The 121,896-nt window shown below is 44.2% G+C and overlaps 1 protein-coding gene across 1 annotated transcript; it reads right to left on the bottom strand.

Annotated features, from left to right (window-relative positions):
• Window positions 1-21,723: 21,723 nt before the first annotated feature.
• LOC311146226 (excitatory amino acid transporter 5-like) lies at window positions 21,724-120,249 on the bottom strand (the record flags this gene model as incomplete). Its single annotated transcript, XM_084182733.1, has 11 exons — window positions 21,724-21,969; window positions 30,608-30,707; window positions 31,070-31,204; window positions 41,444-41,638; window positions 46,837-47,070; window positions 52,411-52,510; window positions 52,867-53,101; window positions 57,469-57,511; window positions 63,672-63,887; window positions 111,453-111,532; window positions 120,109-120,249. 11 exons carry the CDS (start codon window positions 120,247-120,249, stop codon window positions 21,724-21,726), a joined length of 1,725 nt encoding a protein of 574 aa, XP_084038859.1.
• Between the last annotated feature and the right edge of the window lie 1,647 nt (window positions 120,250-121,896).

Raw genomic sequence — 121,896 nt, 5'->3', positions numbered from 1 at the left:
TCTACACACAATATGCCATAATGACAAAGTTAACATTTTTGCAAATGTATTGAATACAGAAATACTGTATCTCATTTACAGAAGTATTCACACCCCTGAGTCAATACATGTTAGAATCAGCATTTACAGCTGTGAGTGTTTCTGGGTAAATCTCTAAGAGTTTTGCACATTGTTATTTTCAAAATTCTTCAAGCTCTGTCAAATTGGTTGATCATTGCTACAAAACCATTTTCAAGTCTTGCCATAGATTTTCAAGCAGATTTAAGTCCAAACTGTAACTCGGCCACTAAGGAACATTCACTATCTTCTTGGTAATCAATTCCAGTGTAGATTTGGCCTTGTGTTTTAGGTTATTGTCAGGCTGAAAGGTGAATTCATCTCCCAAAGCAGACTGAACCAATTTTGCCTGTGCTTAGCCCCATTACGTTTCTTTTTTATCCTGAAAAACTCCCCAGTCCTTAACGATTACAAGCATACCCATAACATGATGCAGCCACCACTATGCTTGAAAATATGGAGAGTGGTACTCAGTAATGTGTTTTACAGTGGGGGAAAAAAGTATTTAGTCAGCCACCAATTGTGCAAGTTCTCCCACTTAAAAAGATGAGAGAGGCCTGTAATTTCATGAGAGGCCAGTCTCCAGATCTCAACCCCATAGAAAATCTTTGGAGGGAGTTGAAAGTCCGTGTTGCCCAGAGACAGCCCCAAAACATCACTGCTCTAGAGGAGATCTGCATGGAGGAATGGGCCAAAATACCAGCAACAGTGTGTGAAAACCTTGTGAAGACTTACAGAAAACGTTTGACCTGTGTCATTGCCAACAAAGGGTATATACCAAAGTATTGAGAAACTTTTGTTATTGACCAAATACTTATTTTCCATCATAATTTGCAAATAAATTCATTAAAAATCCTACAATGTGATTTTCTGGATTTTTTTCCTTTTGTCTGTCATAGTTGACATGTACCTATGATGAAAATTACAGGCCTCTCTCATCTTTTTAAGTGGGAGAACTTGCACAATTGGTGGCTGACTAAATACTTTTTTCCCCCACTGTAATTGGTTAAAGAAAACTGTGATAAATAAAAAAGTATACCAGTTACATTTAAGGACAAAAGGATTGACAGCCGTCCCATATAGATTGCAAAATAGTTGGGAAGAGATTTTTGATGTACCGATTCCATGGCATAGTGTTTATGAATTGATACGCAAAACGACGCCGAATTCAAAACTTAGAATTTTTCAATTTAAATTACTATATAAAATTCTTGCTACCAATAGAATGTTATTTGTATGGGGGATACAATCTTCCCAGCTCTGCAGATTTTGCTGCGAAGAGATCAATTGTTTTGGTACTGTCCATTTGTAGCTTGTTTTTGCTTTTTGTAGAAATGTCCTCGGGTCTGATGAAACAGAAATAGAACTATTTGGCCATAATGACCATCATTATGTTTGGAGGAAAAAGGGGGTAGGCTTGCAAGCCGAAGAACACCATCCCAACCGTGAAGCACGGGGGGTGGCATCATCATGCACTGGGGGTGCTTTGCTGCAGGAGGGACTGGTGCACTTCACAAAATAGATGGCATCATGAGGAAGGAAAATTATGTCGATATATTGAAGCAACATCTCAAGACATCAGTCAGGAAGTTAAAAGCTTGGTCACAAATGGGTCTTCCAAATGGACAATGACCCCAAGCATACTTCCAAAGTTGTGGCAAAATGGCTTAAGGACAACAAAGTCAAGGTATTGGAGTGGCCATCACAAAGCCCTGACCTCAATCCTATAGAAAATGTGTGGGCAGAACTGAAAAAGCGTGTGCGAGCAAGGAGGCCTACGAACCTGACTCAGTTACACCAGCTCTGTCAGGAGGAATGGGCCAAAATTCACCCAACTTATTGTGGGAAGCTTGTGGAAGGCTATCCGAAACGTTTGACCCAAGTTAAACAATTTAAAGGCAATGCTACCAAATACTATTTGAGTGTATGTAAACTTCTGACCCACTGGGAATGTGATGAAAGAAATAAATAATTCTCTCTACTATTATTCTGACATTTCACATTCTTAAAATAAAGTGGTGATCTAACTGACCTAAAAAAACATATGGGGGATTGGAAGTGATGCAGACAATTACATTGATGGAAGTTATAATCTGTCTGCAATATTAAAGCTGATCTACCCCCAATAAAAATAAAAATAAAATAAATAATAAAATAAAAAATATAAAAGGATTTGTATCAAACACCAAACAAACACACACAAATCACAAATAAGGATTTGAATTAAGGATCTGTACCAAACACCAAACAAACAGTGCACACACACACACAGAGAAAACGTTTAATTGCTTCCTTTAGGAAATATACATGCACACAAATACAGAAAACGTTTGAATTGCTTCCATTAGGCTCGTCTAGACTAGTATTGTTCTTCAGTCAGTCCATTCAGTTCAGCAGAAAAAAAGTACATTGAAAAGTCTCCAAAGGTCAGCGAACTTTTCATAAAAGCAACCTCCATGTTCGAAATGGCAAGTGTGTGAAGTAGAACACAGCACAATACACTTCATCCACTCCCTCGTGCAGAAATTACAACTTATTTTCTTTGTTAATAATAACTTGTTCCCTTCATTATGACATGGAGAGTAGTCTGTTCTTTTGTTTACCTATGAATAGCACAGTCCTTATGACGATTGTGCATGGCATTTAAGTTAACTGTAATCGAGGTTCCCATGTACATACAGTGCATTCGGAAAGTATTCAGACCCCTTGCCTTTTTCCACATTTGGTTACGTTACAGCCTTATTCTAAAATTGATTAAATAAAACATTTTCCTCATCAATCTACACACAATACCCCATAATGACAAAGTGAAAACAGGTTTTTAGAAATTTTTCTAAATGTATAAAAAAACTAAAACTGAAATACCTTATTTTCATAAGTATTCAGACCCTTTGCTATTAGACTCGAAATTGAGCTCAGATGCATCCTGTTTCCATTGATCATCCTTAAGATGTTTCTACAACTTGATTGGAGTCCACCTGTGGTAAATTCAATTGATTGGACATGATTTGGAAGGCACACACATGTCTATATAAGGTCCCACAGTTGACAGTGCATGTCAGAGGAAAAATCAAGGCATGGGCTCGAAGGAATTGTCCGTAGAGCTCCAAGACAGGATTGTGTCGAGGCACAGATCTGGGGAGGGGTACCAAAACATTTCTGCAACATTGAAGGTTCCCAAGAACACAGTGGCCTCCATCATTCTGAAATGGAAGAAGTTTGGAACCACCCGGCCAAACTGAGCAATCGGGGGAGAAGGGCCTTGGTCAGGGAGGTGACCAAGAACCCGATGGTCACTCTGACAGAGCTCCAGAGTTTCTCTGTGGAGATGGGCACATGACAGCCCACTTGGAGTTTGCCAAAAGGCACCTAAAGACTCTCAGACCATGAGAAACAAGATTCTCTGGTCTGATGAAACCAAGATTGAACCCTTTGGCCTGAATGCCAAGTGTCACGTCTGGAGGAAACCTGGCACCATCCCTACGGTGAAGAATGGTGGTGGCAGCATCATGCTGTGGGGATGTTTTTCAGCGGCAGGGACTGGGAGACTAGTCAGGATTGAGGGAAAGATGAACAGAGCAAAGTACAGAGAGATCCTTGATGAAAACCTGCTCCAGAGTGCTCAGGACCTCAGACTGGGGCGAAGGTTCACCTTCCAACAGGACAACCACCCTAAACACACAGCCAAGACAATGCAGGAGTGGCTTCAGGACAATTCTCTGAATGTCCTTGAATGGCCCAGCCAGAGCCCAGACTTGAACCCGATCGAACATCTCCGGAGAGACCTGAAAATAGCTGTGCAGCAATGCTCCCCATCAACTTGAGAGAATCTGCAGAGAAGAATGGGAGAAACTCCCCAAATACAGGTGTGCCAAGCTTATAGAGTCATGCCCAAGAAGACTCGAGGCTGTAATCGCTGCCAAAGGTGCTTCAACAAAGTACTGAGTAAAGGGTCTGAATACTTATATAAATGTGATATTTCCGTTTTTTTATTTTTAATACATTTGCAAACATTTATTAAAACCTGTTTTTGCTTAGTCATTATGGGGTATTGTGTGTAGATTGATGAGGGGAAAAAATGATTTAATCAATTTTAGAATAAGGCTGTAACGTAACAAAATGTGGAAAAAGTCAAGGGGTCTGAATACTTTCCGAATGCACTGTACATTGTTTATTGGACCATTCTCACCTCACCTCCCCACTAATGTATAGCTGCATCCCAAATGGCACCCTATGGGTCTGGTCAAAAGTAGTACACTACAAATGGAACGCAGCCTATATCACATGTACAATCAGTGGTACAGTAGTCATTTCATGCTAGAAGGAAGGTTTTGTAGGTCACGATAATTAAAGCTCTGTTATTTTATTCTCTCCTCCATTCAGATAAAAAGGTGGACTGTACTATCACCATGGGAGATGAAGACTTACTGACAGGCAAGATGAATCCACAGATGGTGAGTCTCTTTAATACAACAATGACTAAGTATGCATCCCAAATGACACCCTATTCCCTATATAGTGCACTACTTTTGACCAGGGGGATACCATTTGATATAAAGCCCAAGATTATTGTCCTCTTGTTCAGTCTTCAAGAGGTAAACAGGTATTACTTGATCTTTTATAGCACACATGCATTTACAAACATGTTATGTTACACTTGATAATGAAAGGTCCTTGAATGGATCCCTGGACTTAATTCAAATCATGCTTGCAAAAGGGAGCATACTCATCAGCCTCCTATATGTGACCACTTCAAGACAATCTTTAAATACAGTGGATCCCTATGGCTCTGTAGCTGCATGACTGTCCAATGATGGAGATCACAGTCATTTCACAATCTTTCATATTGAGATTCTTCACTCACGTTTAGTGCAAATAGAGTTCCTCAGGAGAAACAGAGGGTTACATAGATGAGTAGAGATGAGCTTTTATGAATCTTGAAAGTAATTTTTTATTAGTTCGATTCTCTCTCTCTCTCTCTCTCTCTCTCTCTCTCTCTCTCTCTCTCTCTCTCTCTCTCTCTCTGCCCTCCCCCCATCTCTCTCTCTCATAAATGAATGTCTAGTCAAGGCCTCCAGATTCTCCAGCCCTCTGGTTGTTCAAGGACATTGACCCAGGCCATAATGGACACAGTCTGACATTTCTATAATGCCCAAAGAGCAAGGACAAATCACTTAACATGTAACAGACACAGAGAAAAATAAATGGAATGAGTTTGTTCACAAACTTCAGTAAACATCATGCATGTATGCGCATACACACCACACACACACTCGCTTACACACAAAGGTAACGGAAGTTTGTTCACAAACTTCCGTAAACATCACATGCGTACACATATACATTTTGTTGTTAAAGCCTGAATTTTTAATTGATTAAATTGAGATGTTGTGTCACTGATCACTGAAAAGCTGAAGTGTCTTGAGTCAATAAGTATTCAACCCTTTTGTTATGGCAAGCCTAAAGAAATTCTGGAGTAAAAATGTGCTTAATAAGTTGCATGGACTCACTCTGCGTGCAAGAATAGTATTTAACATGATATTTAAATGACTATCCAATCTCTGTACCCCACATATACAATTATCTGTAAGGTCCCTCAGTTGAGCAGTGAATTTCAAGCACAGATTCAACCACAAAGACCAGGGAGATTTTCCAATGCTTTGCAAAAAGGGCACCTATGGGTAGATAAAAAAAAAAGGAGACATTGAATATCCATTTGAGCATGGTGCAGTTATCAGTTACACTTTGGATGGTGTATCAATACACCCAGTCACTACAAAGACACATGCACCCTTCCAAACTCAGTTGCCGGAGAGGAAGGAAACCGCTCAGGGATTTCACCATGAGGCCAATGGTGATTTTAAAACAGTTACAAAGTTTAATGGCTGTGATAGGGGATATTAATGAGCATGGATCAACAACATTGTAGTTACTCCACAATACTAACATAAATGAAAGAGTGAAAAGAAGGAAGCCTGTACTGAATACAAATATTCCAAAACATGCATCCTGTTTGCAATAAGGCACTAAAGTAAAACTGCAAAAAAGATGGCAAAGAAATTCATTTTTTGTCCTGAATACAAAGCGTTATGTTTGGGGCAAATCCAACACAACACATCACTGACTCCCATTATTCACATTTTCAAGCATGGTGGTGGCTGCATCATGTTATGGGTATGCTTTTCATCGGCAAGGACTAGGGAGTTGTTTAGGATAAAAGAAAATGGAATAGAGCTAAGCACAGTCCTAGAGGAGAACTTGGTTCAGTCTGCTTTCCAACAGACACTGGGAGACAAATTCACCTTTCAGCAGGACAATGACCTAAAACACAAGGCCAAATATACGGTGAGTGTTCAAAACATTAGGAATACCTTCCTAATATTGAGTTGCACCACCCTTTGCCCTCAGAACAGCCTCAATTCGTCGGGCATGGACTCTACAAGGTGTCGAAAGCGTTCCACAGGGATGCAGGCCCATTTTGACTCCAATGCTTCCCACAGTTGTGTCAAGTTGGCTGGATGTCCTTTGGGTGGTGGACCATTCTTGATACGAACAGGAAATCCTTCTTTAACTTGTCTCCTCCCCTTCATCTACACTGATTGAAGTGAATTTAACAGGTGACATCAATCACCTGGATTAATCTGGTCAGTCTATGTCATGGAAAGAGCAGGCATTCCTAATGTTTAGGACACTCAGTGTACTGGAGTTGCTTACCAAGATGACGTTGAATGTTCCTGAGTGGTTTAGTTAAATTTAAGTTTTGACTTAAATTGGCTTGAAAATCTATGGCAAGACTTGAAAATGTTTGTCTAGCGATGCTCAACAACCAACTTGACAGAGCTTGAAGAATCCTTTAAAGAATAATGGGCAAATATTGTACAATCCAGGTGTGCAAAGCCCTTAGAAGCTTTCCCAGAAACACTCACAGGGAGGCCCATCCTCCTCAGTGAATTTTAGGTAAAACTATACTAAATATATTCACGTCACCAAATAATTGATTAAAACACACTGTTTGCAATGAAGGTCTACAGTATCCTCAACAGCACTCTGTAGGGTAGCACCATGGTGTAGCCAGAGGACAGCTAGCTTCTGTCCTCCTCTGGGTACATTGACTTCAAAACAATACCTATGAGGCTCATGGTTCTCACCCCCTTCCATAGACTTACACAGTAATTATGACAACTTCCGTAGGACATCCTCCAACCTATCAGAGCTCTTGCAGCAGGAACTGACATGTTGTCCACCCAATCAAAGGATCAGAGAATGAATCTAGTACTGAAAGCATAAGCTACAGCTAGCTAGTATTGCAGTGCATAACATGTGGTGAGTAGTTGACTCAGAGAGAGAAAGACAATAGTTGAACAGTTTTGAACATTTCATTTCTTTCAAAATGAAGGAGAAGCAAGAGAGATGGAGAGAGAGATTGTCTTTATTTTTTTCACTTTCAGTTTCACTTACTTAGCTAGCAAATGCAGCTAGCTAGTTTAGCCTACTCAAACATCCTGCTCAAACAGAGGGATGCTATGTTAGCTAGCTGGCTATGACTGTCCAGCACAACACTGGAACTCTTCCAAGGTTTTACTAATTTATTGCCACCGGGGCCTGCCGGTGTAAGTGCTAAACTGCTTACTGACTGAACGTTACTGCATAATTGTATTGGGTTTACTAACGCGTTAGTTCTATTAGCTATGTTGACTATGACGTTACTTTAGCTAATATGGTGACAACGATGTAGGCTGTGTGTAGCGTTTTTCGCCTGGTCACATACAGCTGATGTGTTGTGCATTGAAGTCCACAAGCGAAGGGAAAAGGTGAGAGCGCATAGATGCGAGAAGGAATACAACGTGGCTGCTATGAAAATGAACTGTGTTTACATATGATCAGGTATGTATTCATTTCGCCAATTCTGTTGAAAAACATTCTTAAACGGAAGCAAACGGAACGAAACGGGGATAAACATACCTGAATTTGTCCAATAGAAACTCTCGTTTGCAACTATTGGACTAATGATTACACCCTAGATCAGCTACATGCAGGCAAGAGTGTGCAAGGCGGTATTGAATGTGTCACTGTCTGTCCATGTGTCACTGTCTGTCACCTCAACATTTTCTCTCGACCTGTATACACCTACGTTGTAGATTTTCATTCATAGGTTAGGTTGTAGCAACCTCATGATGGGTATAGGGAAAATTTGAGTATCATGTAGTAGCCTAAACCTATCGCTGTTACATTGAACTGGGTGAATGGAATATGAATGACAGTCATCCAATATGCTGTAATAGAAATAAGGCCATGCTCATGAAAAAATTTAATTGTCCTTCCTCATCTTAAACGGCACCGACCGCCACTGGTCCGGGGGTACAGGTTAGTCGAGGTAATTGAGGTAATATGTACATGTAGGTAGGGGTAAAGTGACTATGCATCGATAATAAACAGCGAGTAGGGGGGATCAATTCAAATAGTCCAGGTAGCCATTTGATTAACTGTTGGCTTGGGTGTAGAGCCTTTTGAACCTAGACATGGCGCTCCGGTACCACTTGCCGTGCGGTAGCAGAGAGAACAGTCTATGACTAGGGTGGCTGGAGTCTTTGACTATTTTTAGGGCCTTCTTCTGACACCGTCTGGTATAGAGGTCCTGGATGGCAGGAAGCTTTTCCCCAGTGATCAAATCAAATCAAATCAAATGTTATTGGCCACATGCGCCGAATACAACAGGTGCAGACATTACAGTGAAATGCTTACTTACAGCCCTTAACCAACAGTGCATTTATTTTTAAATAAAAAAGTAAAATAAAACAGCAACAAAAAAAGTGTTGAGAAAAAAAGAGCAGAAGTAAAATAAAATAACAGTAGGGAGGCTATATATACAGGGGGGTACCGGTGCAGAGTCAATGTGCGGGGGCACCGGCTAGTTGAGGTAGTTGAAGTAATATGTACATGTGGGTAGAGTTAAAGTGACTATGCATAAATAATTAACAGAGTAGCAGCAGTGTAAAAAGATGGGGTGGGGGGGCAGTGCAAATAGTCCGGGTAGCCATGATTAGCTGTTCAGGAGTCTTATGGCTTGGGGGTAGAAGCTGTTGAGAAGTCTTTTGGACCTAGACTTGGCACTCCGGTACCGCTTGCCGTGCGGTAGCAGAGAGAACAGTCTATGACTAGGGTGGCTGGAGTCTTTGACAATTTTGAGGGCCTTCCTCTGACACCGCCTGGTATAGAGGTCCAGGATGGCAGGAAGCTTGGCCCCAGTGATGTACTGGGCCGTATGCACTACCCTCTGTAGTACCTTGCGGTCGGAGGCCAAGCAGTTGCCATACCAGGCGGTGATGCAACCAGTCAGGATGCTCTCGATGGTGCAGCTGTAGAATTTTTTGAGGATCTGAGGACCCATGCCGAATCTTTTCAGTCTCATGAGGGGGAATAGGCTTTGTCGTGCCCTCTTCACGACTGTCTTGGTGTGTTTGGACCATGATAGTTCGTTGGTGATGTGGATACCAAGGAACTTGAAGCTCTCAACCTGTTCCACTACAGCCCCGTCGATGAGAATGGGGGCGTGCTCAGTCCTCTTTTTTTTCCTGTAGTCCACAGTCATCTCCTTTGTCTTGGTCACGTTGAGGGAGAGGTTGTTATCCTGGCACCACACGGCCAGGTCTCTGACCTCCTCCCTATAGGCTGTCTCATCGTTGTCGGTGATCAGGCCTACCACTGTTGTGTCATCGGCAAACTTAATGATGGTGTTGGAGTTGTGCCTGGCCATGCAGTCATGGGTGAACAGGGAGTACAGGAGGGGACTGAGCACACACCCCTGAGGGGCCCCCGTGTTGAGGATCAGTGTGGCAGATGTGTTGTTACCTACCCTTACCCCCTGGGGCGGCCCATCAGGAAGTCCAGGATCCAGTTGCAGAGGGAGGTGTTTAGTCCCAGGATCCTTAGCTTAGTGATGAGCTTTGAGGGCACTATGGTGTTGAATGCTGAGCTGTAGTCAATGAATAGCATTCTCACGTAGGTGTTCCTCTTGTCCAGGTGGGAAAGGGCAGTGTGGAGTGCAATAGAGATTGCACCATCTGTGGATCTGTTGGGGCGGTATGCAAATTGGAGTGGGTCTAGGGTTTCTGGGATAATGGTGTTGATATGAGCCATGACCAGCCTTTCAAAGCACTTCATGGCTACAGACGTCAGTGCTACGGTCGGTAGTCATTTAGGCAGGTTATCTTAGTGTCCTTGGGAACGGGGACTACGGTGGTCTGCTTGAAACATGTTGGTATTACAGACTCAGTCAGGGACATGTTGAAAATGTCAGTGAAGACAGTGAAGTAATGTATTGGGCCGTACGTACTATCCTCTGTAGTGCCTTGCGGTCGGATGCCGAACAGTTGCCATACCAGACGGTGATGCAACCAATCTAGGTGTACAGTATTAGTGTTTAATTTTCCATTAGTTTTTATAAAATGTTAGCATTTTTCTTCCACTTTAGCATTAGAGTATTTTGTGTAGATTGTTGACAGAAAAGGCCAATTAAATCAATATTATTCCCACTTTGTAACACAACAAAATGTGGAAAAAGTCAAGGGGTGTGAATACTTTCTGAAGGCACTGTACATTATACACAAACTCAACAAACTACAGAAAACAGTGTGAGTGTCCTCAAGCACTTGGCAATCACCCCTCCTCATCTGACAAAGACAGAAAGTGTTTAAATATCGGAGGTCAAGTGGCACCAGGTACCAGAGGGAGAATAACAGGCCAGGTTTGGTCTCAAAATGACCCGTCTCCTGCTCCTATTGAACTAACCTTATCACCAGGCTGGCTGGTGGACAAAGCTAATGTTGAACTAATTCCCAGGTTTTATTGTCTGACGTTGTGGAGTCGAGAGAGGAAGGGAGGAAGGGGTAATTAAACAGTGGGGAAATAAAATGTATAACAGGTGGGTGTTTTCCAATCCAACTTTTCGCCATTGATACAAAAACAAAAATATGAAGATGGGAGAAATTCAACAGGGGAAGAATGTGATTAGTGATGGTGGAAGTTTCTGGGCAGATAAAGTTGCAGATTTTCAGTCCAACTTTTGTACACAGGCCAGAACTAGGCCTACTCCCCAACCCACCCATGCCTGTGGCCATTGTATAATTTAATTATTTGGGTTAACTTCTTCTCTCAGCAACACTTGACTTGTCCCCTCGATTCCCCCCAGTAGTAAACAGAATAGAAGGGGTTGGGAAAACTTCAATAAACAATACACACACGTACAGTACACTCACGTACACTCACTCATAATTTCTCTGGGATGAACCATTTAATTGAATGGTTGTTTTTTGGGTGGATTTAGGACTGGACCATTAATCCTGTATCACCTTTTCTGCAGTGCTGGGTTTTATCTGAACCTCTTCCCCCCTCCCTCCCTCCCTCTCTCTCTCTCACTCTTTCTTTCTCTCTCTCTCTCCCTCTCACTCCTCCCCCCCCCCCACCCCCTCCCTTTCTCTCCCTTCCTCTCCTCTCCCAATCCCTCTCCTCTCTGCCCTCTCTCTCTCTCTGGTGTCCCAGTTTTCAGGGCCCGTATTAATCCTGCAACTGGGTGACCTGAACCCTTTAAACCTCTGAGCATGAGCAGTATACACTATATAAGGAATAGGGTGCCATTTGGGACACAACCACAGCCCCCGTCGCAGCCACTTTCCCACCTTTGAAATAGTAAAAGTAGATCTGACCGGTCTCTTTTAAAAATGTAAATTGATATTTTTCCTTCCTCTCTCTGTCCCCTGCAGGCGTTCTTCCAGGGCAAGCTGAAGATCACAGGGAACATGGGCATGGCCATGAAGCTCCAGAGTCTGCAGCTGACACCAGCCAAAGCCAAGCTGTGATTGGCTGACAGGCTCTCAGCTCTGGAACTCCTGCCATATGTTGCATTTATGCACCTTCTCTCTTCTCACCTCTCTCTGACCCCTCTCTCACCTCTTCTCATCTCTTCATACTCACTCTTGACGCTTTCCTGTGTCTATCTTTTTGTCTTTCTCTCTGTATCTCTCTCTCTGTCATGATCTTTGAAATAGATTATGTACTTGGTAATTAGCTGAGAAATCAACCTGTCCCAAGATTCTAACTGCCTTAAGTGTCCTGTAACTTAATGGATAGTGAGATATGTTTTTATATTTAATTCACATTTTCCTCATTATTATTATTTGAATTTTGTGAACCTCCCTTTGGGCTGGATGTGTCAATGTGTAGATCATACATGCATAATCTATGTGCAGAATTACGGTCTTACCTCAATTAGTCACGAAATCCCTAGTTTGAAAGCCACTGTTTTCCCTACATTTCCCCCCACGTGGGCCAGTCCCCTAGCAATTCGAGTTCCAGCCAATGTGTTTCAGCCCCTCACCATTTGAGTGACAGCTAGCAAGAATCACACACAGCAGAGCGAGAGAGAGAGCAATGACGTGGTGCACATATCTGCACATGCAGTGCTGCTTGAAAGTATGTGAACCCTATAGGGCTGGTCATTATTTTGCTATAAAATATTAAAATAAACATATAAAATCCTTATCTAAACCCCAATTCATTTTACATTTTAGTCATTTAGCAGACGCTCTTATCCAGAGCAACTTACAGTTTTAGTGAGTGCATACATTTTACATACTGGCCCCCCGTGGGGATCGAGCCCACAACCCTGGCGTTGCAAGCGCCATGCTCTACCAACTGAGCTACAGGAGGCCCTAATTCGTAATAAAGACATTCCAAGTAAATGACAGAAACAAACAAATATGAAATATTTTCATTGTTTATTTAACAAAAGTGGTTTACTTAACAGAAACTCAGATTTTATGTGTGCAAAAATATGTGAACCCCTTCAGTCAATAGCTTGTGGCACCTCCATTAGCAGCGATAACTTGGACTAAACGTCTCCTATAGCCAGTAATCTGTTTTGAGGGATTTTTGCCCACTCCTCCTTACAGAACTCAGCCAATTGAGTGAAGTTTGAGGGGTGTCTGGCATGAACTGCCCGCTTCAGGTAGTGCCACAGCATCTCGATTGGATTTAGGGCAGGACTTTGACTTGGCCAATCCAAAACACAAATCTTCTTTCTCCTGAGCTATTCTTTGGTAGATTTGCTTGAATGCTTTGGGTCGTTGTCTTGTTGGAAGTCCCATTTTCGGCCCAGCTTTAGCTCCTTGACTGATGGCCTGACGTTCTGTTCAAGAATCTCCTGGTATACCTCATAATTCATGGTTCCTTTAATGATGTGGAGTCGTCCAGGTCCAGAGGAGGAAAAGCAGCCCCAGATCTTGACATTTCCACAACCATGCTTGACTATTGGGATAAGGTTATTTTGGTGGTAGGCAGTGTTGGGTTTTCGCCAAACATAGCGGTGTTGATTGTGACCAAAAAGGTCAATTATGGACTCATCGGTCCAGAGAATGGACTTCCAGAAACCTTCAGGTTTGTCCAGGTGGTCTCTGGCAAAGTTAAGACGGGCAGTTTGGTTCTTTTCTGACAGCAGAGGCTTCTTCCTAGCAACCCTCTCATGAATGGCATTTCGATTCAGTGTTCTTGTTGTTGAAGCATGCACAGTTAACTGAGATGCAGAAAGGGAAGTCTACAAATCTCTCTTATTGTTCTTGTGGCTCTTGGGGATATTTTGGAAGGGCGTCCACTTCAAGGCCGAGTTGTTGTCATGTTAAATGCTCTCCATTTGTAAATAATTTGCCTCACAGTGGACTGATGGAGCTCAAATATTTTTGAGATGACTTTATAGCGTTCCCCAGACTGATGTGCTCGCACTACCCTCGTCCTGATGTCCTCAGATCTCCTTTCCTCTCGGCATGGTGCGCTTTGCATTCACCTGGATGGGTAACACCAAACTGACCAGGTTTCTTATCTCTATTTATCAGAGTCCCGCCCAAACTCTTTCCTAACGATCTCTCCTTTGATTGGTTCATTTGGTAGCTAATTATTTACCCACTTGATTATACTTACCTACTTGATTTAACCAATACAACTTATTTTTGCACCTTTTTTATTTTGTTTTTCTACTACACGCATGATTTCCTCTACACCAACATATGGTATTGGTAAATATAAACCTGTTATGTCAGATCAAAAAGACTGGTTCTGATTAAATGAAGATTTCATGGTAAAAACTGAAAAAATCTGTAATTGCACAAGGGGTTCACATACTTTCAAGCAGCACTGTATGTGATGTGGTTAAAATTTTTTGTTAAAGATGGAATGCATAATAATTAAATATCTGTCCCCAGTTTCCTCTGATTAAGCCTGAGGAATACATCTTACATCGTTTTTGGGGTGCATCTCAAATGGCACCCTATTCCCTATATAATGCACTACTTTTGACAAGAGCCCTCGACGTCTAGTTATTTTTTTTGTATCTAAGGGTCCAAGGTCATGTTGATATTTTTTTCATGAAATTATTGGTTTTCTGCAATTAGTTTGGTGAGTCCCAAATGACACCCTATTCCCTAAACTGTGCAATAATTTTGACACGTGCGTGTCTGACAAAGAGAGAAGGTGTGTGGTTTGTGCTCAGGTCCTGAACATACAGATTAGATTAGTGGTGGAGAGATCGCAAATTACTGGCCTCTGAATAGTATATTTTGAACGTGTGGAGGGTAGCCTATAAGGTTTATATCAAGGTTACTTTGTGCCTCTGTTGTATAGTTGTTCTTACACCTTTTTGGAGGATTTTTTTGTGTGTTTTTTGGGGGGGAAATTAACCCAAGTTTCTCCTGGGTTTCTGGAAACCCACTATCTGTAATTGATTAAATCCCATTCTAAGCCTCTGAGGCTTTTTGGTAAAACAAAACAAACAGAACAAAACAAAAAGCTGTTTCTAGATTATCCAAATAATAACAAATTCTAGATGCCTTCAGATGCTTTTGTAATTGTATTTTTGTACATTCATCTCATGATGCCCTACTTGTAGTTTTTTTCAGTGGATTTTTACATTTTAAATTTTTTGCAGATCCAGAACTGTCCCTGTTCACAACTGATTGACCAGAAGTGTTTTAGGAGAACCAATTCACTGTACGCATGTTTCTTTTATTCATAATAACTATTTTTTTCTCTCTTTCACTTAGGGTTTTGTTCTATCATGTTGCTGTACACTTGTCTGGGAGAAATTTAACAAATTCAACATTTCTTCTGTTCTGAATAAATGTTGATTGTTACATTTTTCTGTTAAAGATGGAACGCATAATAATTAAATCCCCGTCTCCAGTTTCCTCTGATTAAGCCCAGCCCCACCGGCCGCACCGTCTGCCAGATACAGCCTGGGCTCTTAATCTTTTCCTCCAGCCCTCTCTCCATCCAATGGTGCCAACTGGTGGCATTTAGCAGCCTGCGGTGGCCGTTTGGCCTGGCTCAGTGACCGTTTAGTCCATCCTCTCAGTCCCGGGCCACCAGACTTATGGCTCCTTAACATTAACGTTTAACAGATAAGGGCAACTAGTGGGATCTGATCTGTGATCTGGGAGCAGGGCAAGCTGGTGTTAAGACTGAGGGAATCCCTTAAGTACTCCTGAGGACTCTCGTATGGCACCACACTGGGCTTGGGCTGCATCTCAAATGGCACCCCATTCCCTATATAGTGCAACAGTGGTGTAAAGTACTTAAGTAAAAATACTTGAAAGTACCACTTAAGTAGTTTTTGGGGGTATCTGTACTTTACTATTTATATTTTTGTCAACTTTTACTTTTACTTCACTACATTCCTGAAGAGAATTATTTACTTTTTACTCCATACATTTTCCCTGACACCCAAAAATATTCGTTACATTGAATGCTTAGCAAGACAGGAAAATTGTCTAATTCACACACTTATCAAGAGAACATCCCTGGTTATCCCTACTGCCTTTGATCTGGCAGACTCACTAAACACATGCTTCGTTTGTAAATGGGTGTTGGAGCGTGCTCCTGGCTATTCGTAAATTATACTTTTACTTTTGATACTTAGGTATATTTTAGCAATTACATTTACTTTTGATATATTTAAAACCAAACACTTTTACACAAGTAGGATTTTACTGGGTGACTTTCACTTTTACTTGAGTCATTTTCTATTAAGGTATCTTTACTTTTACTCAAGTATGACAACTGGGTACTTTTTCCTCCACTGTAGTTCTCTACTTTTGACCAGGGCCCTATGGCCCTGGAACTATTGAAAACCATGTCACACAGGAACTTATCTTATCTCGGGCCCTATGGCCCTGGAACTACTGAAAACCATGTCACACAGGAACTTATCTTATCTCGGGCCCTATGGCCCTGGAACTACTGAAAACCATGTCACACAGGAACTTATCTTATCTCGGGCCCTATGGCCCTGGAACTACTGAAAACCATGTCACACAGGAACTTATCTTATCTCGGGCCCTATGGCCCTGGAACTACTGAAAACCATGTCACACAGGAACTTATCTTATCTCTCTTTGAGGCTGTGGGCCATGTACTGTACATCAAACGGTTGCTATAGATTATGGTAACTATGGCCTAGATTCAATCCGATCAAGCATTAACAAGCGATAGCCGACACCCGCATAGCTGGTGTTTTGGCAGAGTCTGAAGGTGTAATTGCGTCAAATCGGTGAGCAGCTGATTGCGTGGTCATTGTCACACGAGTCCCACTCGTGTTAGATGTTCAGAATGAGAAAGTTTGGGCTTTATAGAAATAATGGCACTCAAAATGAAAATCATTAAACAAAATAATGAGGATTTCTATCAGCCTAATCGGGGTGTAGATTACATCTCATATTCCAGTGTTCAAACTTGTAAACAAGGCTGCATGGGATTTCTCTTAATGCGACTCCATGCAGCCAATGGAAATCTCCCCTTTAGGTATAATGCCGGAACACAGCCAAAACAACCACTATGCGAGTGTCGGCTATCACGAATCTGATAGAATCTAGCCCTAAGTCTTTGAGGGATCTGAGAATGTATCTATTAGAGGAGCATTTGAATTGTTTTGCAAGTTTCCTGTGTCACTTTTGTGTTCTGGGTCTAATTTGAACCCTTTACATTTCCTGTCTTTTTGTTGAACATGATAAGGTGCCAAATATGTATTTTGTGATGGCAAGAATATTCAACTCCAAAAATCCAACTAGCAATTCAAAAATGTGGATTTCAAATAAGAAAACCAACTCATCAGACAATCAAAACATACTACACACCACAGTTCAATAAAATGTGTATTTGTGTTTCCTTACAATATATTTTCATTTTTTTTATTTTTTTTATTTTTTTACAGAAATACATTTTGTGCAATTGGACTAGATGAAACAATTAATAATTATGTTAATTTCATGACAAAGATAGAATGGCGCTTGTTGAATCATACTGTATGTTTATACAAACTGAAAATGATTTTTCACTTTTTAAATAAATATATGTACAGCATAAATTATCATGTACAAGTTCAGAGAATGACCTGGGGTTGTTTTGTTGCAGCTTGCTGCTCTTGCCTTGAATGTATTAGGTGTACCCCCATATGTTTTGTGGTACACCCATACTGTATATGAATGTATTGTCTCCCCCACATGCTTCTCCTTTGTACTTTAAGGCAAAGAGGGAATAGTGTGGGTACAAAGAACTTGACACTCTAGAAATGTTTCAACAACGGCTAACACCTACCGGAGCAGTATGGCTCTGACACATACCTGTCTCTGTCATTGTGTGTGTCCCAAATGGCATCCTATTCCCTACCATATGTAGTGCACTATATAGAGAATAGGATGCCATTTGGTAAGCAGCCATTGTCTCCATCATAGAGTAGAGCGTATTTGAGTTCTGTTGATCCCTTCTCTGTTGAATGTGAACATGAATGTCTTGAAAAGCCATTCTAGACATCGATAAAAGAGGTCTTCAGAAAACTTAACCGCCAGTGTAAATGTACCAACCAGTTTCTCAATTATAGAAAACATTTAGATAGCCTATGTATCCCTTTGTTTCAGATGTGGAGATATAAAAAACTAATTCTAGATTTTACCTTAGCTGTAAAGTTTTACGAATAACCTCCAATGATGTGGGGGTTTGAGGAAGTTTAGTTTGTTATAATATATATTTTTTAAGAAATGCGCACTTCCTCTTTGTCCATAGTCCACAAGCATTGTCTATGTAAGGAGAGTGTTGTCACATTCACCTCTCAGCTTGACAGACAGACGGACAGACTCACACATCCACTGAGAGGGGGGCGTTGATTAGCTAAGCTGAAGATGGAAGGCCAAAGCTTAGATGTCCTGTCATTATCCACAGATCCCCAAGCCCTCTGAAGTTTCCCACAGTTCTTTATTATCCCTTATGTCTCCTGATACTTGTCATATAAATAGTTTATTAGGTACACCCATCTAGTACCAGGTCGGACCCCCCTTTGCCTCCAGAACAGCCTGAATTCTTCGGGGCATGGAAACATTGGTATCAAGGGACTTAACGTGTGCCAGGAAAACATTCCCCACACTATTATATCACTGCCACCAGCCTGTACCGTTCACTTCAGGCAGGATGGGGCCATGGACTCATGCTGCTTAAGCCAAATCCTGACTTTGCCATCAGCATGATGCAACAGGAACCGGGATTCGTCGGACCAGGCACTGTTTTTCCACTCCTCAATTGTCCAGTGTTAGTGAAAGCATGCCCACTGTTTTTAGCTGATAGGAGTGGAACCCGGTGTGGTCGTCTGCTGCAACAGCCCATCTGTGGCAAGGACTGATGAGTTGTGCATTCCGAGATGCTGTTCTACACACTACTTTTGTACTGTACCGTTATTTGCCTGTTTGTGGCCCGCCTGTTAGCTTGCACGATTCTTGACATTCTCCTTTGACCTCTAATCTACAATATGTTTTTGTCCATAGGATTGCCATTGACTGGATGTTTTTTGTTTGTCGCACCATTCTCGGTAAACCCTAGACATTGTTGTGCGTGAAAAGCCCAGGAGGCTGGCCATTTCTGAGATACTGGAACCGGCGCAGCTGGCACCGATGATCATACCATGCTCAAAGTCGGTTAGAATGGGCAAAACGAGTGACCTAACGTTCAATCGAACAGTAACTGATTGCCTCGATGCCGGTCTGCCTGCTTTATATACAGTTGAAGTCGGAAGTTTACATACACATTTACATGATATCCCGCTCAGCCCAGTCAAAACTGTTCGCTGCTCTGGCACCCCAATGGTGGAACAAGCTCCCTCACGACGCCAGGACAGCGGAGTCACTCACCACCTTCCGGAGACATTTGAAACCCCACCTCTTTAAGGAATACCTGGGATAGGATAAAGTAATCCTTCTACCCCCCCCCCCCCCCCCCCCCCTTTACTCCAACCCACCCCCAATTGTTTTTTTTTTATATAAGAAAAAAAAAAAAAAAAACAGTTTGAATACATTGTAAAGTGGTTATCCCACTGGCTATAAGGTGAATGCACCTATTTGTAAGTCGCTCTGGATAAGAGCGTCTGCTAATTGACGTAAATGTAAATGTAAATGTACACTTAGGTTGGAGTCATTCAAACTAATTTTTCAACCACTCCACAAATTTCTTGTTAATAAACTATATTTTTGGCAAGTCGGTTAGGACATCTACTTTGTGCAAGACACAAGTCATTTTTCCAACAATTGTTTACAGACCGATTATTTCACTTATAATTCACTGTATCACAATTCCAGTTTGTCAGAAGTTTACATACACTAAGTTGACTGTGCCTTTAAACAGCTTGGAAAATTCCAGAAAATGATGTCATGGCTTTAGAAGCTTCTGATAGGCTAATTGACATAATTTGAGTCAATTCGAGGTGTACCTGTGGATGTATTGCAAGGCCTACCTTCAAACTCAGCGCCTCTTTGCTTGACATCATGGGAAAATCAAAAGAAATCAGCCAAGACCTCAGAAAAAAAATTGTAGACCTCCACAAGTCTTGTTCATCCTTGGGAGCAATTTCCAAATGCCTGAAGGTACCACGTTCATCTGTACAAACAATAGTATGCAAGTATAAATACCATGGGACCACACAGCCGTCATACCGCTCAGGAAGTAGACGCATTCTGTCTCCTAGAGATAAACGCACTTTGGTGCGAAAAGTGCAAATCAATCCCAGAACAACAGCAAAGGACCTTGTGAAGATGCTGGAGGAAACAGGTACAAAAGTATCTATATCCACAGTAAAACGAGTCCTATATCGACATAACATGAAAGGTCGCTTAGCAAGGAAGAAGCCATTGCTCCAAAACCGGCATAAAAGCCAGACTACGGTTTGCAACTGCACATTGGGACAAAGATCGTAATTTTTGTAGAAATGTCCTCAGGTCTGATGAAACAAAAATAGAACTGTTTAGCCATAATGACCATCATTATGTTTGGAGGAAAAAGGGGGTAGGCTTGCAAGCCGAAGAACACCATCCCAACCGTGAAGCACGGGGGTGGCAGCATCATGCTGTGGGGTTGCTGTGCTGCAGGAGGGACTGGTGCACTTCACAAAATAGATGGCATCATGAGGAAGGAATATTATGTGGATATATTGAAGCAACATCTCAGTCAGTTAAAGCTTGGTCGCAAATGTGTCTTCCAAATGGACAATGACCCCAAGCATACTTCCAAAGTTGTGGCAAAATGGCTTAAGGACAACAAAGTCAAGGTATTGGAGTGGCCATCACAAAGCCCTAACCTCAATCCTATAGAAAATGTTTGGTCAGAACTGAAAAAGCGTGTGAGAGCAAGGACGCCTACAAGCCTGACTCAGTTAGACCAGCTCTGTCAGGAGGAATGGGCCAAAATTCACCCAACCTATTGTGGGAAGCTTGTGGAAGGCTACCCAAAACGTTTGACCCAAGTTAAACAATTGAAAGGCAATGCTTCCGAATACTAATTCAGTGTATGTAAACTTCTGACCCACTGGGAATGTGATGAAAGAAATAAAAGCTGAAATAAATCATTTCTCTACTATTATTCTGACACTTCACATTCTTAAAATAAAGTGGTGATCCTAACTGACCTAAGACAGGGAATTTCTACTAGGATTAAATGTCAGGAATTGTGAAAAACTGAGTTTAAATGTATTTGGCTAAGGTGTATGTAAATTTCCGACTTCAACTGTATCAAGCCACGGCCACATGACTCACTGGCTGTAAGAGCAAACAATTTTCGTGAACAGGGTGGTGTACCAAATAAACTGTGTAGAACGTCTTCTCATTGTATGTAATGTCTGCTCTTCATATAGAATGTCTCCCACCATATCACTCTGCTGCTGGCGCATAGTATAATAAGTCTTATAAATATATACACAAAAATATACACAATCATAGTGGGTTGTAATATAAATAATGTAGAAAATCGTATTTTCTTTACACATCCTCTGAATGGCATCCACAGTGGGCCATAGTGTGCCAGCAAAGGTCGGGTTGGTCGTCCCGAGCTCTGGTGCAGTCAGTCAGTCCTTCCTCTCTCCCTCTCTCCCCTGTAGCTATGATACTGGCTGCATTCTGATTCTCCACACTTTTTCCAAAGTATGCACTTTCCCACTTCTCATCATGGATTTCAAAGCGTAGGATTGGTGTAGGCTAAGAATTGGCTGGAGGGAGTTGTTAGATCCACCATTATTAGATCCATGACGGGGAGTGTGCAAATGCACACTTAAGGAGAAGTGTGAAGAATCAGGATGCAGCTCAATGATAACTCTGTCTATACGTTGGTCTCCAGGCCGTTCATGTCGATGGAGCAGTGGTCCTTGTCCTTGTGCTCCCTCTGGTGTTGGGGAGCGTGGGGGTTCCTCTTCCTCTGCTCCGGCCGAACCCCCTCCTCCAGCTGCATCAGACGAGCCACATCTGGGCCCCCCGGTCCACAGGGAGTGGGCTGGTGCACACCATTCTTCTGGTACGTCATCTGCTGGATGCTGATCATGGGCTTGGTCTCGCAGATCAAAGGCACCTGAAGGGGGTAAAAGACAACGGGAGGTAGAAGAAGGAACCAATCCGTGAATTTGTGCTAAAGCAAAGAATTCCCAATGCAAAACAAATAGATAGGTCCACTGCTGGTTCAAATGTCAGGACGCAATGGGAGGTACAAAGAAACCAAACATTTAAAACGGCCAACACACTTGGATATATTGTAAGTTGCAATTGAAACTTTGTTTTAATGTTATTTTATCTCATAACTACATGTCTTCATAGCCCACCCATAAATGTAGAATAAACCAATCCGTGAAATAATGCCAAACCAAAATAATTCCCTATGCAAATAGAACTCTAAGGAAGAATCTTAATATCTGTATTCAACAGAGAGATTGGGAAATAACTTCAATTTAAATTGTATTTGTCACATGCGCTGAATACAACAGATGCAGACCTTACCCTAAAATGCTTACTTACAAGCCCTTAACCAACAATGCAGAGTTTTTTAAAAGTAAGTAAGAAAATATGTTTAAAAAAAAGTAATAAACTAAAGTTTAAAAAAAGTAACAATAAAATAATAATAACGAGGCTATTTACAGGGGACACCGGTACCGAGTCAATATGCGGGGTACAGGTTAGTCGGGGTAATTTAGGTAATATGAACATGTAGGTAGGGGTAAAGTAACTATGCATAGATAATAAACAGTGAGTGTCAGCAGCGTAAAAAAGGGGGTCAATGCAAATAGTCCGGGTAGCAATTTGATTAACTATTTAGTAGTCTTATGGCCTGTGGGTAGAAGCTGTTCATGGTCCTGCATCGATACCGCTTGCCGTGTGGTAGCAGAGAAAACAGTCTATGACTTGGGTGGTTGGAGACTTTGACAATTTTTAGGGCCTTCCTCTGACACCACCTGGTATAGAGGTCCTGAATGGCAGGGAGCTCGGCCCCAGTGATGTACTGGGCCGTACACACTACCCTCTGTAGTGCCTTGTGGTCGGATATCGAGCAGTTGCCATACCAAGTGGTGATGCAGCCATTCTTTAGGCGTTCTTCACTGAAGAAATTCAAATCAAAGACGCTGTTGCTCATCTGCGCTGGACGGGAAATGGCTACATCTATCGTGACTCACCAGCACCTGTGGCTCTCTCTCACTGCCATGAATTAGCCGGAGAGAAACAAGCTGCTCAACGCGCCTATCTCCAAGAAAGCCCTTTACGGGGCCGCCGTGGTGCAGGCGACTGAGCGCTTTAGAAAATTGGAGGGAGGAAGCAGCTGGCTAAATATCTGCCTCTGGCTACGTCAGCCGCGCAGCACCGGCAGCTGTCCTCCTCATCCTCCTCTTCCCAGAGACCGGGGTCTACAGCTCAGCGGCATGCCTGCCGCTAGGCGACAGCTCCAAGCAACACTCCTGCTGTTCCAGCTGCCCCAGCGCCGACCCTCCTGCCCAGCAGTACACGCCGGCAAAAGCACAAAGGCAAAACCCTCGTGATCAGAAGCGACGCTGCGTTTGACGCAACGCGGGGGAGCAGATGGAGGACCCGACTGTAGCCGGCTTTCCTTCTGTCATTCCTCACCCTCCTGTTGGATACTTTGTCTATTTGTAATAAAGAGATGGCATTATTTTAGGACAATGACACAAAAGAGCCCTTTTTCCATGGCAAACCTAAGATCTCTCAGGTTGCTCCTCTCCCTCTCTCTCTCTATCTATCCAGAGGCGTCCGGCCCCCGGTCATAGACACACATAACTCTGGTTCATGCACCCGGCACTCGTCAGAGCAAACAGCGCGTGTGACAGCAAGGGTTCCGACCCGCCAGCAGCCTCTTTTTGGCAGGCAGCGGGGACAACCTCTGGCCCACATATGAGCCCACAGCCTGAGCATGGCTCTATGCTATCAGGAGGCGCTGTTACTGGCGTTACGCATGTAACCATTGTATCAGCACCGCCGGCTTCCACAGAACCAGGCTGTTTCCTCTCCCTTTCACAAGGGGCCACCATGGGCTGTGCCACCGTGTTACGACCAGTGGCCAGTGGCGGGCAGGACCATAGAGGAATACAGATAGTTTCTACTAAACGTTCCCCAGCTGCACGCTCTCCTGCTCTCGCAGCATTATTGGGAGTGGCGTCAAAGCAGCACTCTCCATCCTGGTTAAAACAAACGCTAAGACTGGGTTACACTATCCAATTTCACTGGTCTCCTCCTCCCTACACGGGAGTGGTGGAGATGGTGATGTCATCGACAGAGAAAGTCGCGGCTCTAAAATTAGAGATTGCGGAGCTACTGTCAAAGGAGGCGGATACAGTGGTTCCCTCGGAACAGAGAAACAAGGGGCTTTACTCGCCCTATTTCGTGGTTCCAAAAAAGACTGAGCCTCTTTAAAGTAAAAATACTTTAAAGTACTACTTCAGTCATTTTTGGGGGTATCTGTACTTTACTTTATTATTTCTATTTTTGACAACTTTTACTTTTACTTCACTACATTCCTGAAGAAAATATTGTACTTTTTACTCCATACATTTTCCTTGACAACCAAAAGTACTCGTTACATTTTGAATGCTTAGCAGGACAGGAAAATTGTGAAATTCATGCACTTATCAAAAGAACACGTGGTCATCCGTACTGCCTCTGGTCTGGTGGACTCACTAAACACAAATACATCTTTTGCAAATAATGTCTGAGTATTGGAGTGTGCCCCTGGCTATCCGTCAATTTTAAAAACAAGAAAATGGAGCAGTCTGCTTTGCTTAACATAAGGAGTTTGAAATTATTTATACTTTTACTTCTACTTTTGATACTTAAGTATATTTGAGCAATTATATTTACTTTTGATACTTAAGTATATTTAAAACCAAATACTTTTAGACATTTACTCAAGTACTATTTTACTGGGTGACTTTCACTTTTACTTGAGTAACTTTCTATTAAGGTATCTACACTTTTACTCAAGTATGACAATAGGGTACTTTTTCCACCACTGGCCAGCGCACCCTGACCGAGAGATTAGCCAAACAGCCTTTTCGCTCACGTCAAAGCGTCTGATGGAATGTATCCACCTAAACAACTTTTGCAAGAGTATAGACCTGAAGGACGTGTACTTTCATGTGCCGGTGAAACTGTGCCACGGGAAGTTTCTCTGCTTCGACTTCCGGGGAATATTGTACGAATACATGAGGGAGCCGTTTAGGTACTCCCTGGCCCCAAGTGCGTAATGTTGGCTTACTTGGGAGTGTTGGCTTACTTGCGACTAGACCCTGTGCGTCATCGTCGCCGGCTGTTGGTCGTTCCCAGCAACCTCAGGGCGGATCTGTACACGTGGTGTCCTGATGGGAAGAGTCTCCTCTCACATTCCAGTCTATACAGATGCTTCTCTGACTGGATGGGGGGGACATGCCAGAATCGAGCAGTGGGGGATGTGTGGCCTCCATTGGAGAATCGCCACATCAATCTCCTAGAGCAAGAGACGGTGCTGATGGTTCTGCAACATTTCGCTCCTAGGCTTCAGGGCCGCAATGTGTTGCGCTCTACCAGCTGGCAAAGAGATTGTGGTTGTGGGTGCACTGGCGCCTTCACTCCTTGACAGCCCGTCATATCCCAGACTACCTCAATGAGGGGGCGGACCTCATGTCTCAAGGGGGTCCTCGGGATAACGAGTAGCACTGTTCGGGAGAGCCGACATAGATCTGTTCGCGTCGTGAGCCAATGCGCATTGCCGCCTTTGGTCCACTATGAAGGTGTACGCCTCAGCGATTTCAGCTTGTCATGAGGGTTTTGGTAAATCAATCAAATCACAGGAGGGGACTAAGCACACACCCCTGAGCATTGGCGGCTCCTGAAAAAATTCTCAGGGGGGGCAATTTTTCTGATGATTTAGGTGACCTACACACATTTTAAAAAAGATATGTCCAGCAACAACATGAAGACAGGGGCAGCATATAAGTCAATACCAGAAGCATTTATTGACTGATCTCAAAAGTGTTGGCTTACCAGGGTTGGTGGAGCCCTCAGTTTCATCTTTGCCTCGCAAAGCTAACTCAAACACGCCGCAAAACTTCACACACTGGATTAGCCGGCTGAGGATGTGGCGGTTCTTGCTAATGTCGTAGTAAATATATTTGTTATAGTGAATATGGAATATGATATGTTGAGTAAAATGTTGTGCTAAGATCTATTTAGGTCAGGAGCTGGTTATAAGTTCTGTTCCTATCCAATAACAATGGACAAAAGGGTCCTATCTTGTCAGCCTTGTCAGCAGGTGGCCAAGGACAACACCCACGCCATAGGCCTCTCAGTTCTTCCAACTCACGAGTTCTTGCTCTGAGGACACACACACACACACACACAAACACACACACACACACACACATCATCACTGTTAAACACACACACACACACACACACACACACACACACACATCATCACTGTTAAACACACACACACACACACACACACAAAAATCCCCTCTCTTAGGCTGAACATTTGAAGACAGAGAACCCGACTCAGAGCCAATGCAACAGTGACAGTAGCCTGGAGGGGACCTCGCCCAACTCATCAGGACCAATCAGAAGATCAGAACTACTAGATTCAACCTACTTCATTTATTGCATAAAATGTCAGCACACAATGTTTCGGGGCTCTCTTCAGATAATAATAATAATAATAATAATAATATGCCATTTAGCAGACGCTTTTATCCAAAGCGACTTACAGTCATGCGTGCATACATTTTTGTGTATGGGTGGTCCCGGGGATCGAACCCACTACCTTGGCGTTACAAGCGCCGTGCTCTACCAGCTGAGCTACAGAAAGTGGATACTCATGGATGCGCATCGCAATTGTAAAATGTCAACACAATTGGAGACACCACGTCATTTTTGGAGACATGTTATTGACAGTAAACTATTGTAGATGCGACTGCTAACTAAATAAAACATTTTAGCTGGCTAGCTAATCATCTTAGCTAAATGTGGGGCAAACAATTCAGTTATTTACCGTTAATTTGAGGGATTGGGGTGAAAGAAATCGAGTTACATAGTGATACTTTACGATATACTGTATTGACAATATCGCAATATTTTAGCGCTAGTTGGCTGTACCTGCACCAAAACACCATTATTGTTCCTTCATAGCTTGTTCTCAATCTTTTCACATTGGGAGCCAATTTGTTTTCAGCACTTTTATTTCCATGACTGATCAAAACTCGTTCTCATGGCTTTCTGATCCCTCTGCAACAGACATATGGTGCGCAATAAAATCACAGTATCGAATCGCAATACGTATAGAATCATGAGACTCGCAATGCTGATGCATATATCTTATCCCAGCCCAAGTTCATTTGCCACAACAAATCTCTTCGCTAGCAAACGCGATGTCTTCTCCAAAACGGCAATGTGTCTCCAGCAATGTTTACTTTTTTGACGTTCTATGGCATCTCCACTTTCCAAGCATATATGACCACATGTAATATTTTGGTAAGTGATGCAAATAGTGAACTATGTAGGGCCAGGATGTAAAATATATGTAGCTGCAGCAATTTCTCTTATCTGATATGGTAAGTAATGGGGCTTAATTTATAGCTCCCTAAGAGTTTGACGAACGGGTCCGTGCACGCGATTCCAGATATCTTTACCTCTGAATAAACTGCCTTTATTATACCATATCCACCCTGTCCAAAGTCTCTACTTGGTCTCAGTTCTCCAGTAAACTTGTGATTATCAACACTAACCTCATCGTTGTGGCGGCGGACAGCTAGCCTGTATCCCTCATCAAGTTGAGTGGCAATGTTATTTTTCCGTTCGTACCAATTTTTGGAAAATCCTCGGGTGTAGGACTTTCCGCCTTTAGTAGAAACCTGTTGAATTATTAAATTTGGTCTGGGAGGTCCTAATTGTTTCGTTGCCAATTTATCTTCATTTGTTCGCCGACAAAAAGGAACTTCTTTCAAAGACACAATCCGCTCTTTTCTCAGTTACGTTCATGGTTACGTTACGTTACGTATGACGAAAGCGCGTAAGTGCAAGCCCTCAGACACCCATAGAGATTGTATTGAAGGCTCTGAAATTTGAAAAAAATAGATTTTACATTAGAGGCTATGAGAGACTTCTGGGCGATTTTCAACCTGACTGAAATCGCCCCAAAAGGGGGGGGAGCCATTTGAAGCACGACTTTAGCCTGATTCGACATTTAGTGGCAGTGTGGCACTGTGGCAGATCAGACGTATAGATTACAACACTGATAACTACTGTTGCCGTGATATAATTGATTAGAAAAAAAATCCCTTCCTTTTCCCGTTTGGCAGTGCGTCGCCCATATCGCCCTATTGAACAGGCCGCCCCTGCCCCTGAGGGGCCCACATGTTGATGGTCAGCGTGGCGGATGTGTTGTTGCCTACCCTCAACGCCTGGGGGCAGCCCGTCAGGAAGTCCAGGATCCAGTTGCAGAGGGAGGTGTTCAGTACCAGGGTCCTGAGCGTGGTAATGGGCTTTGGAGGGACTATGGTGTTGAATGCTGAGCTGTAGTCAATAAACATCATTCTTCCATAGGTATTCATTTTGTCAATGTGGGTGAGGGCAGTGTGGAGTGCAATATAAATCTGTGGATCTCTTGGGTGTTGATGTGGCTAGGCCACTCCAGGACCTTGAAATGCTTCTTACGAAGCCACTCCTTCGTTGCCCGGGCGGTGTGTTTGGGATCATTGTCATGCTGAAAGACCCAGCCACGTTTCATCTTCAATGCCCTTGCTGATGGAAGGAGGTTTTCACTCAAAATCTCACGATACATGGCCCCATTCATTCTTTCCTTTACACGGATCAGTCGTCCTGGTCCCTTTGCAGAAAAACAGCCCCAAAGCATGATGTTTCCACCCCCATGCTTCACAGTAGGTATGGTGTTCTTTGGATGCAACTCAGCATTCTTTGTCCTCCAAACACGACGAGTTGAGTTTTTACCAAAAAGTTATATTTTGGTTTCATCTGACCATACGTCATAGTTGACGTGTACCTATGATGAAAATTTCAGGCCTCTCTCATCTTTTTAAGTGGGAGAACTTGCACAATTGGTGGCTGACTAAATCATTTTTTCCCCACTGTACACACAAAACCCCATAATGACAAAGCAAAAACTGTTTTTTTTATTTTTTTGCAAATCTATTACAAATAAAAAACGTTTAAATTCCATTTACATAAGTATTTAGACCCTTTACTCAGTACTTTGTTGAAGCACCTTTGGTAGTGATTACAGCCTCGAGTCTTCTTGGGTATGACGCTACAATTTGGATGGGGAGCGTCGCTGCACAGCTATTTTCAGGTCTCTCCAGAGATGTTTGATCGGGTTCAAGTCCGGGCTCTTGCTGGGCCACTCAAGTACATTCAGAAACTTGTACCGAAGCCACTGCTGCGTTGTCTTGGCTGTGTGTCGTTGACCTGTTGGAAGGTGAACCTTCGCCCCAGTCTGAGGTCCTGAGCACTCTGGAACAAGTTTTCATCAAGGATCGCTCTGTACTTTGCTTCGTTCATCTTTCCCTCGATCCTGACTAGTCTCCCAGTCCCTGCCGCTGAAAAACATCCCCACAGCATGATGCTGCCACCACCATAGGGATTCACCATAGGGATGCTTGGCATTCAGGCCAAAGACTTCAATCTGGGTTTCATCAGACCAGAGAATCTTGTTTCCCATGGTCTGAGAGTCCTTTAGGTGCCTTTTGGCAAACTCCAAGCTGGCTGTCATGTGCCTTTTACTGAGGAGTGGCTTCCGTTTGGCCACTCTACCATAAAGGCCTGATTGGTGGAATGGTGCAGAGATGTTTGTCCTTCTGGAAGGTTCTCCCATCTCCCATCTCAGAGTGACCATTGGGTTCTTAGTAACCTCCCTGACCAAGGCCCTTCTCCCCCGATTGCTCAGTTTGGCCTGGCGGCCAGCTCTAGGAAGAGTCTTGGTAGGTCCAAACTTATTCCATTTAAGAATAGAGGCCACTGTGTTCTTAGGAAGCTTCAATGCTGCAGAAATGTTTTGGTACACTTCCCCAGATCTGTGCCTCGACACAATCCTGTCTCGGAGCTCTACGGACAATTCCTTCGACCTCATGGCTTGGTTTTTGCTCTGACATGCACTGTCAACTGTGGGACCTTATATAGACAGGTGTGTGCCTTTCCAAATCATGTCCAATTAATTGAATTTTCCACAGTGGACTCCAATCAAGTTGTAGAAACATCTCAAGGATGATCAATGGAAACAGGATGCACCTGAACTCAATTTCGAGTCTCATAGCAAAGGGTCTGAATACCTATGTAAATAGATTGATGAGGACATTTTTATATTAAATCCATTTTAGAATAAGGCTGTAACGTAACAAAATGTGGAAAAAGTAAAGGGGTCTGAATACTTTCCGAATGCACTATAGCTAGCTAGAAGATAGTTATGAAGTAAAACGTTTGCTTTGTGTATATCTTGTTTCGTCTATTGTTACGATTGTCCTGGCTGGAAGAAGGTTCAGTGAATGGGGAGGTGAAGCGTGAGGTAATACAGTAGGGGGAGTGCGAGTGCTTCTCAAATGTAATGTTTTATGCATTCTCCACACTCTCGTCCTCACAAGGACGTACTCAAGAGAACGTCTTCAGAGAATGCACTCGGAGCATGAGTGTACGGTAGAATGCATATTGAGAAACAGAGTTTCTCTCACCTGCTCTCCCTCCTTGATAAAGTCTTTTCTACAGATGTGAGCCATGATCCCCGTGGCCAGAGCGTCTCCCATCACGTTGACCATGGTCCTGAAACGGTCTCTGGAACACAAAAATAGGTTCAGCTGCCTTGGTGGTGGTGGGAGGCTCTGTTGGTGCACTGCACACACACTGAAGCTACAGTCTAGTAGTGTTGTGAGAGCACTAGTAACACATTACAGTACCACAGTTTTTGTGGCATATTGAGATCACTATAGTATATATTTTAAAATCAACTTCTCGTAATATCTCAGTACAATGTTATTCTTAATAATAAGATTCTATAAAACCAGTTTTTTATTGACTTTGTAAAATACGGCCAACTTTGCTTAGGTTTAACTTTATTCACCCTTTATCAACTTTTATTATGTCAAATATAAATAGAAACTGGGCGTGAAGACCAAACAGAAGCGTTGTGTACTTACAACGCCCAATCCACAGCAATGATAAGTGTGATGTCATCAGTGGGCAGGCCCACTGAGGTTAGCACGATCACCATGGTGACCAGTCCGGCCTGCGGAATTCCAGCTGCACCAATACTGGCAGCTGTGGCTGTGATACTGGGATCAAGAGAGAGAGGAAATTACACCAGTGACCTTGACTGGATTAGGACAAATCTGTACAGTCTCCAAAACCTCCCAAATGATATCATATAACCATGGATGCATTCCAAATGGCACCTTATTGTCAAGGGTTGCTATGGTAGGTGTGGTGTGGAATCAGGCGCAGGAGGCAGAAGTAAAGTCCAACAAAAATACTTTAGTAGAATTCACAATGAATATCCACAACCAGCCCGGAGGCGAGAAAAGCGCGCACAGGCGTATACAAACGGGCGCAGTAAACAAGTGCGTAATCTACTCCAAAACAACAAACAAGGAGGAAAGCACAAAATAGCGCACCAAAATACATGTAGCGCAGCAACACGACATGGAACAATTACACACAACATCTAACTAACAACAAGGAAACTAAATAGGGTGCTAATTGAGACATAACACAAAACAGGTGTGACAAACAGACAAAACCAATCAAACAAGAAACATAGAGCGGTGGCAGCTAGTACTCCGGAGACGACGACCGCCGAAACCTGCCCGAACAAGGAGGAGGGGCCGCCTCGGCCGAAACCGTGACAGTACCCCCCCCTTGACGCGCGGCTCCAGCCGTGCGCCGCCCCCGGCCTCGGGGACGACCCGGAGGACGCGGAGCAGGGCGCGTAGGATGACCACGATGGAATTCAGTCAGCAGGGACGGATCCAGAATGTCCCTCCTCGGCACCCAGCACCGCTCCTCCGGACCGTACCCCTCCCACTCCACGAGATATTGGAGACCCCCCATCCGGCGTCTCGAATCCAGGATGGTCCGAACAGTGTACGCCGGAGCCCCCTCGATGTCCAACGGGGGCGGAGGAGTCTCCTCAATCTCAAAGTCCTGGAGTGGACCAGCTACCACCGGCCTGAGGAGAGACACATGGAACGAGGGGTTAATATTCTTGTAATCAATGGGCAGTTGTAACCTGTAACACACCTCGTTCAATCTCCTCAGGACTTTAAAAGGCCCCACAAACCGCCGACCCAGCTTCCGGCAGGGCAGGCGGAGGGGCAGGTTTCTGGTTGAGAGCCAGACTCGATCTCCAGGTGCGTACACTGGCCCCTCACTGCGGTGTAGGTCGGCGCTCGTCTTCTGTCGACGGATGGCTCGCTGCAGATGGACGTGTGCAGCGTTCCACATCTCCTCCGAGCGCCGCACCCACTCATCCACAGCAGGGGCCTCGATCCGGCTCTCATGCCAAGGTGCCAGAACCGGCTGGTACCCTAACACACACTGGAAAGGGGTTAGTCTCGTGGAGGAGTGGCGGAGAGAGTTCTGTGCCATCTCGGCCCAGGGCACATATCTCGCCCACTCCTCCGGCCGGCCCTGACAATATGACCTCAGAAACCTACCCACATCCTGGTTGACTCGTTCGACCTGCCCATTACTCTCCGGGTGGTAACCCGAGGTAAGGCTCACCGAGACCCCCAACCGTTCCATAAAGGCTCTCCAGACCCTGGAGGTAAACTGGGGGCCTCGATCGGACACTATATCCTCGGGTACCCCGTAATGCCGGAAGACGTGAGTAAATAGAGCCTCAGCGGTCTGTAGGGCAGTAGGAAGACCCGGCATGGGAAGGAGACGACAGGCCTTCGAGAACCGATCCACAACGACCAGGATGGTAGTATTCCCCTGTGAGAGGGGAAGGTCTGTAACAAAATCCACCGAGAGGTGGGACCAGGGTCGTTGTGGAACGGGCAGGGGTTGTAATTTACCCCTGGGCAAATGTCTGGGCGCCTTACACTGGGCACACACTGAGCAGGAGGAGACATAAACCCTCACATCCCTGGCTAACGTTGGCCACCAGTACTTCGTACTAAGGCAGTGCACTGTCCGGCCAATACCTGGATGTCCAGAAGAGGGGGACGTGTGAGCCCAATAAATCAGCCGATCCCGGACCTCGAGCGGGACGTACGTCCGACCCACCGGACACTGTGGAGGGCTAGGGTCGGTGCGTAATGCCCGCTCGATCTCCGCATCGACCTCCCACACCACCGGTGCCACCAGACAAGACTCCGGTAGTATGGGAATGGGCTCCACGCACCCCTCCTCCGTGTCATACCGCCGGGACAGGGCATCTGCCTTCCCGTTCTGGGACCCAGGGATGTAAGTGATCTTGAACACAAACCGGGCGAGAAACATAGTCCATCGAGCCTGGCGAGGATTCAGTCTCCTAGCTGCCCGAATGTATTCCAGGTTACGATGGTCGGTCAGAATGAGGAAAGGGTGCTGAGCCCCCTCAAGCCAATGCCTCCACACCTTTAGGGCCTGTACTACGGCTAACAGCTCCCTGTCCCCTACGTCATAGTTCCGCTCCGCCGGACTGAGCTTCTTAGAATAAAAAGCACAGGGGCGGAGCTTAGGTGGTGTGCCGGACCGTTGGGAAAGAACTGCCCCGATACCGACTTCAGACGCGTCCACCTCTACTTGGAAGGGTAACGTGGGATCCGGGTGCGCCAGCACCGGAGCCGAGGTAAACAGGTCCTTCAGTCTCCCAAAGGCCCTGTCCGCCTCAGCCGACCACTGCAAGCGCACCGGACCCCCCTTAAGAAGAGACGTTATGGGAGCTGCCACCTGTCCAAAACCCCGGATAAACCTTCGGTAGTAATTCGCAAAACCCAAGAACCGCTGCACCTCTTTAACCGTAGTTGGGGTTTGCCAATTACGCACGGCGGACACTCGGTCCACCTCCATTTTCACCCCTGACGCAGACAACTGATAACCCAAAAAGGAAACTGACTCCTGGAAGAACAGACATTTCTCGGCTTTGACATACAGGTCATGCTCCAACAGTCTCCTCAATACCCTGCGCACCAGGGCTACATGCTCGGCCCGAGTAGAACTGTACACAAGAATATCATCTATGTACACCACTACTCCCTGCGCCTGCATGTCCCGGAAAATCTCATCTACAAACGATTGGAAGACTGATGGAGCATTCATTAACCCATATGGCATGACGAGATACTCGTAATGGCCGGAGGTAGTACTAAATGCTGTCTTCCACTCATCGCCCTCCCTAATGCGCACCAAGTTATATGCGCTCCTGAGGTCCAATTTTGTGAAAAACCGTGCCCCGTGTAATGACTCCGTCATGGTCGCAATCAGCGGGAGTGGATAACTATTTCACAGTCACCTGATTGAGACCGCGGTAATCAATACACGGACGCAAACCTCCATCCTTTTTCTTCACAAAAAAGAAGCTCGAGGACGCGGGAGAAGTGGAGGGCCGTATGTATCCCTGTCTCAGAGACTCGGCAATGTAAGTCTCCATTGCCCTTTTCTCCTCCTGTGACAAAGGATACACATGGCTCCGCGGGAGCGCAGCTCCTGTCTGGAGGTCTATCGCACAATCCCCCTGTCCTCCCGAGTGGCGCAGTGGTCTAAGGCACTGCATCGCAGTGCTAGCTGTGCCACTAGAGATCCTGGTTCGAATCCAGGCTCTGTCGTAGCCGGCCGCGACCGGGAGACCCATGGGGCGGCGCACAATTGGCCCAGCGTTGTCCAGGGTAGGGGAGGGAATGGCCGGCAGGGATGTAGCTCAGTTGGTAGAGCATGGTGTTTGCAACGCCAGGGTTGTGGGTTCGATTCCAGTATAAAAAATAAAAATGTATGCACTAACTGTAAGTCGCTCTGGATAAGAGCGTCTGCTAAATGACTAAAATGTAAATGTATGAGGTGGCAACCTTGCCGCTCTGGTCTTACTAAACACGAGTGCCAAATCCTCATACTCAGGCGGAATGTGCAGTGCTGGCATCTGGTTCGGGCTCTCCACCGAGGTCGCCCCTACGGAAACACCCAGACATAGCCCCTCACACTGAGCAGACCACCCTTTAAGAGCCTTCTCTCGCCACGAAATCGTAGGATCATGGGTAATCAACCAGGGAAGCCCCAGTACCACCGGATACGCAGGAGAGTCGATCAGATAGAGTTGAATCGTCTCCTCATGACCCCCCTGCAACATCATCCTAAGTGGCGCCGTGACCTCCCTAATTAACCCAGATCCTAACGGACGACTATCTAAGGCATGTACAGGGAAGGGTTTATCGACTGGAAGGAGGGAAATCCCTAACTTAACACAGAAATTACGATCTACAAAATTCCCAGCTGCGCCTGAATCGACTAGCGCCTTATGCTGGGAACGAGGTGCAACCTGTGGGAAACAAACAGGTAATGTAATGTGTACGACAGAAAGCTCTGGGTAAGTAGGGCGCCTACTCACCTGGGAGGACTCCCCAATGTGTGACCTGCCATCTCCCTCACCAGGGGACCCTCCCCAGCACCTAGCCGCGGTGTGCCCTCCGCGGCCACAGTTGGTGCAGGAGACTGCCCCCCTCGGGTTCCTTCCTCTCTTCCCTCTAGCGCCAGCACCTCCAAGCTCCATCGGGCTCTGCTCGGAGGCGCTGGAGGGTGGAATGGGAGGCCCCCACCTGGGACGTCCGCGGTTCGCGAGCAGGGTGTCCAGCCGAATGGCCATGTCCACCAGCTGGTCAAATGTTAGTGTAGTATCCCTGCACGCTAACTCTCTGTGGACGTCCTCCCGAAGGCTGCATCTAAAGTGGTCTATGAGGGCCCTCTCATTCCACCCTGCATCGGCCGCTAGAGTCTGGAACTCCAGCGCAAATTCTTGAGCGCTCCTCATCCCCTGTCGGAGGTGGAATAGACGCTCCCCCGCCGCCTTCCCTTCTGGTGGATGGTCGAAGACAGCACGGAAGCGGCGGGAGAACTCAGCATAGGTGACTGTGGCGGCGTCTATTCCCCTCCATTCGGCGTTGGCCCACTCCAACGCCTTGCCGGTGAGACAGGAGATGAGGGCGGAAACGCTCTCGTATCCCGAGGGCGCCGGGTGTATGGTGGCAAGGTAGAGTTCCACTTGTAATAGGAACCCCTGACACCCATCACCCGTCGTACGCCCTCGGGAGCGAGAGCCGAATCCCACTGGGTTCCGGTAGTTGGACGGGCGGGCTGTCCGATGGTGATGGTGCGATAGGTGGGGGTGTGGGTACCCCGCTGGTTTCCCATCGATGGAGGGTGTTCATTACGCGGTCCAAGGCGTGTCCGATCTGGTTGATACGATCCTCTTGACCGCGCAGACGCTCCTCCATGATGTCGGTGGGTGCTCCTGCTGATTCCATAAATGGTGTGTAATTCTGTCAAGGGTTGCTATGGTAGGTGTGGTGTGGAATCAGGCGCAGGAGGCAGAAGTAAAGTCCAACAAAAATACTTTAGTAGAATTCACAATGAATATCCACAACCAGCCCGGAGGCGAGAAAAGCGCGCACAGGCGTATACAAACGGGCGCAGTAAACAAGTGCGTAATCTACTCCAAAACAACAAACAAGGAGGAAAGCACAAAATAGCGCACCAAAATACATGTAGCGCAGCAACACGACATGGAACAATTACACACAACATCTAACTAACAACAAGGAAACTAAATAGGGTGCTAATTGAGACATAACACAAAACAGGTGTGACAAACAGACAAAACCAATCAAACAAGAAACATAGAGCGGTGGCAGCTAGTACTCCGGAGACGACGACCGCCGAAACCTGCCCGAACAAGGAGGAGGGGCCGCCTCGGCCGAAACCGTGACACCTATTCCCTATATCAGGGTTCCCCAATAGGCGGCGCGCAGGCCAAATTCGGCCCGTGGGTGATTTTATTTGGCCACTAAAATCCTTTTCATGTTGGACATAAAAGACTGTAAAATCACCAGGAAATCAGCTCAAAGTGATTTTAATTTAGTAAATCTGATCCCAAGTATTTCCATGCATAAATAGAGAAGCATATGTGACTCGTTACAGGAAACTAGGCGTATGTCGCGTGTCACTACTTCACAGGAGAGCCATTTGAACGTAAACTTTTTTTTAAAATCTAAATGCATTTTTTGGGCAGAAATGCCTTCTGGAACATGTGAACTTTCATGTGCCTTAATAACAAACTTGTATGCCATCTGTAAATATGTTTAAAATTGTTAAATTACGAGCCTAGTTGGTTTAGCCACAGAAAAAGACAGCAACCTTCCCGCTAGCCATGATTGGCTGAGATAATGAGTGGGCTGGACATGCCGAGAGATGAGTTCGGATTGGTCAGCCATGTAGCACGCTTCTGTCTATTTGAGCTGGCCCGTATGTGTAGGTAATCCTGTCTAATGCAGCTTTTAAAAAATAACATATCGGGTAGTAGAACTGCATAAGTGTTGCTCTCCACTTTCTGGAAGACCAAGTTTTGAAATCTGTGGAATTAGAGTATGATAGCTAAGGAGATGGAGAAAATACCTGTCTCCGGATTACATCTTCAAACTAAGGGCAACCATGGCATCCGTGACAGAGAGGGAGAAGCGTCCATCCTTGTATACAGGTAAGATAGTCTAGCTAGCTACATTGTCAGATATTACACGTTTCTAATTTTGTTAGAAATTCGTTTTCATTTCAAGTTAAAGTGTACTGTTAGCTAGCTAGCTAACGTTAGCTAGCTGGCTCGCTAGCTAGCTGGCTCGCAGGCTAACGTTACGTGTATGATCTGTGTAGTAATATTATTAGTATCTCAGAGCCATTTGCTTTGCTAGTTATAGCCTAATGTTAGCTAGCTAACGATGAACCTGGTTGGTTAGCTACCTGCAGATTCATGCAGGGTAGTAACATCATGAGTTGGGATTATGGTTCCTTGTTTAGCTAGCTAGCTACTTGTCTTAACAAAAGACTCCACTGTGCATTTCAATAGAATGTTAATGATGTCACTGCAACAACAGTTGATAGACCTAGCTGGTAAATTCGCTCTGGCTAACTACTCCGATTTCAGATCACTCTTGTCTGAGTGTGCCAGAGCGCAGAATTTACGAACGCTCAACACCCATTGTATATGGCCGGTGTCAGTAAACATAGGCAAAAAAGCGTAAATTGTTGCCAGCAGCACAATTACAGTCACCAACGCTCTGGAAAAAAATAAAAACAACCTAACCAGCTCTGCTAGGGCGAGTAAAATGGTCAGTGAGCTGTTCTCTCTTTGTGTCTGGAAGTAGCTAGCAAGCTAGCCAACGTTAGCCAGTTAGATGTGTGCTTGACTGCTGTTGTTAGGACAGAATGATCGGATCAACCCTTAAAGAGATGGGTGGGGCTAAAGCTTAAGAGGGTGTGAACGATGCTGAATGGTGTAGACAAAGAAGAGCTCTCCAATAGGTGTACCAAAACATTCAAAGGCCATTTTCTCACAAGTGAGGTTACACATTTATCAACTTTCAAAGCAGAATTACTTTCCCGTTGTTCCTCAACTGTAGTGTATTATATACCATTTTCTAGCTCTAAGTCTCTACTTTTATCTAATGCAAAAAACACAATTTCAAATTTTGCTACATAAGACCGAATTGAGCCGGACGGTCACATATGTGATTGTATCCCAATGTAATCAAGGTTTGAAATTATTCTGTTTTTGTTAAGTACTATATCTGTTTGGGATTCTTGCGGTCAATTTGCAGTGTACAAATTATTGTTAACTATGTTCCTGGTCCCCCGACCATCCGCTTAGGAAAAATCGTCTCATGGCTGAATGTAATTGGGGACCCCTGCCCTATATAGTGCATGGCTGCATCCCAAATGCCTATTCCCTATATAGTGCACTACTGGGCTCTGGTCAAAAAAAGTGCACTGAATAGGGAATAGGGTGCCATTTGGGATGCTCCCCATAAGAGAAAGACAAAAGAGCAAGAGAAAGCGAGTGGAAGAAAGACAGACTGACTAATGAATCCATTGGTTCTTGGTGCGTGACGTGGTGATTGTATATAATGTGCACCCACACAGACACAAAGATACAGATACAGTAATTGACATCTGACACAATGGCTGAATTTCTGTCCCGTTTGGCCTCCCTGTTTGGGAAGCCTCTGAGAACATACTGACACACAGGCTGCGTCACAAATAGCACCCTATTCCTTTTATAGTGCACTACTTATGACCAGAGCCCTATGGACCCTGGCCAAAAGTAGTGCACTATAAAGGGAACATGGTGCCATGTAAATTTAGGACATACACTCTGAGTACACTCTGAGACACAGTCTATCTCTGGAGCCCTGGACACTCCAGCCTACAGAGTGACCAGCACTACGCTACGAACAGCCAAACGTCACAGGAAAAGACAGGACGCCACCAAATAATGTAAAAACCCTCCTGATAACTCTGCCGTGACAAGAGAGCTGAGTAATACAGGTCATTTGGGTCTTACTGCCAGGAGATTACTGCCTGCCTGGCCACAGTCGGTTTGCGTCCAAAATGGCACCCTATTCCCAATCTAGTGCACGTGCACTACCTTTGACCAAAGCCCTATGGGCCTTGGTCAAAAGTAGTGCACTACATAGGGAATATGGTTCCATTTGAAAAGCAGCAGTCTGTGACGAGTAGATGAGGATAGGATAGGTCTGCTTAATGTTATTACAGTTTAACATGCCATTAAATCAGGGGAGAGCAAGGCCATTTTACACCGCAGATCTGCAGGTTGGGAGGAGGAGGAGGGGTCCGGGCTAGTCTGTCTGCCTGTCTGCCTGCATGCGTTTGATTCAGTATAATCTCATAATGTTCATTCATTAATTCTTCCTAAAAACTGTAACACCAGATAAATGTCTGTGTTGCACAAAATGCAAAGCTACAGATTTGTTGAATCCTTGGTGCTATTTTGGACAAAATAATTCTCCACATGCTTATCATTGGTGCCTATAAAATGTAACCGATGCACCAATTTGTAAGTCGCTCTGGATAAGAGCGTCTGCTAAATGACGTAAATGTAAATGTAAATGTAACCGCACAGGGAATACACATAAATGGATAATTAAGCAATCAATATGATAATTCCATGTATTTTTCACCCCATTCCATTCTAGGAAATTCCATTGCAGTAATCGGATCTTCCAACAATTCTCCAGGTTTTTGACCCATTTGTTTACACTACATGTTCTAATCAAAACTACTTTCTACGTGTTTAATAAGTCTGTTTCTAATTGTAATTGAGATGCCCCATGCATCCATTTTCATACTAAGGCCAGTGTTCAACCCAATCGTGCTTGTAGACAATATGTCTTTTAAATGTGTTTGTGGAGATCGCATTCAAGGTAAATGCTGCAGATGTCAGCTCAATTACAAATTACCTTTAAAGCGTCAATCTGCAGTTGAAACAATAAGAAAGCGCATTCCCTGCCCCTGTTTCGGTAAAATGCTATTGGGATGGGGCTGAAGAAATGTGAACACTTTCAAAATTCATAGACAGAGCCATAGATGCAAGGACTGACCATCCATGATATGGATGTATATATCCAAAATTACATTTCTAGGCCTAGATTCAATCAGATCAAGTGTTAACCGGCGATAGCCGACACCTGCATAGCTGATGTTTTGGTGGTGTCGGAGGTGAAACTGTGTTGGAGCTGTCAAATCGGTGAACAGCTGCTCTTGTGATCATTGTCACGAAACCACACCCGTCCCACTCGTGTTAAAGTGTAGAACGAGAAAGTGTAGGCAATATAGAAATAATGGAGAATCATTAAACGAAATAATGAGGATTTCTATAAGCCTTATTGAGGTGTAGATTACTTTTCACAATCCAGTGTTCGCACTTATAAACAAGGCTGCATGGGTTTTCTCTTAATGAGAGAAATGTCCGCTTTAGGTATAATGCCAGAAGCCACTTGTGGATTTGACAGCTCTAACCCAGGATGTCGGCTGAAGCGGATCTGATTGAATCTGGCCCTTAACCATGTTTTGTGGCTATATAGTGTTTGTTTACATTTACTTTGTTTACAAACATTGGAGTAAAACAAGCCTATATTTTGGGTTCTGATTGGGTAAGCTCATGAGGCATTTTGAAATTATATTTTTCAAGAATCAATGGGTACATAGGGTTTATAGGCCTCCTGTAGCTCAATTGGTAGAGCATGGCGCTTGCAACGCCAGGGTTGTGGGTTCGATTCCCACGGGGGGCCAGTATGGAAATGTATGCACTCACTAACTGTAAGTCGCTCTGGATAAGAGCGTCTGCTAAAATGACTAAAATGTACATATCATTAATTCACAAGTCCAAAAATAGATGTAGCAACTTTAGATTGCCCCTTTAAATGTACGCGCTATAGCTAGGTTTCTGATTAAATCCCAGCCTAAAACACTAAAAACCCTCTCACAAGTAATTTGTTAACGCTCCCCTCCGCCTAAGACTATAGGCTACATACCTGATGGTGATGATCTGGCCAAAGTCCAGCTCATAGTTGTTGACCTGGGCGATGAAGATGGCCGCCACGGCCTCATAGAGCGCCGTCCCGTCCATGTTGATGGTGGCACCCACGGGGAGTACGAAGCGGATGATGCGTCGGTCGATGTGGTTGTTCTCCAGGAGGCACTTGAAGGTGATAGGCAGTGTGGCAGAGCTGAGGAGACAGAGGAGCAGATTACGTTTTAGATTAGTATTAATATTGGATTAAACTCGCTCAACTCTATTGTCTTGTGAAGTTGAACAGGCATTACCATTCAAATCAACTTTAGTGATGGGTGGCCTATAATATATATTTTTAATTTTGTAGCTGTGGATTGCGTGTAGCCCAATCATGAGGCATGCCTACAGTCGGGAACGCGCGGCAAATCTGTCAGTAAACAGCATGCAGCCAAAACAGGCTTTCGCAATATTTCAAATACAATCGCGGGAAAATACAGGTTGGAAACCAAATGGATCCTGCTGAAACGAGAAGACTAATCGGTCTGTAGGCTACCAAGTTATCAATTTCCAAATAGGCCCATTGAGTGAACACCATTGTTTTAACAAGTAAAACAAGAGAGAGATAAGCTTTTGGCACGAGCGAATCGGCCATCGCCACTCAGCATCATTGGGTGAGTCAGTGAAATTGGAAAGCTTTTTTAGGACTATAATTTCCTCCTCATAGTGCACAATATCTGTGTCTCCACACACCTACTGTAGGTCTAGGCTATTGATGGATTGAAGACAAGGGCATTTTTATTGATCTCAGATTCTCAGTTGTCAGTGTCAAAGTAGTGGCTGTAGTGACCATAACATTGTGGCAATAACAAGGAAAGCCAAAGTGCCAAAGGTTGGGCCTAAAGTAATTTATAAGAGATCATACAAAATGTTTTCTTCAGGATTCTTGTGCTGAGAATGTAAAAAATGTATGTCGGTGTGACGCGTATGAGAAAGTGAATCCAGATGCAGCACTGGAAGTATTTGTAAAATGATTCATGCCAATTGTTGACAAGCATGCACCTGTTAAGAAACTAACTGTGAGAACTGTTAGAGCCCACTGGATTGATGATGAATTGAAAAATAGTATGGTTCAAATAAATTAAGTGAAAGAGGTGGCAAATAAGTCAGCCTGCTCAGCTGATTGGTTGACAGTGTAAATTGAGAAAAGTTGTGACTAAACTTAACAAAAATAAGAATAAATTATATTACCAAACAAAGATAAATGACATAAAACACAATGGGAAAATACTTTGGTGTAATACCCCGGTAGCCCTTTCCTGCAGTCAATGATTAAAGGCGCCCTCTTTGGCCTCATGGGTGGAATGTTATGAATATTTTTCATAATATCTTAATTAATCAATATTATTTAAAACAACCAGACAAAAGTACTGTGTTTCTATGTCAGACAGTTTTGTTATATTTCAGTCTTCTGTGATGTATATAAAGTGTAATATTGGGATGCAAACTCAAAATTGAACACATTTCATCTCTATATCTGACATGGTACAGTTGTCTTCTTTTTTTAAGCCCATAACCATGTGTGTGAGGTGTATACATTTGTTTCAAAGTAGATTTGTTTAAGACTACCAAGAATCACTCTGTGTGACCCTGATTTAGCCCACTGCAGTAAAAGGTTAAATTATATCATGGGCAGAAAACTCAATTTATCTCCATCGTTCATTGAAGTTGATGTGCCATTTATAACAAAGGTGGTAAAACTATTGTTATCCATCAATATTGATAAGCCACCAGGTATAGACAACCTTGATGGGAAACTATTCAGAATGGTAGCCACCCCTTTTTGCTATGTCTTTAACCAAAGCCTAAAGAAGTGTGTGTGTCCACAGGCAGGGAGGAAGTTAAAGTAATTCCACTGCCTAAAAAAAGTAAAGCACCCTTTGCTGACTCTAACAGCCGCCCAATCCGTTTGCTGCCTGTTCTTAGTAAACTTATGGAGAGGATTGTGTTTGACCAAATAAAATGCTATTTTTCAGAGAACAACTTAACTACTGACTTTCATCATGCATATAGAGAAGGGCACTCAACTTGTACTGCCCTGACTCAGATTACTGATAATTGGATACAATAAATGGATAATAAGATGATAGTTTGAGCTGTATTGTTAGATTTCAGTGCAGCCTTTGATGTTATTGATTATAAATTGTTATTGAAAAAACTCAATTGCCATGGCTTTACATCAGTTGCCATCACATGGTTGGAGTTATTTATCCAATAGAAACCAGAGAGTGTTCTTCAATGGAAGCTTCTCTAACTAAGTGATAATGCCTGAGAAGCCAGTGTTTGGAGGATATATTGGCACTGGTGTTGTTAGGGCCGAGACGATGTTGAGGTTACCAACACATTCAAATAATGATTTTCATTAGCTTTATTTTGATGAATTTATTCATACTATTTCATCCTTCCATAAGATATAGTCCCAACACAAATCTAGGGTTGCTACCCAAGCCGACTGGTCGTTCGTTCTATCGGTTCGATTGCCACACATACAATTATTTGTAAGGGCCCTCAATCGAGCAGTGATTTTCAAACACAGAATCAACCACAAAGACCAGGGAGATTTTTCAATGCCTCGCAAAGAAGGGCACCTATTGGTAGATGGGTAAAAAAAAATACAGACATTGAATATCCCTTAGAGCATGGTGAAGTTATTAATTACACGTTGGATGGTGTATCAATACACCCAGTCACTACAAAGATACAGGCATCCTTCCTAACTCAGTCACCGGAGAGGAAAGAAACCGCTCAGGGATTTCATCATGAGCCCATGGTGACTTTAAAACATTTACAGAGTTTAATGGCTGTGGTAGGAAAAAACTGAGGATGGATCAACAACATTGTAGTTACTCCACAATACTAACCTAAATGACAGAGTGAAAGGAAGGAATCTTGTGGCAAAGAACTGAACTTTATGTCCTAAATACAAAGCATTATGTTTAGGGCAAATCCAACACAACACATCACTGAGTACCACTCTTCATATTTCCAAGCATGGTGGTGGCTGCAGATTTTTAGGATAAAAAGAAACGGAATAGAGCTAAGCACAGGCACAATCCTAGAGGATTTCTAACAGACCCTGGGAGACAAATTCACATTTCAGCAGGACAATAACCTAAAACACAAGGCCAAATATACACTGGAGTTGTTTACTAAGATGACATTGAATGTTCCTGAGTTGTCTAGTTACAGCTTTGACTTAAATCGGCTTGAAAATCTATGGCAAGACTTGAAAATGGCTGTCTAGCAATTATCAACAACCAACCTGACAGAGCATGAAGAATTTAAAAATAATAATGTGCAAATATTGTACAATCCAGGTGTGCAAAGCTCTTAGAGACTTACCCAGAAATTCAGAGCTGTAATCGCTGCCAAAGGTGATTCTAACATGTATTGACCCGGGTGTGAATACTTATCCACACTCTATATGTCAGCACCCAAAGCCAGTGAGCTCACTGAAATTCTAAATAAGGAGTTACAGTCAGTATCAGAATGGGTGATTAATAATAAACTGGTATTAAATATACTGAACAAAAATATAAACGCAACATGCAACAATTTCAAAGATTTTACTGAGTTACAATTCATATAATGAAATCAGTCAATTGAAATAAATAAATTGGGCCCTAATCTATGGATTTCACATGACTAGGGATACAGATGTGCATCTGTTGGTCACAGATACCTTAAAAAAAAAAAAAGAAGTACGGCCGTGTATTCAGAAAACCAGTCAGTATCTGGTGTGACCACCATTTGCCTCATGCAGTGCGACACATCTCCTTCACATAGAGTTGATCTCCCTGTTGATTGTGGCCTGTGGAATGTTGTCCCACTCCTCTTCAATGGCTGTGTAAAGTTGATGGATATTGGCAGGAACTGGAACACGCTGGCGTACCCGTCGATCCAGAGCATCCCACACATACTCAATGGGTGACATGTCTGGTAAGTATGCAGGCTATGGAAGAACTGGGACATTTTCAGCTTCCAGGAATTGTGTACAGATCCTTGCGACATGGGGCCGTGCATTATCATGCTGAAACATGAGGTGATGGCGGCGAATGATACAGAGGATCAACAACATTGCATTCACTCCACATTACTGGCCTGTATGACAAAGTGAAAAGAAGGAAGCCTGTGTTTAAAAAAAAATCCACTGCAAATCATCCATTCTGTTTGCAATAAGACCGTTAAGTAATACTGCAAGACAACACGGCAAAGGAATTAACTTTTTGTCCTAAATTAAAAACTAAATATGGTTTGGGTCAAATCCAATTCAACACTGAGTGAAACCCTCTGTATTTTCAAGTATTGTGGCGGCAGCATCATGTTATGGTTATGGTTGTCACCGGCAGAGACTGGGGAGTCTGTCAGGATCAAAATAAATATGAAAAGAGCAAAGCCCATGTAAAAAGTTTGAGGAAAACCCGCCATAGTCTTCTAAAACCTAACCCTGGGATATTTTTGTATTTTTATTTTTTCAATAAATTTTAATGCCAAAGACACACCAGAATTGCTTTCCAAGAGGTGTTGAGTGTTCCTTAGTGGTCCAGTCTCAGTCCTGACTTTGCTTGAAAATCAGAGACAAGGTTTGAATATTGCTGTCGATCAATGATTCCCAGCCAAAGTTACTGAACTTGAGCAATTTTGACAAAATCAATGGATATACTGTATGTTGCCCTAGGAATTGTGAAAGTTGGTAGAATCTTATTCAAAATGATTCACAGCTGTAAAGGCTGTCAAAGGTGCTTCCACCAAGTATTCACTCTGGGGTGTGAAGACATACGCAATCAAGACATCATTGTTTTTCAATGTTTTATCATTAGAAACATTTTCTATAATTTTCTTTCACTTTGAGTAGGTTGTGTACATCTGTAGGGAAAATATCAAATTGTATCCCTTTTTAGATTACATTTTAAGGTAGCAAAATGTGAAGATGGTGCAGGAGCGTGTAGACTTTCAATAGGCACTATCAATTATTGCCTTTTTCAAAGGTCACCCAAGCTGATGTCTCCATGACTAGAGGCCATATAGGGGCCTCAAGGGTTCCATACCAACAGATGCGATGAGATGATGTTTAGAAAAGATGTGACCACACTATTTATTAGGTTAGAGTAGGGGTTGTGCCTGGAGCTAGGGTTAGGGTTATAGGGTTATGGCTAGGGTTATGACTAAGGTTAGTGTTATGGCTAGGGTTGTGGCTGGAGCTAGGGTTAGGGTTATAGGGTTATGGCTAGGGTTATGACTAAGGTTAGTGTTATGGCTAGGGTTGTGGCTCGGGTTAGGGTTAGGGTTGAGCCAGTGTGTGGACATGAAGCTAGGGTTTGGGTTAGGGTCATTGTTAGGGTTGTTGTTGTTTACCTGGAGGAGGTTGCCAGGGAGATGAGCAGGGCCTGCAGGATGCCCCTGATGTAGACGATGGGACTTTTCTTGGTGATGAAGAAGTACATGGCCGGTAGGATGAAGAGACCGTGTAGCACCAGCCCCATCACCACGGTGATAGCGTAGAACCCCAGCTTCTTCCCCATGGCCGACGGGTCGTCCATCTCCAGGATCTTACCAGCCACCAGGAACACAATGCCGAAAGGGAAGTACCTGCGGTAGACCAGGATGTTAAGAGTTGTTTACATTGATTCTCCTTGTAGGTAATTTTTTTAACCCAAACAGGCTAGTTTTTGGACTAGCTTAGGTCATTGACAGAGCCGGCCTTTTGGGGGCCCTAAGCGAGATTTGGTTGGCCCTGCTCTTGACGGTGGAGAGAAACATTTTGGTTTTTAAGTTACTTTCCTGCAATTCTACACATTTGGGGTGTACAGAAAATGTGGCACTTTTAAAGCAAGGTTTCTGCAGTTCTACACATTTTGCAATGTGGCGGAGAGAAAATTGTGCAATTTAATAAAAAATGTCATACAATTCTACTAATTTCGCCATGGGGCAGAGAGAAAAAATGTACAGTTTTACAGCTAAATTCCTGCAATTCTACCCATTTTGCCATGGGTGAAGATATTTTTTTTTACACATTTTCCCATTACTTATACCATGTTAATGATGTGAGAGTGACAAACAAAATCAATGGGGCCCCGCTGGAGGTCAGGGCCCCTGGGCAGCCTGGGGGCCTAAGCGACCGCTTATGTTTCTTATACCTGGAGCCGGCCCTGAGGGGTAAATATGTACTACAAAGCAGGATCAAGGAGTTAGCCAGCTAACTAGCCTAAATATTCAGAAATATATATATATATAGTAAAAATAAAGAAAAATCCTTGAATGAGTAGGTGTGTCCAAACTTTTGACTGGTACTGTATATATACAGTGGGGAGAACAAGTATTTGACACACTGCCGATTTTGCAGGTTTTCCTACTTACAAAGCATGTAGAGGTCTGTCATTTTTATCATAGGTACACTTCAACTGTGAGAGACGGAATCTAAAACAAAAATCCAGAAAATCACATTGTATGATTTTTAAGTAATTAATTTGCATTTTATTGCATGACATAAGTATTTGATACATCAGAAAAGCAGAACTTAATATTTGGTACAGAAACCTTTGTTTGCAATTACAGAGATCATACGTTTCCTGTAGGTCTTGACCAGGTTTGCACACACTGCAGCAGGGATTTTGGCCCACTCCTCCATACAGACCTTCTCCAGATCCTTCAGGTTTCATGGCTGTCGCTGGGCAATACGGACTTTCAGCTCCCTCCAAAGATTTTCTATTGGGTTCAGGTCTGGAGACTGGCTAGGCCACTCCAGGACCTTGAGATGTTTCTTACGGAGCCACTCCTTACTTGCCCTGGCTGTGTGTTTCGGGTCGTTGTCATGCTGGAAGAACCAGTCACAACCCATCTTCAATGCTCTTACTGAGGGAAGGAGGTTGTTGGCCAAGATCTCGCGATACATGGCCCCATCCATCCTCCCCTCAATACAGTGCAGTCGTCCTGTCCCCTTTGCAGAAAAGCATCCCCAAAGAATGATGTTTCCACCTCCATGCTTCACGGTTGGGATGGTGTTCTTGGGGTTGTACTCATCCTTCTTCTTCCACCAAACACGGCGAGTGGAGTTTAGACCAAAAAGCTCTATTTTTGTCTCATCAGACCACATGACCTTCTCCCATTCCTCCTCTGGATCAACCAGATGGTCATTGGCAAACTTCAGACGGGCCTGGACATGCGCTGGCTTGAGCAGGGGGTGGTTTTAATGGTTTTCTTTGAGACTGTGGTCCCAGCTCTCTTCAGGTCATTGACCAGGTCCTGCCGTATAGTTCTGGGCTGATCCCTCACCTTCCTCATGATCATTGATGCCCCACGAGGTGAGATCTTGCATGGAGCCCCAGACCGAGGGTGATTGACCGTCATCTTCTTCCATTTTCGAATAATTGCGCCAACAGTTGTTGCCTTCTCACCAAGCTGCTTGCCTATTGTCCTGTAGCCCATCCCAGCCTTGTGCAGGTGTACAATTTTATCCCTGATGTCCTTACACAGCTCTCTGGTCTTGGCCATTGTGGAGAGGTTGGAGTCTGTTTGATTTAGTGTGTGGACAGGTGTCTTTTATACAGGTAACGAATTCAAACAGGTGCAGTTAATACAGGTAATGAGTGGAGAACAGGAGGGCTTCTTAAAGAAAAACTAACAGGTCTGTGAGAGCCGGAATTCTTACTGGTTGGTAGGTGATCAAATACTTATGTAATGCAATAAAATGCAAATTAATTACTTTAAAATCATACAATGTGATTTTCTGGATTTCTGGATTTTCACATTTGAAGTGTACCTATGATAAAAATTACAGACCTCTACATGCTTTGTAAGTAGGAAAACCTGCAAAATCGGCAGTGTATCAAATACTTGTTCTGGACATACCTACTCATTCAAGGTTTATTTTTTATTTTTACTATTTTTCACATTGGAGAATAATAGTGAAGACATCAAAACTATGAAATAACACATATGGAATCAAGAAAGTAAGCAAAAAGGTGTTAAACAAATAATTGATTACAGCTTTGCAAACTCTTGGCATTCTCTCAACCAGCTTCACCTGGAATGCTTTTCCAACAGTCTTGAAGGACTTACCACATATCCTTAGCACTTGTTGGCTGCTTTTCCTTCACTCTGCCATCCGACTCATCCCAAACCATCTCAATTGGGTTGAGGTTGGGGGATTGTGGAGGCTAGGTCATCTGATGCAGCACTCCATCACTCTCCTTCTTTGTAAAATAGCCCTTGCGCAGCCTGGAGGTGTGTTTTACAGCCCTCTAACCAATTGTACTATTATGAGTGTTTTTTCGAGTTTTTTGTAATTTATTCTGTACATAATGTTTCTGCCATCGTCTCTTATAACCAAAAAGAGCTTCTAGATATCAGACAGTGATTACTCACCTCGTATTGGACGAAGATTTTTTCTTCAACGAGTCGGACGCGAAGGATATCCTACAGACACCCGACAAGGCCCAAATCCCTGTCATTCGCAAGAGAAAGAGACGGAGATATCGTGGACATAGGTTGGGGTGCCTTGTAAGGATTCAACGGCGAGCGAGAAACTGCCTCTTCCATCAATCCTATTAGCCAATGTTCAATCATTTGAAAATAAATTAGATGACCTAAGATTACGGTTATCCTACCAACGGGACATTAAAAACTGTAATATCTTATGTTTCACAGAGTCGTGGCTGAACGACGACATGGACAACATACAGCTGACGGGATATACGCTACATCGGCAGGATAGAACGGCTGACTCCGGTACGACAAGGGGTGGCGGTCTGTGTATATTTGTAAACAACAGCTGGTGCACAAAATCAAATACTAAGGAAGTCTCGAGGTTTTTTGCTCGCCTAAGGTAGAGTATCTCATGATAAGCTGTAGACCACACTATTTACCAAGAGAGTTTTCATCTATATTTTTCATAGCTGTCTATTTACCACCACAAACCAATGCTGGCATTAAGATTGCACTCAATGAGCTGTATAAGGCCATAAGTAAACAGGAAAATGCTCATCCAGAGGCAGCACTCCTAGTGGCCAGGGACATTAATGCAGGGAAACTTAAATCCGTTCTACCTAATTTCTACCAGCATGTTAAATGTGCAACCAGTGGAAAAAAAACTCTAGACCACCTTTACTCCACAGACAGAAATGCATACAAAGCTCTCCCTCGCCCTCCATTTGCCAAATCTGACCATAACTCTATCCTCCTGATTCCTGCTTATAAGCAAAAACTAAAGCAGGAAGCACCAGTGACTCGGTTAATAAAAAAGTGGTCAGATGATGCAGATGCTAAGCTACAGGACTGTTTTGCTAGCACAGACTGGAACATGTTCCGGGATTCTTCAGATAGCATTGAGGAGTACACCACATCAGTCACTGGCTTCATCAATTAGTGCATCGATGACGTCGTCCCCACAGTGACCGTATGTTATGATGAGTTTCTGGTATTGAGAAGTTCAAGATGCAAGAATTTACTTAGACATTCTGTGGAGATTTTACCAAGTATTTATTTGATCATGAGCCTGTGGGTTCATTTAACAAATGGACATAGCCTTGCCACCTTGTCAGTTGAACTGCCCACACACACAAATCTCACAGATTTTATACACTTGGTTACACATTTCTTTAACCACATCTGGCCATCGTCAATGAGCACTCCCATTCTTTGATGTTATTACTCTTTACCCCAAGTCAGTATATCCTGTCCATCAATCATGCTATCCTAAACATCAGTAATCTCCTTTGACATAACGGAATGTAGACTCCGTGGCACCAAGCCAATTATCTACTAACTCTAACCTGGTCCCCACGATACTATGACATGACATCATAACACTATAAAAATCTCATATCACCGTACGTACATACCCCAACCGGAAGCCATGGATTACAGGCAACATCCGCACTGAGCTAAAGGGTAGAGCTGCCGCTTTCAAGGAGCGGGACTCTAACCCGGACGCTTATAAGAAATCCCGCTATGCCCTCCGACGAACCATCAAACAGGCAAAGAGTCAATACAGGACTAAGATTGAATCGTACTACACCGGCTCTGATGCTCGTTGGATGTGGCAGGGCTTGAAAACTAATACAGACTACAAAGGGAAGCACAGCCGCGAGCTGCCCAGTGACACAAGCCTACCAGACGAGCTAAACCATTCTATGCTCGCTTTGATGCAAGCAACACTGAAGCATGCATGAGAGCACCAGCTGTTCCGGATGACTATGTGATCACGCTCTCCGTAGCCAGCTGTCAGCTGGTATTCTGTCTATAATGGAGTGGCCAGCAGTCACCGGATCTCAACCCTATTGAGCTGTTGTGGGAGCAGCTTGACCATATGGAACGTAAGAAGTGCCCATCAAGCCAATCCAACTTGTGGGAGGTGCTTCAGGAAGCATGGGGTGAAATCTCTTCAGATTACCTCAACAAATTGACAACTAGAATGCCAAAGGTCTGCAAGACTGTAATTGCTGCAAATGGAGGATTCTTTGACGAAAGGAAAGTTTGAAGGACACAATTATTATTTCAATTAAAAATCATTATTTCTAACCTTGTCAATGACTACATTTCCTATTCATTTTGCCAAATTTCCTATTCAAACTCATTTCATGTATGTTTTCATTGAAAACAAGGACATTTCTAAGTGACCCCAAACTTTTGAATGTTAATGTGTATATATATATATTTTATTTATATTTTTTATTTTTATATATAAATATATTTAAAGATAATCTTTAAGATGGCATTCTGTAATTGAATCAACAACCAAAAACACATCACTAAGTTTAGCTTTCTTAATGAACCGGAAAATCAACAACTATTTCTGGCTATTTATCAAAGTTAGCTGGCTAACTTATTGATCCTGCTTCGTAGTATACCCCTCTGGTCATTGAGGTCATGACCAGAGTTAGAGTTACTGGTTTGATTAGGGTTGCTCTCCCTGTAAGATAGAGCTCTTACCAGATCACTATGGCGACAATCTTCAGGACAGCCTCGTTCAGACTCTGACAGAAGTTGACCAAGGCGCTGCCATTAGGCCCCATTCTACCCAGCATGATACCTGGAGAGACCAACAACAACAACAACAACACTGAGACAACATGGACACCATACCGTGGGCCAGATTGATTTGCTAATGGTTTGTGCTTTTACTATAGGGAATTGATCAACAGGAGAGAACTAAAGAGTAAAGTAAAGGTTAACTGGATGAAGGGCAGGGACGATAGTGATAGTGTCTGTGTGTGTGTGTGTGTGTGTCTGTGTGTGTCTATGTGTGTCTGTGTGTGTGTGTGTATGTGTGCTTGCATTCGTGTGTGCGTGCATGTGTTAGTGGAACTGTCCCTCACCCATAATGACACCACAGGGTGTCTGGGGGGTTAGGGGTAGAGGTCAGAGGTCAGTGATGACGTCACTCACCCATGGTGGCGGAGAAGATGACGATCCCCAGGACGTTCATGCCATCGCTGGTCCCGGGCAGCGTGCGCATCTGGATGTCGGGTGGAGGTGTCATGTCCAGGGAGAAGTTCTGGATGTCTGTGCCGTTGTCGTCCTGGACACCGTAGATATAGACCCTCCGGGTGGTGCTCTCCATCAGGGAGGCTGCCACCGTGGGTGGGGGGGCCTTCATGATGGGGATACTCCTGGTACGGTACTAATAAGACCAGATATATACATTAATATCATATTAAAGTATCTAACATACACTACCGGTCAACATTTTTAGAACACCTACTCATTCAAGGGTTTTTCTTTATTTTTACTATTTTCTACATTGCAGAATAATAGTGAAGACATCAAAACTATGAAATAACACATGTGGAATCATATAGTAACCAAAAAAGTGTTAAACAAATCAAAATATATTTGAGATTTTACAAATATCCACCCTTTGCCTTGATGACAGCTTTGCACACTCTTGGCATTCTCTCAACCAGCTTCATGAGGTAGTCACCTGGAATGCATTTCAATTAACAGGTGTGCCTTCTTAAAAGTTAATTTGTGGAATTTCTTTCCTTCTTAATGCATTTGAACCAATCAGTTGTGTTGTGACAAGGTAGGGGGGTACACAGAAGATAAGCCTATTTGGTAAAAGACCAAGTCCATATTATGGCAAGAACAGCTCAAATAAGCAAAGCAAAACGACAGTGCATAATTACTTTAAGATATGAACGCCAGTCGCAAAAAGTGCAGTCGCAAAAACTAGTATGCGAAATGATGAAACTGGATTTCATGAGGACCGCCACAGGAATGAAGACCCAGAGTTACCTCTGCTGCAGATGATAAGTTCATTAGAGTTACCAGCCTCAGAAATTGCAGCCCAAATAAATGCTTCACAGAGTTCAAGTAACAGACACATCTCAACATCAAATGTTCAGAGGAGACTGTGTGAATCAGGCCTTCATGGTCGAATTGCTGCAAAGAAACCACTACTAAAGGAAACCAATAAGAAGAAGAGACTTGTTTGGGCCAAGAAACACAAGCAATGGACACTAGACCGGTGGAATTCTGTCCTTCGGATTGGAGTCCAAATTTGAGATTTTTGGTTCAAACTGCGTATTTGTGAGACGCTGTGTGGGTGAACGAATGATCTCTGCATGTGTATTTACCATGCAAGGAGGTGTTATGGTGTGGGGGTGCTTTGCTGGTGACACTGTCAGTGATTTATTTAGAAATCAAGGCACACTTAAACAGCATGGCTACCACAGCATTCTGCAGCAATACGCCATCCCATCTTGTTTGGGCTTAGTGGGACTGTCATTTGTATTTCAACAGGACAATGACCCAACACACCTCCAGGCTGTGTAAGGGCTATTTTATCAAGAAGGAGAGTGATGGAGTGCTGCATCAGATGACCTGGCCTCCACAATCCCCTGACCTCAACCAAATTGAGATGGTTTGGGATGAGTTGGACCAGAGAGTGAAGGAAAAGCAGGCAACAAGTGCTCAGCATACGTGGGAAGTCCTTCAAGACTGTTGGAAAAGCATTAAGGGTATAGGAATACGTATTAAGGGTATAATTTACTCCTCAGCAGTACCGGGGTGATCCGTGGCAGTACCCCCCCCCCCGATGTGCTGCACTAGCAGCGGGACGACACCGGCCTCGGGGACGACCACAAGGACGCGGTGCGGGTCGGTCACGGTGCCGACAGTGAAAATCCCTGGTCAGCGAAGCGTCCAGGATGTCCACCGCAGGAACCAGCACCGCTCCTCTGGGCCGTACCCTTCCCAGTCGATGAGGTACTGGAGATGCCCCGCCTGATGCCTCGAATCCAGGACTTCACGGACCAAGTACGTCGGACCTCCCTTGATGTCCAGAGGAGGAGGACCAGGCACCACTGGCCTGAGGAGAGAAACATGAAAAGTCGGGTTAATGCGGTAATTAGCGTGGAGTTGCAAATGGTACGTTACCTCATTAACCCTCCACAGGACTTTAAACGGCCCCACAAACCGCGGGCTCAGCTTCCGGCAGGGCAAGCGGAGGGGTAGGTTCTGGGTGGAGAGCCAGACCCGGTCGCCTGAAGAGAAAACATGCTCCTCACTGCGGTGGCGGTCGGCCTGTTCCTTGTGCTGACACACGCAGCGTTCCAGATCTCCTCAGCGTGCTGAAACCACTCGTCCACCGCAGGGGCCTTGGTCTGGCTCGGATGCCAAGGTGCCAGGGCTGGCTGATACCCCAACACGCACTGGAAAGGAGTGATGTTAGTGGAGGAGTGGCGGAGGGAATTCTGTGCATACTCAGCCCAAGGTAGAAAATCCGCCCACTTCTCCGGCCGGTCCTGACAGTAACACCTCAGGAACCTGCCCACTTCCTGATTGACCCTCTCCACCTGCCCACTAGCTGGAGGACGGTACCCGGAGGTGAGACTGACCATGACCCCAGGTGTTCCATGAACGCTTTCCATATGTGTGAGGTGAACTGAGGGCCATGGTCTGACACAATGTCCTCCGGGATCCCGTAGTGCTGGAAGACGTGCGTAAAAAGAGCCAGTGGCAAAGTCCACCGAGAAGTGAGACCAGGGTCGTTGTGGAACAGGCAGGGAAAGTTGCTTTCCATAAGGGAGGTGTCTGGGTGTCTTAGACTGGGCACAGATGGAGCAGGAAGAGACTTAAACCCGGACGTCCCTAGCCAAGGTGGGCCACCAGTACTTCTCAGTCAGGCAGGCGATGGTACGGCCTATCCCAGGATGACCCTACACAGGCTCCGTGTGCGCCCAGAAAAGGAGGCGGTCCCGCACACCCTTGGGCACGTAGGCGCGGTTCTCCGGGAACTGTGCAGGTGTGGGTTCCGTATGCAGGGCCTGCCGTATGTTGGCGTCCACGTCCCACACCACTGGTGCGATGATACGGAACTGAGGGATGATGGGGGTCTCCTCTTCCTGCCTCTCCTCTGCTGGGTTGGAGCAGGGGAATTCCCTGGCTTGTCACCTCCTCGCCTATTAGTGGATAGAGGGCAGGTCAGGGAAAAATGACCCCTTTCTCCACCATAGGAGCAGAGGCACAGATTCCTCCTCCTCCTACGCTCTGCCTCGGGCAAACGTGCAGAGCACACCTCCATCGGCTCTGGCCATGGAGGAGGTGTAGCCATGGGCTCCAGATTCCATGTAGATCTTCATCTGGACCGCAGGAGGTTCTCCAACCGGATCGCCTCGGGTCCGCCCGTTTCCCAAACCGCGGCACCCCAGTCCAGGGCCTGTCCGGTCAGTGCCAAGATGACTGTGGCAACCCTGTCTCTCCCGGAGACATCCTCGGCGTAGCGAGCGAGGTACAGGTCGCATTGCAGAAGGAATCCCTTGCATCTCGCTGGCGCGCCGTCAAAGCGCTCCGGGAGGGACAGGGGTATTCCGCGGGACCGGCTCAGATGGAACGGAGGCAGGTATTGGTGGTGTGGGGGCTGGTGCCTGAACCAGTGCTGGAGACTGGAGGGACTGCACTTTCCCCTCCAACCGCAAGATGGTTGCCAGCACACTGTCCATGGTGCTGCCGAGTCTGGAGAGACAGTACTCATGATGCTGGACTGTCTCTACGATGATCGCCAGCTCGGCCTTTCCCGCTGTCTCCATTTTTATGGGTTGATTATTCTGTCACGTTGTATAATGATTTGAAGACAGGCACAGGAATACGTATTAGGGGTTTAATTTACTCCACCCAACACAAACACGTCTTACATACAAAAGGATGTAACCCAAACAAAGAGCGAGGTGTAACCTCTACACAATACACGGGACGAGACCCGTAAACAACAAGAGCACTATACACGGTACTCACGAGACCAATGGACATGGGACAATAATGGACAAGGACAATGGGGAACAGAGGGCACATATATACACATACTAATCAGGGGGAATGGAAACCGTGTGTTTAATGAGATAAGACAGTCCGGAGTTGGTGGTAATGATCCATGTCAGTGACGAAGACCTCCAGAACTAGTGAACGGAATGAGTAGCAGTACGGAATGAGTAGCAGTGATTTGTTTAACACTTTTATGGTTACTACATTTTTTTAACATTTTAGTCATTTAGCAGACTCTCTTATCCAGAGCGACTTACAGTTAGTGAGTGCATACATTTTTCATACTACATGATTCCATATGTGTTATTTCATAGTTGTGATGTCTTCACTATTATTCTACAATGTAGAAAATAGTAAAAATAAAGAAAAACCATTGAATTAGTAGGTGTTCTAAAACTTTTGACCGGTAGGGTACATTAATGTCATACTGAAGTATCTAACATGTTATGTATAGATAGATATACAAGCTATGTATGATGTGAAAAAGAATCGGAATTAGTTAAAGATACTGTATTGAATTCATTCCTGTCACTAACGGTCACCCATAATTTGGTGAATTTGTATTTCAAACATACACAGACTTCCATTCAAATAATCTCATTATCTCATTAATCTCCTATTAACTGTATTTCATGCTTTGGCACTCCTCCTAAAACTCTTTAGGAAACTAAAATGGAAACAGCTACATTTCTACTATATACAGTATGATAATGTCATGCTACTCACCTGTTGGAAAGTTGCTTGGACCAAGTTGGCAGGGAACATGTTGCTAGAAGGGAAGGATATAGAAAAGTGTTAAACTCTGTAGCTGTCTGAGAGGTTACAGAAATGAAAGTGTTAAGATAACTGAAAAAGCATTATTCAACATTTTTCAATCAAACTTTTCCATGTAAAGTTAAAATCTGTTATGTGACTGGACTTTCCTATAACAGGCATGGAAGCACAGCATGTTCCATATGAGGAGTCAGAGAACTTGACCACATCCAAAAGCTTTACACTTTATAACCTTTTTTCGTACTCCACTTCTCTCATTCATATCATCTTGTGGATAACCAGAAACGATGTACACAATGTGTCAAACCAGTAGCAGCATTTTCATTAGAATAAGACTGTCAGTTGGCCCTAAAACATGTGTGTATTATTACACCAATGCTATTCACCTACTGCTCGTAATTGATCAATTAATTTAACTGATTGGTCAGATAGTTGTGTCCCTCAGGCTTCAGGACTGTGATTGAGTAGCCCTGGATAAAATTATACACAAAGCTCTGATTATGATTAGAATGTATTTTGGATTGGTAACCGATGGATCTAGCCAGCTTGAGAGTCTCCGTGTCCCCACTCGGTACTATAACTACATGTTTTCTAAGATAGCTTTATGTGATTATTAAGTGGCTTATAGGACTTATGAGCTGTTTATAGCAACCACAGTCCAAGCTTTAATTGATCAAGTCTATCTTAGCCAGAGATGTCACGTTAGAACCTATGCATAATGCTATGTGTATAGTGTAAATAACATTTACCAATAGACCTACTAAATTATGAACATACAGTACCAGTCAAAACTTTGGACACACCTACTCATTCAAGGGTTTTTCTTTATTTGTACTATTTTCTACATTGTAGAATAATAGTAAAGACATCATTACTACATGATTCCATATGTGTTATTTTATAGTTTTGATGTTAAAAAATAAATTGTAAAAATAAAGAAAAACCCTTGAATGAGTACGTGTGTCCAAACTTTTGACTGGTAGTGTTCAGTCAATCAAAGAGTTTACTCTACAAATGAGGAATGCATTTACTCAAATGAACTAATGCGATTTATTAGTCACGAATGAATTGACACAAAACAATTACAGTGTACATAAAATACATGATACATTACAGTATAAGACAGAGTCAATTACTTTCTACTAATAAGACACACACGTCTTTTAATGTAGCTTGCAAAACAAGTTCTCTCTGAAAATATATCAACCGCAATAACACATATAAAAATGTGCAGCTCTTTATGCGCTCTTGAAACCATCCAAGCACAACAATTTAATTCACAAAATTACATTCACAACCTCAGGTCCAGTTTTAATCACTTTCAGCCTTGAAGGCACCAGGAGACAAATGGAATCTCCTGTACATATGGCCATCAATGCGGACAATGACATAAATTGTGATTGAAGTGAGAGACACCCGGCCAGGTGAAGTAAAGTCAGACTCATGTGGAAGTAGAGTTAGCCGGTTACCTGACTCGGCCCAGCGGCCCCACGCCAAGACTCTTAACTGCTAGTTCTAATAGGAGTCTTAGATGCTGTTATAATAGGTTATAATTGGGTCTCTGACAAGGACGTCTTAGGACATAACTCACTTCCCAGCTTTATGTGGCCATTTGCAAGACATCTGTATATGTATAGTGCAGTAATTGTATTAATATTTTGGCTATTTATATGTATATAGTGCAATAATAAACAACATACTCGCTAAACATTTGTAAAATTCATTGTATAAATAAAACGTGATTAATTTGTTGATTGATGGTTTGAAGAAGAAAACGTACAGTTGAAGTCGGAAGTTTACATATACAAACTATAGTTTTGGCAAGTCGGATAGGACATCTACTTTGTGCATGACACAAGTAATTTTCCAACAATTGTTTACAGACAGATTATTTCACTTATAATATACTGTATCACAATTCCAGTGGGTCAAACGTTTGCATACACTAAGTTGACTGTGCCTTTAAACAGCTTGGAAAATTCCAGAAAATAATGTCAGGGCTTTAGAAGCTTCTGATAGGCTAATTGACATCATTTGAGTCAATTGGAGGTGTACCTGTGGATGTATTTCAAGGCCTACTTTCAAACTCAGTGCCTATTTGCTTGACATCATGGGAAAATCAAAAGAAATTAGTCAAGACCTCAGAAAAACAATTGTAGTCCTCCACAAGTTTGGTTCATCCTTGGGAGCAATTTCCAAATGCCTGAAGGTACCACGTTCATCTGTACAAACAATAGTACACAAGTATAAACACCATGGGACCACGCAGCCGTCATACCGCTCATGAAGGAGACGCGTTCTGTCTCCTAGAGATGAACGTACTTTGGTCCGAAAAGTGCAAATCAATCCCAGAACAACAGCAAAGGACCTTGTGAAGATGCTGAAGGAAACAGTTACAAAAGTATCTATATCCACAGTAAAACGGGTCCTAAATCGACATAACCTGAAAGGCCGCTCAGCAAGGAAGAAGCCACTGCTCCAAAACTGCCATAAAAAAGCCAGACTACGGTTTGCAACTGCACATGGGGACAAAGATCGTACTTTTTGGAGAAATGTCCTCTGGTCTGATTAAACAAAAATAGAACTCTTTGGCCATAATGACCATCGTTATGTTTGGAGGAAAAAGGTGGTTGCTTGCAAGCCGAAGAACACCATCCCAACCGTGAGGGGGTGGCAGCATCATGCTGTGGGGGTGCTTTGCTGCAGGAGGGACTTTTTTTTTTACACTTCACAAAATAGATGGCATCATGAGGAAGGAAAATTATGTCGATATATTGAAGCAACATCTCAAGACTTCAGTCAGGAAGTTAAAGCTTGGTCGCAAATGGGTCTTCGAAATGGACAATGACCCCAAGCATACTTCCAAAGTTGTGGCAAAATGGCTTAAGGACAACAAAGTCAAGGTATTGGAGTGGCTATCACAAAGCCCTGACTTAAATCCTATAGAACATTTGTGGGCAGAACTGAAAAAGCGTGTGTGAGCAAGGAGGCCTACAAACCTGACTCAGTTACACCAGCTCTGTCAGGAGGAATGGGCCAAAATTCACCCAACTTATTTTGGGAAGCTTGTGGAAGGCTACCCGAAACGTTTGACCGAATTTAAACAATTTAAAGGCAATGCTACCAAATACTAATTGAGTGTATGTAAACTTCTGACCCACTGGGAATGTGATGAAAGAAATAAAAGCTGAAATAAATCATTCTCTCTACTATTATTGACATTTCACATTCTTAAAATAAAGTGGTGATCCTAACTGACCTAAGACAGGGAATTGTTACTAGGTTTAAATGTCAGGAATTGTGAAAAACTGAGTTTAAATGTATTTGGCTAAGGTGTATGTAAACTTCCGACTTTCAACTGTACATAAAATGTGATTGATTAAAACAAAAATACTGATATAGAGTATTGAAGTGCAGTATATTTAAATCACTAGGTCATACCTGTTGTAAACTGTGTATGTGACCAATAAATTGGATTTGAATTTGATTTGATTTATAGTACATTCCATTACTAAGTAATCCGTTCCGGTCCTCTATGAGACTAAAGCCTGCTAATAAACCACTCTGTTAATCAAACACAGTGTGGATCAGAACGAAACACTGACCTCAATGCCACTAATTACACCTCACCATCACACACGTTCATATACACAACACATTAAACACACACAAACAAGCTCTCGGCCATAAGAACACACACACTTGGACATGCACACGCACGCATGCACCGTGCACAAACATGCACAAAAACAGGCGCACGGACTTAAGCACACATATACACTGGCATGATAGATGAAGGCAGGGAGGGAGACTCTAAAGGAGCTTTAGGGTAAATCCTGAGCACAGCTGTCCTCTGGGATATAAAAAAAAACACGCAGCAACAAGAACGATAGACAGGATCCCTGCTCCTGGCCTCACGTACATGTACCACAGCTGCTGCCTAGGTAGATACCAGGGTTGGGGTCAATTGCAATTCCACATGTTCCTCGTTGAAAAGCATTAAAGAGAATTGGAATCGGAATTTCAGTGTACTTCCTGAATTAACTAGAATTTAAATGGAATTGACTTCAACCCTGGTATAGATAAACAGGTCATTTTCTCACGCATTTTAAAAATGGCACAGTGCTTAGCACTCACCTATTATTTGTATCATTTCTCATGTTTTTAAAATATAAATGATTGTGCAGTTATCTTCTGCATCAGTTTCCTACGTTTAACAGCCCGTAACAGGCTACTGCACGTGCTCAGCTCTAATCAAAATATACACCTGAATGAATATACCACCTATACTTACACAATGACAATAAAATATAGTCAATGTTCCTTAATCAGTTATACTTAACAGTAATAAAGTAGTTATAAAGTAGTAATAAAGTACAATTGTCTGTATAGAGTCTCTCACATGAGGTCTCTGTGTGTAGGTAAGGGCCACAGAATCCCTCAGTCTTGCTTAACATACACTTTTTCACAGTATAAATCTGATGACCTGTTACAGTTTCCTGATGCAGGACAGCACATGACAAGGTAGGTGTTCAGCTCTAACAAAAAAAAAGACACGTTTGCCAACACGTATGCGAACAAACATGAATGCCAACTTACTGTCTTTTTTTCTTTATTACGATTACTATAAAAGATGGTAAATGTTTGTTAATGATTAATACTTAGCGATAATAAAGTAATAATAAAGTGCAATTGTCTGTGTAGTAAAGCCTTCCACGAGAGGCTTTACTACACGAGAGGCTCCTGTAGCTCAGTTGGTAGAGCATGGCGCTTGCAACGCCAGGGTTGTGGGTTCGATTCCCATGGGGGGCCAGTATGAAAAATGTATGCACTCACTAACTGTAAGTCGCTCTGGATAAGAGCGTCTGCTAAATGACTAAAATGTAAAAATGTAAATGTCCCTGTGTGTAGGTAAGGGCCACAGGCCTGTGACTGGGAGCTGTGTAGGGCCACAGGCTAAGTGCTCATGACAGTGGCCCACTGACCGACTGTTATGGTGATACACACAGTGATGCTCTGAGCCTGTCTAGCGTAACCCTAACCCTCACCCTCCATCCCTCACCTGGCTAATTAGCTTAGCTGTGACCCACTGACAGAGGAGGCATTAGGCTTTACTTCCTGTTCGTGTCACTGAGACACACACGCACACACACACACACACACTCCGTGAGACTGAGACGGCACATGACACAGCACACATGGTTAACCACCAGGCTGGCTGGGAGAGAGACAACCAAACGCAGGAGGTGTAGGAGCTTCAAAGCTGGAATCCATAGTGGTGAAACTGCGATGTCCGTTACGTCAAACAACAAACACTGTTTTTTTCCCTCTGACATCATTGCACATCATTGCACGCACGGTAGAACATCAGAGTATGTACAGCAATTTGTTTTTATACCACAATGCTGGATGCTAATTTCCTCAGAACAAAAACAGGAACAACTGCGCCTAGGAGCAGCGGTTATATTTATAAGCAGTTCATAGCTTAGTATTTTCCAAATATATCAGGGCCTTATATTTCCAAATATCTTTTCAAATATTACCCAAATACCTCTGGCACAGTTGAATTAAACAGTTAAAAACTCTCACCGGAGAAATGTGAAAAGGACTGGTCTGGGTGATGAGGTGAAGCTAAGAGCTGGAAGCCCCTTGGCTGCCTGCTACAATCTCCACACGGAACGCACAGGCACACATGCACACACGCACTCATGGACACACGCACACTCTTGTACATGTCTTAATGGTTTTATGAAGAAAAAAAATCTAAAGCCTGCCTCAAACGAATTCTGATGAAGGGTCTTGGGAATCTGCAGTTGCCAGGTTACTGTGTAAAGCACTTGTAAGAAATGTTGCTTTTATAAAAGGGGCTATGTAAATACATTTGATTTATTGAACAGCAAAGCTTTTAGCATGTCAACAGTCACAGAGTACAGAGGCTTGAAGAGAAACGGATAAAGTTATAGTAATATTCCTGTCTTGAATATGTTTTGCACTGGGGAAACAAATGTTGTGTTTATTGTAAACGTGACTAATAAAACCCCTCAACCTTGGAACCCTTGAACCATTGAACCTTCACTGTAGGCTGATTTTAGAACAATTAAATTCAGTAGGACACGCAACAACAAAGGTCAAAGGTCAATTTAATTATATCTTACCGAATTAGATCGAGCAGGGCATCAGCGGAGCTCATGATTGGCTTGCCGCTGTCCTCATTGTCCTCCTTCTGGGCGGCGCCCCCTGGGTGGATGATGGTAACCATGAGGATGCCCACCACCACCGCCACAAAGGTGGTCCACAGGTAGTAGGAGACGGTCATGATGCCCAGGCGGCTGGAACACTTGGCATCCAGGGCTGCTAGCCCCGACATCAAACTGGAGAGAGCGAGAGAAGAGAAACAGAATGGTTAGGAAGGGAAAGAGCCAGGCGGATCATCACAGAGAGAGGAGACATAGAGAAACAGAATGGTTAGGAAGGGAAAGAGCCAGGCAGATCATCACAGAGAGAGAAGACAGAGATAAACAGAATGGTTAGGGGGCACTTGGTAGACAAACACCCCACACTGCACTGGACAGAGGAGCATCCAGAGACCCCTACCAGACCACCAAGGAGCCCCAGTCCCCCTCAATGCCACACCAGACCCAGCGCACCCCACAGGACCCACCCACCACCAGAGCATCACCACCTCCATCAGCACAACCAGACTGGACTGGGCCCAGCCTACTACCCCACACCAGACCACCACCTCTACCAGACCAGAGAGGCAGCCCCCCGGCCCAGATCTGCCCCTCCACGGACCCAACAGCAGGACCAGCGCGGCTACGCGGAGGCCCTCAGAGGACAGGAGAACTCTGTAGGATTGAGTGAGATTAAACAGCTCCTTCAGTATATCTGCACTAAACGCACACACGCACTCATGCAAGCACGCACTCATGCAAGCAAGCAAGCAAGCACGCACGCACGCGCACGCGCACACACAGCTATTGTACTAAAAGTTCACTTGTTCAATTAATATAAAAATAAAAAAAGAGAACAAATGTTTTCTGTTATCCATTGTTTATCTCACTCTTAACTTAGTAGTTACTGTATTTGACTGTGCTAATCTTTCTTTTTGCAACATGAAATCGCGATCAGTTAGCATGTGGAACATTCAGGGCCTAAACTTGTCAACCTTTGGACTGAAGAGTTTAGCACTGGAGTTTTAAAAAAATCTGAAAGATGTTGTCATCATTCTGCATCATTCTGCAAGAGACATTGTCACTCACTGTCCCACAGGCTACAGAGAGGTAATTGTGTCGTTACAGAAACACAGATCTGTCAATAGAGGCAGAGACTCTGGAGTGTTGATAATTTGGTACAAATCTGAACTACAAAATGTAATTGATCCCCTCAAAATTGGTAAATATCACATTTGGTTAAAACTGAAAAAATAACTTGTACTGACAGAAAAATATGTGTTACTTTGTGCAATATATATCCCCCGCTCAGAATCCCCATATTACTCAGAGGAGACATTCCCCACCATTGAGGAAGAGACGTGCTATTTCCAGGCCCAGGGAAATGTGTTGATCTGTGGGGACACAAATGCGCTCACAGGAACACTATCTGATCTAACGACCACACGAGGGGACAGCTTTATTACAGGCCATACTGTTTCTGTCTTAATCTCCCCCATAGAAACAACATTTGTTGCAGCTCTGTCAAAGCCTGGGTCTGTAATTTGTTAATGGTAGGTTACAGGGGGACTCTTTGGGGGAGAATCATCTATTGTTCACCTCTTGGCCACAGCACAGTAGACTATATGATTACAGACATTGACCCTTTCTCTCTCAGCTCATTCACCATCAAGCCACTAACACCTCTGTCTGACCACAGCCAAATGACCTTGTTCATCAAAAGAACAGACTTGGAAACAACCACACATTCACAGCCCAGTAAGCTGTACAACTTCAGAAATTCATACAGATGGGCCCAAAACAGCACAGAAGAATACCAGAAAGCAACCAGTAACCAAAATATCCAAACACTCTTAGATAACTTTCTGGATACCACATACACTCATAGTAAAGAAGGCATCGATATAGCAGTAAAACACATCAACAATATTTTCAGGCAAATGACAAAGAAGCACAACTGAAATTGATTAAAAACAATAACTTGAAAAAATACAGATGACCACTGGTTTGATACAGACTGGAAAATGATCAGGAAAAAAATTTGAACACTATCAAACCAAAAGCACAAAGACCCAAATAATGGTGAATTACACCTTCATTACTGTGATACTTTAAAACTCTATAAACGTACAATAACAATCAAAAACGGACAGTACAACAGCAAGCAACTGACGATAATTGGGGAGTCCATAAACACAAACAACTTCTGGCAAAATTGTAAAAACCTGTAAAAATTAGAAACAAGAGGAATTAGCTAAACAAAATAGTGGCATAAGGACAACCCATTTTAAAACACTCTACAACACCGTTCAAATTGATGCAAACGCAGAACAATGCCAAATTCATGAGAAGTTGAACGGATTAGAAAAAGCTATAAAGGACAATCAAAATCCATTGGACTCCCCAATTACTGACCAGGAGCTCTGTGATGAGTGTGATGGAAGGAGTCAGGCGCAGGAGGGTAATCACCGAATACAGAGTTTATTCCTTCATTACACAAAATACGCTGGAATAGCGACAAACGAAACAGGCACAGGGGAAACTATTTACCCTGGCAATACACTGTAATGGTATCTCCATACAATACATAGGCACAGGGGAAATATCTACCCTGGCAACAAAATGGTACGAGTAGCTCCATCGTGCTCCACTACTCTCACATTCAAACAATCACCCACAAGGACAAGGGGGCAGAGGGAACACTTATTCACAGACTAATGAGGGGATTAGAACCAGGTGTGTGTGATTGACAAGAAAAGACAAATGTGATGATGATAATTGGGGCGGCAGTGGTTAGTAAGCCGGTGACGACCAACGCCGAAGCCTGCCAGAACAAGGAGGGGAGGCAGCCTCGGCGGAAGTCGTGACAAGCTCTATTAGAAACTTCAGGACTACAAATTGAAAAAGCATGCGGACCTGATGGCATCCTAAATGAGATGCTCAAATTTTCAATTGGCTATATTAAAACTGTTTAATTTGAGTGTAGGTTATTTCCCTGACATCTGGAATATGGTACTCATAACCCCAATCTTTAAGAACAGAGACAAATTTGACCCTAACAATTACAGAGGCATTTGTGTGAACAGTAACCTGGGGAAGGTTTTCTGTAGTATTATAAATGTAAGAGTTCTAAACTTCCTTAATAAGCACAATGTCTTGAGAAAAACCCAAATTGGATTTATACCAAAACATCGCACGACCGATCATATTTACACCCTACACAACTTGATAGAGAAACAAGTCCACCAAAATAATACCAACATTTACACTTACTTTATCGACTTCCAAAAAGCATTTTATTATATTTGGCATTCAGGACTGTTCTACAAAGTTATTAAAAGTGTTGTAGGGGGTTAAACATATGACATAATTACATCAATGCACAGTGGCTTGGGAAAGTATTCACCCCTCTTGGCATTTTTCCTATTGTTGCCTTACAACCTGGAATTAAAATTGATTTTTGGGGGGTTTGTATCATTTGATTTACACAACATGCCTACCATTTTGAAGATGCAAAATATATTTTTTTCTATTCAATATTTTCCCTGTATTTAGCGCCATCCATCATTCCTTCAATTCTGACCAGTTTCCCAGCCGATGAAAAACATGATGGTGTTCTTGGGGTGATGAGAGGTGTTGGGTTTGCGCCAGACATAGCGTTTTCCTTGATGGCCAAAAAGCTCACTTTTAGTCTCATCTGACCAGAGTAACTTCTTCCATATGTTTGGGGAGTCTCCCAACGTGTTTGCTTATTTTTTTCTTTAAGCAATGGCTTTTTTCTGGCCACTCTTCCGTAAAGCCCAGCTCTGTGGAGTGTACGGCTTAAAGTGGTCCCATGGACAGATACTCCAATCTCTGCTGTGGAGCTTTGCAGCTCCTTCAGGGTTATCTTTGGTCTCTTTGTTGCCTCTCTGATTAATGCCCTCCTTGCCTGGTCCGTGAGTATTGGTGGGCGGCCCTCTCTTGGCAGGTTTGTTGTGGTGCCATATTCTTTAAATTTTTTTATAAAGGATTTAATGGTGCTCCATGGGATGTTCAAAGTTTTGGATATTTTTTTTATAACCCAACACTGATCTGTACTTCTCCACAACTTTGTCCCTGACCTGTTTGGAGAGTTCCTTGGTCTTCATGGTGCCGCTTGCTTGGTGGTGCCCCTTGCTTAGTGGTGTTGCAGACTCTGGGGCCTTTCAGAACAGGTGTATATATACTGAGATCATGTGACATATCATGTGACACTTAGATTGCACACAGGTGGACTTTATTTAACTAATTATGTGACTTCTGAAGGTAATTGGTTGCACCAGATCTTATTTAGGGGCTTCATAGCAAAGGGGGTGAATACATATGCACGCACCACTTTTCCGTAATGTAATTTCATGTAATGTAGTTATTTTTTTCATTTCACTTCACCTATTTGGACTATTCTGTGTATGTCCATTACATGAAATCCAAATAAAAATATATTTAAATTACAGGTTGTAATGCAACAAAAAGGAAAAACACCAAGGGGGATGAATACTTTTGACAATACGTGTAGCATCAAAATTGGCAAGAAAATAACAAAATGCTTTAACCATGTCACATTGTATAATGATACGTAATAGTTTTTTTTATTTCTCTACCCAACATAAGGTACGTCATGAAAAACGACGGAATTGAAGCCCAAAACAAACACATACAAGTGTGTGCAGCGTACAAGATCTCCTCAGCTCGCCGATACCACTCGTCCACCTCAGTGGCCTCGGATGCCAAGGTCGGCTGATACCCCAACACACGCACTGGAAAGGAGTGAGGTTAGTGGAGGAGTGGCGGAGGGAATTCTGCGCGTACTCAGCCCAAGGTAGAAAATCCTCCCACTTCCCCTGCCAGTCCTGACAGTAACACCTCAGGAACCTGCCCACTTCCTGATTGACCCTCTCCACCTGCCCATTAGCTTGAGGACGGTACCTGGAAGTGAGGCTGACCGTGACCCCCAGGCGTTCCATGAATGCTTTCCATACGCATGAGGTGAACTGAGGGCCACGGTCTGACACAATGTCCTCCGGGATCCCGTAGTGCCGGAAGACGTGCGTAAAAAGAGACTCCGCGGTTTGCCTGGCCGACGGGAACCCAGGCAGAGGAAGGAGGCAACAAGCTTTGGAAAACCGGTCCACAAAGACAAGAACATTGGTGTTCCCCTGGGAGGGGGGAAGGTCAGTGACAAAGTCCACCGAGAGGTGAGACCAGGGCACAGATGGAGCAGGAAGAGAAGTAAACCCGGACGTCCCTAGCCAAGGTGGGCCACCAGTACTTCTCAGTCAGGCAGGCGATGGTACGGCCTATTCCAGGATGACCCGACACAGGCGGCGTGTGCGCCCAGGAAAGGAGGTGGTCCCGCACACCCGTGGGCACGTAGGCGTGGTTCTCCGGGCACTGTGCAGGTGTGGGTTCCGTACGCAGGGCCTGCCGGCATCCACATCCCACACCACTGGCGCGATGATACGGAACGGAGGGATGATGGGGGTCTCCTCTCCCTGCCTCTCCTCTGGGTCATAGAGGTGAGACAGCACGTCCGCCTTCACGTTCTTCAAGCATGGCCTATAGGAAAGCGTGAATTGGAACCTGGCGAATAATAGAGCCCACCTGGCCTGTCTCGGATTTAGCCTCTTTGCTGCCCTGATGTACTCCAGGTTGCGGTGGTCCATCCACACCAGGAAAGGGTGTTTGGACCCCTCCAGCCGGTGCCTCCACGCCTTCAGAGCCATCTTGACTGCCAAGAGTTCCCGGTCCCCTACGTCGTAGCTCCTCTGGGCAGGGCTCAGCTGCTTGGAGTAGAAGGCACAGGGCCACAGTTTTGGAGGGGTTCCGGTGCGCTGGGATAGCATTGTCCCGACTCCTACTTCGGAGGCATCCACCTCAATGATGAAGTGGAGTGAGGGGTCGGGATGTGCCAGCATGGGAGCAGTGGTGAAGCGTGCCTTCAGCGTCTCGAACGCCCTCTCCGCCTCCGCCATCCAACGAAGTCCCAGCATGTCCCGAAACACTTTGTCAATAAAGGCCTGGAAGACTGAAGGAGCATTAGACAGGCCAAAGAGCATTGCCTCGTGGTCGTGGAAAAGGCCGTTTTCCATTCATCGCCTGCACGAATGTGCACCAGATTGTAGGAGCTCCTCAAGTCCAGTTTCGTGAAGTACTGCGCCCCGTGCATTTGTTCAATGATGGTTGGGATGAGGGGTAAAGGATAGCTGAACTTAACTGTGGCTTTATTCAGTGTTCGATAATTAATGCAAAGGCGCAATCCCCCATCTTTCTTCTTAACAAAAAATGAGCTTGAGGAGGCTAGTGACGTAGAGGGGGAGATAAAACCCTGCTGGAGGCTCTCCTGACCATGGAGGTCTCCTACGTGGAGACCTCCATGGCCTCGGTCTCCACGTAGGAGAGGGGATAGACGTGTCCTCTCGGGAGGACTGCGTCTGACAGCAGGTCAATGGCACAGTCCCAGGGGCGATGAGGAGGCAGGCGTGTAGCCTGGGTCTTAGAGAAAACCCGGTGCAGATCCTGGTATTCCTCCGGTAAATCCACTTGAGTGGCGTGGTCCGGACTTTCCACCGTAGTGGTGTTGACAGACACTGCGAGACACCTCCCCTGACACTCCTGCGACCAACCCAGCAGTCTCCTCTTGGACCAGGAAATAACAGGGTAATGCCAACTCAACCAAGGGAGACCTAAAACAACGGGGTGCGTGGGGGTGTCTAAAATCAAAAAGGTGATCTGTTCTAAATGAGTGTCATGGGTCAGCAGAGAAACAGGAACAGTGATGTGATGTACGAGCCCTGTCCCTGTTGGACGATTACCCAGGGCTCGAACCGGAATTGTTGACTGTAGGGGAAACAAAGGAATGCGTAATGCAGTGGCCAGTTCCGGAATCAATCAGAGCTAACGGGAGTGAGGGGCTAGGGTATTCAGGGAATTTAATGGAAAAACACACTGGTTGAGTTGACAGAAAAGGAGAGGAGATCTTGCATCCGACCTGGGTTGGAGCAGGGGAATTCCCTGGCTTGTTGTCACGTTCGTTGAATGACGGGTCAGACCAAGGCGCAGCGTGATATACGTACATGTTTATTTTAACTGAATAAACACCACGACAAAACCATAAACGAAACGTGAAATCCAAGGTAGCACACACAACATACCTTACAAGGAACAAGATCCCACAACTAGACAGTGCCAATAGGCTGCCTAAGTATGGTCCCCAATCAGAGACAACGAGCGACAGCTGCCTCTGATTGGGAACCACACCGGCCAAAATAGAACTATACATACTAGATCACAAACATAGAAAACGCACAACAAAGAATATACACACCCTGACTCAACATTTAAGCGTCCCCTGAGTCAGGGCGTGACAGTACCCCCCCCCCCCCCCCAAAGGTGCGGACTCCGACCGCACAACATAATCATAACAGGGTAGGGGCCGGGTGGGCATTCCGCCTCAGAGGCGGATCCGGCTCGGGGAGTGATGACCTCTCAATCTCCGCCTCCCTGTTGCGCCCCTGGTCTGGTCTGGACCTCGGCGCGCTGCTTCCCCTCTCCTTCCTCCCACGATACGCCAGGCCCTGTCTGGACCCTGGTGTGGGAGACCCCGAACCTGGAGAGGGGCTGACGTCATGGTCTGGACTGGAGCCGCTGACCGGAGCTGGACTGCTCTGGCTCCGGAGTGGAGTCGCTGACCGGAGCTGCATCAGGCATCGGTGGAGCGGACTGCTCTGGCTCCGGAGTGGAGCAGCTGACCGGAGCTGGATCAGGCACCGGTGGAGCGGACTGCTCTGACTCCGGAGTGGAGCAGCTGACCGGTGCCGGACCAGGCACCGGTGGAACAGGCACGGGCCGTGCCGGACTGGACAAACGCACCACTGGTCTGGTGCGAGGAGCAGGCACAGGCCGGACCGGACTAGGAACACGCACCACTGGCTTGGTGCGAGGGGCAGGAACGGGCCGGGCCGGACTGGCGACGCGCACCACTGGCTTGGTGCGAGGAGCAGGCACAGGCCGGGCCGGGCTGGCGACGCGCATCACTGGCTTGGTGCGAGGAGCAGGAATAGGCCGGGCCGGGCTGGCGACGCGCACCACTGGCTTGGTGCGAGGAGCAGGCACAGGCCGGGCCGGGCTGGCGACGCGCACCACTGGCTTGGTGCGAGGAGCAGGAACAGGTCGGGCCGGACTGGCGACGCGCACCACTGGCTTGGTGCGAGGAGCAGGAACGGGCCGGACCGGACTGTGAAGGCGGACTGGAGGTCTGGAGCGGAGAGCTGGCACAACCCGTCCTGGCTGGCTGGCCACTTTCGCTACAAGAAACGTCTGACCTCTGTGATTGCCAACAAGGGTTTTGCCACCAAGTACTAAGTCATGTTTTGCAGAGGGGTCAAATACTTATTTCCCTCATTAAAATGAAAATCAATTTATAACATTTTTGACATGCGTTTTTCTGGATTATTTTGTTGTTATTCTGTCTCTCACTGTTCAAATAAACCTACCATTAAAATCATAGACTGATCAAGTCTTTGTCAGTGGGCAAACGTACAAAATCAGCAGGGGATCAAATACTTTTTTCCCTCACTGTACGCCTTCGGGGAGTTTCAATGCTTCTCTCTCGTCCTCTAGCTCCAGTTTAACAAACAGATACCTCGGAAAAAAGTCAGTTGGTTGTGAGTAAACAGTGGGAGGGAGAGAGCATGCGCAGAGAAGTGCAACTAGAAACTAATGAGACCGATTGTTTGACCACAAGTGAGAGTTGTTTGATATTTTTTAATCTTGTTTCGCTATTGCAGAAATGTGGTAAGAGGTTAATGGGAAATGGTGGCGGGTAGTGCGGACAAAATGGAAGAAATTGAGAAAACGTTGGTGAAGCAACAGCTGTGCTGGAATGCGAACAATATGGGTGTCAGTTCTGATGGTATGGAGTGGGAGGATGAGGGTCAAGGACCGGAATGGTCGGTAGTGGAAATACATATGAAGAACAGAGATCATGATACAGAAAGCAGTGGAGAAAGCATAAAGAGGGCCAAGGTAGGAAGCAAGAGTAATGATGGGTTGGAGTGGAAAGTGATGATAGTGTTTGATGAGACCACTCACTTACACCCTATCTGACTAACTAATGCCATAGAGAAAAAGGTAGGTGAAGTGAAATTAGCTTGCTTCATTGGAAATGGTAGATTGTTAATATTGTGTGGTAGCCAGGCTCAGCAAGGGAAGATTTTGAAAATTGAAAAACTTAATGGGATGAAGATTAAAAGCCATGTACCTGATGCTTATGCTATGTTAAGGGGAGTCATCATTGGGGTCCCAATATCTATGTCCACAGATGATATTAAAGAAAATGTGAAGGGAGGCAGAGTGATTGAGACCAAAAGTCTGGTCAGTAGGAAAGAGGGTCAAAGAAGTGAAAGCTTATCAGCGATGCTGAGGTTTGAGAAAGTCTTGCCAGGAAAAGTTAGGGATTTATTTGGTTTAGAATTGTATTTTCATGGTAGTACAGAATTGGGCAGATCATGATTGATCGTACATTCCAGCACAGTATGTGGCAGCATGCACTTAAACGATTGTTTGCGGGCCGCCATGATATCATAGAAGAAGAAGAAGAAGAAGAAGAAGAAGAAGAAGACGCGTGGCTTCACAACATTGTCATATTTGAAGAAAATGGCGGAAAAAATGCAGCCGAAGTCCGACGAGAGCAGATACAAATTCATTGCTTTAACAAATTATGACAAATGTTAAGAAAATGTTGAGCAGACCACCATAGTCCCTGTGCCCAAGAACACTAAGATAACCTGCCTAAATGACTACCGACCCGTAGCACTCACGTCTGTAGCTATGAAGTGCTTTGAAAGGCTGGTCATGGCTCACATCAACACCATTATCCCAGAAACCCTAGACCCACTCCAATTTGCATACCGCCCCAACAGATCCACAGATGATGCAATCTCTATTAAACTCCACACTGCCCTTTCCCACCTGGACAAGAGGAACACCTACGTGAGAATGCTATTCATTGACTACAGCTCAGCGTTCAACACCATAGTGCCCTCAAAGCTCATCACTAAGCTAAGGACCCTGGGACGAAACACCTCCCTCTGCAACTGGATCCTGGACTTCCTGAAGGGCCGCCCCCAGGTGGTAAGGGTAGGTAACAACACATCTGCCATGCTGATCCTCAACAAGGGGGCCCCTCAGGAGTGCGTGCTCAGTCCCCTCCTGTACTCCCTGTTCACCCATGACTGCATGGCCAGGCACGACTCCAACACCATCATTACGTTTGCCGACAACATAACAGTGGTAGGCCTGATAACCGACAACGACGAGACAGCCTATAGGGAGGAGGTCAGAGACCTGGCCGTGTGGTGCCAAGATAACAACCTCTCCCTCAACGTGATCAAGACAAAGGAGATGATTGTGGGCGCAGTGGTCTAAGGCACTGCATTGCAGTGCTAGCTGTGCCACTAGAGATCCTGGTTCGAATCCAGGCTCTGTCATAGCCGGCCGCGACTGGGAGACCCATGGGGCGGCGCACAACTGACCCAGCGTCGTCCAGGGTAGGGGAGGGAATGGCCGGCAGGGATGTAGCTCAGTTGGTAGAACATGGCGTTTGCAACGCCAGGGTTGTGGGTTTGTTTCCCACGGGGGGCCAGTATGAAAAATAAAAATAATTAATAAAAATAATGTATGCACTCACTAACTGTAAGTCGCTCTGGATAAGAGCGTCTGCTACATGACTAAAATGTAAATGTAAAACATTTTTAAAAAGAGGACTGAGCACGCCCCCATTCTCATCAACGGGGCTGTAGTGGAACAGGTTGAGAGCTTCAAGTTCCTTGGTGTCCACATCACCAACAAACTATCATGGTCCAAACACACCAAGACAGTCGTGAAGAGGGCACGACAAAGCCTATTCCCCCTCAGGAGACTGAAAAGATTTGGCATGGGTCCTCAGATCCTCAAAAAGTTCTACAGCTGCACCATCGAGAGCATCCTGACTGGTTGCATCACCACCTGGTATGGCAACCGCTTGGCCTCCAACCGCAAGGCACTACAGAGGGTAGTGCGTACGGCCCAGTACATCACTGGGGCCAAGCTTTCTGCCATCCAGGACCTCTATACCAGGCGGTGTCAGAGGAAGGCCCTAAAAATTGTCAAAGACTCCAGCCACCCTAGTCATAGACTGTTCTCTCTGCTACCGCATGGCAAGCGGTACCGGAGCGCCAAGTCTAGGTCCAAAAGGCTTCTTAACAGCTTCTACCCCCAAGCCATAAGACTCCTGAACAGCTAATCATGGCTACCCGGACTATTTGCATTGCCCCCCCACCCCACCCCATCCTCCTCTTTTACGCTGCTGCTACCATGTTTATTATTTATGCATAGTCACTTTGACTCTACCCACATGTACATATTATCTCAATTACCTCGACTAACCGGTGCCCCGCACATTGACTCTGTACCGGTACCCCCTGTATATAGCCTCCCTCCTGTTAATTTATTTTACTCCTGCTCTTTAATTATTTGCTCTTTTTAATTTTTTACTTATCTACAGTGGGGAGAACAAGTATTTGATACACTGCCGATTTTGCAGGTTTTCCTACTTACAAAGCATGTAGAGGTCTGTAATTTTTATCATAGGTACACTTCAACTGTGAGAGACGGAATCTAAAACAAAAACCCAGAAAATCACATTGTATGATTTTTAAGTAATTAATTTGCATTTTATTGCATGACATAAGTATTTGATCACCTACCAACCAGTAAGAATTCCGGCTCTCACAGACCTGTTAGTTTTTCTTTAAGAAGCCCTCCTGTTCTCCACTCATTACCTGTATTAACTGCACCTGTTTGAACTCATTACATGTATAAAAAACACCTATCCACACACTCAATCAAACAGACTCCAACCTCTCCACAATGGCCAAGACCAGAGAGCTGTGTAAGGACATCAGGGATAAAATTGTAGACCTGCACAAGGCTGGGATGGGCTACAGGACAATAGGCAAGCAGCTTGTTGAGAAGGCAACAACTGTTGGCGCAATTATTAGAAAATGGAAGAAGTTCAAGATGACGGTCAATCACCCTCGGTCTGGGGCTCCATGCAAGATCTCACCTCGTGGGGCATCAATGATCATGAGGAAGGTGAGGGATCAGCCCAGAACTACACGGCAGGACCTGGTCAATGACCTGACGAGAGCTGGGACCACAGTTTCAAAGAAAACCATTAGTAACACACTACGCCGTCATGGATTAAAATCCTGCAGCGCACGCAAGGTCCCCCTGCTCAAGCCAGCGCATGTCCAGGCCCATCTGAAGTTTGCCAATGACCATCTGGATGATCCAGAGGAGGAATGGGAGAAGGTCATGTGGTCTGATGAGACAGAAAATGAGCTTTTTGGTCTAGACTCCACTCGCCGTGTTTGGAGGAAGAAGAAGGATGAGTACAACCCCAAGAACACCATCCCATCCGTGAAGCATGGAGGTGAAAACATCATTATTTGGGGATGCTTTTCTGCAAAGGGGACAGGACGACTGCACCGTATTGAGGGGAGGATGGATGGGGCCATGTATCGCGAGATCTTGGCCAACAACCTCCTTCCCTCAGTAAGAGCATTGAAGATGGGTCGTGGCTGGGTCTTCCAGCATGACAACGACCCGAAACACACAGCCAGGGCAACTAAGGAGTGGCTCCATAAGAAGCATCTCAAGGTCCTGGAGTGGCCTAGCCAGTCTCCAGACCTGAACCCAATAGAACATCTTTGGGAGGGAGCTGAAAGTCCGTATTGCCCAGCGACAGCCCCGAAACCTGAAGGATATGGAGAAGGTCTGTATGGAGGAGTGGGCCAAAATCCCTGCTGCAGTGTGTGCAAACCTGGTCAAGACCTACAGGAAACGTATGATCTGTACCAAATTTCTGTACCAAATATTAAGTTCTGCTTTTCTGATGTATCAAATACTTATGTCATGCAATAAAATGCAAATTAATTACATAAAAATCATACAATGTGATTTTCTGGATTTTTGTTTTAGATTCCGTCTCTCACAGTTGAAGTGTACCTATGATAAAAATTACAGACCACTACATGCTTTGTAAGTAGGAAAGCCTGCAAAATCGGCAGTGTATCAAATACTTGTTCTCCCCACTGTATTTTTTACTTAACACTTTTTTTCTTTTCTTAAAAACGGCATTGTTGGTTAAGGGCTTGTAAGTAAGCATTTCACTTTAATGTCTACACCTGTTGTATTCGGCGCATGTGTCAAATAAAATTTGATTTGATTTGATTTCATTCTGGCTATCTACTCCGATTTCAGAGCGCTCATCTCGTCTGAGTGTGCCAGAGCGCAGAATAACTGATGAATTTACGAACATTCAACACCCGTTGAATATGGCCGGTGTCAGTAAACGTTGGCAAAAAAACCTGTAATGAAATTGTTGCCAGCCGCACAGTTACAGTCACCAATGCTCTGGATAACATGAAAACAGCTTAACCAGCTCTGCTAGGGCGAGTAAAATGGTCAGAGTGAGGTGTTCTCTCATTTGTGTCTGGAAGTAGCTAGCCAACGTTAGCCAGTTAGCTTGGGTACTTGACTGCCGTTGTGAGGTCAGAACGCTCCGATCAACCCTTCTCCTCAGCCAGAGCGTCCAGTGTGCGCTCTTGAGCGCTCCAAGAGTGAAACGCTCTGAATTTACGAATGGACAATCTGACAACGCTCTGGAATTACGAACGCCCAGAGCACACTCTGACACTCCAGATTTAATTTACGAACACACCCGAAATCGTAAAATGTCTAGCTAGTCATTTGGTATGCTAACAAGCTAGCAAGGCGAAGCGCTAGTACGCTCAACAGAAAGGATACCGTTCGTTTACAGTATACTAAAATTAACTAATAGTTTGTAGTATATACTCATTAAGTTTGTAGTATACAGTATGTTAGTATGGGTATTCAAACACAGTTTAGCACTCAGTGCAGTGCGCACAGGGAGCAGGGTGACATTGGATGAATATGAGTCATGACATTTTTTTATATAATTCAATGGATGTTTTGTGAACAAAGGTGATGACTAAAGTGTCTTATTAGACATTTTCTAATCTGACTCCTCTATGGGGCCGACTGCATAAATTGTCTTTCTGGGCAGGATGTCAGTTAAACTGCAGTACTGAAGCAAGACTGTAGGTGCAGTCGAAACCATACTTCCAGACCGGAACCCTGTCCCTTTGGTAATAAGTAGTAACGCGCATGCCCCGCCCACCCGAGGATCTCTTAGTTTCAGTCATATATTTTCTGTGTTTGAGGGGTGCAAAATCCACTTCTCACTTAAATCTCGCTGGGTTGATTGCTTTCATTTTACTCTGGTGACTCTTTCCCACTCTTGCCTGTGCCATTCACTTTTTCCCGTTAACGTAACGACCGCGGAAACGTTTGTAAAGACCTGTCAAACACACTCCAGTAATGGCTAAAATGGGCTCAATGGAATGCATTGGCTTTCTATAAGAACGCTTCGTCTGGGATTTAACACAGTCTCGACAGTTACATCAGAAGAAAGATAACTATATTTTGATGGGTGTTGACAGGGTTGCCGTGTCCGTAGTTTTGTAGCAAATTGGGCTACTTTCAAACAATGTCGTGGGTGAAAATGTATTGGTCGTGGATTGCAGGTTTTTCCACCGCGGCCGCCATGGCATTTTTCTTTAAAAATATATTTCACTGTGACTTGCTGCTGACTGTCAGGCAGTGAGGCAGGCTGTTGCTGAGTGAGTGAGTGAGTGGTGTTGAGGGCCGGAGAGGTGTGTGTTTGTTGAGAGAGCACTACAGCAGGCAGCTTAAGGGGTCAGCATGCTTCAGTTTGGCTGGCGCCTAGCTGAACTTGGCTGGAGGAACCGAACAAGTGTGATGGTATACTCCCTTAATATACCTTCCCTTGAAAAACAAGAAAAAAGCGGCAATAGTTTGTCCATTTTGAGACACGTAGCCAGCAGTGGCGGCTCCTGAAAAAATTCTCAGGGGGGGCAATTTTTCTGATGATTTAGGTGACCTACACACATTTTTTAAAAGATATGTCCAGCAACAACATGAAGACAGGGGCAGCATATAAGTCAATACTGATATACACATTACTTGCTTCAAAAAGGCCTCATGGTTGAATTGGAAATATGTGCACCTGAGCATAATTCACAACAAGCAAGCAGGAGCTTTAGATAGAGGCTACTGAAAACATTGATGCAAGTTATTGGTAATAAGACATTTTTATAGACTTCCATATTCTGCCCTCTTGTATAGATTTGTGAAAATGAACAGTGATAGACATTTTGCCTGAAAACAGAATTTGAAAATAATTTATAGAAAAGGTAAACACAGCTATCTGTATGGCTTTGTAAAAATGAACAACCATATTCTGGCCAATTGTATAGATTTGTAAATATGAACAACCATATTCTGGCCAATTGTATAGATTTGTAAAAATGAACATGAACAGATATTATTTTTTTTTTTACTTTTTTTAAAATGAAAAATAACTATTTTAAACAACATCAACTGTGAACTGATTTGGGCGTGTGTGTGTTAAAGAGACAGACAGGGAGGGACAAAGAGAGAGAGAGGCTACATTACTTGTACTGAAACTGTTCTAGCTTGCTGCATGATCAAATTCAGCTGATGCGCATAGCAATGCACGTAATGGGCATTCTTGAAATGCTCACGCACCTTTTGCTGCACACCAGCCTTCTCTCACCTCATCACACTGGCTCCATCGTAAGCTTGCGCAATGAGTTTGACTTTCTCGTCGTCGGCAAAAAGACCGTTCAGTCTCTCCAAAAGCACACTGGCGATTGAGACTGAGGTTGATTCCGAGATGGGAAGGAACTCAAAAAAGCGCTCCTGCACTTTGTGGTTGCTATCTATGTACCTCAGCACAAGCACCAGCTGTGTCTGTGTAGAAACGTCCGTGGTCTCGTCAGCTTGGATAGCTACGAAGTTCGCCGACTTCACCTCCTCCACAATATGTTCCCTCATGACCGCTAGCATACACTCCAGTAGCTCGTTTTGAATGGTCTTTGATGTGCCCTTGAAAACTTTAGCATTTTTAAGATGGTCATCAAACACCTCATCTAATTGTGCCACAAAGTTGACAAGTCCAAGAAAAATACCAGGGTTGGTGGAGCCCTCAGTTTCATCTTTGCCTCGCAAAGCTAGCCATCTTGACAGTTGTACGTGAATTGATTGACGCTGCTACCCGCTCTTTTCTTAGTTATGTTCATGGTTACTTAAGTTACGTATGACGAAAGCGCGTAAGTGCAAGCCCTCCCGGAACCCATAGAGATTGTATTGAAAGCTCTGATATTTGAAAAAATATATATTTTACATGATAGTCTACGAGAGACTCCTGGGCGATTTTCAACCTGACTGAAATCGCCCCAAAAGGGGCGGGGCCATTTGAAGCACGACTTTAGCCTGATTAGACATTTAGTGGCAGATCAGACGTCTAGATTAGAACACTGAAAACTACTGTTGCCGTGATATAATTGATTAGAAAAAAAATCCCTTCCTTTTCCCGTTTGGCAGTGCGTCGCCCATATCGCCCTAATGAACACACCGCCCCTGGTAGCCAGTATACACTTCCTCAAAATAATCAGAATTAATCTAAGATAACTCAAGAAATCTGTCATTAATTTTGACGTTTTTTCCGAAGAGACCTTAGTCGCGCAATTTTACATCTAACTAAGATGTTTGGTGCACCATTTTTCAATGAAAAAATATGCATTAAACAAGTCATCTCTAGTTGAATGACAACAAAGACTTTATTAAAGAATCCCTACTGTTGACCAATAACCGACGAAAGAGCGTAGACTTCAGCTCCGAACTTCGGCATGCCTCCAGAAAAAAATGTGGTGTGTCCGAACAGTCAGAAAAACCCTCACCGAAGTCCAAAACGAATAAAAACGTCACAAAATGTTATAATATATGCATGAACTCTACCAAACTGTTTCAGCTGGGAAGCATGAAAAATACTGCACCAAACATCTTAGTTAGATGTAAAATTGCGCGACTAAGATATCTTCGCCAAAATTAATGACAGATTTCTTGAGTTATTTTAAGATTAATTCTGACTATTTTGAGGAAGTGTATACTGACTACAGCGTCTCAAAATAGACAAACAGTACTATTGCTCGTTTTTCAAGTGAAGGTCTTTTAAGGGAGTATGTGATATTCGGTTGGCTAGTTCGGCTAGGTGCCAGCCGAACTGAAGCATGCTGAAGCCTTTAGTCCACTATTGGCTGAGTCACGTGATCGAGAGGAGACAGCAACACTCGCGCATGTCGTGACAAGTTTTTACCAGTTGTAGGTAGGCTATTTAGATTGTCATTATCAGTGTTGCCAACTTAGCGACTTTGTCGCTATATTTAGCGAGTTTTTAGACCCCTCTAGCGACACATTTTCAAAAAAGCGACTAGCGACAAATCTAGCGACTTTTTCTGGCAATCACCATGCTGTCACAGACGCTATAATGGCACAGATACAAAGTCCTCTATCTATCTCTATGGGAGAATCTCAATTGCATACCCCTCGAGTCCTCTCTCCTCACTCCCCCCCCCGCCTTCTTCTCAAAACCCATTGTAGGAAAAAGTCAGAGGGGAGTGACCTCTGGCTCACCCAATGGGTTTTGAGGAGGTGAGGAGAGAGGACGAGAGGAGTATGCTATTTAGATTTGTTAATAACGGGATATGAGAAGGGAGAGCCGGTCAATGATCGATTCAGACTAGGTGGTAAATTGTATGACAAGCGGCAGTTTATTCAGAGTAAAAATGTCTGGTACAAAACGTGCACGGTCTCGTTCTTTCAGCTCATAGGGAACCTCCAGAAAAAGCGCCAAAAAACAGTACACTGGTGTTTTATACTATTTGTAAAGTGGGTTGAGTCTAGCAGATCTGGTCTTCTGGTTGGTCCATGCTGCTCGGGCGTCGTCCTCTGTGATTGGGTCTAGGAGATTTACACACTGTAGCTCAGGGCCTTTGTTCCGAATGTTTCAGCAAAGTAGGAGATTTGGTGTGTGCGTTTAGTCATCTCTTATCTTGAGTGAGTCTGTGTGTGTGAGTGCATTTGTGGCAAGAGTGTGTGTGTGGTCAACACTTGTCTTGGAAAAAGGAATTAGTTATAGCAATGTAATAGCAATAAGCTATTTATAAAAATAGCATTTCTTACAGATTCTCCCATAGTGTGTGTTGGAGTTGGTTGGAGCAGCAGCAGACTGGGTATAAAGACTGGGCATAACGGGATTGCGGGAGGCTTACAGTTCTTTCCTAGTGCAGGGCGGAGGATGGAGGACAGGGACGTGGCCTTGCTGTGACCCCAGCACCTGCAGTCTAGCACCAGGTGGTTCCCTATTCTCAAAGTCCCTCTTGGTTGTCAGCAATACGTCAATGGCAACATTATAAACATGAGATCAACGCTCATATAAATTAACCAGAGGCATTAGCTATTGGAACCTCTTATTTCCTTTAAGTGATAAATAAACAAATTCATTCAACATCATTTTGATCAACCAGCAACCAGCTTATACATTTTTCATCAACCGACAATCAGAGCTTCTCAGAGAGCTTCTCCAAACAATAAGTCAAATGGCAACATTACAAACATGTCAGAGCTCATAGAAAGAAAATGATTATTGATCTCAGTGTGTCAGTATCCTCCAGAAACCTGTTACTAAACCAGAGAGAGAGAGAGAGAAGCCCTTTACATAAGGAACGGCCACAGATGTTTCTGGACCATGCTTGACTGTCTCCAAATGTTTCCCATCAGAGCAGCCAGGTGGGCAGACAGAGCAGAGCAGTGGTGAATGAAAACACTTCTTCCTGCCTGACTGTCTAAGGCTGAACCCTCTCCCGTCCTCTACTCCCCTCCCCCCTCCTTTCCTCTCCTCCTCTTCCCCTCTTCTCCGCTCTCCTCCCCTCTCCTACACCTCCCTCCTCTCCTCTGCTCTCCTCTCCCCCTCTCCTCTGCTCTCTTCTCATGTGTTCTCTCCTCTGCTCCTGCCTCCTCTCCTCTCCTCTCCTCCCCTCTCCTCCTCCCCTCCTCTAGTCTCCTCTCCTGTCCTCCCCTCCCCTTCCCTCTCATCCTATCCTCTCACACTCAACAGTAATCTGCAGACAACAACCAGAGTAAGAGGGTTGCTGTTGAGTCATTCTACCATGTCAAGAAAGGTCAGACCAAGTTCAAAATAACAGCAGCAATTTTTCAGGGAGAATACTTAGGGCTCGATTCAATCCATATCGTGGAAGTTCAGCGTTGTAGCGCAATTACATTTTTAAAGGTCATTTCCGATTGAGCCGACATATGCAGCGTTTACCGTGAATGCAGTCTCAGCGAACGTGGGAACATTACCTTTAAATTTCAATCGTGCTATAGCGCTGAACTTCCGTGATACGGATTGAATCTAGCCCTTAGATAGAATAATTTTCTCTCAGTTAGATGCTCATTCATATTCATATTCAGATTTGATTAATGTAGCCCTTACCATGAATTTTATGTACAACTAATTGTTGTACTGGTACTACAAAACGAAGGCTATGTGACATCACTGTCATTAATGAAAAGGCAAAGAAATCACATTGTATCAGTGGGACCACTTGTTGCAGATTTACTACCATTTAGTACCAGAGAGCATTTATACTGAACAGGAAATGGAGGAGACATCAATCGGACTCTCTGATCCCCAGAGCTGGACAGACAAGGGATGCGTCCCAAATGGCACCCTATTCCTTACATAGTGCATTTCTTTTGACCAAAGCCTTATGGGCCCTGTTCAAAAGTTGTGCACTATATAGGGAATAGGGTGCCATTTGGGATGCAGTCAAAATGTTGACCTAGCTGCCTAAAGTCTAATCCTGTATTGTTTGTCCAGCGGGTTTAAGTGGTCAATGAATGTTTCCTCTGCCATTTTGTGCTGTGAGTCCGTCCTCCGCAGATACCCCTCTGAGATACAATCTGCGTACCAAATGGCACCCCATTCCTTGCTCTACTTTTGAACAGGGCCCATAGGGGAATGGGAAATAGGGTGCCATTTGGGACGTAGATGCAGTGAACCATCCTGCTCTGGAGACCGTGCTGAGGATGAAATAGCTTTCTGAATGTCCTTGATCTTCACACAGTCTCTTACCAGCAGGAGATGGGCACAGGAGGCAGTGAATGAAGGGGGGAGGGTGTGTGTGTGTGTGCGTGTGTGTGGGTACAGTGTGTATATAACCTTTTTATATATCACTAAGACAAATTTACTCATAGCCTCAGAAGGCTTCTAATGTACGAAACTAAGTCTCTCATGACCCAGTCTTGACACTCATTTGGGTCTGGGTGCCGAGATTAGTGTGCGTGTGTGTGCGCGCCCTGGTCAAAAGTAGTGCACTATAAAGGGAATAGAGTGCCATTTGGGTCACACTCGTATTCATCCAGTCTACACAAGAGACCAGCGTGATGACTGATGAACACTCTTGCAAATCTTCACACAGGAACAATCGGTCCGTGTCATCACAAATAAAAGCAAATGCATTCAATGGAAATCAATTTCTTCAAATATGGTTTATCAGAGGTGTTGGGAAGCATTAAAAATAGAAAAATACACAACGAGGTCAAAAGAGCAGAATAATGAAGAATCTCCCAATTAACAGTAAAGTCTGCTACAGAACTCAGACATCATCATTCTGTGGTCACAAATGAAAACAAATTCATTCATTAGATGTTAATTCATTATTCAACTATGGTTTATTAGAGGTGTTGGGATGCTGCAAAAGTAGAAAATCCAAAATGATAATCAGAACTCGAGGCATCAGACATGCATCAGACATCATCCAATTAACAGGGAAGAACTGATCACAATTCTCATTTGTTGATTTCTCAAGGTCAAATACAACAGAGTTGGTGTCAGAGGGGCTTGAAGGTACAGTGCCTTGCAAAAGTATTCATCCCCCTTTGGCGTTTTTCCTATTTTGTTGCATTACAACCTGTAATTTAAATTGATTTTTATTTGGATTCCATGTAATGGACATAAACAAAATAGTCAAAATTGATGAAGTGAAATGAAAAAAATTACTTGTTACAAAGAAGTCTAAAAAATAAATAACGGAAAAGTGGTGCGTGCATATGTATTCACCCACTTTGCTATGAAGCCCCTAAATAAGATCTGGTACAACCAATTACCTTCAGAAGTCACATAATTAGTTAAATAAAGTCCACCTGTGTGCAATCTAAGTGTCACATGATCTCAGTATATATACACCTGTTCTGAAAGGCCCCAGAGTCTGCAACACCACTAAGCAAGGGGCACCACCAAGCAAGCGGCACCGCGAAGACCAAGGAGCTCTCCAAACAGGTCAGGGACAAAATTGTGGAGAAGTACAGATCAGGGTTGGGTTATAAAAAATATCAGAAACTTTGAACATCCCACGGAGCACCATTAAGTCCATTATTAAAAAATGGAAAGAATATGGCACCACAAACCTGCCAAGAGAGGGCCGCCCACCAAAACTCACGGACCAGGCAAGGAGGGCATTAATCAGAGGTAACAAAGACACCAAAGACAACCCTGACGGAGCTGCAAAGCTCCACAGCGGAGATTGTAGTATCTGTCCATAGGACCTCTTTAAGCCATACACTCCACAGAGCTGGGCTTTACGGCAGAGTGGCCAGAAAAATGCCATTGCTTAAAGAAAGAAATAAGCAAACACGTTTGGTGTTTCTGTGATGTATCGGATTGTTTGTTGATTTTCATGTTGTATGTAACAGAGACTGTGAAAACAATCTTGCTCTATGAGAACAATAGAATGTATCTGTCTAAAGACAACATGGCTTTCATGTTCCCCATTCACTCAGTCAGCTAGGGTTTTGACTAGATGGAATACAGCTCTGATGGAATACAGCAACCCCACTCCACCATCACCACCTCCTCCACCTCCTGCCCAACTCCTCCTCCTCTCCTCCACGTCCTTCTCCACCTCCTCATCCTCCTCCTCCATGTACAGATGCTTCAACCAATATGGTATATTCTGCAAAAGCCATCATCATCATCATCATCATCATCATCATCATCATCAACATATAGGCAATTTAAAACAACCTCTTCTTGAACTAACAGTATTGGCATGTCAGATTGAGCCATCCACTGGAGAGGACCAGCACATGGGAATATTTTTTTCTTACAAAATGAGAAACCCCTTGACTTTTTCAACATTTTGTTACGTTACAGCCTTATTCTAAAATTGATTGTTTTTTCTCTCCATTAATCTACACACAATACCCCATAATGACAAACCAAAAACAGGTTTTTAGACATTTTAGCTGAGGAGTGGCTTCTGTCAGGCCACTCTACCATGAAGGCCTGATTGGTGGAGTGCTGCAGAGATGGTTGTCCTTCTGGAAGGTTCTCCCATCTCCACAGAGGAACTCTGGAGCTCTGTCAGAGTGACCATTGGGTTCTTGGTCACCTCCCTGACCAAGGCCCTTCTCCTGCGATTGCTCAGTTTGGCCGGGCGGCCAGCTCTAGGAAGAGTCGTGGTGGTTCCAAACTTCTTCCATTTAAGAATGATGGAGGCCACTGTGTTCTTGGGAACCTTCAATGCTGCAGAAATGTCTGGTACCCTTCCCAAGATCTGTGCCTCGACACAATCCTGTCTCGGAGCTCTACGGACAATTCCTTTGACCTCATGGCTTGGTTTTTGCTCTTGAAAAAGAAAAGGAAAGCCGCACACTCTAGGAGCTCAGATGCAATAATTTAATAACCTAATAACCAACGTTTCGACAGACAAGCTGTCTTCATCAGGGCATACTGACAAACACTGCGGGTCACTAGTTTATATAGTGTCAAAGGACACACACAGGTGTTTGTAATCATGGCCGGGTGTGGCCTGATCGCATTGGTTAATTCACAGATAAACAGAACATACAAAAAACATGAATAGATAGCATACGATCATAGATACAACTTGGCTACATAGGTCAGCAAACATGTACAATGAATAGCAAAATCACAATCACAAGAATGGCTTCAAATCAAAGTCTACGTTGAGACCGAAGGGAGCAAGGGTCTTTAAATTAAAGATCCAGGCAGCCTCTCGTTTTACATTTAGTCATTTTAACAGACGCTCTTATCCAGAGCAACTTACAGTTAGTGAGTGCATACATTTTTCATACTGGCCCCCCGTGGGAAACAAACCCACAACTCTGGCATTGCAAGCCCCATGCTCTACCAACTGAGCTACAGGGGACAATAAGTTGTCGAGGTCACCCCCTCTCCTAGATGAGATGGCGCCGGAGAAGATGGCTGCCGTTTTACAGCCCTCTAACCAATTGTACTATTATGTGTGTTTTTTCGCATTATTTGTAATTTATTCTGTACATAATGTTTCTGCCATCGTCTCTTATAACCAAAAATAGCTTCTGGATATCAGGACAGCGATTACTCACCTCGTATTGGACGAAGATTTGTTCTTCAACGAGTCGGACGCAAAGGATATCCTACAGACACCCGACAAGGCCCCCCCAAAAAATTGCATACCGCCCCAACAGATCCACACATGATGCAATCTCTATTGCATTCCACACTGCCCGTTCCCACCTGGACAAGAAGAACACCTATGTGAGAATGCTATTCATTGACTACAGCTCAGCGTTCAACACCATAGTGCCCTCAAAGCTCATCACTAAGCTAAGGATCCAGGGACTAAACACCTCCCTCTGCAACTGGATCCTGGACTTCCTGACGGGCCGCCCCCTCCTCTCTTATCCAGACCATTTCCGGAGACCTTCTCCCTTACCTCACCTCGCTCATCAACTCATCCTTGACCACTGGCTATGTCCCTTCCGTCTTCAAGAGAGCGAGAGTTGCACCCCTTCTCAAAAAACCTACACTCGTTCCCTCTGATGTCAACAACTACAGACCAGTATCCCTTCTTTCTTTTCTCTCCAAAACTCTTGAGCGTGCCGTCTTTAGCCAACTCTCTTGCTATCTCTCTCAGAATGACCTTCTTGATCCAAACCAGTCAGGTTTCAAGACTGGTCATTCAACTGAGACTGCTCTTCTCTGTGTCACGGAGTCTCTCCGCACTGCTAAAGCTAACTCTCTCTTCTCTGCTCTCATCCTTCTAGACCTATTTGCTGCCTTTGATACTGTAAACCATCAGATCCTCCTCTCCACCCTCTCCGAGTTGGGCATCTCCGGCGCGGCTCACTCTTGGATTGCGTTCTACCTCACAGGTCGCTCCTACCAGGTGGCGTGGCGAGAATCTGTCTCCACACCACGTGCTCTCACCACTGGTGTCCCCCAGGGCTCAGTTCTAGGCCCTCTCCTATTCTCTCTATATACCAAGTCACTTGGCTCTGTCATATCCTCACATGGTCTCTCCTATCATTGCTACGCAGACGACACACAATTCATCTTCTCCTTTCCCCCTTCTGATAACCAGGTGGCGAATAGCATCTCTGCATGTCTGACAGACATATCAGTGTGGATGACGGATCACCACCTCAAGCTGAACCTCGACAAGACGGAGATGCTCTTCCTCCCGGGGAAGGACTGCCCGCTCCATGATCTCGCCATCACGGTTGACAACTCCGTTGTGTCCTCCTCCCAGAGTGCAAAGAACCTTGGCGTGACCCTGGACAACACCCTGTCGTTCTCCGCTAACATCAAAGCGGTGACCCGATCCTGTAGGTTAATGCTCTACAACATTCACAGAGTACGACCCTATCTTACACAGGAAGTGGCACAGGTCCTAATCCAGGCACTTGTCATCTCCCGTCTGGATTACTGCAACTCGCTGTTGGCTGGGCTCCCTGCCTGTGCCATTAAACCCCTACAACTCATCCAGAACGCTGCAGCCCGTCTGGTGTTCAACCTTCCCAAGTTCTCTCACGTCACCCCGCCCCTCCGCACACTCCACTGGCTTCCAGTTGAAGCCCGCATCTGCTACAAGACCATGGTGCTTGCCTACAGAGCTATGAGGTGAACAGCACCTCCGTACCTTCAGGCTCTGATCAGTCCCTACACCCAAACGAGGGCATTGCATTCATCCACCTCTGGCCTGCTGGCCCCTCTGCGGAAGCACAGTTCCCGCTCAGCCCAGTCAAAACTGTTCGCTGCTCTGGCACCCCAATGGTGGAACAAGCTCCCTCACGACGCCAGGACTGCGGAGTCACTCACCACCTTCCGGAGACACTTGAAACCCCACCTCTTTAAGGAATACCTGGGAAAGGATAAAAGTAATCCTTCTACCGTCCCCCGACAAATATATATACTGTAAAGTGGTTGTCCCACTGGCTCTCTTCTACCGTCCCCCGACGAATATATATATTGTAAAGTGGTTGTCCCACTGGCTCTCATAAGGTGAATGCACCAATTTGTAAGTCGTTCTGGATAAGAGCGTCTGCTAAATGACGAAAATGTAAATGTAAAGGTAGGTAACAACACCACTTTTGCCATGCTGATCCTCAACACGGGGGCCCCTCAGGGATGGATGCTCAGTCCCCTCCTGTACTCCTTGTTCACCCATGACTGCATGGCCAGGCATGACTCCAACACCATCATTAAGTTTGCCGACGACACAACAGTGGTAGGCCTAATCACCGACAACGATGAGACAGCCTATAGGGAGGAGGTCAGAGACCTGGCCGTGTGGTGCCAGGATAACAACCTCTCCCTCAACGTGACCAAGACAAAGGAGATGATTGTGGACTACAAGAAAAACGCCCCCATTCTCATCGACGGGGCTGTAGTGGAACAGGTTGAGAGCTTGAAGTTCCTTGTTGTCCACATCACCAACAAACTATCATGGTCCAAACACACCAAGATAGTCGTGAAGAGGGCACGACAAAGCCTATTCCCCCTCAGGAGACTGAAAAGATTTGGCATGGGTCCTCAGATCCTCAAAAAGTTATACAGCTGCACCATCGAGAGCATCCTGACTGGTTGTATCACCGCCTGGTATGGCAACTGCTCGGCCTCTGACCGCAAGGCACTACAGAGGGTAGTGCGTACGGCCCAGTACATCACTGGGGCCAAGCTTCCTGCCATCCAGGGCCTCCATACCAGGCGGTGTCAGAGGAAGGCCCTCAAAATTGTCAAAGACTCCAGCCACCCTAGTCATAGACTGTTCTCTCTGCTACCGCACGGCAAGCGGTACCGGAGCGCCAAGTCTAGGTCCAAAAGGCTTCTCAACAGCTTCTACCCCCAAGCCATAAGACTCCTGAACAGCTAATCATGGCTACCCGGACTACAGTATTTGCACCGCCCCCCCCCCCACCCCCACCCCATCTTTTTACGCTGCTGCTACTCTGTTAATTATTTATGCATAGTCACTTTAACTCTACCCACATGTACATATTACCTCAACTACCTCAACTAGCCGGTGCCCCCGCACATTGACTCTGCACAGGTAACCCCTGTATATAGCCTCCCTACTGTTATTTTGTTTTACTTCTGCTCTTTTTTTCTCAACACTTTTTTGTTGTTGTTGTTTTATTTGACTTTTTTATTAAAAAATAAATGCATTGTTGGTTAAGGGCTGTAAGTAAGCATTTCATGGTCATGTCTACACCTGTTGTATTCGGCGCATGTGGCAAATAACATTTGATTTGATGTTCGATGCCGATATAACGTAGGGACGAAATCGAGTGGTTCGCTTCCAAAAAGTTGCACTGTCAACTGTGGGACCTTATATAGACATGTGTGTGCCTTTCTAAATCATGTCCAATCAATTTAATTTACCACAGGTGGATTCCAATCAAGTTGTAGAAACATCTCAAGGATGATCAATGGAAACAGGATGCACCTGAGCTCAATGTCGAGTCTCATAGCAAAGGGTTTGAATACTTCTGTAATTTTTATTTTCATACATTTTTTAAAGAATTTAGAAACCTGTTTTCCCTTTTCATTATGGGGTATTGTGTGTAGATTGATGAGGAAAAATAATAATTTAATCAATTTTAGAATAAGGCTGTAACGTAACAAAATGTGGAAAAAAGGAAGGGGTCTGAATACTTTCCGAATGCATTATATACATACCGGTTTCTCCATACCGGTATGTACAGTATATTTTAGAATGTGTGTCAGAATGGTTGATGCAACACCGCTGGAATAATGATTTATTCTAAATGTGTAAGAATGCCCCCTCTGGGGAACACCAATAACATACATATGTATAATCCAGTCTACAAGGTAGGGGTCAAGGACTCAACAAGGGAATGTAGGCCTACTACTGGGCTGCATACCAAATGGCACCCTATTCCCTATAGCCCAATTTGGCTCTGGTCAAAAGTAGTGTACTATACAGTATATGGAATAGGGTGCCATTTGGGACACAGGCATACTGTACAGAGTTGATGCCATACCACAATGAGTCCAGAGGTTGACGGCCCCCCTCAGGGATGTATATAGAAGTCAGCGATTAGAGTCTTAAATGGAGATGCAGTTATAATCCTCCACACACAAACAAACACACACACACACGCGCATACACAGACACAGATGCAGACACACACACACACGAAGACACAGACACTCACACACACATGCAGACACACACACACAGCTGCAGACAAACACACAGATGCAGACAGACAGACACACACACACACACACACACAGAGAGCTGTCCAGTGACACATGAATCAGACCAGATCACGGGGCTGCAGTACAGTAGACAGGAGTCCCAGAGTGTGTATGTGTGTGTGTGCGTGCGCGTTTGTGCATGCGTTTGTCAGTATGGATGCGTGCATGCATGTTTGTGCGTGTGTATGTGTGCATGCATGGATGTTTGCGCACACGTGTGCATGCATCTGATATGATCACCCTCCACACTCATAGTCTGACTGATATATCTTATTCCCCCCCCAAAAAAAGGAAAAACAGAACAGAACAGTGAAAAGCGTTAAAGTGGTGTTATGTAGCAGATTAGATCATGTTGATGTTGGATCTGTTGTAAATGCTGGGAAATTGTTTCAGAGATTATATATTGTAGTCTTTCATGTATTATCTTTCCTGTATGTTGTGTCTGTATGAGTGGATAGGTGAGACAGACAGCACTGGCTGGATATACACTCTTTGACCTCTACTTACATAAGGCTAAAGCTATATAGGGGGTTATAAGGGTTTTATAAAGGATTTATAAAGGGTTTTTACTTTAAAGAGAGCTGTGCTATTACTTTACAACTATCTTAATAGCATTGCTTTTCAATTGTGAGAATTGATCATTCGTTATTATTACCGACAAACTCTGGACAACCATCCTGGGGAGGTCAAATGTCTCTCGACCGTCACACACACGTAAGTGTCTTCGTATCTGTCACAGTGTGTGTGTGTGTGTGTGTGTGTGTCTCATCCATCACCATGGGGAAAGGGAAAGAACTCACAAATGAAAAGAGACAAATGGTTGTTGACTTTCATAAATAGGTCATGGGTACAAAAAAACAACTGAAAAAACAAATATACCACTTACCACTATTAGGGCAACAATTAAGACATTTAAAACCACTGGAACAGTGGTAAACTGGCCTGGTAGAGGACCCAAGTGTATCTTGTCCCCACGCAGAGTGAGGAAGATGGTTCGGAAGGCAAATGAAAGTCCAAGGGCCACAGTGGGAGAATTACAGAACTGGGTCGCTTCTTGGGGTCACCAAGTCTCCAAATCTACAATTAGACGCCACCTCCTTACCAATAGGCTTTTTGGAAGGGTTGCCAGAAAAATTGCCTTTATTGAGAGCAAAAAAACTAATTTAAACGCCTGGAGTTTGCTAAATGGCATTAGTACTTGAATTGGAACTGGTGCTATGGTCAGATGACACGAAAATAGAGCTCTTTGGCCACTCACACCAGTGGTGGGTTTGGCGTCGAAAGAAGGAATGCATATGCAGAAAAGACACCTACTGTAAAATATGGTGGTGGATTTGTGATGTTATTGGGCTGTTTTCCTTCAACTGGTCCTGAGGCCCTTGTTAAGGTCAACCGAATCATGAACTCTACCAAGTACCAGGACATTTTTGCCAAAAACCTGATTGCCTCTGCCAGGAAGCTGAAACTTGGCTTAAGTTGATCTTCCAGCAAGACAATAACCCCAAGCACATATCAAAATTCAAATAAATTGTTAATTGACCACAAAATCAACATTTTGCAATGGTTCCGGACTTGAACCCCGTTGAAAACCTGTGGTTTGAATTGAAGAGGGCCGTCCAAAAGCACAGACCGAAGGATAGCATGGATCTTGAAAGATTCTGTAGAGAGGAATTTTCTAAGATCCCTCCTAATTTGTTCTTCAATCTCATAAAAACATTATAGAAAAAGGCTAAGTGCTGTTATCCTCACACACAAGGGAAGGGTGCCTAAAGTATATTGTGTTACAGTGGTGCCAATAATTTGATACCTACACTACCGTTCAAAAGTTTGGGGTCACTTAGAAATGTCCTTGTTTTCCATGAAAACATACATGAAATGAGTTTGAATAGGAAATACAGCAAAATGAATAGGAAATGTAGTCATTGACAAGGTTAGAAATAATGATTATTAATTGAAATAATAATTGTGTCCTTCAAACTTTGCTTTCGTCAAAGAATCCTCCATTTGCAGCAATTACAGCCTTGCAGACCTTTGGCATTCTAGTTGTCAATTTGTTGAGGTGATCTGAAGAGATTTCACCCCATGCTTCCTGAAGCACCTCCCACAAGTTGGATTGGCTTGATGGGCACTTCTTACGGTCAAGCTGCTCCCACAACAGCTCAATAGGGTTGCGATCCGGTGACTGTGCTGGCCACTCCATTATAGACAGAATACCAGCTGACTGCTTCTTCCCTAAATAGTTCTTGCATAGTTTGGAGCTGTGCTTTGGGTCATTGTCCTGGCGTAGGAGGAAATTGGCTCCAATCAAGCGCCATCCACAGGGTATGGCATGGCGTTGCAAAATGGAGTGATAGCCTTCCTTCTTCAAGATCCCTTTTACCCTGTACAAATCTCCCACTTTACCACCACCAAAGCACCCCCAGACCATTTTGAGCATACAATATAGCTCAATATTTATTTTATACAGTCTTTTCTGCTCATCTTTATCAAGGGTGCCAATCATTTCGGATGTGACTATCTGCCATCTGGGGTTTACTGTACTGTACACTATCTTCCCTTCGCTGGACAAGAGACTTACACTAATCCACCCCTCCTCCTCGAGTGGAAACAGTGGAGCTGACTGAGTGCTCCTTTACTTTACTGTATCCATAACTAAACAGACATGCGCACGCACGCGCAAGGCTGAAATAGTCTCAGGAAGTAATATAACTTGGCCAACAGTTCCTGATCTTATGTATGCAGCAGGGTACAGCCTCAAATAAATTACATGCCTGCCTTCACTCATTAACCTTAGGTCTCTGTTGTTTTTAGCTTTAATTTATCTTGCATGAAAATGTGGAGGCACACCAAAAGGAAAACAAGACCTCACCAAATCCGAGTTGTGACAGATCAATCAAAGGATCAGATGATTAACGCACAGAGGCGTCATAAATCCTTATTATTGATCTCTTTTATGTAAAAACAATGACATTCCAGCCCTCACATCCTTCATCCAATATGGTCAGCAAACAGACATAAAACATAAAAACAGTAGCATTAAATGATAACATAATAAATAATTATAAAGGAGCACTATTTTCAGACATGTTGCAGTACAAAACCACTATATTACTGTACATAGCCGGCCATCCAGACTATTACCAATACCCCATTAGTGCTATTAAAGATTACAGTGACATAACAATTAAGACAATACTAGTCATGAGGTAAAACTACTATTATGGACAAACAAAACAAACACAGACACTATTCTACGGTATTTCCAGTAGCTAAAATCAAAATCTAGCAACCCTGTTTGCCCTTTGCTGCCCAGCTTGTGTATCTTCCTACAAGAACACCATACAAGTCGTTTCCAAAGCTCTGTCCTGTCCATCAGGATTAAGAAGCCAGAAAAACAAATAACTCTAAAACTCATATTTCATCGGACTTACAATGTTTAACCTGCTCTGCTGAACTAATAATCAGTTAGGATTTTCTTCCATAAGGGGTTTATACTTCAGAGGGCTGAGGCCTTTTATTGCTAGTAGAGTCAGACAGATGGACGGACGGGGGGCGGGTAGACGGGCAGAAAGGACAGACAGGCAAACGGGCAGACAGAGACAGACAGGGGTTGAATCAGTTGGAAAATAAATGCTCTGGAAATTCATCACTGTTTAATCACTGGGCATTCAGCTCGCAAAACTGACAGACATGACGTTACCACAGACATTTACATTATATTTTACATTAAGATATGAAGATACCAGACAGCCCCAGACAATGCCATTTCCAACTATGTTGAAAGTTATGAACATTAGGCGTTAAAATGTGTCAGGATTATTAAATTAGCCAATTAACAAAATCAGAACCAAAGAGATGTAGAAAATATGCAATCCATACTGATTAGTATGGAAGTATATAGCAACAAACAACAACTATATTGTAGCTTGGAGTTGGCATGTTTACCCATGTGGATACCTGTAACAAAATAACTGTAAAGGGAACCACTAATCAATTCAGAATGTATTTTGTTGTATGGAGCCTGTTCCATATGCTTATGAGGATCCCTGGTGGAGGCTGGTGGGTGGGTGGGTTTCCTGAGGCTGCTGGGTGGGTGGATGTACTTGGGCGGATGGGCTTCAATTTGCATACCACCACAACAGATCCACAGATGATGCAATCTCTATTGCACTCCACACTGCCCTTTCCCACCTGGACAAGAGGAACACCTACGTGAGAATGCTATTCATTGACTACAGCTCAGCGTTCAACACCATAGTGCCCTCAAAGCTCATCACTAAGCTAAGGATCCTGAGACTAAACACCTCCCTCTGCAACTGGATCCTGGACTTCCTGACGGGCCGCCACCAGGTGGTAAGGGTAGGTAACAACACATCTGCCACACTGATCCTCAACACGGGGGCCCCTCAGGGGTGCCCTGCTCAGTCCCCTCCTGTACTCCCTGTTCACCCATGACTGCATGGCCAGGCACGACTCCAAAACCATCACTAAGTTTGCCGACGACACAACAGTGGTAGGCCTGATCACTGACAACGATGAGACAGCCTATAGGGAGGAGGTCAGAGACCTGGCCGTATGGTGCCAGGGTAACAACCTCTCCCTCAACGTGACCAAGACAAAGGAGATGATTGTGGACTACAGGGAAAAAAAGAGGACTGAGCACGCCCCCATTCTCATCCACGGGGCTGTAGTGGAACAGGTTGAGAGCTTCAAGTTCCTTGGTGTCCACATCACCAACAAACTATCATGGTCCAAACACACCAAGACAGTCGTGAAGAGGGCACGACAAAGCCTATTCCCCCTCAGGAGACTGAAAAGATTTGGCATGGGTCCTCAGATCCTCAAAAAGTTATACAGCTGCACCATCGAGAGCATCCTGACAGGTTGCATCACTGCCTGGTATGGCAACTGCTCGGCCTCCAACCACAAGGCACTACAGAGGGTAGTGCGTATGGCCCAGTACATCACTGGGGCCAAGCTTCCTGCCATCCAGGACCTCTATACCAGGCGGTGTCAGAGAAAGGCCCTCAAAATTGTCAAAGACTCCAGCCACCCTAGTCATAGACTGCTCTCTCTGCTACCGCACGGCAAGCGGTACCGGAGCGCCAAGTCTAGGTCCAAAAGGCTTCTCAACAGCTTCTACCCCCAAGCCATAAGACTCCTGAACAGCTAACCATGGCTACCCGGACTATTTGCACTTGAACAAGCTCATATTTGATTCAGTTTACAGTGCCTTGCAAAAGTATTCATCCCCCTTTGAGTTTTTCCTATTTTATTTCATTACAACCTGTAATTTAATTTTATTTGGATTTCATGTAATGGACATACACAAAATAGTCAAAATTGGTGAAGTGGAATGAAAAAAATAACTTGTTTCAAAAAATTCTAAAAAGATTAATAGCGGAAAAGTGGTGCGTGCATATGTATTCACCCCCTTTGCTATGAAGCCCCTAAATAAGATCTGGTGCAACCAATTACCTTCAGAAGTCACATAATTAGTTAAATAAAGTCCACCTGTGTGCAATCTAAGAGTCACATGATCTGTCACATGATCTCAGCATATACAGTGGGGGAAAAAAGTATTTAGTCAGCCACCAATTGTGCAAGTTCTCCCACTTAAAAAGATGAGAGAGGCCTGTAATTTTCATCATAGGTACACGTCAACTATGACAGACAAAATTAGGGAAAAAAAATCCAGAAAATCATATTGTTGGATTTTTAATAAATGTATTTGCAAATTATGGTGGAAAATAAGTATTTGGTCAATAACAAAAGTTTCTCAATACTTTGTTATATACCCTTTGTTGGCAATGACACAGGTCAAACGTTTTCTGTAAGTCTTCACAAGGTTTTCACACACTGTTGCTGGTATTTTGGCCCATTCCTCCATGCAGATCTCCTCTAGAGCAGTGATGTTTTGGGGCTGTCGCTGGTCAACACGGACTTTCAACTCCCTCCAAAGATTTTCTATGGGGTTGAGATCTGGAGACTGGCTAGGCCACTCCAGGACCTTGAAATGCTTCTTACGAAGCCACTCCTTCGTTGCCCGGGCGGTGTATTTGGGATCATTGTCATGCTGAAAGACTCAGCCACGTTTCATCTTCAATGCCCTTGCTGATGGAAGGAGGTTTTCACTCAAAATCTCACGATACATGGCCCCATTCATTCTTTCCTTTACACGGATCAGTCGTCCTGGTCCCTTTGCAGAAAAACAGCCCCAAAGCATGATGTTTCCACCCCCATGCTTCACAGTAGGCATGGTGTTCTTTGGATGCAACTCAGCCTTCTTTGTCCTCCAAACACGACGAGATGAGTTTTTACCAAAAAGTTATATTTTGGTTTCATCTGACCATATGACATTCTCCCAATCCTCTTCTGGATCATCCAAATGCACTCTAGTAAACTTCAGACGGACCTGGACATGTACTGGCTTAAGCAGGGGGACACGTCTGGCACTGCAGGATTTGAGTCCCTGGTGGCGTAGTGTGTTACTGATGGTAGGCTTTGTTACTTTGGTCCCAGCTCTCTGCAGGTCATTCACAAGGTCCCCCCGTGTGGTTCTGGGATTTTTGCTCACCGTTCTTGTGATCAATTTGACCCCACGGGGTGAGATCTTGCGTGGAGCCCCAGATCGAGGGAGATTATCAGTGGTCTTGTATGTCTTCCATTTCCTAATAATTGCTCCCACAGTTGATTTCTTCAAACCAAACTGCTTACCTATTGCAGATTCAGTCTTCCCAGCCTGATGCAGGTCTACAATTTTGTTTCTGGTGTCCTTTGACAGTTCTTTGGTCTTGGACAGAGTGGAGTTTGGAGTGTGACTGTTTGAGGTTGTGGACAGGTGTCTTTTATACTGATAACAAGTTCAAACAGGTGCCATTAATACAGGTAATGAGTGGAGGACAGAGGAGCCTCTTAAAGAAGAAGTTACAGGTCTGTGAGAGCCAGAAATCTTGCTTGTTTGTAGGTGACCAAATACTTATTTTCCACCATAATTTGCAAATAAATTCATTAAAAATCCTACAATGTGATTTTCTGGATTTTTTTGTGTACCTATGATGAAAATTACAGGCCTCTCTCATCTTTTTAAGTGGGAGAACTTGCACAATTGGTGGCTGACTAAATACTTTTTTCCCCCACTGTATACACACACCTGTTCTGAAAGGCCCCAGAGTCTGCAACACCACTAAGCAAGGGGCACCACCAAGCAAGTGGCACCATGAAGACCAAGGAGCTCTCCAAACAGGTCAGGGACAAAGTTGTGGAGAAGTACAGATCAGGGTTGGGTTATACAAAAATATCCGAAACTTTGAACATCCCACGGAGCACCATTAAATCCATTATTAAAAAATGGAAAGAATATGGCACCACAACAAACCTGCCAAGAGAGGGCCGCCCACCAAAACTCACGGACCAAGCAAGGAGGGCATTCATCAGAGTGGCAACAAAGAGACCAAAGATAAACCTGAAGGAGCTGCAAAGCTCCACAGCGGAGATTGGAGTATCTGTCCATAGGACCACTTTAAGCCATACACTCCACAGAGCTGGGCTTTACGGAAGAATGCCCAGAAAAAAGCCATTGCTTAAAGAAAGAAATAAGCAAACATGTTTGGTGTTCGCCAAAAGGCATGTGGGAGACACCCCAAACATATGGAAGAAGGTACTCTGGTCAGATGAGACTAAAAGTGAGCTTTTTGGCCATCAAGGAAAATGTCTGGCGCAAACCCAACACCTCTCATCACCCCGAGAACACCATCCTCACAGTGAAGCATGGTGGTGGCAGCATCATGCTGTGTGGATGCTTTTCATCGGCAGGGACTGGGAAACTGGTCAGAATTGAAGGAATGATGGATGGCGCTAAATACAGGGAAATACTTGAGGGAAACCTGTTTCAGTCTTCCAGAGATTTGAGACTGGGACGGAGGTTCACCTTCCAGCAGGACAATGACCCTAAGCATAAATCAACACTTGAGTGGTTTAAGGGGAGACATTTAAATGTCTTGTAATGGCCTAGTCAAAGCCCAGACCTCAATCCAATTGAGAATCTGTGGTATGACTTAAAGATTGCTGTACACAAGCGGAACCCATCCAACTTGAAGGAGCTGGAGAAGTTATTGCATTTCTCCCCGATCCCTAAACATCTTTGGTCCATGAGAGAAGCAAAGATGAAAGGGAAAACTTTACCAATTTCAACTAAATTGAAGCATTCCTTTTATGGATTTATGACATTATTCTGGTGAGCGAAGGTTTATTTAGTATTTTAGGGCAACAAGTAATGACATAAGAGAATGTTTCTAATTATAGACAAGTTGACTAACAAATAGCCTACCAAAATGTACTTACTATAGCATTTTGTAGTATACTATACTACACACTGTAGTATCCCTCAATCATGTATTGCTTACTATAGAATGTTGTAGTATACTGTAGAATAATATAGTAAATGCTACAGTATTATCGGCAAAAAAAACACTGTAGTAAATACTAGAGTAATGTCCGCAAAAACACTACAGTTTAACTATAGTAATACTACAGTATTTAGTTTGCATATACCCAACCCATTCCCATGCCAAGTACAGTATAGACCATATATTGTGTTCCCAACAGGTTATAGAAAAGAGCAGAAGCTCTGAATTCTGTTCAGACTCCAGTCCACCTACGTGCAGGTTATGGAAAATGTGCTCTTTTAGTATTTGTCCAGTAGGTTTCCTCAAGGAGAAAGCCCTCCACTTCTATGTCAAAGATAATAAAACAAGAACACTATAGTAAATACTACAGTAATTACTATAGTATATACTATAGTTTTTTAAATTAGTAATTCTACAGTATTTATACTATAGTAAACTGTAAATACTACAGTGTACTACAGTCATGTCTGCAAATATACTACAGTATACTACAGTAATGTCCGCAGAAACACTACAGTAAATACTAAAGTATAGTTTCAACTTTCAACTTTTATTTGTCATGTGTACAGGATACAGCAGGCTTGAATGAAATACTTACTTGTGAGCTCTTTCACAAAAATTCACTATACAAGGAAATAATATACGGGAAATAATATCAAGTAATAATAAAAAGTAGGAAAAACACAAAAGAACACATGAGAAATACAGGTAGAAAAAAATAGAAAGACAAGAATGCAAGCTATATACAGGCTCAATGCCAGTACCATAATTACAGTGTGCAGGGGTACTTGAGTAGTTGATGTAGATATGTACAGGACATGTACACAGTGGTAAAGGTGACTGTAGCAGGATAAATAATAATGGTAATAATAATCAATATAGCAGCAGCGAGGTGAGTGAGTGGGTGCATGGTGGTAAATGTGTGTGTGGGTGTAAGTGTGTGGCATCAGTAAGTGAGTGTGTGTGTGTGCAGGGTGTCAGTCTAGGTGTGTGTGTGAATGTGTGGGTAGAGACCAGTGAGTGAGCATAAAGTCTGTGCAGATAGTCACTGCAGATAGTCCATGAGAGAGGGTGGGCAGCCGTTGTTTAGCTGTTCAGCACTCTTCCCAGCATACCAGGAACATTTGGTCCCGAGTGGCTCAGTTGGTAGAGCATGGTGCTTACAACGCCAGCGTTGTGGGTTTAATTCCCACTGGGGACCAGTACGATGTATGCACTCAGTACTTAATGTAAGTCGCTCTGGATAAGGGCGTCTGCTAAAATGTAAACATTCCCAGAACATTAGCTAAGATTCCCATTAAGTGATCATTATCTAACTTTACAAAATGAAAAAATAAAAAATATATTTGGAATATTCTCCTAACATTCACTAAAATGTTATGCACAACATCTGTAACAACTACCACATAACATTCCCCAAATGTTCTCATTAGGTTTCCAAGTAATGTAATAACATCAGGCGAATGCTTTATACAATCACCAGCACAACCGGACAGTTTTTGTTATGAGAACATTTGCCTCAACCTAACGAATGTTCTGGGAACTGTCACAGAACCAATTTTGGTTTGCTGGGTTTTTGCTTGGAGAAGAAAGCTGTCTCTGAGCCTGTTGTTTCGAGCCCGATGTTCCGGTACCGCCTACTGGACGGTAGCATAGAGAACAGTCCAAGGCTGGGGTGACTGGTAAACTTTGCGATTTTTCGGGCTTTCCTCAGACACCACCTGGTTTGAGTGTCTTGAATGTCTGGGAGTTTGCACCAAGTGATGTGCTGGGCTGTCCGCACCACCCTCTGTAGAGCCCTGTGGTTGAGGGCGTTGCAGTTGCAATACCAGGTGGTGATGCAACCAGTCAGGATGCTCTCGATGGTACATCTGTAAAGGTTCTTGAGGATCTGAGGGGCCATGCCAAATCTTTTCAGCCTCTTGACAACTGTGCTGGTATAAGAGGACCATGTTAAGTCCTCAGTGATGTGGACACCAAGGAACAGAGCTCATATCCAGGCACGTGATGTTAGTTACGTTAATTATACCTTTTCTACAGTCATGTCCACAAAAACACTACAGTGAATACTACAGTAAAGTCCACAAAAACACTACAGTGAATACTATAGTACATAAATATAGTAATACTACAGTATTTATACAATAGTAGACTATAGTATTTGTTCATGTGGGTAAACCTGCCTGCCTGTATCCGATAAGTTGTAATTAACGTGACTAACCATCACGTGCCTCTTTGGCAGGAAACCTAGCGTGGACTAAAGTGAACTCCTGCTGTGCATGTGTGTGACTGGGGGACACTGACTGACCTGGCCCTTCTGCTTAGAGGTGAGGTGAGGTGAGGTGAGGTGAGGTGAGGTGAGAGAGAGAGAGAGAGAGAGAGAGAGAGAGAGAGAGAGAGAGAGAGAGAGAGAGAGAGAGAGAGAGAGAGAGAGAGAGAGAGAGAGAGAGAGAGAGAGAAAAAAAAGAGGGTGAGAGAGCGCGAAAGAGCGAGCGAGAGAGAGGGGGGATCAACTTCTCATCCAGTCTTTGCCATAGCAGGGATTGTAAGTAGCTTATTCCGCAAAGCGTCCTGCATGTAATCAGTCCTTTTGCATGATTTGTTATTTCATTTTTTGCCAGTCAACATCGCTGCAGTCTCGTGTAGCCAAGGCACAGAGGATTTGGTTCCAAAATAGAGCCGGGCTGGAGAGAATCTGTCCGGCTCACCATTAGCAAGAACTTATCAAACCCCATAAAACGGCATCAGATTTATAGTACCGCCTCAGAAATATTATTCCCTGCTTTTTCTCTGTGAGGAGAATGCAGGTGAAAACGCTTTTGACATAGAAATCATATAACAATAACTTGTAGACCTGCACTGACATTCTGTTGCATGAAGGCCTTGCATAAACACCAACATTGCAACAAGGAGAAAAGGCAACTCACAGGACTTATTTAGGCCAAGGGTTTTACAACCTCTCCTCGGGGACCCCCAGCAGTAAATGTATTTGAACTATTCCTAAGCTAGCACACCTGATTCAACTTCTCAACTAATCAACAAGCCCTTGAATAGGTGAATCAGGTGAGATAGTCGAGGGCTACAACAACATTGTGAAACGTTGATTGCAACGAACAGGCAGAAGTTAAACACGCTCCTAAAGGTTACCGCTGGATTTCTTAAAATCAAATAATCAAATTATATTTTATTTGTCACATGCGCTGAATACAACAGGTGTAGAGCTTACCGTGAAATGCTTACTTACAAGCCCTTAACCAACAATGCAGTTAAGAAAAATATTTACTAAATAAACTAAAGTAAAAAATAAAAGAGCAACAATATAATAACAATAACTAGGCTATATACAGGGGGTACCGGTACAGAGTCAATGTGCGGGGGTACAGGTTAGTCGAGGCAATAATGTACATTAACTATGCATAGATAATAAACAGCGAGTAGCAGCAGAGTAAAAAAAAAATGTAAATAGTCCAGGTAGCCATTTGATTAGCTGTTCAGCAGTCTTATAGCTTGGGGGTAGAAGCAGTTAAGAAGCTTTTTGGACCTAGACTTGCCGCTCCGGGGCCTCCCGAGTGGCGCAGTGGTCTAAGGCACTGCATCACAGTGCTAGCTGTGCCACTAGAGATCATGGTTCGAGTCCAGGCTCTGTCGCAGCCGGCCGCGACCGGGAGACCCATGGTGCGGCACACAATTGACACAGCGTCGTCCAGGGTAAGGGAGGGTTTGGCCGGCAGGGATGTTCTTGTCCCACTGCGCACTAGCGACTCTTCTGGTGGGCCAGGCGCAGTGCACGCTGACTCGGTCGCCAGGTGTACGTGTTTCCTCCGACACATTGGTGCGGCTGGCTTCCGGGTTAAGTGGGCACTGTGTCAAGAAGCAGTGCGGCTCGGTTAGGTTGTGTTTCGGGGGACGCACGACTCTCGACCTTCGAGAGTCCGTACGGGAGTTGCAGCGATGGGACAAGACTGTAACTACCAATTGGATACCACAAAATTGTGGGGAAAAATAGGGTAAAAATACCAACAACAAAACATTTTAAATTAAAAAAAAAAGACTTGGCGCTCCGGTACCGCTTGCCGTGTGGTAGCAGAGAGAACAGTCTATGACTAGGGTGGATGGAGTCTTTGGCAATTTTTAGGGCCTTCCTCTGACACCGCCTGGTATAGAGGTCCTGGATGGCAGGAAGCTTGGCCCCAGTGATGTACTGGGCTATACGTACTAGCCTCTGTAGCGCCTTGCGGTCGGAGGCCGAGCAGTTGCCATACCAAGCAGTGATGCAACCAGTCAGGATGCTCTCGATGGTGCAGTTGTATAACTTTTTGAGGATCTGAGGACACATGCCATATCTTTTCAGTCTCCTGAGGGGGAATAGGCGTTGTCGTGCCCTCTTCATGACTGTCTTTGTGTGTTTGGACCATGATAGTTTGTTGGTGATGTGGACACCAAGGAACTTGAAGCTCTCAACCTGCTCCACTACAGCCCTTTCGATGAGAATGGGGGAGTGCTCGGCCCTCCTTTTCCTGTAGTCCACAATCATCTCCTTTGTCTTGATCACGTTGAGGGAGAGGTTGTTGTCCTGGCACAACACTGCCAGGTCTCTGATCTCCTCCCTATAGGCTGTCTCATCGTTGCCGGTGATCATGCCTACCACCGTTGTGTTGTCGGCAAACTTAAATGATGGTGTTGGAGTCGTACTTGGCCACACAGTCATGGGTGAACAGGGGTACAGGAGGGGACTAAGCACGCATCCCTGAGGGGCCCCCGTATTGAGGATCAGCGTGGCAGATGTGATGTTGCCTACTCTTACCACCTGGGGGCGGCCCGTCAGGAAGTCCAGGATCCAGTTGCAGAGGGAGGTGTTTAGTCCCAGGGTCATTAGCTTAGTGATGAGCTTTGAGGGCACTATGGTATTGAATGCTGAGCTGTAGTCAATGAACAGCATTCTCATGTAGGTGTTCCTTTTGTCTAGGTGGGAAAGGGCAGTGTTGAGTGCAATAGAGATTGCATCATCTTTGGATCTGTTGGGGCGGTATGCAAATTGGAGTGGGTCTAGGGTTTCTGGGATGATGGTGTTGATGTGAGCCATGACCAGCCTTTCAAAGCACTTCATGGCCACAGGCGTGAGTGCTACGGGTCGGTAGTCATTTAGGCAGGTTACCTTGGTGTTCTTGGGCACAGGGACATGGTGGTCTGCTTGAAACATGTAGGTATTACAGACTCAGCCAGGGACAGGTTAAAAATGTCAGTGAAGACACTTGCCAGTTGCTCAGCGCATGCTCGGAGTATGCGTCCTGGTAATCCATCTGGCCTTGCAGCCTTGTGAATGTTGACCTGTTTAATGGTCTTACTCACATTGGTTACGGCGAGCTTGATCACACAGCCATCCGGAACAGCTGGTGCTCTCATGCATGCTTCAGTGTTGCTTGCCTTGAATTTCACATAGAAGTCATTTAGCTCGTCTGGTAGGCTTGTGTCACTGGGCAATTCGTGGCTGGGCTTCCCTTTGTAGTCCGTAATAGTTTGCACATCCGATGAGCGTCGGCGCCGGTGTAGTAGGATTCAATCTTAGTCCTGTATTTACACTTTGCCTGTTTGAAGGTTCGTCTGAGGGCATAGCAGGATTTCTTATGATGAAGCCGGTGACTGATGGGTATACTCCTCAATGCCATCGGATGAGTTCCGGAACATATTGCAGTCTGTGCTAGCAAAACAGTCTGTGTCATCTGACCACTTCCGTATTGAGCGAGTCACTGGTACTTCCTGCTTTAGTTTTTACTTGTAAGCAGGAATCAGGAGGATAGAATTATGGTCAGATTTTCCAAATGGAGTGCGAGGGAGAGCTTTGTCTCTGTGTGTGGAGTAAATGTGGTCTAGACTTTTTTTTCCCTCTGCTTGCACATGTAACATGCTGGTAGAAATGAGGTATAACAGATTTAAGTTTCCCTGCATTAAAGTCCCCGGCCACTAGGAGCGCCGCCTCTGGATGAGCATTTTCTTGTTTGCTTATGGCTTTATACAGCTCGTTGAGTGCGGTCTTAGTGCCAGCATCAGTTTGTGGTCATGAGATACTCTACCTTAGGCGAGCAAACCCTCAAAACTTCCTTAATATTTGATTTCGCACACCAGCTGTTATTGACAAATAGACACAGACCACCACCCCTTGTCTTACCGGAGGCAGCTGTTCCAATGCACGGAAAAACCAGCCAACTGTGTATTGTCCATGTCGTCGTTCAGCCACGACTCGGTGAAACATAAGATATTACCGTTTTTAATGTCCCGTTGGTAGGATAGTCTTGAACGGAGCTCATCCAGTTTATTCTCAAATGATTGCACGTTGGCCAGTAGGATGGATCGTAGAGGCAGGTTACCCACTCGCTGACGAATTCTCACTAGGCACCCGGACCTGTGTCCCCTGTATCGGCGTCTTTTCTTCATGCGAATGACGGGGATTTGTGCCTGTTCCGGTATCTGGAGGAAATGCTTCGCATCCGACTCTTTAAAGAAAAAATATTTGTCCAGTTCGATGTGAGTAATAGCTGTTCTGATATCCAGGAGCTCTTTTCGGATATAAGAGATGGTGGCAGAAACATTATGTACAAAATAAGTTACAAACACCGCTAAAAACACACAAAATAGCACAATTGGTTAGGAGCCCGTAAAACGGCAGCCATCTCCCCCGGCGCCATTCTACCCCAAACTAACGGGACATTGCATGCACCTACGTGTTAAAACAAAGTTGGTAGCAACCAAAAACCCGCAAGAGTAAACCAGCAGATCAGCTGATCTGTCGCTGTTACCGTGTCAAGCGATTATGATACCAGACAGCTGCGTTTACGTTCTCTACTTCCACCCCCCAATGAAATAGCAACAACCTATCAGGAGTATCTGAAACCATAAAGCTGGTTAATATACATCTGATTGTATACATCTGGCCTTTCATTGGACACTGTGTTAACAAACCTCCAAACGAGCTTCAATGCCATACAACACTCCTTCCGTAGCCTCCAACTGCTCTTAAACACTAGTAAAACTAAATGCATGCTCTTCAATCGAACGCTGCTGGCACCCGCCCACCCGACTAGAATCACTACTCTCGACGGGTCTGACCTAGAGTATGTGGACAACTACAAATACCTAGGTGTCTGGTTAGACTATAAACTCTCCTTCCAGACTCACATTAAGCATCTCCAATCCAAAGTGAAATCTAGAATCGGCTTCCTATTTCGCAACAAAGCCTCCTTCACTCATGCTGCCAAACATGCCCTCGTAAAACTGACTATCCTACCGATCCTTGACTTTGGCGATGTCATTTACAAAATAGCCTCCAACACTCTACTCAGCAAATTGGATGTAGTCTATCACAGTGCCATCCGTTTTGTCTCCAAAGCCCCATATACTACCCACCACTGTGACCTGTACGCTCTTGTTGGCTGGTCCTCACTACATATTCGTCGCCAAACCCACTGGCTCCAGGCAATCTATAAATCACTGCTAGGCAAATCACCGCCTTAACTTAGCTCATTGGTCACCATAGCAACACCCACCCGTAGTATGCGCTCCAGCAGGTATATCTCACTGGTCATCCCCAAAGCCAACACCTCCTTTGGCCGCCATTCCTTCCAGTTCTCTGCTGCCAATGACTGGAACGAACTGCAAAAATCTCTGAAGCTGGAGACTCTTATCTCCCTCACTAACTTTAAGCATCAGTTGTCAGAGCACCTTACCGATCACTGCACCTGTACACAGCCCTTCTGAAATTAGCCTCATCCCCATATTGTTATTTATTTTCTAATTTCTCATTTGCACCCCAGTATCTCTATTTGCACATCATCTCTTGCACATCTATCATTCCAGTGTTAATACTAATTGTAATTATTTTGCACTAAGGCCTATTTATTGCCTTATACCCATAACTTGCTACATTTGCACACACTGTATATATATTTTCTGTGGTATTTTTGACTTTATGTTTTGTTTTACCCATATGTAACTCTGTGTTGTTGTTTTTATCGCACTGCTTTGCTTTATCTTGGCCAGGTCGCAGTTGTAAATGAGAACTTGTTCTCAACTGGCTTACCTGGTTAAATAAAGGTGAAATTAAAATATTTTTTGTAAAAATTAAATAGAAAAATACTTATTAGAGTACAAGCATTTAGAAGCAGTAGGCCTATATTTCATTTCAACCCCACCTTATGGGGTTCTACTAAGATATATGGAGTTGTTGGTCATACCATGGATCATTTAGCTATTTGATTTGGAATTTTAGGATGCCTTTATGTATAAACAATTTAATACAAAATGATTTGATAAAATATTTAATTTGGCCTTTACTACTAGTGCCCATAACACAATTGGTTAGGAGCCCGTAAAACGGCAGCCATCTCCCCCGGCGCCATTCTACCTCAAACTAACGCATTGAATAGAAAATTCATAAATGGCAAAAATAAATCATAAGGAATAAGGTTTTGAAGTGTCTGTCTTATATCTAGGAGATATATATCTAGGAGATAAAAGTTCAGGAAATATGTACAGTGTATTCGGAAAGTATTGAGACCTCTTTACTTTTTCCACATTGTTACGTTAAGGCCTTATTCTAACATGGATTAAATTGTTTTTTTCCCCCTCATCAATCTATACACAATACCCCATAATGACAAAGCAAAACCAGGTTTTTAAGCATATTTATTAATAATAAAAAATTGAAATATTACATTTACATAAGTATTCAGACCCTTTACTCAGTACTTTGTTGAAGCACCTTAGGCAGTGATTGCAGCCTTGAGTCTTCTTGGGAATGACACTACAAGCTTGGCACACCTGTATTTGGGGAGTGTCTCCAATTCTTCTCTACAGATCCTCTCAAGCACTGTCAGGTTGGATGGGGAGCGTCGCTGCACAGCTATTTTCAGGTCTCTCCAGCGATGTTCGATCGGGTTCAAGTCCAGGCTCTGGCTTGGCCACTCGAGGACATTCAGAGACTTGTCCCGAAGCCACTCCTGCTTTGTCTTGGCTGTGTGCTTTGGGTCGTTGTCCTGTTGGAAGGTGAACCTTCGCCCCAGTCTGAGGTCCTGAGCGCTCTGGAGCAGGTTTTCATCAAGGATCTCTCTGTACTTTGCTCCGTTCATCTTTCCCTCTATCCTGACTAGTCTGCCGCTGAAAAACATCCCCACAGCATGATGCTGCCACCACCATGCTTCACCGTAGGGATGGTGCCAGGTTTCCTCCAGAAGTGACGCTTCGCAATCAGGCCAAAGAGTTGAGTCTTGGTTTCATCAGACCAGAGAATCTTGTTTCTCATGGTCTGAGAGTCCTTTAGGTGCCTTTTGGCAAACTCCAAGTGGGCTGTCATGTGCCTTTTACTGAGGAGTGGCTTCTGTCTGGCCACTCTACCATAAAGCCCTGATTGGTGGAGTGCTGCAGAGATGGTTGTCGGGTTCTTGGTCAACTCCCTGACCAAGGCCCTTCTCCCCGATTGCTCAGTTTGGTGGTTCCAAACATGGTGGTTCCAAACTTCTTCCATTTAAGAATGATGGAGGCCACTGTTTTCTTGGGGCCTTTCAATGCTGCTGAATTTTTTTGGTACCCTTCCCCAGATCTGTGCCTCGACACAATCCCGTCTCGGAGCTCTACGGACAATTCCTTCGACCTCATGGCTTGGTTTTTGCTCGGACATGCACTGACAACTGTGGGACCTTATATAGACAGGTGTGTGCCTTTCCAAATCATGTCAAATCAATTGAATTTACTACAGGTGGACTCCAATCAAGTTGTGTAAACATCTCAACAATAATCAATGGAAACAGGATGCACCTGAGCTCAATTTCGAGTCTCATAGCAAAGGGTCTGAATACTTAAATAAGATATTTTTGCAGAAATGTCTAAAAACCAGTTTTTGCTTTGTCATTATGGGGTACTGTGTGTAGAATGATGAGGATGTTTTATTTATTTAATCAATTTTAGAATAAGGCTGTAACGTAACAAAATGTGGAAAAAGTCAAGGGGTCTGAATACTTTCCGAATGCAGTGTATATTTTTTTTACACATATTAAACCCCTTATTTTTGTTGAGATAAAACTACCTCTTTACTTCCATTCATTTGTATGGGTTATCTTGAGACGAGTCCCGTGACACTATCGTAAGAGAGTCTCCCCTTTCCACCGGTTCGGACGCTACAGAAGACTGATTTTCGGGATGTGTCATGGTCTGAAAAAGACCGCTGTAGCTCAGCCACCTTCCACCGCAGATGCGGAAGGCCGTCGTAGGCGGATCCGGGATGCAGCTCATGCAAAAAAACGAATATCTCTAGCATAAACTGAAGCATTTTGATGGGAATGTTTTTATTATGTTACTTAGATTGACGCACGAGTGCATCAATAGACTCTTAAGGATGAAACAAAAAAATACTATTAGGGTACACCAACATTAGTTTTCCATTCATACAAGATGTCGGGTAAATTGCCACAGTAGATTTGCCGTGGTAAACGAGGAAATACTTTATTTCAGTTGTAAGAATTAGTGTCAAATAAATAAATCGCCCTTAGTCTACTAAAAAAGTAGGATCAATTTGTTGAGATGATAATACCCACCAGGGTGAAATATTCTTGAAAAATGTTGGCAGCAATCAGGACTAAAAGGTAACTTCGACATCCGCTTTAAGGAGCGGTAAATCGGTGGCCGGTGATGGTTGCAATTGAGATCAACTGTGCGGGTGATTTTCGCACGTGTTGATGGTTTAACCAGAGATTGCCTTGTGTTACTACACTGGCTAATGTTCGTTGCAATAGGCTCGGAGGATCCCAGAGGAGAGGTTTGAAAACTATTGAGTTACAGCAAAAAGAGATATGGGACCAGGCTGTAATGACAACCTCTGGCTATGACCAACATGTTGTGCTCCACCACCACAGCAGCTAATTTGATCTATAGGATCCTCAAACTGTGGCATAATTGGTTGTGTGAAGACAGTGGAAGAAGAAGAAGAAGAAGAAGAAGAAGAAGAAGAAGAAGAAGAAGAAGAAGAAGAAGAAGAAGAAGAATATTTAATTTGTAGAGCACATTTGCCATACTCAATGCGCATAAGAAAACAAAAAACAACAAAAACGGCAACAATACATCAAAAGTTTTTTTTTTTTATATCACAATAGATCAAAATATTACCTACTAATTCAAAATATAGTTTACACAATAATCAAACATTAAAAGCTAGCTTGAATGGGTAGGTCTTTAGTTATTTTTTAAACGAGGAAATTGAGTGTTTGTTTTCAGTGTTTTTTTTTACAGTGGCAGGCAGACTACATGTATATGTTGTTGTGTTCTGCCATACTATACACAGTTTTTTGCTCATAAAAAGGTCCTTTGAGTACACTTTATGGCCATACAGAACCTGAATGTAAGCAGGCCACAGTCCCATATGGGACAACAGACATGGACAATTCCCATTGGACATGACGCATTATAAATTCAGTACACAGCAACTGTCACATCACACAGCTCTGCAAACAACAGCACAACTGCATGACCTGAAAGTGTAATCTTATAAATAAAAAACAGCAAATTCTAGGACACACTGCGGCTAGTTCCCAAGTCAGAAGGACAGGGCATGGAAGTAGATGAAAACTAGAATATTCTCTTCTTTTTTTTTTTGTCAGCAAAGATCAATACAAACACAAATATTTTCCAAGTACTGTTTGTGTGTGTGTGTGTTGGGGGGAGGGTGGGGGTTGTGTGAACTACCCAGCATGCCCTCTGTTGTGTTCCTACCTGGAGACGACGAGGGGCAGAATGAGCATCTTCAACATCCTCATCAGGAGCTCTCCAGGAAACTGGAAGTACTTCACCTCCTACGGAAACACAGAGAGGACATACAGAGCAGAGCAGGATGTTAGTTAGGGTAGATAGGTAGATAGACCTACTGTAAATACTAGTTAGGCTTACTTTAGATAGGCATTTTGGATTTACCACACTGTAAAAAGCCAACTTAACCAATTCCTAATCAGCGTTATAATTTGAAGTAATGTGTTCATGTTTGTTTACTCAACAAACTCTTCTCGAAGTGAGCTGAATTTGAAAAAGCTTGAGTAAAATTACAAATTTATGTTTCCTTTGGAAGGCAACACTGTCAAAAAGCCAACTTAACCAATCGTTTAATCAGCGTTATTATGAGAGTTGAGCGGACTTCAAAACAACTAGAATTTGAGCTAATGTGTTAGTGTGTTTACTCAACAAACTCTGCTTGAAGTTGAACAAGCTTGTTTGATCAAAAAGACTCGAAACCACGCTCATCATTATCATATTTCCCAGCATGCTCTCTTACAGGTAGATTTTTCAGAATTGTTTGTTTCAATACCTGTGCTTTTGCATGTACTTTGATTGGTTGGTTAATATTATGCTACACAAAATAACATACATTTTTCTAAACTAATCCAATCAGTTAGTAGTTGGACTTATTGCACCTGTTACGGAGATGGCTGTTCTAGTTCATATGATTTAAGTAGTCTCAATAATACATTTTCCCTACCCTGGCAGTCATTCTGAATGCAGGTTGGGGATGATTAAAACTTTCAATTCTTGGATTCCATTAGAAATTACACATCACTTTGCAAGCCAGCATAATGTGACTTGCAGGCTTGATGTGGCCTGTAAACCAAGAGTTTCAGACCAACTTAAAAGCTTTATGCCAAGAATAAATACAGTAATGTACACACAGAGGTAAAAACACACTTAAGGGGACAACCATCAGACCAACTCCTTGAATGGCCTACTCCATGAAGTTTGCATTTGTGTAAAAAAAAAAAACACTACGTCGCTCAAAACATATTTATTTACCCTTAAGTGTGTGTACATTACTGTATTTATTCGTTGGATAGTGTTTTTCAACAGGAAAAGTTTTAAAAAATAGCTGGAGTGCGTATTTAAGCATTTTAGAGTGGTGTTTCAAATTAGCACATTGTGGTCTCAGAAGATTCATGGTTCTAAATTACTCACCAACATAAAACGATCCACTTTAAACTTCAGTGGCAAGTTACAAACAGTATGTGATATGAATGGGAAAATTTAATCCAGAGAAATAATTCAATAGGCATCTGTGGAGAGAGAGAGATAAGTTCGAACACAATACGTCTGAGAGATAACAGCTAAAGAGCTTTAGCTATTGTTTTATATTAGGAAGGAAGAGGGGGTGGAAAGACAGGAGGAGAGGGAGATTAGATCAGGATCACTGCAGTCAAATGGCAGGCTGATTAGTAGTGAGTGTGTGTGTGTCATGGGTGAGAGAGACACACATACAGCTGGTATCAGGCCCTGGCATCTGCCGAACACAAGGCTGACATGTGGCACATACACACACTGCCCCAATTATAACTCCCTAATCCCAATGTTAATAAATGAAACACCCAGTGACATTTTGGGAGGTTGATCATATCATGACCAATAAATTATCGCTATATAACACTTGATGGTTCATTTTGTATGTAATATCATGCAATACATCTGTTGCATGATATCAGGACAGTAAAATGGGAGGGAAGAGGGACCAGGGTTGGGTTCAGAGGGTTTTAAAATAATTTTGTGGAGATCTAGATTTGGCCAGATTAGTTTGAGTCAGTTGCTCTAAAGCCTTGTTTACACTGCAGGCCTTAATGCTCAAATCAGTTTAGTTTTTCAAATGCATTTTGGAATACTGAATGTCCAAACAGCAAGTTACAAGTGACCAAACCAGATGTGTGTGTGTTCAGACAGCAGTCATTTGCTGACATGGCTACGCTAGTTGCCATAGTAACGATGGGTGTGTGTTCAAAATGAGTCCCTTTTTGGCTAGCCACAGCAGTCAACTAGCTAGCTTGATAGCTGTTTAGCTTTCTAGCACATTCACAAATGTGTTTGTAAACAATTAACAAGCTAGTTAGCTACCACATGTTCTTGTCAAACTTTCGGAGTAGCTAGCAAGCAACAAGATATGCCAAATAACAGTCTAAAAACCACTTGAGGGCAAATAAATCAGATTTGACCGTTCAGATACAAGGGCGGCAGGTAGCCTAGTCGTTAAGAGCGTAGGGCCAGTAACCGAAAGGTCGCTAGTCCCCGAGCCAGCTAAGTGAAAATCTGTCAATGTGCCCTTGAGAAAGCCACTTTATCCTAACTGCTCCTGTAAATCGCTCTGGATAAGAGTGTCTGCTAAATGACATAAATGTGAAGTCGTATGGCCAGGAATCAGATTAGTATCTGCTTTCAAACAACATACGAAGGTGATTTGAAATATCCGATTCCATGTGCTTTTTGGCTGTTCAGACTGCAGGAAAAAGAACCGACTCGAATCGGATATGCATAAAAATGTGATTTTAGTCACTTCAAACTGCCAGAGTGAACAAGGTTTAAAAGCCGTCACATCACAGTCTCTCAAATGAAGCAAATTATGAATCTGGTTAATCATGCCAATGAGGAATCCACAGATTATATTAGATGATCCTTTTGCTATAGACTCGTTTTAAGTGGCAGAAAAAAAGGTACATAAACCATTCCCATCTCTCAGTGTGAGAAATAAACAGGAGAAATACAATGCAAACAAACATTAAATAGTTCCTCCCTCTACCTTTACTGTGTGTATGCTTTGTATGGTTTGTTTTTTGCGTTAGTGCAGAACAAACTGTTGTCGGTTTGAGAAATAACCTTCAAGACAGTGGAGGGGGAGAGTAGGGGTGGTGGTATGTAGTGTGCACCTATCCACTCCCTCCCCCACTCCCATTCCCTATGAAGACATGGCTACACCCCCAGGACCTCCTCCTCGTCCTCCTCCTCCTCCTCCTCAACCTCCAGTGCTCCACTTTCTCCTACCCACTCTACCTCACAGCAGAAAGAGGAGATAGAAAACCAAATCTCATAACAAATAATAGTATAATTTTGCTTACCCCTCAAACATTTTCTTTGCTTCCCCTCCATAGTACAACATTAGCCTTATCCATGTAAAATAGCTACTGGATTGTGACTCTATGGCTGCATTTAGACAAACAGTTCAATTCTGATATTTTTTCACTAATTGGTCTTTTGACCAATCATATCAGCCCTGAAAAATATCTGATGTGATTGGTTAAAAGACCAATTATTGAAAGAAAGATCAGAATTGGGCTGCCTGTCTAAACACAGCCTTGTGTCTGTGTTTGAAGAGGCCTTTGGAAGGTTTTGGTTTTTCTGTTGAAAAGTTAGTTCCTCAATAGCTACTCTTCTGTCTAGGAATTTTAGCCAAAACTTTCCTTTTCAAGGGTGCTGTATTTCTGCTCGACCTGGTGGAGCTCTATCTGCAGGACTATAAGTGTCTTCGAGATGCCTTCCAAAAATATCCAGCATTTCCTTAGTTTATATGACTGACCAAGTGGGAAGTTGTTGGTTGCTCCCTTCCTACCTTCTGGCTAGTTGCTTCCCACTGTGTTCTCCTAGGCTGCGTTTACACGGGCTGGCTAATTTTGATATTTTGCTACTAATTGGTATTTTTGACCAATCAGATCTGATCTTTTACCAATAATTGGGCAAAAGATCAGAATTTGGCTGCATGTGTAAACTCTGTGAGTAGCAATTGTGTTCAAGAGAACACAGTGAGTAGCAACTAGCCAGAAGGTAGGAAGGGAGCACAAAGCTCAGTAAAAACAACCAACAACATCCCACTTGGTCAGTCATATAAAAGAAGGAAGTGCTGGATATTTTGAAAGGCCATCTCGAAGAGACTTGTTGTACTGCAGATAGAGCTCCACCAGGTCGAGCAGAAATACAGCACCCTTGAACAGGCACGTTTTTGGCTAAAATTCCTAGACAGAAGAGTAGCTATTGAGGAACTACTTCAACAGAAAACCAAAACCCTCCCAAGGCGCCATTAGATGCCTCTTGAATTTCACTTTGTTGATTTTTTCATCATACTTTTATTTTTTTATTTCACCTTTATTTAACCAGGTAAGCCAGTTGAGAACAGGTTCTCATTTACAACTGCGACCTGGCCAAGATAAAGCAAAGTAGTGCAATAAAAACAACACAGAGTTACATATGGGGTAAAAAAAAAAACATAAAGTCAGAAATACAACAGAAAATATATATACAGTGTGTGCAAATGTAGCAAGTTATGGAGGTAAGGCAATAAATAGGCTATAGTGCAGAATAATTACAATAGTATTAACACTGGAATGCTAGATGTGCAAGAGATTATGTGCAAATAGAGATACTGGGGTGCAAAAGAGCAAAATAAATAACAATATAGGGATGAGGTAGTTGGGTGGGCTAATTTCAGATGGGCTGTGTACAGGTGCAGTGATCGGTAAGGTGCTCTGACAACTGATGCTTAAAGTTATTGAGGGAGATAAGAGTCTCCAGCTTCAGAGATTTTTGCAATTCGTTCCAGTCATTGGCAGCAGAGAACTGGAAGGAATGGCGGCCAAAGGAGGTGTTGGCTTTGGGAATGACCAGAGAGATATACCTGCTGGAGCGCAGACTACGGGTGGGTGCTGCTATGGTGACCAATGAGCTAAGATAAGGCAGGGATTTGCCTAGCAGTGATTTATAGATGGCCTGGAGCCAGTGGGTTTGACGACGAACATGTAGTGAGGACCAGCCAACAAGAGCGTACAGGTCACATTGGTGGGTAGTGTATGGGGCTTTGGAGACAAAACGGATGGCACTGTGATAGACTACATCCAATTTGCTGAGTAGAGTGTTGGAGGCTATTTTGTAAATGACATCGCCGAAGTCAAGGATCGGTAGGATAGTCAGTTTTACGAGGGCATGTTTGGCAGCATGAGTGAAGGAGGCTTTGTTGCGAAATAGGAAGCCGATTCTAGATTTAACTTTGGATTGGAGATTCTTTATGTGAGTCTGGAAGTTGAGTTTACAGTCTAACCAGACACCTAGATATTTGTAGTTGTCCACATACTCTAGGTCAGACCCGTCGAGAGTGGTGATTCTAGTCGGGTGGGCGGGTGCTAGCAGCGTTCGATTGAAAAGCATGCATTTAGTTTTACTAGTGTTTAAGAGCAGTTGAAGGCTACTGAAGGATTGTTGTATGGCATTGAAGCTCGTTTGGAGGTTTGTTAACACAGTGTCCAAAAAAAGGGAACACTTAAACAACACAATGTAACTCCAAGTCAATCACACTTCTGTGAAATCAAACTGTCCACTTAGGAAGCAACATTGATTGACAATACATTTCACATGCTGTTGTGCAAATGGAATAGACAACAGGTGGAAATTCTAGGCAATTAGCAAGACACCCCCAATAAAGAAGTGGTTCTGCAGGTGGTGACCACAGACCACTTCTCAGTTCCTATGCTTCCTGGCTGATGTTTTGGTCACTTTTGAATGCTGGCGGTGCTTTCACTCTAGTGGTAGCATGAGACGGAGTCTACAACCCACACAAGTGGCTCAGGTAGTGCAGCTCATCCAGGATGGCACATCAATGCGAGCTGTGGCAAGAAGGTTTGCTGTGTCTGTCAGCGTAGTGTCCAGAGCATGGAGGCGCTACCAGGAGACAGGCCAGTACATCAGGAGACGTGGAGGAGGCCGTAGGAGGGCAACAACCCAGCAGCAGGACTGCTACCTCCGCCTTTGTGCAAGGAGGAGCAGGAGGAGCACTGCCAGAGCCCTGCAAAATGACCTCCAGCAGGCCACAAATGTGCATGTGTCTGCTCAAACGGTCAGAAACAGACTCCATGAGGGTGGTATGAGGGCCCGACGTCCACAGGTGGGGGTTGTGCTTACAGCCCAACACAGTGCAGGATGTTTGGCATTTGCCAGAGAACACCAAGATTGGCAAATTCGCCACTGGCGCCCTGTGCTCTTCACAGATGAAAGCAGGTTCACACTGAGCACATGTGACAGCGTCTGGAGACGCCGTGGAGAACGTTCTGCTGCCTGCAACATCCTCCAGCATGACCGGTTTGGCGGTGGGTCAGTCATGGTGTGGGGTGGCATTTCTTTGGGGGGCCGCACAGCCCTCCATGTGCTCGCTAGAGGTAGCCTGACTGCCATTAGGTACCGAGATGAGATCCTCAGACCCCTTGTGAGACCATATGCTGGTGCGGTTGGCCCTGGGTTCCTCCTAATGCAAGACAATGCTAGACCTCATGTGGCTGGAGTGTGTCAGCAGTTCCTGCAAGAGGAAGGCATTGATGCTATGGACTGGCCCGCCCGTTCCCCAGACCTGAATCCAATTGAGCACATCTGGGACATCATGTCTCGCTCCACGTTGCACCACAGACTGTCCAGGAGTTGGCAGATGCTTTAGTCCAGGTCTGGGAGGAGATCCCTCAGGAGACCATCCGTCACCTCATCAGGAGCATGCCTAGGCGTTGTAGGGAGGTCATACAGGCACGTGGAGGCCACACACACTACTGAGCCTCATTTTGACTTGTTTTAAGGACATTACATCAAAGTTGGATCAGCCTGTAGTGTGGTTTTCCACTTACATTTTGAGGGTGACTCCAAATCCAGACCTCCATGGGTTGATAAATTTGATTTCCATTGATAATTTTTGTGTGATTTTGTTGTCAGCACATTCAACTATGTAAAGAAAAAAGTATTTAATAAGATTATTTCATTCATTCAGATCTAGGATGTGTTGTTCAAAGGCACTTAAATCTTTTGTCACATACACAATCCATGTCTCAATTGTCTCAAGGCTTAAAAATCCTTCTTTAACCTGTCTCCTCCCCTTCATCTACACTGATTGAAGTGGATTTAACAAGTGACATCAACAAGGGATCATAGCTTTCACCTGGATTCACCTGGTCAGTCTATGTCATATTTTGTACACTCAGTGTACGTTCTGAATAATGTATAATGTCACATAACCAATTATTCATACAGTCTTGTTTTATTGCGTCAATCATTGAAATGACATAATACTAGTACACCGGTGCACAATGTAACTGAGTCCAATTTCAATGTATTCTGTTATTTATCTGATAAACAGCGAATGACGTGCTTGAGGCTGGTCTAGCGGGTAACGCTGTCATCTACACAACATGTATAAAGATCTGGCCTTAATGCCTTAATGGTCACATGTACTCTTAAATCTCTACCCGATACAGCCAGAAGAGGACTGGCCACCCCTTGGGGCCTGGCTACTCTTTAGGTTTCTTTCTAGGTTCCTGCCATCTTGATGTTTTAGGCTGGGTATCTGTAAAGCACTTTGTGAGAACTGCTGATGTAAAAAGGGCTTTATAAAATACATTTGATTGATTGATACATGTCACCCCTCAGTGTGGGTACAGGGTACCGCTACTCTGCATCTCCCCCCCTCTCTGTATCCCCTGTCTTATTCAAATCTATCTCTGTCCAAATAAAGTGAATGTACCTATAAAACAAATATTTTTAAAAAACAAACAGGGAATGACAGCAGTGTGCTGCTCTATAGCCCATCTATGTGATTCACAGCTAACCCTCCACAGCAACAGCCACTAGCAATCCTTAATTTCACAAATATGGACACTACATCTGAGACTGATGAGAAGTCGTTTATTTTGGAAAAAAACACAGACAGGACAAGTGAAGCCAAACAAATCAATAGGGACAGGATCGGATGGCATTACCCAACAGCACGAATCACTGGATGAGTTGTGTTTGGAAGTGTTTGAATTGTAATATATTTTCTTCACTGAGCATCCCAGCTATTTTGTAAACAGAACATGTGTCTCTTTCCATAAGTCTGTCTGATCAGTGTCATCCTAGAGACAGAACAGTGATATAGCCTCAGGTCTAGCCGCTAAGCAACAGCAGCCATTGGTACTGCGACATTAAAGAGCAGAGTGGCTTTGTTGAATCGCCTATACTCAGCAACAGCTTATAGAGCGATCTCTTTCTTTCTCAACCCCCTCAGCACGCACCTCAACACTCACACACCTACGACATAAGTGTGTGTGGTAATTCACACTTCAATCCCACAGGTGTTATTAAGGTTGGTATTGTCACTTGGTAGGACAAGGTGGGGTTGGTTTTTTCACATGGTAGGATAACAGCTGTGTTTGAGGAGAGGTTGGCGTTAAGAAACAGGGGAATGTTTGGGGATATTTTTGGGAGGACACAGTTCTTATGAAGGGTGTTTTTCAAGGATAGGAGGACAGAGGGACCAGTGAACAGGGTGGACAGGTAAGGTAAGACAGGGAGAACAGGGTGCAGCAGAGTAGTGGGTCAAGGACTTCAGGGGCACCACATTTGTACGGAGCAGGGATTGTCCCTTTCAGGAACATGGGGTGGGGGGTTGGGGGGGGTAAGGGAACAGGAGACCCAGGTGTTTCAGGTGAACAGATGAGTGGTAACTATAGAGGAGGGGTGAGGGAACAGGTCCTTTATGGATAGTGGGAATAACTATTGAACGAAGGGTACTATTGAAGGGAGGTTGGTTGAGGGAACAGTACACCCTGCAGGTGTTAGTTTTGACACTGACCTGGTCGGAGAGCTGCTTGCCCCGCAGGTGGAACCCCATCATACAGCCGATGACCACGGCCAACACAGACAGGATGAGGAGCCCGTTCTGCGCACACACATTCTTCACCCGACCCCGCACCTCCACAAAGTTCACCGCCATCCTGACTCCCCCGGAAAGTCCTCCACAGTCCCGGACACGGACACTCACTCCACCAGAGTCCCTGGTCGGTCACTCAGTCAGCCATATAGAGCCAGCAGAGAGGTGACAGACTGGATGGCAGGAGAGGGTTGGGTGAAAGATGGCAACAGAGAGACGGGGAGAGAAGGGAGGAACTGAAAAGAGAGAAAAAGAGGAAGAGGAAGATAGAGACAGGAAGAGAGAAAGAGAAGTGGGTGGAGTATATATAGGTTTGCAGAAAGAAAGTAGTAGGGAGAAAGGCAGTTGTCCCCTCCTTGGATAAAGCAGTGTAGGGGGTTTTCTGCAACTCCACCGACCTGCTTTCTCTGTCATTCCACACAGGACTAAGAACATCACACTTTCCAGGCACACACACGTTCTCTCTCTCTCTCCCGCTCTCTTTCTCTCTATCCCCCTCCCTCTCTCTCCATCTCCCCTCCCTTTCTTTCTCCCTCTTTCCCTCCCGCTCTCTCTGGCCAGTAGGGGGCTCTAGTCTGCGACAGCTGGCAGTATTGTCCTCAGGGTTAATACACTAGATCCTATTAGGAGTGGACTGGGTCGCGCTACACTGCACTGTGCTGCGTTACTGGAATCTCAGGAGGCTGGATTAAAGACCTACCAACAATTGGACAAAGGATTGTTCCAGCCAGGCAACCAAAAAAGATGGTAGAGACAACAAGATGATTGGAAAAACAACTGGCCTTGGAAGGGGGGAGGGAGAGGAGGGAATGAGGGGACACATTAAGGATATTTTGGTTATTGATCTGTGGTGTTACACATACTGTACACAGACACACAGGTATGTATGCACACACACAAACATACACCACACACACACACTGACACACACACACAACGGGATGGCTGTGAGCTGTAAGGTGACAGAAGGCAAATAATAAGGAAATAAACACCTGCATGTGTGTGTGATGGAGAGGGAGAGACTTACTGCACACCAGGGGCGAGGGAACCGGACACACTCCTGTGCTGAGCTTAGTTCCCATGACGATGTGTGTAATCAGGTAAAATGAGGCCCCCTGGATCCTCCCTGACACTGTTTGTGACCACAGAACCACTCATAGCCATTCACCCAAACCCAACAGCCACCAACAGCCATTGTTAATATGGAATGTTGTTATATTGGCAGTTAATAAAAACAAAATAATGGAATCAATCCACTAAAACTGTCTGGCTAGCTAGCTAACAAACATATTGTGCAGATATATCTACAAATGCACTGTTTTACACAATATTGTATCATATTTGATTAATTTTCCTTTACCAAGATGCATGATTTTTTGTCATGTTGCTAGGATCCCAATGTCTATTCTAAAGTTCTAATACCGGTATTCAATACTATGCCAGATGGTCTGGGCTGTTGGCCTGCCTGACACACACCTGAAGAGGAGTGTGAGGGAGAGGGTTAGAGATGTCTTATAAGTTGGCAACTTTAGATCTACTAGATGGAAACACTATTTAGGAGTTTTCCACTTAACGCTGACAGCTCCGGACTTACACACACACACGGCCCTCCATCCCCAGTTCCAGTTCTCTGCATGCAGTGTGTGTGAATTCAGAGAAGGTGAGATTCCTGTGACATACTGAGATACTTTCTAATCCTAATCCTACATA

The sequence above is a fragment of the Coregonus lavaretus genome (assembly GCF_964263955.1).
Source record: "Coregonus lavaretus genome assembly, chromosome: 19".
NCBI lineage: Eukaryota > Metazoa > Chordata > Actinopteri > Salmoniformes > Salmonidae > Coregonus > Coregonus lavaretus.
The sequence above is the reverse complement of the archived record's forward strand: the minus strand, read 5'-3'. Positions and strand labels throughout refer to the sequence as shown.